This window comes from Enhydra lutris, unplaced genomic scaffold (genome assembly GCF_002288905.1).
Source record: "Enhydra lutris kenyoni isolate GAN:26980312 unplaced genomic scaffold, ASM228890v2 scaffoldscaffold36, whole genome shotgun sequence".
Lineage (NCBI taxonomy): Eukaryota > Metazoa > Chordata > Mammalia > Carnivora > Mustelidae > Enhydra > Enhydra lutris.
Genome location: NW_019154120.1, coordinates 2471818 through 2612298, shown reverse-complemented (window position 1 = coordinate 2612298; position 140481 = coordinate 2471818). Strand labels below are relative to the sequence as shown.

The following is a 140481-nucleotide window of genomic DNA, read 5'->3' as shown; positions in this document are numbered from 1 at the left end:
CGTCTGTTAGGATCGCGCTTGATGCACTAGTATCCCCAGATCTAACCAGGAGAGGCCCCTGAGTCAGGGCCTGAGCCCTTTGGCCATGGCCCTGTGGCTCCTGGAGTGCGTTCTCGCGCTGGTATAGTGGACTGTGCTCTTCCTGCCTCTTCGCCCGGGCCAGCCCTTTTCCCAAGGAGCTCGGTTCCCTTCTGTGGACAGCAGCGTCTGGAAGCTAAGACCCACACGGCAGGTGTGCGGCTGCCCCTCAGGAGGACAGAATGGGAACCCGAGGGGGCAGGGCACACTTGAGGTGGCTGGTCGGGGCCCTCGCCGCTGCCCTGGCCACTCCGGCCCCACCTGGGGTTTGCTGTCCTTGATGTGGGCCCTGAACACCCCGGCCTTCTGGCGAGAACAAAGGGCAGAGATGCCCGTGACCACAGCCACGGCCACTGACGAGCCTTCTGGGCCCTGCTTTGTGCTCTGCCCTAGCCAGTACTCGCTTCTCTCCCTGCGGTCTGCTCGCCACGTCCCATTCTCAAGGAGACAAGGGTGATCCATGTCAGCTCTCTGGCCAGGGCGCTCGTCCTCTGAATTGCTCCTGCCACATTCACGGTAAGGCGGGCGTGCAGGTGGCTCCCCTCTGGAGGCTGGGGCAGGTCTTCAAGGGGCAGACCCCCCAGGTACCTTTTCAGAAAGCAGATGCGGATCCAGGAGGGGTGGGTGTGGCCCAGGCTGGTTGGGGTGGGCGGAGGCACCTTATCCCCCCCAGCAGCCCGGCGTCTCTCTTCCCTTGGCAGCCGTGCGCACCCACGGCCAGCTGCGTCCTGTCCCCGTGTCTATGCTCTACTGTGGATCTGCCCTCATGGACGTAGGTCAGAAGCTGGCCTCAGACTGGGGATGGGAGCCCCCGGCCAGCGCAGGACGCAGCCGCAGGATGCGCCGTTTTCCAAGCACTCTCCGGTGTTGACCCAGCCGTTCGCATCGGGAGCCAACCTCACGCAGCCGCACAGGCTGGGGAGCCCCCCATGCCGCCGCCAGGATGAGTGGACTCGTCCTGCTCTCGTCCTGCTGGCGAAGGGCCTGCTGAGCGAAGCCCACAGAAGCAGAGCATGGACGGCCTCCTGTGGTTCTACTGCCACTTTGAGGGAAGCGGTTCCGTGTCTGAGGTGGGCGCTGACGGCTCATGAGCGACACGGCCTTCACAGACTCCGCGTGGCCAACTCTGCCTCCGTGTCCCATTGCTGGGAACCACGGTGATGACTTAGGGCAGAGAAATCCTCGTAGGACATGTGCTGGCACCTCTCTGGGGAAGAGGAGGGGGTGCCTGCCTGCCCGGTCCTGGGGTGATTCCAGCATCGGGCCAGGGGGTGTGGGGTGGCCTGGGGAGGTAGGGCTGCTGCGTGAGGCCACGCACAGCTGTGGTCCTGTAAGCCCTGCGCCCGGTGCCCCCGTGCCCCCCCGAGCCCTCTGATCCCCTGCGTGTCCGGTGCCCCCCACGCCCCCGCACCCCTCACGCCCCCTGCGCCCTCAAGCCCCCATGACGTCCGCATCCCCCGCGCCCCTCACGCCCCGTGCACCCCTGCGCCGAGGCCCTTAGTCCCCACTGCACTGAGTTCCGAGGCAGGACTCTGGGGAGCAATTCTGCTCCACGGGAGGCTGTGCAGTGAGACCCTCGCGGGAGGAGACGCCCGGCGTGTGGCCCACGGAGGAAAGGGCGTGTGAAGACACAGAAGCAGTGGAGGAAACGCGCCCAGGCCTCGGACCGGCTCCAGCCCAGCGGGGAGCTGTGTGCCTTGACTCAGAACCCCTTGCCCCCTGCATAGCCTTCCAGGCCCCAGACAGCACCACCTCCCCGAGTCACCCGAGCTCCTGTCCTTCGTCCCACTAGACAGCTGTCCCCACACTCCCTGTGCTGTCTCCTCGCAAACTCAAGTCCAGAGGGAGCCGCACCCCAATGTCCTGGGCTAGCGTGTCCCGTGGCACCCCCGTGTCCTGACGTAGCATCCCCGCCATGTCCCGCTAATCCAGCCCGGGTCCGTGCCCCCTGCAGACCTTCTGTCCCCTGAGCTGTCTGCTCTGCCCGCGGCGTTCCCCCCCCCCGCGTTGGTGGGGCTCACACTGCACCTCCAGCTGCAGGGTCCTTCTGCCTGGCAGCCTGATGACGGTGGCGACCCACGGTCCCGATCTACACTGAGTGGCATGGCTCTCCGTTCTGATGGGGAGTCCCTCCTGCGCCTCTCTTGCCCCTGGGACACCTCTGGGCTCTGCTTGTGTCTGAGGCTCCCAAAGCCCCTCCTCGTGGAGCTCAGCCTGGTGCCCACCTCGTGGGAAAGCGCTCGGGGAGAGTGCACGTCCCGAGGTTCCGCTCCAGTTCTGCCTTGTTTTATTTTGAAATATGTCTCTGAGTGTTGTCGTGCCAGTCGCTGTGTCCCTGCAGGATTAACCCTTGATTTACCATTGAAGGTGCGTCCTGTATATGTACCATTAGAAGAGACCGGCCAACTCCAAAAACACTATCGTAAGAATGTGACTCTCGGGGCGCATGGGTGGCTGCAACGGTGAAGCGTCTGCCTTCAGCGCAGGTTGTGATATGGGGGTCCTGGGACTGAGCCCCACATCGGGCTCCCTGCTCAGTGGGGAGTCTGCTGCTCCCCCTGCGTGTGCTCTCCCTTGCTCTCGGATAAGTAGATAAATAAATAAAATCTTTAAAAAAATGACTCTCTATGCATGATTTTCCTGATTTCTTGGTCGAAGCATTTGGGGGCTCAGAAGAGGGAAGGGCTGGCGCCTGGCGAGTAGGGCGGCTCCCCAGGCTGGGGGCTCCAGACAGTGGGCTCGTGTCCTCCCGCCACCATCCCAGCATGGGGGCCGCCCCCACTATGCTCACAGGTGCAGAAGTTCCCTCCCTGCTGCTGCAGAGACAGAAGGGAACCAGGACTTGTTAAAAGCAAGAGAAAACAAAGATTTTGGCTTCTCTTTTTTGAAACAAAATTGTTGTCACCCAAAACAACAACACAGAATTTCCCAAATCCCTCATGCTGTCCGTGGCTTTGCGTGGCATAGAGTAGTTTCCCCGAGTTTCTTTAGCTCACGTGAACAGGTGTTTCCTCTGGTGAAGACAATGTAATGCAAATACGCTTTAAAAGATTGTGTAAGAACAAAATGAAAAATCTTTTCCTGGTGACATAGCCAATCAGGGCCCTCACTGTGGCCTCTAGTCCACTCTCCCTTATTGATGCAAAAGCCACTGGGCACCAGCCCGCGCCCCGTCCCCGACGGCACAGCCCACACCCGTGTCACCCCTGAGATGCGACCTCTCATCTTCGTGTCGCTGGAGCCCGCGTTCTGCAGACCAGAACAAAGATAAAAGAAGACACCACACAAGGATCATTAAAAGTTTATTATTTTATTTCGATATCGACCGACGGTGTGTCGTTTCCACGAGGCCCCCACCATCACCGTGCTCGCTGTCTGGGGTGGCCGCACACAAAGATCCCTCGGCCGACAGTCAGCTCGAAGACGTAGAGCGTGTGTGTGTGTGTGTCATGAAATGTGGAGGTTTCATTTCTGAAATTTTGTTCCTTGTTCCCCCGTAACCCTCTCATCACTGAGGCTATGGGTTAATAGACATTACATTACGCCCACACCGGGCATCGGAATTAGGACGGGGTTACGTTGGTGTGCTGACTACTCCTCATCTTCGTTCTAAGGGAGGATGACGCCGGTGTGGCTCCTTGGAAGGCCTCTAAGACGTAGCTAAAATCAAACGGTGGGTCAGTGTGTTATGAGGGGAGCACAGGAAAGGTGAGCTCGAGTTAGAAAAGACACAATTTAGAGGAGCCCCCGTCTCTGCTCGCAGGGCCAGCCAGGCCCGGGCCCCACGACGTCCGGCCCCGCCACTTGGGACGCGGGCCCTCCGAAGCCCGTGGCCACGCGCGTCCGTGTCGGGATGCCAGCTGACGGAGGTTATCTGTCCACCGAGGGTTAGTATCTGCCGTGCGCACTGCCGTGAGGAGCACCGCCGGTCACCTCCCACAGTGACCAGGGTGACGCCACAAGGCCACCCGGAAAACTTCTCCAGTCCCACTCTGAGACAAGCGTCTCCCTGGACTCTCCTGCTGGGCTCGGGGGGAAACAGGCTGTTCGTAGAAGCCGCTCTGGCTCCCGCCGTGCCATCACCTAATTTCCAAGAAGATCCTGTTTCCCGTTGGGGCCGTGGCCCAGCCCAGCTCTGCCTCCTTGTCCCCTCGCAACCGCGCCTGAGACCCGCCAACCGGGTGTGGTGGGGAGCCGCCGCCTACGGGCGCCCTCCGCGCCCACCACATGGGACTCTCCCAGCTACCCGCCCGCACTGCACGTACTGAAAGCCCCTGTGCCGCTCCTGACTGCTCATCCTGGAGGGAGAGTGAGTGTGTGTTAGGAGGTGAGCCGGGGGCGGGGAGAGAAACCAAAGGAAACAAAGGAAGCTCGGATCAGCAGTCCTCACCGCCCCGCACGCATCCCTGTGTCCACAGTGGCGTCGCACGGCAGCACCTGCGAAGCCTGGGGAAGCTGAGTCAGCAAAGCCAGTCCGAGGGAGGAGGGTGAGCTCGGAGGTGCGTCCGTGCCCCGGCGCCGCCAGCGTCCAGGCCACGCTGGGCGGAGGGGGCTCCGGGCACGCGCTCTCTTCGGACACAAAGTCACCGCTGACCGTCTGTCTGCGTCTCCTCCGCTCGGCTGATGGCCAGAACCGCAGGGCGCGGAGTGCCTGGCCCACCGTGTGCGCAGCTCAACGGGCATTAGGCAGGGTGTTTGCTACACGTGGGGAGCGGATGTGGACGGTATTAAATTCGTAAGGTAGTTGTATTAAGAAGCTGAGGACAGGATTCGGGGACCCCAGGGGAGGGCTTCAGCGTCTCGCCATGGGGGATCCGGAACGACTGTCTCTTCCTCCCTGAGAAGAGGAAACACACAATTAGATGACGTGCGTGGGGCCAGGGCCTCCGCTCCCACGCCAGGATCCCACAGCGGGAACCCCACTCGCGGACCATCTCGCCTGGCTCTGAGGCTGGGGCTCTGGTTGCACGTGTCCCAGCACTCTGAGCGCGAACTCGCCCGGTGTGTCGGGACCCTCGGAGAAGCTCCCGGGCTGCCTGCCCAGGACCCAGAAAGCCAGCACCCACGTCACGTATGGGGGGCCGAGACCAAGAGGCCCCCGGAAGCAAGGTACCTGTGAAAGCACACGTCACCACATGCCACCTGTGCCCTGGACAGCACCCCAGTCGCAGCGTGGCCGCCACCCTGTGCAGTGAGCTGGGCGTCAGAAGCCTGGTGCCGGCGACGCCCCCTCCTGTGCCCGTGCACAGAGGGAGACCACAGCTCGGATCTGTCGGGTTTCCAGAAGACCCTTTACATTGTTCAACAACTGCTTTGTGGGGTGTTAGTTTCCTCGGTGAGAACATTTACGGGACTCCAGCCCCTGGAGTACCTGGCGAGCCCCCAGGAGCGGCGGGGCCGACGGCCCGGCTGGCTTTCCACAAGCCGGCCCTCAGTGCTGCCCTCCGGGGGAGCCCAGCGCAAGTCTGCACGAGCCTCCCCGCTTTCTGAGCCCCCCAAAATTCATCTGCGCGGCTCCCTGGCAAGTGCAGTCTCATTCTGAAAAGGGGCGGACCCCCTGCTTCCTAGAACAGAGGGCGTCCACCCGCCATCCTGTGCAGTACAGTCCCGTGAGACAGCATTTCACCTCCCGGGGCTCCGCCTGAGCGCAGGACAATGGTGGGCATCCGGTGTTATTTCTATGACTGTGCCTGCTCCTAGCAAGTCCCCACCATGGTGGAAGGAGACGCCAGCCCGGGAGGCGGGGTGCTTATTGTCTCTGTTTTCCAGTCCAAGGAGCCAGAGCACAGCCCCATTGAGTGATGCCCCATGGCCACGCGGCCAGCGGCGGAGTCAAGGTTCCACCCAGCAGCCCTGCTGGGCGGGTCTCATGCTCTCCTCCCTGCCAGGTTCTCCGCACATTCGAGCAGGTCGATGCCAGCAGCGGGTTGGCCCCGGGCTCAGCTGAGTGGACGGGCTGGACCACGAGCAGGAGGTCGGCCTGAGGCCGCGTCTGGAGTAGGAAGGAAGGGGACCCGCGGGAAGGCCGTGCGTTCCATCCCTGCCTTCCCTACCCCTGTGTGGGAAACTCTCAGCTGTGCATTTGCAAAGAAGAAACTGGTAATATTTTGATGCAGTTCCCTAATGATTCAGAGAAATGCAGGGTTTCCAAGCAGTTCCCAGCCCACGGGGTGGACCATCTGTGGCAAGGGCACCCCCTTGAGTACTGGGGAACCTCCGTCCACACTCACTGCCTTGGAGCCCTTCTCGCCTCTGGAGGGAGTTTTCAATCGACGATACCACGCGCGTGGGCTCACTCAGCCCTGCGACCGCGGCTGGCCAGTTCGTAGACATTCGTGTAGTAAAATCTCATGAAAGCCACAGTCACTGAATTTGATAAACTGAAGCTTCCCTTGAACCCCACGGAAGCTTTACAATTTCTAAACTACTTTGTACAAACAGACATGTAGGAAAACACGGAACCGAGTGAAAACGAATGGACCTCACAGGCCTGTGTCTGTCGCCCACGATGAACATGCTGGACAGGGACGCGGCTGCTCCGCTCAACCCACAAGCTTCTCGCATAGGCGGGGCAAGATCAGCACACATGACCCCATGATTACTGGGGTCACAGACCCAACTATTCCACCATAAATGGTAAGACCGTGATGTGTTAGGGGGCTGATTAGAAAGCGCCCTCATGCAGATTAGAGATCTCCTGTCAAGGGTGACTGGGGCTGAGGGGCCTCGTGCGTGGCTGCCTGAGGCTGAGCCCGAACTGGGGGAGACCAGAAGCCTGCGGAAGGCACAGGTCCTGCCTTCCGGCGGCCGGATCTCCAGCATGATACCACCAAGCTGCACACAGCAGAGCCTTTTAGGGTTAAATCAGGTTGTCTACTGTGACCCCAGCGGGTGGTCTGAGGACAGGGGGAGCCGAGGGGATGCTCCTGTTCTCATCTGTAACCCAGAACCCCTAGACGTGCAATTTCCATGGAAACGCACAGCTCCCCCAGGATGTGCCCGCCGGCCTGAAGACAAGTGGTGATGAAGCTTTCAAAGGGGCGGTAAGAATCCACGACGTGTCTATCTGCGGGGCTGGGACACCAGCCGGCGGACAGGGTGTGCGGCTGTGCCCACGCTAACATCCCCTCCTACTGGGGTGTCTCGTCTTTCTCCGCCTGCAGCGATGTCAAACCCTCCCCCAGGAAGGACAAACAGGCAATTCCTCATGAGTTACCTTCTCCGGACAGGGGGCTGTGGGCACCCTGGGGCCTTATGCCTTCGCTGATGCCTTTCCTGCCCTAACACAGGAACCCTGCCCTGTACGTGCTGGCGTCTGTCTCCCGATGGCGCTTCTTGAGGGCGGAGAGGGAGCCGGTCCTGGGCACCTTGCAGGGAACCGTGGTTGTTGTTAGGTACTGGCTCTCTGGCCACGAGGCACGGAAGCCTGCGGCCTCGTGTGGATTCACGGGAAGGGGAAACAGCCACTCGGTCGTTACTCTAACGAGGAAGTATGTGGGAACGTGACTCAGACAGCGGTGCCCGTGGCAGTCCGCCTGTGGGCGCCCCGTCCAGTGATGCACGGCACTCCCTCGTGCCTCAAGTCAGCCTGGAGACTGTCCTGGGCTGTCGGAAGGTGCAATGTGTCCCCATGGGGCGTGGAGCAACCCTGGCCCCTGCCAGCTGTGACCCCGAGGTGTGGGCTCTTGCAAGGACCTCGGGTCCACCGCCAAGACCCCATATGAGGGCTGCAGAAACCCCAGCCCCACCTAGGCTGGTCTCTGCCAGCGACTCACGGCTAGCCTTTCAGCGTGAACACCATGTTGTCAGGCGTCAGGGGACCCGAGTGATGCAGCCCTCTGGGGGTCCCAGGGCCTTCTGTGTGGGGGACCCCTTCCCTGTCTGACCTGTCTCCTCCGGGGCCTCTGCTTCCTCCAGTCTGGGCTTGCCCCCAGCTGTGTGACCGGTTCCTCGACCCTGGCCCACGAGGCCTTATCTGGCCCCTCCCCAGCACTGTGGGCAGCCATCCAGGGGACCCTGCCTTGTCCCGGGGCACTCATTCCAACCACGTTCTGTCCCCCACCACGAGAACATGCTCTCTACATGCCCCCCCCCGCCAAAGAGCACGCGGTGAGGCACGGCAAGCACCCGTCCGCGGAGTGAGCCTGACCGCAGACGGACAGGGCGCAGGGGCAGCCACAGGGCCCTGACCGTGAGCACCGCCAGCCTGGGCTCTCAGCTACCCAACGTGCCCCTATGACCATCTGAGGCCTCTGCCCCCGGGGACGGCGGCTGCTTGTGGGCGGCCCCGTGCCCGAGGCTGTCGGGCATCCGGGGTCCAGGCAGTTACAGCCCCTGAGGATGGCGTCCCGCAGGCCCTACGCCGGAGCTGGGGGGGAGGCCTGGGATCCCTGTGGGCTCCCTGGCCTGCGAGTGTACAGGAATGAACGGAGGCCAGTGGGCCCCTCCGCATACCGCAAAGCCAACCTTGGGCTCGACCAGAGCCGAGATGGGCGGCTGTGGGGCTCTCTGAGGCTCTGCTGCACTTCAGGACTGTCCGAGTCCAGCCAGAAGCCAGAGGGCCCACCCCACCTGCCGTCCTCACGCTGCCTTCTCACGCCCCGTCCAGGTGCCCGGGCCCTGCCAAGCTCACACCTGACCATGGCCCCGGGGCCAGTGACCACAGCGTCCATATCAGGCAGCCCCCGTGGGTTCCCGGGACCTCTGGCCGCCTGATCACTGACCTCCCCCGGCCCCTCGGCTCCTGCTCCCTTTCTCGGGGGTCACAGATCTGAGGCCTCGGCACCAAGGGCTTCCAGACAAGGTCAGCGCCCACAGCCACCCCTGCTTCCGCAGGGCGTGGTGGAGCCTCGCGTGGGACCCCTCATGTATCCTCGAGGTCCCCAAGGGAGCCTGGGCCACCCCTGCAGTCACGTCCTGGTCCCTGGGCCAGCCTAGCAGGTGAACCGCAGAGGAACAGTGGGTAAGGTCTGGGCCCCGCCTCTGCCCCACCCCCCGCCCACCCCCGCCCCGCCCCTGGTCCCGCCCCTCGTCCACCCGCCGCGCACCCCTGACCATCAGAAGGGTCACAAGGGTTACGTTACCAGCTTGAAGATTTTGGAGAGCGTGCCCTGGGCGTCATGGGCCCCCTTGAGCCCCTTGTGAGCTGGAGCTCGGCGTCCGTAGCCAAATCCTGGCTTCTGCCCCTCGCCTCCCTGCAAGAGACCAGAGAGCCCTCAGGGCGGCCGTGCGGGGGACGGGCTGCGGGGCGGGGACGGGCCCGCTCAGTCGAGGCCCAGGGCCGCTCCGTGCTGCCACGTCGGCCCAGCCCCGGCTGCCGCGCGTTGGGAGATGGGCGCCCAAACGCTCTCAGAGAAAGATCGGAGCCGGACCGCTCCACCGTGTGGCTCTCAAGAGCGGCAAGGTCGAGCTAACCCCGGTGAACGGCCTTGGCTCCCCTGCCCGCAGGAAGGGCGCACCCGGCCAGCTCTCGGCCCCAGGGGGCACTTTCCTGGGCCTGAAGCAGCGGGAGGCCAGGCGCCAGAGCTGGGGGGCCCTGCCTGCTTCTCCGGGTGAGCTCGTCATGTCCGGCTCCTCCTGCAGCGGTCTGCAGGGTCCGGAGCCTCGGCCTTAGCACAATTTACTTTTCTAAAGCGGAAGGAGAAGCTTCAGATTCTCTGGCCCAGATGAGCTCTCCCCAGGATGACCCGGCACCAGCTCCCCGGGCCATGGCTTCGGTGCCCTGAGAGCGGATGTGTGCACCCCCTTGGGGGACCGGGATCTGGTACGGTCGTGAAGGAGGGAAGGGGGCAGTTCCGGCCAGCAAGCCGTGTCCCTGCCACCGTACACCAGGGCACAGCCGCAGGCACCCCGCAGCCTGGATGAAGCCCTGGCTCTCCACTCCCTCGCCGTGCGACCTCGGGCAAGTGTGAAAGCCACCCTGAGCCTCAGTTTCCTCATCTATAAAATGGGGTTAGGGGTGACTGGGAGGGTTCTGCAAGGTTACGGATGTGCTGCCCTGCCAACAGAGCCTGTAAGCTCGGGCACGTGCTCGCCGTTGTTTCGGGAGAGGCCGTGCCCGGCCTCCCGGTGCCAGCAGCCCCCGTGCGCTCGGGGAAGGAAGAAATTCCCCGCGTGGCACAGAGCAGGGCTAGTGATTGCTGACATGTCAGGATGTCCGCATCCCAGACTCGTCTACTTTCAGAGCTATTTTACTTTCAAATGGGATCTTCCCCCACGGACACAAGAAAGGAGTTGGGGGGCTTGGGAGGTGCTGACACAGGGAGGTTAGTGTTCGCAGAATGGGGATCCCCAGGCTCGTGCACCATGTCACGCGGGTGCCAAGCAGGCTGGGGGTTCTCAGATAAGGTTGCTGCCTGCCCCACGGCTCTGTCTTCACAGACAGGCTCTGGGAGTTCAGGTTCTTCGGCAGGACACGGGGGATCGCTCGGGTCTGCGCCTGACAATCTAGTCAACGAAATAAACCTGGTGGCGCCCCGGATCCCTCTGCCTCGCCGAGGGTCCCTGCAGCATGCAGACGGGTCCGGGCTGGAGGGAACGGGGATCCGTGCGGGTCCCCCGTATCCTAAAGGTGGTGGAGGCAAGTGGAGGGCGGGCTGCCCTGGGGTCCAGAGGTTCCTGTGGACGCGCTCACTCCGGGACGTCCCACGGAGGGACAGGCCACGGCCAAGCATGCAGGTGCCACATGCAGACACACGACGCGGCAGGAAACCACGCCTCACACACCCGTGTCACATTCTCTGTCTCGCTTGCTTTTCTCCAACTAGGAACTTCTGAGAACAAAACTCAAGGGTGGGTTTCCAGATTAAATGATCTGCTTGACTTTTCGTCCTTTCCAATTCTTGGTTGCTTCTATCTTTAGACAACCTGGAATTTACCAAGAAATGTTTGATATAGTTTAGAAGAAGCACGGGCGACTTCCACACCCTCCAAGCAGGAAGGCCGTCCTGTAGCTCGAGAAAATGGACCCACGAGCAGATGAATGAGCTGGATTTGCTTTGGAAAAAAGAGAAACTGAATAAAGATTAGTAGGCTCCAAAACGGGACGCAGAGGGGAGCAAAGGTCTTTCCGGTTAGCTGCTGGGTGAAGCGGGTTCCGAGTGCCCTGAGGGGGGAAGGGCCTCCTCCCTGGCCCCCACACTTTCTCCAGGACGGCTGACTCCACATCCTGCCCAAGCGTCCAGGCCTAGAAAGTCAGGAGGCAGACCAGGGGGTCACCAAAACAAGAGCTCCTTCCACAGTTCCTCTTGGTCTCCTACTGGCACAGATGGTCAGACGTCCGTCACGGCAAGGCCCAGCCCACCGGCTGCCTACACGCTCCGCCCCTTTTTGCAAAGTCGTTCACATCGTTCAGAAAAGGCTCAAATACATGTGCATAAAGCGTTCCAGCAAATTCCATGTAAGAACATGCTGGGGCCATGCATGAGCCTTACGGAACCCCCTAACGTGCTCGGCGGGCCTCCCCATCCTGCGCACCCCCCACTGTTCTCGCTTCCCTCCTTTCTCTTTCTTTCAAACTTTGTTCATCCGTGTGTGTGATGCCCATTAACTGAGCCCCACGGATGTGCCCGTCTTGCACTAGGGACTCGGGCTGGGTGTCCAGCGCACATGAGGTCCTGGCCTATAGGTCGTGGTTGTTCTTCCATTTTATCCCGCAAACGGCAGCCTGAGCCAAGTAAGAGCCGCATCTGGCATTTACTCCTAACCAACGTCTACAGGTTTGGTTAGCACACGCGATAGGCGTTTTCAGCCGGCTTAGACACCACCGCAGGTCACCGGTGTCTAGAAAGTAAGCCGGCCGGCCTTTAAAATCGTGGTGGGCACTTGGTTCCCGGTGTTCCTCAGACGACGTTCCTGGATGCTGAGAGCTACACTGTGGTTATTGCTACGCCTGGTCTCATGGCTTCATGAGACCATGTGACAGGGGGTGGCATCGCCAAGGGTCAGCCTGGGGGCTGGGCTGGGGTCTGGACAGCCCGCCGGGCGCAGGCCTCCCTGGGCCTGCCCCATGGGAACCAGTATCCGCCCCCTTGTGCTGGAAGGAGGTCAAGAACTTTCTCAGGCATGGAGCCACCTGGTCTGGCGTGGAAGCAGAGACCTGTGCCCCGCTGCGGGGTCGGCGGCGGGGGCCCTGGATTCCCCTCAGGAGGAGAAGGTGGTCCTCGATGGCGTGGGCCCTGGGCCTGATGAGGAAGAAGGGGAGCCTCGCAGGGTGGGACGCAGATGCCAGGCAGCTGTGAGGAGCAGAAGGGAGAGGGAGCCGCGCGGACATGCCGTGTCACCTACCCAGCTAAATCTGCTGAGAGACAGTCCTCGCCCCTGTGGGAGAGAGAGAGACAGTGACATTGTCATTGAGGCAGGGAGAGAGAAAGTCTTTTACGAAGCGAGCAGGTCAGGATGCTGCTGAGCGCGAGCAGTGCGGACACCCGCCGGGTCCCGGGGCGGGGACGGCTCAGGGCGGATTCGGGGCGAGGGCGGAGAGGGGAGAGCGAGCTGGGAGTTGGCCCCACTCTCCGCTCGGTTTTCCGCAGCCTGTGCTACTCGGGGAAGTCAGGCAGCCGTGAGGCCCGGCCTCTTTTTGGTACATTTAGGGATTTCAGGGAAGGTCTCCAGGCCGAGTGACAATTAAGGACCGTGTTCCAAGGTCTTACCTTTCCTTGTGACGGAGGAGGTGTGCGTGGTGTCACCTACAAAGATACACAGAGGCCAGTGAGCGGGGGCGGGCACTTCCCTCCCCCACGGAGCCTCCTGCCCTCACCTGCCAGCTCTCGACCAGCCCGGGGTGGCCCGGAGACCGGGGGCCCCGACAGTCATCCCTCCCAGCCCGCCTCCCTGTTCTGTCCTCGTTCACGGAGACTGTAGGACCTGGGACGCCAAGGCCAGGCAGTTTGCAGAACACTCAGAAAGTGTTCAGACGAGGGCAGGAGGCTCTGTGAGCAGGACCGGTCCATCCCGCTGAGGTACCCGCACGCGCGTGCTGCCCCCGGGGGTGACGGTGACCCTCCCTTTGCTAAGGTCCTTTCTTGGGGTTGGAGGAAAAGCGTTGCCCGTACTCAGGAGTGTTCTTGGGCCTGGGGCTCACTTGTCAAACACCCACTTGTCAACGTGCAAAACACCCTCTTAAAATGTCTGTGGCACAAAACGTTTAGGATTGGAAGCGTGTGGTTTTGATTTTGTTTTTCAGTCTTTATTTTTGAGAGCAGTCTTAGGTTTCTAGAAAGAATGCACAGAAATCAGAGCGTTGCCACGGCTGCCCTCTTGTCCTGCACACTGTCCCCGTCTGTTACCACCTTGCACGCGTGCGGTTCGTGCATTACAAGCAGGAACCACGGCGGACGCACTTCCATTAAGCGAGTCAGAGTGCACAGCGAGGGTGTTCGTTCAGTGGGTTTGCTCCCGTGCGTGAGGTCAGGTGTCTGCCACAGCCGTATCACACACAGTAGGTCCACTGCCCCATCTGTGCTCCCCCGTCCACCTCCCTGTCCACAAACCCTGACAACCGCTCCTCTTCACATCTTGTTAATCTTTCTGTCTCCAGAGTTTTGCCAAGCCTGCGTTTTTAAAGTGCGTGTCTCATAGTACTTTAGTCTCAAAAGGAGTGAGTTCTTCACTAGAACACAAAATTCAGTAAGTGGCAGATGGAGTCCAGACCTTGTGACCAGGTTCTAGGGCTGAGCTCCCATGGCCAACCTCACCCTGAGGAGGAGGAGGCATCATGGGGAATATACTCACATTCCTTGTGGGAACAGACTCGGGCCCTCATGGATTAGAGCTCGGGGACATCTGGGGATAGACTCAGGTCTATTGTGGATTAGAGTTTAGGGTAATCTAGGGATATACTTGGGCCCCTCATAGATTATAGTTCAGAGTCATTTGGGGATATACTCTAATTCCATGGATTAGAGCTCAGGGTCATCTGGGGATAGACTCAGTCCCCCATGGATTGGAGTGCAGGGTCACCTGGATATACTCCGGTCTATTGTGAATTAGAGCTCAGTGTCCTCTGGGGATAGACTTAGGCCCCCATGGATTAGAGCTCAAGGTCATCTGGGGATATACTTTCGGGGAGCCTGCTTCCTCCTCTCTCTCTGCCTGCCTCTCTGCCTACTTGTGATCTCTGAGTGTCAAATAAATAAATAAAATCTTTAAAAAAAATAATAAAACGAGGCAGAGTAAGAATTGAAGACATGAGTCTTCAATGGGGCAGTGGCTCAGTCAGCAAAGCATCTGCCTTTGGCTTAGGTCATGATCCCAAGGTCCTGGGATCTAGTCCCGAATGGGGCTTCATGCCCTGGGGGAGCCTGCTTCTCCCTCTCCCTCTGTTGCTCCCCCTGCTTGTGCTCTCTCTCTCCCTCTCTGTCAAATAAATAAAGTGTTGGGGAAAAAAGAGTCCTTTTTGGATCTTGATTGGTGAAATAAACATGAGACAACTGGGAGTATTTTAATATAGACTAGATATTAAATACATTAGATTACTGATATTTTTCTTAGCTATAGTAATGATATCATGGATATGTAAGGAAAGACATGTATTCTTAGAGAGCTATGCTGAAGTAGTTATATGTACACTGTATCAGTGCAGTTAGGGGTAATACGTTGTGATGTCTACAGCTTATTTCAAAAAGCTTGGCAAAAACAGAATTACAAGAAATGAAAACTGCACACACAGAAAAACAAAAGACAATAGAAAAATAAATAGATGGGGCGCCTGGGTGGCTCAGTGGGTTAAGCCTCTGCGTTTGGCTCGGGTCATGATCTCAGGTCATGATCCTGCTTCGGGCTCAGTGCTCAGCGGGGAGCCTGCTTCCCCCTCTCTCTCCGCCTGCCTCTCTGCCTCCTTGTGATCTCTCTCTCTGTGTCAAATAAACAAAATCTTTTTAAAAAAGACAAATAAATTTATAAAGCAAATATGGCAAAAAATATTAAGACTGTTGAATCTAGTGTTCAATATATAGCAGTTCATTATACTATTTTTTCAACTATTTTCATGCTTGATAATTTTGTCATTAAAAAGTGGAAAAGTTTACCATAGATTTGAAAAAGAACGAAATTATAAAAGATAAATAAAACATAACTGAATTATCAAACTCAATGGGTAGGTTTAACTTAAGTCATGGCAGAAGATAAAATTGGTGAATTGCAAAATAAATCTTTAAAAAATTATCCAAGATAAAATACAGAGAAAATATGAAAGAAAAGTTAAGAAAAATGGAGTCTAAAATAAGCAGGTCTCTCATAAATCTGTCTGGAATTCCAAGAGAAAGAGAAAGAGAAAGAATAAGGCTAAGGCCGCCTTTGTAGCTACAGTCCCTGAGAATTCCTACTGAATCCCTGAGTGTGTAAATGGAAGAATCCACACCGGCACCCCGTGACCGGTCTGCAAGTCAGTGACGGCGACGGCCGAGAGAAGGTCACAGAAGCTTCCAGTGAGGAAAAATGACCTGCAAAGGAAAAGACTGAGAACCGACGCGTCATCACTTGCAACAGAAACTAATCTAAAAGTGGAATATTTTCAGTGGATTGAAAGAAAACAAGTGTTAACCTAGAATTATTTTACCAGAAAAAGCATCTTTTAAGAATGAGGGCAAAATAAGGACATATTCAGGTACACAAAAAATGACAGAATGTTTGCTGCTAGTCCTGTTCTCTCAGTGAAACTGTAAAGAGTGTATGTGAGACAGAAAGAGAGATAGGAGGTGAAGTCTGGGGACATAAAGAGTGTAGAGGACAAGAAAAATCAAAATATAAGTACACTAGAATATGTAAGTGTATTTACACAAATTAGACTAAATAAAACAATAGTACCTTTCGCAGTTTAAAGTAGAATTAAAACACCAAACAATAGTTTATAAATTAGGAGAAGGGAAAAGACGTTAACCTTCGACTTTTGTAAGTATCATCTTGAAGTTTCTTCATTACTCTTCATGGAATGAGTACATCACTTTCAAACTAGCAACGGGGAAAAAGGAGAACGGGGGGGAAACGGTCAGTCCAAAAAAGGGAAAGAAAGTGGAGAAAAGTAAACAGCTGACATGGGACAAATTGAAAGCAAAAATTAAGAAATACTTTTCAACCTGTATTTAAAAAAAAAGACCAATACCAGAAGGCAAGTGCAACACGCAGCATATTCCTAAAAACAAACAAACAAACCCCCAAAAAACAACTGGACATAACCCGGAAGTCTGTCGACAACGGACCCGACGCGCGCAGTCTCACAAGGAAACGCTCTACAACAGTACAAGTGCACGGCCACAGGCACCAGCATCCGTGAATGTCACAAACACGCGTGCCGCAAAGATGCCAGGCACGGAAGAACTCAGAAAACTCTGACAAAGCTGAAAACTGACCAAGACTTCATTTATCCAAAGACATGTAAAAAGCCCGCGCAGCCATAAAGGCAAGGGGAGGACTGTCATGCTGTCGGAAGAGCAGACGCCTCTAGGGAGAGGACGCCCTAAGGGAGACGCTCAAATGCGTCTTCGGGGGAGTTGGCCTGTCCCCTAGCTGTGCCTTGTGTGCTGGTTCTGGGGGGCCTATGTTTTTGTCCCCCTTTTTATGTCTGCTTTAGGAATCAGTTTAAAAATGAGCTGGAAGAAAAGAGCAGCCCTCCGAGGGACCTCTGAGACACCGAAGAGCGTGAGTCCAGAAACGGATGTGCGCAAGCTGCCAAGCCCGAGTCATGGAGACAGAGAATTTGGACTGACCAGTGAGGAAGGAGATTAAGACAGTAATAAAAAACCTCCCACCAAAGAGAAGACCAGTAGCAGACGGTTTCACCAGTGAGTTCTACTAAACATTAAAGAATAACATGAATCCTTCTTAAACTGTTCCAAAAACCTGAGGAGGGGAAACACTCTTGAACTCATTCTATGAGGCCAGGAGTATCCTGATACCAAAGCCAGGTAAGGATACGAGAAAAAAAAAAACCGAAACTATAGGTCAGTATTCCTGATGAAGGAATATACGCAGACATTTTCAATAAAATACTAGCAAACCGAATGCAACAGCACATTAAAAGAACGTACACCACAATCAAGTGTAACTTATCCTTGGAAAGCAATGTAACTTAATGTGATACATTAATAGAACAAAACATACGTGTTCAATAGATGCAGCAAAAAACATTTGATAAAATTCAACATCCTTTCATGATAAAAGCTCCCAACAAATTGGGTACATAAAGAAGGCATCTTAACAAAATAAAGGCACTCTATGATCAACCCACAGCGAACATCATACTCAACGGTGAGGTGTTCAGAGCTTTCTAAGCTCAGGAAAAAGACAAGGGTGTCCCCTCGGCCTACTCCTATTCAGTGTCGTACTAGAAGTCCTAACCAGAGCAATGAGGCAGGAAATAGAAACAGAAGGCATCCAAGTCATAAGCGAAGAAGTAAAACCTTCTGTTTACAGATGATACGTGTATGGATAGTAAAAAAAAGAAACAATCTTATAAAACGACATCGGAATACAGCTGTTTTCTGTGGACAAGTGAGAATCTTGTAACTAATCACATCTACTTCTACCTGGAATTGAATTTCCTATTCACTTTTTTTTTTTTTTTTAACTACATAGGACTTCCTAGCTTAGGTACTTATTCCCTTGGATTTTCTAATTTCTTCCTTCATCCTGATTTCCTCATCTATGTTTTACTGATATAAATTGCTTCAAATCATTTTCAGAACAGAATTTTATACACATACATTCATATACACACATACATACATATTATCATCCAAATTGACTTACAAATGACCCAAGATTCTTATAATCTGAGTCCAGTCTTTTTCTCAGCCTTATACCTATGCGAGACCTGATATGCATATGTAATGGTCATATTTTGTCTAAACATATGTGTATTTGTTTTGATCCAAGCATGTACACGGATGAACAGGTGAGCACATATGGTTTGCACCCTGGACTTCCCTTGGGCTATGCACCCTTCATCGCATTTAGCCCCTCTGAACCTCAGCACTACCGTCTGTAAAATGGCACCTTGCAGGATTACGTACAACACTCAAATGTGAGTAGTTAAAAAGATGTTAACATTTGCTATTCTCTGGCTGATGTCAGAGGTTTAGTAACCTCTCTGAGCTTATTTCTCTTCAAATAGGATTATTGCATGTTTTTTCTTTTTTCCAGGATTTGAATATCAGGATTTGAATGAATACATGTAAACAAAAGTGAACAGATATAAAGCTCCTGAGAAAATACACTCCCCCCCTCTTTTACCCTGCTCCCTCTCCCTGGGAAGCCCTATTCTTACCATCTCTGGGCAGAATGCAGGCACTGACCAAATTTTAGTTAAGAGTGTCTTTCTTATTTATTTTTCCAACCATAATTTATGTCGTCCTTAAATTTCTCCATTACATTTTAAAAATCTTTATCATTATTGGCTACTTTTGTCTTTCTTGTCCCATAGCTGCAAGATTTTGGGGGGAAGACACTGTTTTCCCCTTGTGGCCCCGGAACGCCTGGCATGCAGGGGGTCATCGCAGCGCACGGCTTCACTCTCCTGGGGCGGCCGGGACTGGGGCAGAGGACGGCTTCCCGCTCGGCCCCGCACTCACGGTTCCGCGGAGGTCAGCGCGGGTCAGCGGAAACCACAGACGCACACACGTGCAAGTGGACACTGTAACCCGCCCTCCGCCCACGGCCCTGGCTGCGGAGTGTGGGCCCGGCCCTGCCCAGAAGCGCGCGTGCGGCTGGGCCCGGGACGGCCGCGCCGCTGCCCGCTGCAGTTACATGGACTCCGGGAACACGGGCAGGCACACCGAGGCCCGGGCACATCAGGGACCCCGGCTCTGACCCGCCCCTCCCCCCAGCAAGCTCCTTCTCACCACCTGGGCCGGGTCGAACGGCACCTTTCTTGCTTTCCTGACGGCTGTCCCAGCGGGTGACGTCGGCTGGACACACGCTGGGACGGCTGCCCGGCTCAGCCCAGGGCCGAGGGGGACCACAGCACTCCCGCTCCCCACTCGTGCTGTCCGTCGGGACTAAGGGGTGACCACTGCCCGCCCGCCCCACTCCGGCCGTCCGGACTGCGAGGGGGGGGGACCCAGAGTGACCTCGGGCCGCCCGCCCTCTCATGCCGGCCGTCGGCACTGAGGAGGGACCGCGAGTGACCACGGCCGCCCGCTCCAACAGGGACCGGGGGAGACTCAGGGCACGCGCGGCCCCCCCGCCCCCCGCACGCCCGCCGTCGGGGACAGCGGCCGCCAGGTGACCGCGGCCCGCTCGCCCTCGGTCCACACCAGGCCCGAACGGCGGAACGCGCATGCGCACGGCGCCCCTCCCCGCCCCCACCCCGCGCCCGCGCCCGCGCCCAACGCCCCTAACGCGGCCCGCCCGGCCATGGAACCCGCCGAAGTTGGCGCGGTTCTAGCTCCCCCGTTCGCGCGGTCCGGCGCCTTCCCCCCGTGAGGCCCGCGGGCGCTCGGACCCGGCTCGGCGGCCGCCCGCCCGGGCCGCTCCGCCCGCCTCCGCCACTCGGCCGGGCGCGCGCCGCGCCCCCGCGGCCGGTCCCCGCGCGTGCGCGCTCCGCCGAGTGTATGTGTGTGAGTGTGTGTGCGGCCGAGGGGTGGTCCGCCGCCGCCGCCGACGATGCCGCGGGGCCGCCCCCCGAAGCCCAAGGAGAGCAAGGCGCGCGGCGACACCGGTAAGCGGCTCCGGCCCGGCCGGCCGCGCTGTGCCGCTCCGCGCGAATATAGTCCCCGGATGCGGCGCGGAGGGCGCCGGGAACGGGCCGGCCGGGGGCGGCGGGCCGGGGGCGGGCAGCGGGGCCCGGGCCGGGGTCGGGGCGGGGGCCGCCGCCGCCGCGCCCCACCGCCGTCCCCGCCGCCGCCGCCGCCGCCCGACTGGCGGCCGCAGGGCGCGGGCGGAATGATACCGGCGCGGCGCGGCGGCCCCTCCGCCGGGCTGGGCCTACTTTCCTGGGCCGGGCGGGCGGCGGCGGCGGGGCCGGGGGCGAGGTGCGCGCCGCCGCCCTCCGCCCTCCTCCCCGCCGCCCCCCTCCCTCGCTCCCCTCCGTCGGCCGCCCCCCTCCGTCCTGCGCCCGCCCGCCCGCCCGCAGGGAGCCGGCCTCCCGGGCCCGCCCGCCCGGCCCGGCGCTCCCCGGCGGCGGGAGGCCTTCCTGAGGGAGGCGGCCTTCCTGAGGGAGGCGCCCTCCCCGGGGCGGGTCTCGGGGCGGCCGGGCAGGGCCGGATCGGGCCGGCGTCTCCGGGGCCCCGCGTGGCACGGGCGGGCGGGCGGGCGGCGGGGTCCTCCCCACAGGCGGGCCGCGGGAGAGGCGACCGGCTCGGCCTGGTCGCCCCGGACTGCCGAGTGCGCGCTCGCGGCGCGGCCCCGCCGGGGAGGCCCGGGAAGGGTCCGGGAAGGGTCCGGGGCGGGCCCGGGGCGCGCGGGCCGGCGGGGGCGGGGTCCCGGGGGCCGAGACCGGGGGACCGCAGCGCTGGCAGAGGCGGCTGCGTGGGGGCCGGGCCGGGGCGCGTGGACTCCCGGTCCTCGTCCCCTCGCCGGCCGGTGACGCAGCTCTGGGACCCCGGGCCCCTTCCCGGGAGCGGTCGGTGGACCCACGGGCGCCGGCCTGCGGCCCCTGCGCTGCTCTTCGCGACGGAGAAGGGTCCCTTGCGGGAGCGGCGGATCGGAGCGGGCCTCGCCGCGTGGAGCAGGAGGGCGGCGCGGACGAGCGAGTGGCGTGGACTGGCCGGAGGACGGACCGGCCGGACCCCATGCCCGAGGCCCTCCAGGTCGGCCGCGGACCGGACACGCGGTCACGGACGTGTCGGCATCCACGGGAATTTCGGAGGACGCGGCGCCCTCGCCGGGCTGTGCGGGAGCCGGGGCGGCGGCGGGAGCGGTGCGGGCCGGCCGGGTCCTGCGGGACGGGAGCCCCGCGTCGGATGCGTGGCTGTGGCGTGCAGGCGGGTCCTGAGGGCCGCGCTCTGCTCTCGCTGGCCTCGTTCCGTTCAGTCCTTTATGGCCGAAAACAGCAGGTGCGGGGCGTCGCGGCGGCCCGCGGGGAAGGCGCCTCCACCCAAGGCCGGGACACAGCCCCCGTCCCTACCAGCTTCCCAAGTGGCCTCAGTGTCCACCTGGGTTTGTCCAGCCCTAAAGGTACAAGTAGTCCCCGTCCGAGTCCTCCAGACCGTTCACAGCGACTCTTGCAGCTTCTGCCTCGAAGCCACGTTTCCCGTGGCCTCCCCTTTCCAGGTCTGTGGGTGGACTTGCTGGCGCCTCGCCCTGCCCTAGGCCATCAGCCTGGGGGGGCTCTTTACGGTGCAGATGAAATGGCCACACCCTGATTAAATCTCTTCAAAGGCTGGCTCATTCCTTAAGGTAAAATCCACATTCCTGCGGGATCCTAATTGATCCTGCCTGCGGAGGGCTCAGGGTCCTGTTCTCGGCCTGGCAGTGGAGGCCTGTGCCCTGACCTTCCTGAGAGTCCGCCTGCCCTTGCTCGGCCTTAGGCCTGGTGCTCCAGCTCCCAGCAGAGGCCTCCCGCAGACATGTCTGAGAGGAAGGTCGCACACCAGCCGTCCTTGGCCACAGTGGTTCTCACCGGTGGTTCCTGGAGACACTCGGAGGGCTGTGCCCACCACACATTTTCATAGCGATACTGTCCAGTTATTTCACTCACTTTCCCTGGGCGCTGATGGTACGAGTCGGCTACAGTTGCTCACGCCTCTGCTGGAATGCAGGCGGCCGTGGCCCGCGCTGTGGGAAGCTGTGGTGTTCTCCTGCATTTCATTCGAAAACAACATGCTGAACGTACTCCAAGTAAGATAATTTGCAGGAAAATAAAACACGACATAGAGCAACGGAGGGAATGCAGAGGCAGACATGAGGACTCCGGACATTAAAAAAGATTTGTAAAAGAGAAAACTCTTCTTAATCACCTTTTTGGAGAATATATTTCTCATAAAAGTGTGTATATAATAGGGTTGTTTTTAAGTGAATAAATATTTTAAAAAGTGCTCAGTTTTAATTTTAATTTCTAGTAGGGCAAATGACGATATAATGTGTATAAATTTAGGGTCTTTGGGGTCCTCAGTAATATTTAAAAATGTACAAACACCCTGAGATCAAAATGTTTGAGGACCGTTGCTCTGTCAGTTGACTGTCTTAATAATGTTTCTCATTATCTGAAATGCTTTTGTTTTCTGTTCCCATTATGGATTTTATTCTTAAGAGAAACCTGGAAGGTTGGTGGGGCTTTTTACAGATGGGGAACAGAGGTCAGAGAGGCTTGAGTGGAGTGGAAGGTCCACTCAGCTAGTGTCAGAGTTGGGATTTGACTCTGAAGTGTGTGTTGCATTATTTTTTCTTGTTGAATATAAGTCCTACACTGAATCACTAAATTTCTTCAACACATATGCAAAAGAACTTCCTGTGATGGGCAGGCCCTGCTCGGGGCTGGATGGCAGAGCTCAGCTCCCGAGAGCAGGGTCCCTGCCTAGGCTCTTGAGGGCCATGTGTGTCCTGTGATGGTGGGAGCACTGTTGGTGGCGACAGGAGCAGACACTCGAGGTCTAGAGTTCCCAGAGGGAAGGATGGCAGAATGGAAACCTCAAGAAGACATTAGGAGTAGGCCCACTAAACAACGTTTCAGCTTAGGGCATACGTACAGTAGTCCCCCCTCATACCTGTGGTTTCCGCTCCCTGCGGTTGGAAGCAGGTGGGCCTCTTCTGACCTGTTACCAGAAGGTTGTGGTAGACGAATGCTGGGTCACGGTGTCTCGCTTGATGTTGCAAGAGGAAGGGTGAGTGCCGCCTGGTAAGAGATGTAGAGGGAGAGAGACCACATTCACTGGGCTTCCACAGCAAACCGTGGAGTTGCTTGTTCTATTACTGTTAATCTCTCACTGTGCCTGATTTCCGAGTTAGAGTCAGTGAGAGGTACGTCTGTGTGGGAGAAAACCATACAGCAAGGGTTCAGCACCCTGTGGTCTCAGGTACCGGCTGGGGGTCTGGCAGTATACGCCACCTGTGCCGGGGGTGGGGGGCAGTCCCGGAGTGAAGGAAGCCTCCTGTGGGCGTCCGTGAGGGTCGTGTTTATTGAATGAGCATTTGCTCGGTGCCCAGCACTGTCCTGGGGATGTAAAGATGAGTGAGATTGGACTTTTCTCTTTATGGTACTTATTTTAGTTTGTGCTAAGTCATGATGTGACCCTGATGGTCCTGTATGGCTTCCGTTTGTTTGTTCTAGTGCAGTGGTACAAAGTTTTCTCCCAAGCTCCCCTTTAGGTGGCCCCTGCTCAGTTGTTGTTCTCTGTTGGAGGAATATTTGTAATCCTTCATTTCTAGAGTGCTGAGACACACAGACCTTGAGTCAAATGAATAAACAAGTCCTCTCATGCTCAGATCAGTTTGGGCCATTTTGGCTGTGGATGACTTCAGGAACTCTACTTTCCTCGCCAAGGAGACTAGACCACTAGGATGAGCTAAGAGCAGCGGAATTCAGCATACATGGCTGCAGCAGACGCTCTTGGGTTTAAAGGTGATTTGGGCTTCGGCAGGACCAAGGCGAGGACAGTATCTGCTTAAAATAATAACTTCCTAATAGTATCGGGTATCCAGGGATGGAAAGACGTCTTCATAAAGGAGCGCCCTTCATTCTCCATCGTTGAACTTTCTAGGTAGGCAGAGACTAGACTTTGTAGTATTTTGAGGAAAGTGTGTTAGGTAATACATCCAATTTAAAGATTTTATGATCCTGGAATCAAGTAGTGAGTTAACAGGAGTTCAAAATCTTGGTCTTTCCCACAATGAAGCAAAAATATTTCCTTATAAGGATTTATTAAAAAAAATACTGGTCTTTGACACAAGTACAGCATGGGAAAACCATACGAAACCATAAATCTTTGTGAGATGAAGTCAATTCAGCAGTTTTTAAAATAATGCTGACCCTATATCAGGGTCTTTGTATTTTCTCTGTGTACAGACTGTGTCTCTGTGCTCAAGCAATTAGTGTTTTTCAAATTACTTTTTAGTCTTAGAGCTTATTACGTGCAATAACACGGCAAGGTCTCAAGTGGTGGTTTTCACTCTTGGCAAAACATGGAGTTACCTGGGGGAGCCTTTAGGGACCCCGACGAGCAGGACTTGAGTCCAGTCATGCCTGAGCCCGTGAGGCGGGACCCAGGTGTCGCTGATCTGCAGGCTCCCCGGGGGGGGGGTGTGCTGTGTGCTCAGGGCCGGACACCCCTGGTCTAGGGTCTAGACCAGCAAAGCAGGTCTGGTGGAAGCACGGGAGACGGAGGAGTTCAGAGATGGTCGACCCCGCCGAGGTGTCTTCCCCCGACATCTCAGCGGAGTTGGAAGCTCTGCTTTAGTGGATTAAAATGAACGCTTAATGCCATAAGCAGTGAGAGCGGACGGTGTGCTCTTACCACAGAAGAAAAACCTAATAGTTTGTGGGTCAGACAGCGCCAGCGAACTAGCGCGTCGGTTAGAGGCAGTAGGGACAGGTCGTGGCCAGGTCTGGGGACCCGGGAGAACTGCCGAGAGCTCTGCTTTGGTCCACAGGGGCACGTCCCGGCTCGGCTCCCTCTAACCGTGGCCACGGCTCCGGTTTTCCAAGAGAAGCCACACGTGTGCATTGTTTGGAAGCTTTTGTTATTGTATTGTGGTCATTATGTCAATTGACCGAAACATCAACAGGGAAAGCGCCCAGACTTTAATGCGCTTTGTGAGCGGCCGCACGCAGCCAGCGCCCAGGGCACCGCAGGCTCCGCACGTTCCTTCCGTCCTGCCGGGGCTGCCGCCTTCCCTGGTCTGCGCCGCTGTCCGCCTCTGACACCGCCGGGCGGTTGGGCTGTTCTCGAGCTACACGGGGTTCGCGGTATGACACTCGTGTCTGGCTTCCTTCGTTCTGTGTGTGTGGTTGGGGGGTTGCCGCCGTCATCACTTGGCAGAAACCGGTCCAGTTACGGGGTCGCATGTTGTTCCATTACATAACACGCGTCACTTTGTCCTTTCTCCTGCGACCACACAGCTTGTTTCCAGTCGGGCTGTCCACGTGCTGCTGTGAACTTCTGCGCATCTGGGTCACGACAGACGCGGCGGGACGGGTCTCCAGTGAGCCAGCAGCTTCTCCTCCCGCCTGCCGCGAGCGCCACCTTCGCTCTGCCCGGGAGTGTTGTAGCCTTTCTGGTGTGCGCAGTGGTACTTTGAGTTTTAACTTGCAGTTCTGTGCTAATAAAGACCTTACGTTTATTAGCCATTAGTTCTCTTCTGTGAGGCTGTTATTTAAGTCCTTTCTGGCTTTCCTACTGGGTTGAGTATCTTATTTTGAGTTAATAGACTTTCCTGTTCGTAGCAGTGTTAAGCTTGCGCAGAATCGAGCAGATAGTACCGAGTTCCCACATGCCCTGCATGCGCCTTATTCTCCCCCTCAAGCTGTCCCCTGTTATTAGCATCTGGTGTCAGTGTGATACACGTGTAACAACTCGTGAACCAATTCTGACACATTACTAGTTAATAAAAATAATAGTTTACACGAGGGTTTGTGGTTGCCATAGTTCTGCTTGCTCACATGTCGCACGGTTGGACTCATACAGTACGCAGCCTTTGTAGACTGCCTTCTCTCGCTAAGCAGTGTGCTTTTAAGGATCCCTCACATCTCTTCACGGCTTGCTAGCGGTTCTTTTATTGCTGAATGATGCTCCATTGTCTGGATGCTCCTGCGTTTGTTTGTTTACGTTCCGAAGGCTGTCTTGGTTGCTTCCAGTTTTGGGCAGTTATAACCTGTCGTACACATTTGTGTGCAGGTTTTTAGCTCCTTTGGGTCACTGTAGAGGACCACTGTGCTGGATGGTCTAGTGAGACTCTATTTGGCTTTGCAGGAAGTCACCGGACTCCTCCAAAGTGGTTGGGCCATTTTGTATTCTGCATTTTGCATTCATTTTGCATTTTGCAAATGCATTGCATTTGCACCAGTAATGAATGAGAGTTCCTGTTGCTCCACATCCGTTTCTGCTTTTGGTATTATTTTTACTGTTTTTTAATTTTAGTCTTTCTAATAGGGTTGCAGTGGTATTTCATTGTGTGAATTGCAGTTCCCTTATGAGATAGAATGCAAAGCCTCTGTTCGTATGCTTCCTTGCCATCTGTATATCTTTGGTGAAGAGCTTCTTTATATATACTGTGTATGAGTTCTTTGTACTTTCCTGTTCACTCTTTTAAGGATATCTTTTCGTGAAAGAAGTTCCTAATCTTAATATTGTCTAATTTATCAGTCCTTTCATGTTTAGTACTTTTGGGACCTGTGTAAGGAATGTTTGACAATTGTAAGATTATGAAGACCTTTTCCTGTATTTTCACCTAGAAGCTTTATTGTTTTACTTCTCACCTTTAGAGTGGTAATTCATCCTCTGCTGTCAAAGGGCATTTGCAATGCTGTTGTAAATGATGCTTCTGTGAGCATTTTTAAACCTGTGTTTTTGGTCCATCTGTGTACACATTTCTGCGGGACGCACCTGGGAGCGGAATTGCTGGGTTGACGGGGTCTGTGTGTGTTCAGCTTTGGTCAGTGCTGCCAAATGGTTTTTGAGCACCTGTCATGATTTTCCCTCTCTCTAGTGCGATGTGAGGTTTCCGGTTGTTCCACATCCTCATCTGTCCTTGTTTTTTCCTGTCTTTTTAATTTTAGCCCTCCTAGTAGATGTGCAGTTTACTTTTCTAAAAGAGTATTTTTCGTTTCCTATTTATCATACCTTGGATTTCTCACAACAACCCCGTAAGTAAGCAGGATGGAGATCAGCTTCCCCTTTGGCTGAAGAACCGAGCTGAGCAGCAGATACCTGCTTCGCAGAGCCCTTACTGAGCACTTAGCAGGACTGACATTCCTAACGCTCATGACTCCCAGCCCTGCTTCCATCACTGTCTCCCTAATCTGTGACCAGTAACCCATGTTTTAATCTATAGATACCCATTTTTTAAGATATGTACATTAAAAATAGTATGTACCGTGCATGCATACTTCATTGGAAATTGGGACAGAATCTTGGACTGGGCTCTCCACAATTTTCTGTGGCGTCCTGTAGTTCTACTTGATTGTCGCAGTGCTAACATATGTGGTACGTTTGTGGAGCTGAGAAACAGCATAATGGCAGCAAATACATCCACAAGAAATTACTCTATTTATACAGAAAATCAGTTTTTTGCATTGTCTAAGGGAAGCATTATTCTCAGCAGTACACTCCCTGATCATTCTCAAAAAGGCCCTGTTACTTTTAGACCTTGGTCCTTGAATTGTTTTAGCTAGATGCGGAGGCTGTAGGCACTGGAGGTATTATTTTGTTGTAATCTGAGCACACCATCGTTTTGTTAAGTTGGGATAATGCATGTGGTGTCTTAGTGTACACCCACCAGAGTCTAAAGTCTTTAGAAATAAAAATGTACAGGTACTAAAAGCAGATATTTGAAAGAGGATTGATACTTCTTTTAAAGATAGAGACAGTGTCATGCCTGAGAAAGCAGGCGTATTGAAGGCACATCTGTCTGGGTAAAGGGGAGCTTTGCTGTGGGAACACGAGCGACCTGAGCCTGGCAGGGACCGTTTAGTGAGTCTCTGACCAGGTATTACTCCTTAACTCTCTGTCAGGTAATATTTCATATCATTTATCATGAAGCCGGTATCAGTATTTCAGACTCTTAATTGTCTCACTGACACCACTTAATGGTTTAGACAAGCAGGGTACTTTGACCTGACTCCCACTTGTGACTGTATTTTATACTGAAAGACTAAACAGAGTTAGGCTTACAATTGACATAAAATACTGTTGGTAAAACCCACGTTCACTTGCTGTTTTTATAGTAGGCACAAGGTTGAGATTGGGGTCTCATCTCAGAAATCATGACCTTGAGAGGCATGGGAGCCTGATTAATTAGGAGAGAGTCTTAAACTGTGAGTTCAAGATTACTTCCAGTTCTGCCCTGGCTAATTGTGTGATTTTGACCAAGTGGCTAAGTTTTTTTGGGGTCTTAGTTTCCTTAGCTCTACAACCAGGGGATGGAGTGTAGAACTCACCTTTTCCCCCTTAGTAAGTTTTCTTCCTTCTTAACCTAACCTCTTTTGAATAGGTAATACATTATAATGCTTCAGAATTTAAAAAACATGGAACATGTGCCAGGCTTTGTGCAAGGCTTTGGAGATACAGTGACCAAGTAGAAAGATGTCAGGGGTGCAAGCGCTGCAGAGTTTGATCTGAAAAAGTCCAGCTGTGCTCAGACCTGAATGACCAGCATGGGACGAACAGGAGAAAACAGGAGGAAGGAGAAAAGAAGAAACAAGAAAAGAGTAGAAATAACACACACACACACACACACACACACACACACACACACACGAAAGTAAGGAGGAGAAGGTGTGGTAGCTGAAGTGGGGCCCTACTGGAAGTAGGGGCGACAGTTGTCAGACTTCTCGAAGGCCTGTTTGGTGACCTCAGAAAGCATCCTGATGTCAGAATGAAAAGCTGAGAAAATCCCTCCATGGTTAGCTGGGCTCTCGGGGACAAGATCTTGGAAGACGGGGATGCTGGGATGGCTCAGTGGGTTAAGGTCTGCCTTCGGCTCAGGTCATGATCCCCGGGTCCTGGGGTCCAGTTCCTTATCAGGCTCCCTGCTCAGCGGGGAGTCTGCTTCTCCCTCTGCCCTTCCCCCTCCCCCTGCTCATGCTTATGGGCTCTCTTTCTCTCAAATAAATAAATACACTCTTTAGATGGGCCTGTTGAGAGAAGTAGAGATTTCAACTACTTTTTGGAAGATTTTTATTCAAAACAAAAATAAAAACAGATAAAAAGTTTGGGAGTTAGTTTAGAAACTGAAACTGGTGTATCCCATTTTAATATTAAAAATGCCTCTGCAGGATTTACGGATGGCCGAGATCTTCAGTGCATAGTGCTTGAGGATTCAAGTTGGGAGATGCAAATTGGGGTCGAATCAGTGGAATGCTGTAACAGCAGTTTGCTGAACCATCACGTATCACGGAGAGGCATTTAGTGTTAAGAGATCCACTGGGCAGGGCGCCTGGCTGGCTCAGTCCGTGGAGCGGGTGACTCGATCTTGGGGTTTTGAGTTCGAGCCCCACATCGGGTATAGCGATCACTTAAAATCTTAAAAAAAAAAAAAAAGATCAGTTTAGCTCTTCAGATGGGAGGTAAGGACAGACCTTTGCCAGGAAGGTTTAGCTGACTGGGCTGATTGCTGTGTCGGTCTTGGGAGAAGAGCAGTTTGTGGACTTGTCCAGACCCCATCACGGGCCAGGCCTGAATGACGCTGTGACGGAGTGTGGCTGTGGAGGGCCGGCCAGGCCATCGGAGGCGAGGGAGAGTGTTAAGGAGGCGGCTGCTCTCCTGAGCCTCTGGTGGGCTCTTGTCGCAGAAGCTCCGGAAGCATTCTCTTATTTAATCTGCAAGCTCGGAGGTCGGCTTTATTATCTGGGGGGCTGGTTGATAAGTGGTTATTCTTATATACGATCGAGAACATCTATGTAAAGAGCTGAATTGATGTTGAAACGAGTCTTCACATTTTTCAAGGAAAACAGCTGCTCAGACAGTTTCTGGTTTTTGCCACTGGTTCGTGTTTACGTTCGGTAGTGAGTCCGAGTTCTTGGTTCGGGAAGGGTGAGGGGTCGAAGGGAATGTGGTCGTGCGAGTGTGCATGTGTGTGTGTATGTGTGTGTGTGTGTGTGTGTGCGCGTGTGTGTGTAAGGTGGCTGTCTGGGTAAACCAGCTGGAATCCGCCGCGGGGTCGCCCTGCCTGCCTGAAATCTCACAGGGACCCCGGCGGGGTGCGGGGGCAGAATTCTGTCCCCGGTGAGCGCGGAGATCTGAGCGCTGCGGAGTGCACGTGGCTCTGTGCTTCTGTCATGTGTGGGGGCTGCAGACACTACCTGTGCTGATTTGGGGACACGAGGGATACGTGGGGCTGGAGTCCCCCAGGAAGCCCCTCTGCTGGCGGCCTCCAGGGGGCTGACCGCTAAGAGGCTGCCCTTCGTGCGGCCGTGCCTTCCTGCCATCCCTGGCCCCGCAGGACGTCTGGTGGCCTCTGCGGCTGCGGAGTTTTCACGCGGCCCGGCCGCCCCCGCGGCGGGCAAACGTGTGGACGGGGAGTGTTTGCATGAAGTTTTCACAGGGCTCGTGGGCCTCCCGAAGCATGTCCTCAGGATCTGTCAATTTCCTAGACCTCTTTCTGGAAAACACATACTTTGCGGACCAGACATTTGAATGAGCTTGAAGACGTGATAGGCAGAGGGGTTAAGGCCTAGGCACTACCCAGAGAGGCAGTGAAGTGTGGATGAGGGAGCCCGGCTCCCCCTGGAGAGACGGACGCTTCCCCAGTGCGGGCCGGGGCCGGGGACAGAGTGGGCTCCCGCTGTGCCGGTCGGGAGATGCTGTGCATTTTAAAATTACGCTCAGTGTGGAAACTGAAGCATGCTTTCCCCTCCAGTTATGCCTTAATTGGAATTTGCATTGTTTTAAGTTTGTCTTTGAACCAAATTAATATTGTGTTATCGCTGGGGGAGGGGACTTAGTGAAAATGGGATTTTATTATGTTTTGAGCTTTGTTATACAGGGAAATCTTGCTTCTTAAAATAAAAATCTTCTCTGGAAAAATCTTAATTCATAAAGCAAAACAATGTTGTTTTCAGTTTTAAATGTGTAGTTTCTTATCTCTTAGGGTTTTATCTATTAATTGCAGTTAATTACATCCTTTCTCATTTCGGGATAACTTTAAGCAGTTTCAACATAAGAAACTGTGAACATTGTTTCATTCTACTTCCTGAAATAGCCTTTTAATTTTGCTTTTTTTTTTTTTTTGTAAAGATTTTATTTATTTATTAGACAGAGATCACAAATAGGCAGAGATGTAGGCAGAGAGAGAGGGGGGAAGCAGACTCCCTGTTGAGCGGAGATCCCAATGGGGGGGCTTGATCCCAGGACCCTGAGATCATGACCTGACCTGAAGGCAGAGGCTTAACCCACTGAGCCACACAGGCACCCCTTAATTTTGCTTTCTTGTGAGGAGCTCTCTCATGACTTCATTCAGCCATTAGGTGGAAACACTCACTAGAGTTTTAAAACACAATTTTCAACACATATTTTACTTGAACATTCCCAATGTCTAAACTATTTCTTTCCATAGTATAAACTTTCCCAAAGGGAATAATATATCAACTGACGTGGTCCCAACAATCATTTTATTTGGGCCCAGAGAGTGTGAACCATTTTGTTACTAATTGAACTAAAGTAGAAATTTTGAATACATGGTCTTTGAACATAATGTGGATATAGTGACGAGTAAATACAACAGGAGTTCCGTGGTGGCCCATTCTGTTTCTGGATGAAGTTGTTCTGTTGAATTATATTAGTGTTTCTGGAAACTGTAATCTGCTTTACTCAAGGGTCTGCTGGAAGAATTTCTGAAGGTGTCGCCCGCCTTCTCCATGGCGCTCTCTACTCCCACCTCCTCTGTGGCCGCCGCCGCCTCCCATCTGGAGGCTTCCTCAGTTCTTGCTTGTGCACATGCCGTTGTAGGGGTGGGGGCTTCTGGGCCAAGCTGGGCTGCAGGTTGTTTTCTCAAAGGAGGGACTTAAAGGTCGTTGAAAATCGGGAATGCCGGTGTTTACCACCTGGACTTATGAGAAACAAGAGACTCTGGAGCTTACTTGAGTCTTAAAATCAGCCCTACTTTACTTCCAGATTTCCAGATTTCAATACTTTTGAGTCAGATTTGATACAAAGAATCATATGTAATGTATTTCAAGTTTTTGTATCATTATTATGTGTTTTATATATTTGTACCTACGTTGTGAGACTTGGAGTCTATTATTTTAAAGAATTGTGGAGGTTTAGGACGTCTTTATTTTCTGAGATTCCTGACAAATCTTTGTGAGTAGTACATATTTTTATTTGAAAATACTTTTGTGTTTATAGCCGTTGACCTACGTGGGTCCGTAGAAGCACGTCATGAAGCCTAGGGATTGTCCAAAGCGCTGTGGACAAAGGTGTTCCTAAACCCTGGCCATGTGGCAGAACTGAAGTTTTTCCTCTCTGACTTAATCTCGCTCTGCAGCAGTCTTCAGAGGTAGATTGAATTAGTGAATTAGCTTTTATGCTTCTACTCGAGTTTTGTTTGCTGAGAGACTTGAGATCATCCGTGTGGGCTACTGATGGACTTAGAGACGAAATGCCTCTGGGATTTCCAGTGACTTTGAAGCCGTATGAAGCATGAAGGCAAGGATAAGAGACGTCATGGCTGTTGCGTGTCTTTGGGTGGATGTCAACTCAGTAGTTTAGTTTCAGGTTCTAACGACCCTACCAGCAGAGGCTTACAGTCCTGCTGTCCTGTGCCTCAGTCTTCCGAGCATTCCTTGTGTCTGCCCTAAAATCATGTCCTTTCGAAAACCCGAAGACACCATTAATTTCTTCAAAATTCTCCCGTTAATTTCTGACGTAGTTTGGCTTCTAAATAATAACCACGTAATTTAGTTTTATTTATGTGATGAGAATAACAACTGGTATTTATTGTCTATACTTATGCAATTTTATAGATGGAGTTTTAACATTGAACGCGGAGAACACTAATTATGCCTATCAAGTTCCAAACTTCCATAAGTGTGAAATCTGTCTGCTATCTTTTCCAAAAGAGTCCCAGTTTCAACGCCACATGAGGGATCACGAGCGAAATGACAAGGTATGTATTCTCAAGAGGGTTGTCAGAAATGTGAGCGTTGAAACTGGAGGTATTGTAACAATTGGCATGCCAAATGCAAGGTTTTCTTGTAACTTAGATCCCTAAATTATAGGGCATTTTATCTTCACGAACACCTACCTCGACGTTCCGTGCTTAGTTGTAGACGCAGTCCTAAGCCTTCACTGGTTGGTGAGGTGACGCGGGAGCTGGTCCAGCGCATCTGTGTGTCAGAGTTCTGAGTCCGGGGACAGAGAAGTCATCTCAAAGCAGGACTTGGAGTGGGGTCGGTTCCTGAGTGGCTGTGCGGAACCGGTGCATCTTGATGTGTTTTTCTCCAACAGGGCGTGTTATCTCCAAGTGGGCTTGCTTTACGGTGGTTTTCCTGGGATTTTCCATTGCATTTCCACAGGGAGTAACACTTCAGAGACTGGAATCCTTTTTGGCAGGGGCCCTTGTGGACTCAGTTAAGAGTATTAGTGTCTTAATGGAATGATGTGCCTGCCAGATAGAAAATGGCAGTTAAAACGACCATTAAAAAATGACCGTTGATTTCCCCTCGGTTTGGAGCACGTAGGTCAGGACAACGCCAGCGACCTCTTCTCTAGGGAACAGGACATGACTAACTGGCTTTGTTTTCAGTGCGACTGTGAACTAGAATATATGATAACACGTACTGTTGCTAGTACCGGTATCAGCTGTATTACGCTCCAAAGTTGAAAATCTGAAAATACTGACTCTCTTGGGCCTTGATATTCAGAGAGAAATACCAGTGATTATCTTTCTACAAGGAAGTGGCAGAATGCCTTTCATTTGGGAAAAATTTTAGACTGCGATAAGCAACTGTCTTAAAATCTAGTGAAGGTTTTTATGATTACTGATTCTACTTGAAGTGACTCTTTAGAGCAGTGGAGTTGGTCAGAAAAGAGGGAAAAACCCACCCCCGGGAGCGGAGTCCCTCACAGTCACGTTCGTGGAGACTGTACCCAGTACACGTAACGTGCAGCGCGTTTTACTCGGGGTGTGTTCTGTTCTGCATGGACGACTTGTCGTCCTTATAATCCTTGGAGAAACTCTGTAAGGAGCTTTGCTGTGTCCATTTTGCATTTACCGACTTAGGTGTGGGACAGACCAGAAGTTCTTGGGTTGCCTGTAGATTATGGTGCTTGTTGATGTTTGAATGGCATTTATTGTGGAAAGATTGTATTTCAGTGGCTTCTTGACTTTTCTCTCCAAATAGCCACATCGATGTGACCAGTGCCCCCAAACATTTAATGTTGAATTCAACCTGACACTTCACAAATGCACCCACAATGGGGAAGAGCCTACCTGTCCTGTGTGTAACAAGAAATTCTCCAGAGTGGCTAGTCTCAAAGCGCATATTATGCTCCATGAAAAGGAAGAGGTAATTATTTTGGCCTATACTTTGTTCATGGATTTTTAAATGCATCTCATCCTTAGGGGGATTGTAGGTATCAACTAGTTTAAAAAGCCTTTTGTACGGATTTCAAGGAGTTCGTAATCATTCAGTGTGCCTTGCCTGACTCTCTACGCCACTGACAGAACCGTTTCTTTTCTGGCCTGTCACTACCTTAGGGCAGACACCTCAGGGTGTCCTGTATCTGGAGGACCCAGACAGGCCCACGTAGGATTCCGCAGTGGTCCAGAGAAAACGTTCTGTCTCTGGAGACGGAAGCATGTCCTTGCTTGGCTTCTGGATCCACTGACATGTGGGAATTTGGGAAAAGAGGATATATTCATGATGACCCAGAGCCGTTTACACAGCAAAGTGAGCCCTTCTGAAAGGCCCACAGCTGTCGTTATGAGATGACAGGGCTACGTGGCTGGTGTGTGAGCGGGGGCTTCCTGTTGCTAGGGTGGGTGGGCCTGACTTGGAGTACAAATGGCTGTTGCTTTCTAAATATTAAGCCCCCATGTCCCTGATTATTATTGTGTGAGATTAGGAAAATGCAAACAGTAAAAAGAAAGTAAGTTACCTTTATTTCTGCTGTCCCGGGATGGGTTGTAGAAAACTGTTTGGCGTTCTTTCCTCCTGAAACAGAAAAACAAATCCAGTATTTAAATTGCATATATAAAAATTAAGTTCATACTTTCTATATACGCTCATCTCTTCTTTTTATACATCTTTACTTTTTAATATAAACTATTTTTATCTTTGTAAAAGTTATTGTATAAATGTGTGTTTATTTTGGAACAAAATTAGAAACTAAAGATTAACAAGAGCAATATTATTAGAAGAACCAAGAATCACAAAATCTGGAGAGAATGCATGTGCAGTCTTTCAGACTTTTTTTTTTTTTTTTTGCTATATATGCTTTCCATAACTATTTAAGAATAGCTTTCTTTTTTTTTTTTTTTTTTAAGATTTTATTTATTTATTTGACAGAGAGAAACACACAGAGAGAGGGAACACAAGCAGGGGGAAGGGGGAGTGGGAGAGGGGGAAGCAGGACTCCCTCTAAGCAGGGAGCCCGATGCGGGGCTGCATCCCAGGACCCCAGGATCACGACTTGAGCTGAAGGCAGATACTGAACGACTGAGCCACCCAGGCGTCCCTGAAGAATAGTTTTTTAATTCAAAAATGTTTATGCTGCTGCTTTTAACCTGCCCTTTTTCCCTAATATATTTACAGACGTGTCTCCCCCATTTTCACCGGCTGTAGGATGAAGGCTTCCCCATGTCAGTATTTTAAGCTACTTTCTTAGTCTCTTGTGTCCGGATATAGCACAATGATATGCAATCATTTCTTCTGTTATTTAACATTTATTTATACTTTCTAAATACTCTACATAGTGCATCTTCTTATGTATCTTTAATTATTTCATTAGGATAGATTCCTGTAGTTGGATTTACTGGAGTAATACTACTTTTTCACCTTCTTTGTAGAATGCCACATGACGTTCTAGAGCCTGAGCTGCTCTGCACCTCCCCCGCCGAGTGCAGCTATGCCTCGTCTCACTCATCGCTTTTTTGGTTTTTTTGAAAAGCAGAGAGCGCCTACATTAAATGGTGTATTAAAGTCCTCTGGACTGAGTTCTGCGTGTGCGTAGTGGGAGCCGTGAGTAGCCGAGGGAGCCAAGCGTGATTTCCTGTTCTTCTGGAAGTAGCTTCTGTGTCTTTCCCCAGGCATCCTGGGCGCACGCAGATCTCCTCTGCAGCCCTGTTAACACGGGCCATCCATTCTGTGCCTTTTGTCTTGTGCGGACTGTGCCTCCGCTCTTGGGACACTGCCGTGCACGGGGGGGGCAGGGGTGTCTCATTCTTTTCATCAGCACATGGCATTCCATGTGGACACACATACCGTGACCAGCAGGTTGCCCTGGCAGACTCGTAGGTGGTTTTTAGCCTCGTGTCTGTACAAACAGGCTACAGCGAGCGGTCTGTCCATCTTCAGAATCTGGTTCTTGCGCTTGCTTAGACGTACTTCCCAAATCTGAAATGATTTCCTAAAACCCCACCACATCTCACAGCGCAGGTGCACATGGGGCACAGCACACACATGCATTGTACAATCCGGGGGTTCACACCAATCCTTCCACCTCCAGTCTCCCCTTCCAGGACTCCCATAAGCCTCCCTCCCGTCCTCCACCACGGGGACCCGGACTCCAGTACTGGCACACTCGTTCACGCCTGGCTCAGCCCCTGTCAGTCAACCCACTGAACGTCGTGTGGGATCCAAAGGACGTCCGGGGCTCGTGGGTTCAGTCTGTGTCATGTTTGAGGCCCGTCCCTTCCCAAGTGCACTAACTGCCCTTGACGTAGGTCCAGTTGGTGTGACCACAAAGACAGTCCAAGGCAGAGTAGGAGTTGAGGGCGGTGGGGGGGGGTCAGTTTCAATATCTGGAGAGTAACTTACTCTTATAAGTCAAAGTGGCAGGAACAAGGAGCATCAGAAGAACCGCGGCCTCCTGTACCCTCTGCCCGCTCCTCCCAGGGCTCCCGGGCACCACCACCACCTCGTGTTTCCGCGTTGTCTTTGCTCTGTCTCTCTGTCATGATAAGCAAATGTTCGTGTGCTTCCTGTTTTCCTTTTCTGGTTTATTATTAATATGAACATTAGAATTTTGCCTTTTTTAAAAATCAGTTGGTATTTTCACTTTGAATTAAATTCTTAGATTGTTACAGGGGAAGATGCGTGTGTTTACAATACTGAATCTTCATGGTCCAAACACCTCCGTAGCTGTCCCCCCTTTCCCACGTGATAGGTAGACGGCAAACACCCGACTGGATGAAGGGCACAGGGAGGTTAATCAGATCGAACCCCAGACTTAGAAGCACCCGTGGCGACGCTCTCAGGTCCCCTTCCTCCTCGGGAGCTTGTATCACTTTACTGTCGGTCAGTAAACCTTGCTTTGCTGCCACCAAAAACCCCCAAAAAGCAAAAAAAATCTTGGTACTGTTTTGTTCATGTGGATTCAGTATGTTATTTAAGTCCTGAACGGTTCTAGGATTTTTATTAATGCCATTGCAGGGGCCTTTCTGTTGGGTGTTTGTCATTTGTCTACAGGAGAGGAGTGTTTTTATGTAAGATTTGTCACCTGCCGTCCTGCCGGATTCTCTTTGCGCTTTCAGCTGTGTGGCCCTGTCTACAAGTAGTAATAAGAATTTTTGTTTTCACTAGCATGTGGGGGGGATTCTAAAATAAAACAGCTGCTGATCATTATAAGTCATCGCCGTATGTAGTGATGGCGTATCCCCCTTCTTGTTTTGAGAAATTTCGCTCTTGAAAAGTCTGTGCAGTGAATACTCGGGAACAGTGAATCCTTTACCTGGATTAGTTACAAACTTCGCCAGACACCACCCCTGCCGTCCCTGCCGCGCACCCTCCCAGGCTCCGTGACCTTCACACGCTCCTGATCACAGAGCCCTTGCAGACCCCAGAAAGGACCTTGCTGCAGTGGGTGGTGCTCAGAGGCCCGAGGGGCTCCCGCTGGGCGGTGGCAGGTCCGCGCTGGGTCTGGAGCTTTCCTGCTCCCGCCCAGCCTGAGGGTGGTTTTGTTCCTGTTCAGAGCTCTGAGCCCCGCAGCCCAGCAGGTCCTTGTCTGACTCACTTAGCAGCCCCGTGAGAAGCTGCCCTACGCGGATCGGGCCCGCACAGCCTTTACGCCCGGGACGCCCCAGTGCACGCGGATGGTCGCTGTGCCCTGCCTTCCCCACAGTGACCCCCAAACCCACCTTCGCAGAGGTTCTCAGGCTCACATCTCCCCTGAGGGGGCCGGCGCCCCGGCTCCGCTGTGCGTCTGTCCTGCTGCGGCCTCTGCTGTCGCTGGGCAGTGGAGACGCTGGGTGAAGGCAGCGGGCGCCGGTGCTGGGAGCGGCCGCCTGCGGGGATGGGAGCAGAACCTGATCGGAGTGGGGGACACGGGCCGCCAGCTAGCGTGTGTGCAGCCCGTGTGATGGCGTGAGGAAGGCGTCAGGACAGTGGGGATGTGGGGTCTGCGCTGGGAACATGAGGTGAACCCGGGGTGCGGGTATGGGGCTGCTCTCAAAGGGCCTCCCGGGGGGTGTGGTGGCTGTCCCCTCGCGGCACCCTGCTACTCACTGCACTGCTGCTTTGGAGCTGGCTTCTAAATCCGCCGTGACTGTCCACGTGGCGGGGCAGGGGAAGAGCAGGGATTCATCATTTCCAGCAGTTCTTAGTTTCTTGGACGTTCGTTTTAGAATCTTCCCTCCATTGTATTTTCTCTTCCACATGCTTCGTCCGTCTTCTTTCCCATGTTGTTCCTCCAGCCGGAGCTCACTGTCCTTCCCTCTGATGACGGTCCTTTGCTGGTGTCCAGTTTCTGTGGTTTGAAGCTGTGCAATGACGTCATCTAGTCTCACCTGGCCCTCAGTGTCATCGCTGACACCCCCGCTGTCTTTCCCTTTCACTGTCACGGGTGCGAGGACATCAGCGTTCCATCCTGACTCTTTTTTTCCCTAAAAAGATCTTTGAGGAGCAGTATTTCCGGAGATGTAGACTTCACATTTCTATCACTATTGCTGTCCTGTCTTCTCTTTTTTCTCTTTGAGTCTGAAAGACTCGCATCTCTCAGACCCTGAGTGATCATGGGAGAGCAAGTGGCAAACAGAGGGCTTCAGCGGGGCTGGGGTCCGCAGCAGGTGGTGGGAGGAGTGTGGATGCTCTGTCTTGGCCACGGCATCTGCTGCCTGGAGAAGCTTCTGGAGGCTGGGGAGAGATACTCAGTCCCCTGATATCATCACCCCACGCCGGGCAGGAGTTCCTGACGGGTTTTCCAGGGGCAGAAGCAAAAAGGCTTTGCTGTTTCAGGTGTGAAAATACATGGGCCTGGTGTGAGAAATAGAGTACTCTTTTCTGACAGGGTCGTGTTAGGGCCCAGGTTCAGAGGTTGCCTCTGTCTCCTGTGTGGCCTTGTATAGTTCTTTGCTGGTAGGGCTGTTGTGCCCTCCAAGGCTGCCCGGGACCCCACCTGCCCTCCTCTCTGTCTGAATCACCCCTCCTGTGGCTCAATGAAAAGGAGGAGGGAGAGGCCACGCTTCTCCTGCGAGGCCTGGTCCGCACGCGGGAGCGCACAGTCCTCACATGGGGTGGTGGGCGGTAGTGTTTTGAGTCAGAGAGCTGTGTGCTCTGTGAGGAAATGTGTTCCCGGGTAAGAAAAAAGTAGATATCGGAATACGATTATCAGTCTTTCCCACGTATGTTAAAACAACACAGCTTTGGCTACATTTCTCTGTTGGCATGTATTTATTTCTCGGCGACTTGGTCTGAATATGGTATGAGTAATACAGGAAGAAGTCCTGACCTCCGGTCACATGCAGAACTGACCTGTGAGAGTCCAGCTGACACGGAGCCCCCCGCCCCGCCCCACTTCGCCACCAGTGAGAACATAACCCACTGACAGAGGGCTGGGGGGCGGGAAGAAGGCCGGCCCAGGAGTGGTACGGCCATCAGTTAATTGGGGTTTTTCATTCCCTCCCGCACACCCGTTGCTGGAGAAGCCTGTAGCCTTCTGCCGGCAGGCACAGACGTAAAAGTGCTTCCAGGATAGCTGCTTCCCCTTAGCCAAAACTGGCCAGAGAGTGGTTTGCGACAGAAAATCTTTTTGACGATGCCTGCCTCCAGCCACGTACCAGCTGGAAAGCTGCTCAGCAGGGCTGCGAGGGACCCTCCATCCCCTCCTGCCCCCGTCCTCAGAAACGGGTAGCCCTCTGATCCCATGCCCGCGGGGGTTAGTGCCGAGCTCATCTTGCATCCGTCTCTGGACAGAAGGAGGTGGGACCCAGGCTCCCCCGCCTGATTGTGTCAGCAGAGCAAGGCGGGAAGCCGACCTCTCACGCTGTGCCCGGAAGCAGGCAGCGCTCGGACCCTGCCAGCCCCGGCGGGGAGCTGAGCCTCACGGCACCTGACGGCAGGGAGAGTTAACCACAGGGCGCAGGACGGACGGGTCCGCCCCGAGCTTTCCGCGCCGGGGCCGCGGGATCTGCAGTGAGCCTCCCCATGACGAGGTCCCCGGCCGCATCTGGGCGGAGGGACTGCCATCTGGTCTGGAGGCTCCCAACGTAGCACTCCAAGTGCTCAGGGTCTGGCTGAAGATACTCAGTAGACCGAGAACCACGGTAGTTCCAACGGCATCGAGAAAAGATGGCAGATTCCCACACTGAAGGGAGCCCGATGTTGGAATTAGTTGGCAAAGATTTTAAAGCAGTCATCATAAAATTGCTTTGTGAATTGTTTTGAAACAAACAAAAGAATGAAACTGAAGCGAGAAGAACCAAATGGAAATTACAGTGAAAAAGTGTACTGAACTTAACTCAGTTGAGGGCTTGGCCGTGGAATGGGGAACCCAGAGGCTCCTGAGGTAGCCCAGGGCCTGGAGGGGACGTTCGCTGCTAAGTGTGGACGGTGTACCTGAGGGTCTCAGAGATGGGGCCGCCGGAAAGGTCACGCGGTGGCCCCCGGTGGGGAGCCAGAAGGACAGGTGTTATGGGGGTCAGGCTCGCAGCCGTTAGTATTATTGTATTTTAAACTCTGACCTGTAGAAATGAGACCTTCAGCAAGATGGGGGCTGACCAGAGTGCCGTGCATTCCCTTGATGAGCTCTGCTTGTCACTCATCCGTGATGGAAATTATCCCACGGGTCTGTTCTGGGGGAGAAAGCAGTTACCACGTGTAGCCTCGAGGAGAGACGTCCGCTCTGAGTATGCAGAACACAGGACAGGGCCATGTCCCTTAGCTGTCGGTGGGGAAGCAAGGTGTGGGGCTCCTTGCTTGGATCCCTCAAGTGTGGCCAGCTGCTGGAGCGGATGGGAATCACGTCCTGGCTCCTGGGGCTCTCTGGGTGTGAAGCAGAGACAGAGACACTCTCCACTCTCCAGCACGAGCTGGTTTCCTTGTGTCCCCGGGGGCCTTGCCCTTGCTTTTGCCAAGTGAGTAAGCTGTGCTCTGGGAAGGGACGAGTGTGGATAGCTCCTACAATACTCTAATCTGATCATATGGTAAAAAAGTAAGTAAAAAGGATGCACCAGGGCCAGAGCAGTAAGATAGTAAGGGGAGACAGGACAGGTCGAGGAACCAAGTTTTATTTTACAATTATAAGAAGGGACACCCGGGGCAGTCCTGAGCAAGGACGAATATTTTGCCATACAGATTTAGGAGTTCTTTTTTTTTTTAAAGAGAGGCAGCAAATTTTGTTAGGTATTTTTTTCTTTTTGACAGTTTCCTAAAAAGAATTTTCTTTGTTATCAACAAGATGCTGACAATTTAGTAGCTCATTATTTCCTTAAATTATTCTATAATAATACTAGCAAAGTTATTTGCGTTGAAATCATTGGGTTGCTCAGAATATTCCCTTTAGCTCGTCTTTTTTTCCAAGGATGCCTCTCATTATTGGTGAATTACTCATTTTAATGGGGTTTACTAACGTCTACAGGGCTGTAATGTGCAGGGATTGGAAGAAAGTCTGATGGAAGAAAAGCTCAATAATTTCAAATATGTGAATAATATTTTGGATATATTTTCCAAATAGAATATATTAACATAGAATTTATTTTATCTGTTTTGTTGTTGTTATTTGGAAATGACAGTGTCTGCTCACTGACTGGTTACACTCATTTTTCCTCCGTGTTTGGACAGTCTGTTGGGGATGGTTTAAAAGCCCGTACGGCAGAATCTGAGTCAGCCCCTGCAGCACCGTCCTCCGCAGCGGCTCCTCCCGCGGGGCCCCCGTCCAGGCCCTCTCTCCGTTGAGTGTCTTCCATGCACTGCTCTGTGGGACTTTCTGGTGCCCTGTGGGGGCAGGTGCTGTGACTTTACCATGGTGAGCACTCGGAGGCACAGCTCGTCCTGAACCGGCCCAACTCCAGGACACACGGACAGCTGTTACCTAACGGACAGAGGAGTCGTTGAAAATCTATAGTAGCCATATTAAAAGAGTTTAAAAAAAAAAAGAAATGAATTTTATTTTAATATATTTATTTTGAAACTGTATCTAAAATATTATTCACATATTAAAATTGAGCTGTTTTACGTTCTTTGCTTTTCGCAATAAGTCCTTGTGGTCCCGCGTGTGTTCTGTGCTTTTTCCTTGGTGCGTTCAGACCACACCGGTGTCCAGCGTGGGGCAGACTGTGTCCGGGTGGGGACCCGGGCCTCCCTGGGAGGCGCCCGTGAAACAGGTGGTGACCGTGATAGTGTTTCCGTTCAGAGGTTTATCGGCGGGAGTTTTATGTCAGGGTAGTCTGCAGACTCTCGTCCTACTCTGAGCTCTGTCCCGACCCTTCTGTGGCGACATCCTTCTGCTTCTCGCACGTTCGGTCCACACAGGTGTGCACCACGCCCGTGCGTGCCCACAGCGGCCCCCGCTCGCCGCCGCTTGCTTCCCTGGGCCGCGCTCTGTTCCGGTCAGGACGGTTTTCCCAGAAGCGTATTTGGACACGGTGACGTGTTCTTGGAGAGTGAGAACAGCGCGTGTTCCAGAGGAGAGCGTGATCGGGGTATCGGCCGCTTGCGCACCCGTTCTTTGAGGACGCTGCCGTTTCGAGGTGTTCCCTCTGCTCAGGGCTGGGCTTGTCTTTTGCAGAGTCTCATCTGCTCCGAGTGCGGGGATGAGTTCGCCCTACAGAGCCAGCTGGCCACGCACATGGAGGAGCACCGGCAGGAGCTGGCCGGCGGCCGGCCGCACGCCTGCAAGGCCTGCGGGAAGGACTTCGAGACGCCCTCCCAGCTGAAGGAGCACGCGAAGACGCACTACAAGATCAGGTGCGAGCCTCTGCTGGGGCTTGGGAAGACAAGTCTGTGCCCTGTGTTAACAGCAGGTGCGCTTGCCTGGGGTGGCTTCGGTACACTGTCTGCTCCAGAAAGAGCAGCGCAGGGGTGCCTGGGTGGCTCACTGGGTTGAGCCTCTGCCTTCAGCTCAGGTCATGATCTCAGGGTCCTGGGATCGAGTCCCGCATGGGGCTCTCTGCTCAGCAGGGAGCCTGCTTCCTCCTCTCTCTGCCTGCCTCTCTGCCTACTTGTGATGTCTCTCTCTCTGTCAAATAAATAAACAAATAATCTTTTAAAAAAAAAGATAGGATAGAGTTGCCATATGCCACACATTTAAAAAAAAAAAAGGCAATAGCAGCTCAGTGGTGGCCGGTCCGGCGTGGTGTCGGGACAGCTGTTCGGACGCGCAGGCCTGGGGCGCGGAGAAAGCTCAGGCTTCTAAAGCATCAGGCTACCGGAGCAGAACTCTCTAGCAGTAGCACAGTGTTGAAGGCTGTAGGACGAGGTGTTGGCTGAACGTTTCCCCAGGTAAGTCATGAGCTGTGAGAAGCAGGTCCACAGGGCCGGGGCAGCCCGTTTAACAAACTGGTGTGTCTCACTCCCTGTTCAGAAGCTCTGCGTTCCCGATGCTGCGCTTAGTGTGTCCGCGAACGTGTGTGAGGAAAATGGGGTCTCTGCAGGCAGCGCTGTCAGACCAGGAGACTTTGTGTCCCCCCTTTGTGGGTGAGAAGCTCTAGGTACAGGACTGAGTCACTTTCCCACGGTTTTATAGCTCGGAGGTTTCAAGCTTCAGGATTTAGACCCTAATTGTCTTGTTTTCGAGCTCATGATTTGAACAAGCGTGACCATATTTAAATACACATATGCACTTACTTCTAGTAGAACTTAACGTGTCTTCCTGAGTTTCATATTTGGTATATTCCTGATTATATATTTTTATCAAAACTTCTTAATTTTTTTATTTAACTTAAGAAAATTCAAAATTTTCTTAATGAAACAGAAGGCGAAGTGCCTTCTGGCCCGGGTGCGCCCGTGAGTGGACGGCCGTGTCCGCTGTCGCCCGTGGACGAGCCTGCGCGCCATGCGCCCCTGAACGGCAGCCGCAAGCACGGCGGCGGCTTCCACGCCAGCTAATGACGCGCACAGCCCCGGGAAGACTCTGTAGGATTCGTTTACCCTGCTAGGCGCTTGTTAGCGGCATGGACTGTGCCCCCCGTGGGGCCAGCCTGCCTCCCCCTGCCCCACTTTGCCTGCCCTCGGCTAGCAGGGCCCAGACCATGCTGCGAGTGCTCCCGCACACTGGGTTCCTACCTGGGTGGAGTTTGAACACAGCAGGTTGGGTGTGTGTCTGAGGTTTTTGGAGAGATGATGAATGGCGTCTAGGCGGTCAGCATGCAGCTGGCCCCGCTGGCTTCCGGCCCCTCTGAGCTGGAGGGATGGGCCAGACACACAGCCTCGTCCTCACATCGTGCTGGCTTCTCAGAGAGAGAAGTCCGTGGAAAGGTTTCAGGGAGTGCTCGTGCGGAGAGGGACGCAGAACCGGACTGCCCCGGCGCAGTGCCAGGAGGGCGGGCAGGCTGGTGAGCGGGCTGTGCTAGGCAGGCCGTGCTGAGGGGGGTGTCCGAAGGGAGGAGGGCCCTGCGGGAGGAAGGGGACTGCAGCAGAGGCAGAGCCATTGGCACAGCCCCTCTGCAGTGAGTTTTCCCTGCATTTGAAAGCAGAAAGGAGGCTGGCGCTGGGGAGCCCGCTGCGGAGGGGAGCTTGCTGGCACCGGGTGTGAAGAAGGCAGGGTGCTGGGGCTGAGGGCCTCAGGAGGCCATCCTGGGAATGGGGGCTGATCCCAAGGGTAGTGGGAAGCCTGTCCCAGGTTCCCCTGTGGCGTGGCTGCTGGGGGGTGGTGGTGGGGCAGGGAGGCTGGTGAACCGTCACAGCAGGCAGTGGTGGTCGGACAGTTGGAGAGTGGGTGAGGCCTGAGCATCTCCGGCGGTGTTTTGAGTGGAATCAGTAGCTTTTGAAGATGAACTTGAAGCCAGGGGTGAGATAGAGAATCTGGGCGACTCCTGAGGTTTAAGCTTGCCCAACTGGGAGCTGCTGTTTTCCGCTCTGGGAGAGCAGCAGGTTGGGGAGGAACAGAGCCCTGTTTGGTTCCCAGGAGCTCACAGCCCCCAGGGAGCTGAGTGCAGAGCCGTCAGGCAGAGTGGGGGGAATGCGTAGGGCTGGTGTCAGGGTTGCCGGAGGGAGGACTTTGAGATCGTCGGCCTGCGGGGGGTGGTGAGATCAGGGAGGCCGGAGGAGGACACGAGACACGGCAGGTGGGGACGCGTGCACACCCATCTTACATCTGAGGACCGCAGGTAGAGCTGTGTCCAGAAGGGACAGTCTCACCTCTCCCCTGCAAGGAAACAAAGTTTCTCTCCCCTTAGTTGGGGAAACATGAATTTTATGGTACAGAACACACAGAACGACTGCACGTCTGAGTTTCTGTGTCTGCGGAGACGCGCATTCCTGTGGGGCGGATGTCTCATAGCCCGTGTTCTCACCGCCAGTCAGCCACACGTGCTGACTGCATTTTAATTTTGAGCTTGTGACACAGAGGAGACGACTTCATGAACGTTTTCCTCCCGTGTCATACCAGGGTATCGAGTACAAGGTCTTATAATCGGAACATCGACAGGAGTGGATTCACATATTCATGCCCACACTGTGGAAAGACGTTTCAAAAGCCCAGTCAGTTAACTCGGCATATTAGGATACACACAGGTATGAAATACGTTCACTTTGGGGCCATTTACAGTACGGCTTAGAGGAGAGAACATGTGCCTCCGACCAGCTAGACCCGGGAGGTCGGGCTGCCGCTTCTGTCCTTTGCTTGGTGGCCTTGGAGTGGGCGGTTGCATGTGGGAGTCCACACCATGGGCGAGCTCTGTCCGCACAGGTGGGTTTGGGGTCTTGGGTTTGGGGTCTTGGGTTTGGGGGCGATGTATCTCCCCTTTAATCTGTCAGGTGTTCACACATGTGGAATTATATTTTGATCGTGTTTCTCCCTCTCCAGGTGAAAGGCCGTTTAAATGTAGTGAATGTGGGAAGGCTTTTAACCAGAAGGGGGCCCTGCAGACGCACATGGTCAAGCATACAGGTGAAAAACCCCACGCCTGTGCCTTCTGTCCTGCTGCCTTTTCTCAAAAAGGGAATCTCCAGTCCCACGTGCAGAGAGTCCACTCTGAGGTAAACGTCGCTCTCGGGCCTGTGGTGCTCCCGGGTGCGGTAGACAGCTCCGGGGCGCGTGCAGGAGCCCGAGGTTCTGAAATGCAGATTACGGTTTGTGCAGCGCAGACTTTGTGTCACACAAGAAGCAGACACGTATCTCTCTCTAGACACCTTTTCGGCTTACCCGGGGGAGAGCTATAGAATGTTATCTGCTCGTGGTCTTACGGATGCTATTACGGCTTTGACAAAGGTTTAGAAATGATCACGTTGCCCTTGTCAGTTACCAGCCATCGGTCCGGTAACGCCTCATCCCTTTAGCAGACGTGGAACACGGACATGTCAGGTCTGAGAAATTGAGACCGGAAATAAATTGAGGGGAAAAAAGTATGTTTCCTCTTCCTGTTACTATCGCTAAACTCACCGATGGCCTCATAGACGTCTTTCATCAGCCAGAGCGCTGCTCTGCGCACTTCCCTCAGCACCAGCTCCCGCGGTGACACGCGTCTGCTGCCCTCGTTGTCTGCGGAGTGTACTGATCTGTAGAACGTCTGCACGTATTTCTCTTAGGCAGGTTAACTTTTGTTCTTTCCTGATTTGGTGTTTTATTTATAGTCTAGTTGTAGGGTATACGTTAACGTGGAAGCGACACAAACACTTTTATCATGGATCGTTTCATTTTATGTCACTGTTTTGCAGAATGAAGACTCATATTCTTAAAAGTGAATGTGTGTCTTTTATTTTTCCCTTGATGCCCTCAGCATCACTGAGATAAGAGAAGCCCTGCGCCCTTCACGCGGTTTGTAAACATACTCAGCTTCCGCACGCAGCGGGTTACGCTTCGTTTTATGCTCTAAGAGCCAGACCCATGGGGAGGCAGTGAGAATGTGGAGCGTGGCTTCCTTTCGAGCTCAGGAGAGTAGATGTGGCCTCTCCCCGTTACTCTGGGGGAGCTGCCTCTGTGCGCAGATGATGGCGTCGGGATGGCCGTTTACTTGGGCGGCACCCAGAGAGACCTCCCTGGGCCCCCCGAGCTGCCCTGTGAGGTACCCGCCCGTGCTCCTGAGGCCAGGACACCTCTCCAAGAGGGTGGGCGCTCCCGGCCTGCGAGCCCCTGGGACCTGTGGTGGGGCAGGTGGCCATGTTCCAGCAATGACCTCTAAGGACTGGTTTGTAAATGTTGTCCAGTCCTGTGATGAACCTAAAGCCTTAAATTTGGTTCTTGACAAGGTGCTGGAAAAGGAACAGAACATCCATGTTTGGAGAAGTCCAGTCCGTTGTCCAGCCGGCCGGCTTTGTTAGAAGGACAGCCAGTGCTGGCTGGAATCACGGCAGAGTCATTCAGATATTTTCTGGATGCCTGGAGGCGCCGCTTCATTTCCGTCCTCTCTAGGGTCCCGTGTTGGCTTCACCGTAGTTGTACAACGTGGTTGCCGGTGCGGAGCACCGGAACCGTGATGAGCACTCACATGGCGTGTGGCCCGGCGCGGCTCGTAGCGTAGAGACTTAGATGGCTGCTCACACTGGGTCGCGCCGGGCGCACTGCTGAGAAACTGGGAACCTGACTCGGGCATCTTATTGTCACCAAATTACAACAACTGGAAGCTGTGTCTTCTTACTTCCGAACCTGTTCTAATTTATAGAAGACTGAAATTTCCATTGATTTCACACTGGCAAGGCAGGTGAGGACTTGGGTCATGATGTTGGAGGCGTCCGGTTTGAAAGAAGAAGTAATGTTACATGGTTACGTTGTTCCTGCTGCTTATCATGGACGGTAACTGAGGATTGGCTCTAATTTAAGTATTTTTATCTAAAGGTTAATTGTAAAACATGGTTTTTTCTCTTTTGTCCTTTAAGGTCAAGAATGGCCCCACGTATAACTGTACCGAGTGCAGTTGTGTGTTTAAAAGCCTCGGGAGCTTGAACACCCACATCAGCAAGATGCACGTGGGCGGGGCGCAGAACCCCGCGGGCCCCGCGGAGACGGCTCACGTGCTAACGGTGCGTCTGGCCAGCGCCGCGCGGGGCCCCTGCCGCCGGATCGGTTATCTTGGTCGTGACCTTTCAGGGGGAATATTCCTTAGAATATCTAGCACCACAGATGTGCTGTGAGCATCTTCTTTAGGGTGAAAGGAGGAAGTAAGGGATTTACTTGTTTTTTTAATGAGCTAAGGAGAATTGATCTTTTTAAACTTCAGAATCGTATCAGCTGGTCCTGATGCATGGACTGTCATCGAGCCAGGGAAAATCACCCAAAATGCAATGATGAATTTAGGAGACTGTGCTACCTGCGGTGCTGTTGATGATTCCTGTTGGATCATCGTTATCCCTGTGGGATGACTTAAGAATCAGTTATCCTTTCAAAATAACATTTCTTAAAAAAATAATATTTTCCCACGTCTCAGGGGACAGTAGGAATGTTTTCCTGAGGCTGTGCCCTTTTGGGAAACTACTCTGTGTAAAATTGTGTGACACACACCGCCACGCTTGCATTCAGGCTCTGGTGGGAGTCTCGAGTGTGGCCTTGTCTGTTCGCTCTCAGCCCCTCGCAGCTGGTGGGGAGCCCCACGTCCCGGCGCGGAGAGCGGACGCTGCATTAGCCTGCGCCCGAGAGCCGGCTGGCAGGTGGGTGGCTGGTGTCGTCGGCACCTACCTCCCACTGGCGCGGAAACTCGTGTTTAGTCTCAAGCACCACGTTCTCGTTTACGACTGTGTTCTCCTCTCTCACGACAGTGGCAGCTTCACGTGGCTCCTCACCCTACTCCGGAGCAGGAGTCCCCGTGCCATAGACCCGCCCCGGGGGGTGGGCCCTGTGTCCACCTGCGTGCGTCACACAGTGCTGGCTCTGATTTGCACCGTCTTTCCGAGTGGCGCTTCAGACCCGGAGCGCCTGGGCGGTCAGAGCGCTTCTCTCCTTGGCTGTGGCTTTCCCGAGCACTTATGCTACCGGGGCCCCTGTTTTCCAAGTTTCCTGAATTATGTTGGCCACAGTGGTTTCTCTCTTATTTGGGGACCCTTTTGTTTCTGTGTTTTACTGGACAGGAGGGAAGGTGAGGCCTGTGAGCTCGCACCCCCACATTGGGCTGGTCGTCTTTCCTGACACTCAGGAAGCCTTTGAGACGTGCAGTGGGACAGTTCATTCAATACGTTCCTTTAGGAACCCATGTTGTGCTTTGTGTAAAAATCAGTGAGGCGTTTTATTTAAAATCTGTGTTTGGGATATTGTTAGATTTTAATGGTTGTAAGGAAGATGAGCCTATTCCTTTCTTTCTGTTTTTGTTCTTTTAAATTGAAGTACAAATGAATGCACTTCTTACATTTTCAATGACCATGTCGCTGCGTTTCAGGCCACGCTGTTTCAGACGTTACCTCTCCAGCAGACAGAAGTCCACGTGACGTCTGCGTCGAGCCAGCAGAACTCCCAGGCTGTGACGGACGTCATCCAGCAGCTGCTGGAGCTCTCAGAGCCGGGGCCAGCGGAGTCCAGCCAGCCCCCGCAGCCCGGCCAGCAGCTCAGCATAACCGTGGGCATCAACCAGGACATCCTGCAGGTGAGGCTCTCGGTCCGTGCCCGAGCCTGGGTATCGTTCCTGGAAGACGAATAGGCAGGGCTTGTCCAAGGAAAGGAATCGTCCTTAAATACACGTCCCAGTTGAAAATGTTCTTTTCGAACAAAATATGTTCATGGACAGTGCAGAATTCTGAACAGTTAATCTATAAATTTAAAAAACAGTTTAAAACTTAATTTTTTCTCCAGCTGATTTAGTTGAAAAGAACAGGCTTTTCAGAACTTCCTTGTATCTCCTGTCAGTATTGGAGCGAGTCGGTCTGCCTCTCATAGCAGCATGCGAACGGGCCGCATCCACGTGGGAGAGGAGGAGAAGGAGACAGGGCAGAGCACACTTTTCTGAGTTTGCTCTCCTGGCCCAGCTTTAGCCTCAGCTCTTTCTTTGATTTGCAAACAGAGCCGGCCAGCCTTCTCCTCCCTGTTTAGTGATCAGTTGTAAAAACTAACCTGTCGCCTCCCTGTGCCTTTGGGGTAACAAGTTGGTGTAAGGAGTCTTGGGGTGCGTGACAGCCGAGGTCTTAAGGGTGGTTGAAGCCACTGTAATTTAACACAGTTTGGTTTAGAGATAACCAAAGAGGTCTAAGGTCAGATTTCTAAATGTCAAGTTAATTAATTCCAATCCCTTTTAGTTACCGTACTGCATTTTGGGTGGAAGTGAGCTGTCAGCTTCCAGAGGGGACATTTCGGCTTCAGAGAGTCGAAAAGTCTAGCTTGTAAATGGCGGTTGGCAGGGCCGAGTTGTGCAGCTAGTAGGGCACAGTTAGAACCCTGGGCAGAGCCTTGTTGCGTCTTTGTCATTGATTTTGGCAGGCTGCACTGGGCCTCCCACCTGCTAACCTGTTAGTTTTGTTCTGTCTTAGCAAGCCTTAGAAAACAGTGGGCTGTCTTCAATTCCAGCTGCCGCGCACGCTCACGACACCAGCCGCGCCAGGACGCCCTCCGCGCAGGTGCCAAGTCTGGACGCTCCTCACCCTTCGAGTGAGCAGACCCACCCCACAGACGCAGAGCAGGAAAAAGAGCAAGAAAGCCCAGAGAAGTTGGATAAAAAAGAAAAAAAAATCATAAAGAAGAAATCGCCGTTTCTACCTGGTAATGTGAATGTGCTTTAAGGGTCAGACATTTGGGGCGGGGGTGCTTATTTTTCCTTTCGAAGGCGATACGCTTGTTGACTGCTCTGACAGTATCGACTTATTTGTTTGATATTTGAAAACCTCAGCAGTTGCAAACTTTGGGCTGCCTGTTCCCTGTGAGCGGCGTCTCTTCCTGCCAGTCCCCAGGCTTACTCCTGGGTCGTCGTGGCTGCTCCTTCCCGCAGCCGCGTTCTGGCCACTTTTGTCCCCTGCTTTGCCACCGCACTGCCATCTCCTGACTTGTAAGCATGGCTCCGGGGCCGGACCTTCGGCCGTTTCCCCTCAGCACTCCCCTCTGGCTCCGTGGTGTCTGTGAGCTCTTGGTAACCTGGCCCGGGGGCATGGCCAGGCCTGCCCTGGACTGACGGCACAGTGTGGCCCGGCTCCCGCGCTGTCCGGGCAGGCACGCGCCTCCAGGGCCATCCTTCCCACAGGCTTTCTGTGCCGGGGGTGTCTTCTTCCTCCCCTTTCTCCCGCTGTCTCGGAGAGCTCTGGTGGACACTGAGGGCAGCACTTAGAGGACACTCGGGCTTGCCCTTTCTCCTCTCAGCACTCGCAGCACTCGCAGTGTTTCCGCCCCGCAGGCCCCCGCCTGGACCGCTGTCTGCCTGGATATAGTCTCTTCGTCTCTGGCTCCCCTGTGGGCTAACGCGTGTGGCTCTCACACGGGGCCGGGCCTCACTACATCTTCCCTGAATGCGATCGGTTTCTGTCTTTTGGGCAACAGTGTCCTCTGGAAGTGTTTTCTCGGCGATTCTGACCGTTCTGCTTCCCCCAGGTCTTGGGGAGCGAGTGCCGTCTTGCTGCGAGGCATGGAATGACCGACGCTGTCATCGCCGCAGACACTCCTGAGCACGTCTCCTTGCAGTGCTGACGTGGCTGTGAGACCCTTGTCTCCACCACAGACCATGGCAGTTCTGCTCCCCTTGTCCCCTCGATCTGCCCCTCGTCCCAGGGGAAGCACGGGGGGATGGGATTGAAGCAGTTTATCCTCTGGTTGTTCCTGGTGTCCGGAGAGGAAGGAAGGGGAAGGGCACCCCTCCCACATGTGTCTGTTCACTCTCTGAAGCCTTCTGGCCGAGAGCTTATCTCGTGATGGTTTTGAATACCTGCTTCACGTGCGCCCAGTAAGTGCGTGGGAATTTCCAGCCTGGGGAGTGCGTGGCTGCGGCCCTAGTCACTGGGCTCCAACCCTCGAAGGCGCTCCGACCAGGCTGTGGGCGGCTCAGGCTTCTCCCAGTGGGAGGCGGGACCTGACTTCTGCGGAATCCCGAGCAGCAGGGGCCCCGGATGGAGGATGGCGTGCTCCATCCTGAGTGTTAGGTGTGGGGTTCAGAGTGGGGTTACCATCCACGTACGCGGGGTTTGCCTGGGGCGCGCTCTGCCTGCAGAGTGTGCGGAGGTCACGGCCCTTCGTTTTGGAGCCGACTGAGTCCGTGAAACACACCACGCGCTACTGAGCTCGTTTATGCAGCTCTGCCGGATTCCAGACCCACTGGACGAGTGGACGAGTTCAGAGCCAGCATTTTCTCTCTGTGATCCCTCACGAGAGGGTTCCTGGGGCCGCGCTTCTATAGAAAGAGATTTCTGATGATGAAAACTTCTCAGGGAGCTGGACACATTTGTGTAGGGACTGTTTCTGGAACTCGCGGTGCAAGGGGGGCTGAGGGCTGTCAGATACCCCGAGGAGACCATGAGCACAGCCTCTTTGGAGCGGCTTCTGATTCCCCTTGATTGTGTGTCCCCGCTTGTGCGCCCCGTGCCGCTGGCGCCGTCACTACTCGGCTGACGTAGTTCAGTGAAAGGGAGGGTTTTTAGTAGACTTTGGTTTCTTATTTCAAGAGGTATTTTCCGTATGCATTCAAAATTTAACAAATGCTTTTATATTTTCCATATAACTTAGGACATATAGATCTTTAAAACTAAACAAAGTTCGAAATTTATCGTGTGAAATATTGGCTCTTTGAAGTCACAGAGAAAGGTGTTTCGGAAAGCTGGTGACTTCCTCCTTTAAGGATGACAATGGTATAGCTGTTCTGTGTGGAAATCTTTCTTCAGACCACAGAGATTTTGCCTTCTTAGACCAGACTGTGATGGGGAACATGTAGCCTGAATGTGGCTCCCGTTCTGCTGTGGCCCGCTGCGGCACGTGGCCCTTCCGGTCAGTGGCCTTGGAAGCGGTGCTCACTGCCCCTCGAGTGTTGGCTCCAGGTCTCTGTACCTGCCCTGCTCCTGCTTTCTTACTCTGCTGCGGGTGACCTTGACATTTCTGGGGCTCTGGTCAGTCATGACCTTAATCACTGCCAAAGAATTAGGTATAAAGTCATTCTTGGTAAGAACCTTAGCAAACATTGTACTTTTTCTAAAACTAACATGCATGAACACTCTGGGATTTTAGGTCTACTTTGAATAATTCAAGAGACTGATACTTTCTTTTCAGTCCTGCTTTCTTCCTCTTTGGAGGATGTGTGTTATGAATAAAGAGTTCCTGTATTCATAGTTCAGCTAAATTACTTGTTACTTTGTATTATGCTTTTGTATAATACAGTATAGAAAACTTTAAGAGGACTCATTCATGTGAGCGTAGTTGGATTAAGTTTGAAAATTCCATGGTTTGTCTCATTTGTGTATAATTCTTTGATAGTAAAATATTCAGAGCTTATGAGATTTTCTTTAGGTTTTGTTTTGAATTATTTGTCATTTATAGTTATATATACATATTATTTTTACTTAAGACCTTTAATTTTTTTTTAATGGTAATGTGTCTTGAAGCTGAGTCCCCATTCGTACTAAATATAATGCAGTGCGGGTATGAAGTGCTAGGAAGACGGCCAGCTCGGAGGTGCTGGTGGTCCGCACGTGGGCAAGGCGCAGCAGAGACAGCAGTGAGCGGCCACAGAGGCCTATTATTAGTGGAAGATGTGCCCTGAGTTTCGAGGTAGGAGACATCCGCGGGCCACAGTGAGACAGTAAGAGCTCTGCTGAGTTGGAAGGGGGAGAGCCCAGTACTCCTGGAAATGGGAGGGAAGCACAGGAGTTTTCAGTGAGAGATGCGCGTGGTGGAGAGCGTTCCGCTCCAAGGGCCATTGTGACGGTTTCATTTTGTGTGTTTTTCTGTATTAACAATTGTTTTACACACTCCTAGTTTTAAATACAGTTGATATATCACTAACATTTTCTGCAAATGGAATGATAAGGGAGACGCCTGCTTCCTCCTCCCTCTCTCTGTCTACCTCTCTGCCTACTTGTGATCTGTCAAATAAATAAATAAAAAAATCTTAAAAAATGGAACGATAAGGGTGTGTTTGGTTGTAGTCACACATATACAGAACTCCACTGCGCAGGGCCTGAGAGCACAACCGAGGTGCTCCTGTCACCCGTCTGAGCCTTTAGGAGGGTCCTGGAGGGTCATGTACTGTCTCCACAGAGATCCTGTCTTTTCTTGACTGATGTGTTGAACTTCTGTATACGGTCTGGACCTTCTTTGTTAATTTATGTATTTCAAATACCTTTTCCAGAAGTAGCTTCTCTTTTCACTCTTGTTAAGATGTCTTTTGATGAATAGATGAATAGAGATTTTTACTTCAATGCAGTTGTCTTGATGGTATAAGTGTTTTGTGTGAAAATCTTTCTAAAGGTCAGGAGGATTTTATCTTCTTAGACTAGAGCACGATCTTTGTAACAGCCTTTTCTTGATGATTCAGAATCATAATTTTATGATTGTGCTGTGCCCTGGTTGCCTTCTGTTCTCTTCCTTCAGTCTTTTCTTTATAGTTCGTGTGTTCTGTGTTTCGTGTAAGAAGTTTTTCCTTTACCCACATTGAATTCTCCCCTATTTGTTTTTTTTAAGTAAGTGACGGAACTTGAACTCACAATCCTGAGATGAAGACCTGAGCTGAGTTGCTTAAGTGACTGAGCCCCCTAGGCGCCCCTGAATTCTCCCATATGTTCTAACAGAAGTATTAGAACTTTGGCTTTACATTCAGTTCATTAGTTTATTTGGACTTTATTTTTATGCATAAGAGGTGGGATTGGAATCTTATTTATCCCTAGGTGGTAACTAGTCGTCTGGCAGCACGTTGTGGAAAGTCTGTGTCTCTGATACGTAATACCGGGTTTGTGGAGATCTGGTTTTTGTCTGTGTGTGGCTAAGCCCTGGGTTTGTAACTGTGCCCACGTGTCTGTCCGTGCGGGCACCACGCGCTGTCTCTGTCATTTCAAGTAGCTCTTGAAATCAGCAAGGGTGGGTCTTTATTTTTCATTCTCTTTCAGATTATCTTGGTCTTGGTTAGACGAAGTTGGTTTCTGTAAAATACAGCGTTTTTATGTCTATGAACATATTTCTCTTCCTGCTGGTGTCTCTTGTTACGTAAAGCTCTTGCAAGTCTTCTCAGACTTATTCTTTTATCTTTTTGTCTCTGTAAACTCCTTGTATGTTGTAGGTTTTGTTTGCTGTAGGTATATAGGAAGATAATTGGCTTCATAGACTGATCATGAATCTAGCAACCAATGAATTTCTGTTGTTCATTGTAGCCGTTTGGAGATTACGTTGGCTTTTCCACGTAGATACTAGATTGTTTATGAATAATGACATTTTTCCTCTTCTTGGAACATTGGTGTGGACCTCTGCCTGTGCTGTGGAGAGTGGTCCGCTGCCGTCCCGACTCTGGGGACGGTTCTAAAGTTTCATGGTGGAAACGCGTGACTCTTGGCTTTTCACAGAAGCTCTCGGATTTGGGAGGCTGCCTTCCCTTGCTGGTTTGCTTAGGCTTTTTGTTTTCTTCCTCATGTTGAATATTATCAAATGCCTTTTCTTTCTCTTTTGCTATGATCATATGTTTTTCTCTTTTAACCTCTGAGGGGGTAAATCACAGTGATTGATGGATTAATGGCGAGCACGCTGTGTCTTCAGTCCGGGCCTCCATGTTGCTCTGGCTTTTCTCTCTTCCCCTTCCCTCTCCCTCTCTTTTTCCCTTTTTTTTTTCTTTAAGACACATTTTTAAATTTGCTTGGCCAATATTCTTTTTTTCAATTTGACTTAATAAAATACACTTTTTTATTGAAAAATGAATAATTTCAGTACTTACTTTTAAATCAGTTAAATTATAAAACCGTTCTCTTTTCTAAAATTGCACAGGTGTTAAAATGTGAAATACTATCTAGAAAACGTTACTTTTGGCTACTGTACTCTCCTCACACTTGTACAGCATTGTTCTGTGTAACGATTTGAGTTGGCCTGTAAGCGATTGCTCTTGCTGTCACTTGCTGTACTTAGGGAGAAACACACCTGTTTTACAGAAAAGTCATCATGCATATCCTGCAGGAAGCTCAAAGCAGTGTTGAAAAGCTGGGTGTGAATGGCACAGAAAAATTCCTTGTTTATCAGTCATTAACTGGGCTCCCTGGCGGGCACGGGGAGAGCAGCTGGGATGGCTTTGCTCTCTGGAGGGACACCTTTGAGTCATTTTTAAGAACTTCAGCGTCAGGCTTCTGGAGTGCTTCCAAAACTTCTGAGTAATTTCTGCAGCTCCCTGGGAGGGTAGGTGTTCTTGTTGAAGACCCAACACATTGGGCTCCCTTCCAGGCTGGCTGCAGCCATGGGTGGGGCCCGCCCGGCGTGCGTCTGTCCGGTCAGAGGCACGTTCTGCAGGTGCTGGGAGCCACGTGGAACAAAATCAGTGGGCCCTACTGGTCCATCTTCGCCTCACAGGAGCTGTACCAGCTTCCAGAGGGTGAGAGAGCGTGTTCTCTGCGCGGTGGGGTCTGGATATCGGACCGTTTCTTGGTAATGTGGACCTTGTTTGCTCCGACGGGCGCATCCCACCACTGCGGGAAGGCAGAGTGACCCCTCCCTGAAGCCTCAGAGGGGCTGCTGCTTCCCAGAGCCGTGCTCCAGAATCGCATGAAGCAGAGGCGTGACCGAACGTGGTATAAACAAGGAGTCCTGTGTCTTACTTTGCCCGTAATCTGTGCATGGATGAAAGGCATGAACTTCTGGAAGTCTTCTGCATCGGTCTTGGAGCGAGTGCTCGGAGGTGTTTGCGGCCAAGAGAGCGTCTTCCTCTGGGCAAGGGATTACGGGACGCAGGAAGGTGGGAGCCCCCCTTCTGAGTGTCCCTTCGGAAGGGACAGCGAGAACCGACACGAGTGTCCACGAGCAGGCCGGGTAACCTTCGCAACCGGCGCGTTGTTCTCATTCTGCTGTGGGAAGCTCTGTGGGCCCCACCGGCATGTCCAGAGCCTGCCTTCCGCCTGCTGGAAATGCGCGCCCTTCTTCCTCTCGGCCAGCTCGGGTCTCCTGAGGCATCTGAAGCTTCTCCACGAGCCGCAGTCGGGCGATGATGCCCCGAAGGCCTGGTTGCTTTCTGCTGCGGGAGCCCCTGCAGCAGCGGCATTCCGGCTCCGTCCCAAGCACGGGAGCGGTCGCAGCGGCTTCTGGGGACTGGTCCCCGTTCTCCGGTGCTCAGCACTCTGATGAATCCCGTCTTCCACTCACAATATCCTCAGGGAGAAGGTTCCTTTGTTTGTCGGGAGGTTCGACGAGTCTAGGAAGCAGGTAGGCGGTTCTGCTTGTACTTTTGCACCAGAAGCCCCAGACGCCGGTGACCCAGCACGGCCGTCGGCACGTGAGGGTGTGCCGGCTCCACAGCGGAAGCCTCCGTGTCTAGCCACGGTTTCGAAGAGCTCGGTCTCTGCCGAGCGCACTAACCGCCCCAACCCAACGCCCGTCCTGAGCGCAGAGCGCGGGCTGGGGAAGCGCCGTGGGAGGGGGCGCGGCGACGCTGGGAGAGCTCTGGCCGCCGCAGGAGCCCCGGAAGAGGGGTTTACGCTGCCTGACTTCTGCCCAGCCGCAGACCGCGCGGCGCTGGGGAGGCCGGCCATGCCCGGCACGGGCGCCGGCTGTCACCTGCAGACGTGGCTTCATCTCCACCCTTGTTCCCAGGCTCCGAGTTCTGCGTTGCATCTGGCGCCGCAGCCTGTGTGTCACCGTCTGCCACCCCGAGCGCCGTGGGCAGCTTCCGGATGTGAGGGGACCCTAGGAAACCTGGTTGGGTTGGAGGAGACGCCGTCGCCATCATGAGTCGGAGCCTTGGCCCGGTACCAGCCCCGTCTCCCTGCGCCTCATGGAGTCCAGCCTGGCCCGGCCGCTGTCCCCTCCCGGTTCCGGCCGAGAGTCTAGCCGGGGGGTCAGTGGCAGCCCCTGATCGGTGCTGAGAGGCCAGGTGACTGGGAGCAACTGTCCACGAGGCTCATTTTGTCCACAGTCTCCTTGTTCGTGAGCCGTGCCAAGGGTGTGGCCACATGGCTCTTCCTGGGCCAGTCTGCTGGCCAGTGGCCCACGAAGTCCGTCGCTGGCCGCGCGAGGGACCTTCGCCCACCCACTCGAGGGCGCTGACATGTCACTGCTGAGCACGCCCTGACGCGTTTGTAAGACATGGTGGCTCGACGCCACCAGTGTGCAGGGTTCCACGGCGAGCTGGTTCGAGCATCCCGTAGCCTACCCTGCATGTGCTGCGTTGGGACCCAGCCGCTGAGGACTCGGCCACGTCGTGGAGTACTCGGTGACAGGAGTGAGGGAGACGTGGCTGCTTTACTGCATTCGCAGGCGGGCTCTGGAGCTCCGGCATCTGCACCCAACCCACAGGATGCGCGCGTCCCCCCAGTGGCTGCTGCTGAACAACAGTTCGGTCTGAGGATGGGCATTTAACTTGGTGTTTCGCTGCTTGAAAGAGAGCGATGTTCTGGGCCTGTCGTCTGTCCCAGGGCGGGAGCCTCTGTGTGCACCTGCGGCTCCTGGGGAAATCTGTAGTTGCTGGAGAGCAGCCAAGCCCCTATGTCTGGGGTCCGGGCCAGCACGTGGATGCGGCCCCAGGAGAGCCCGTCCGTCCATCCCCACTGCTGAACTCCGGGTTCTCTGAGTACAGGGGGTGCCCTCTGGTCCCACTGACCACTCAGCAGGTGTCTTCCTGTCACTCAGTCCTGCCTCCCGCCAGCAAGGCGGGGTCCCGTCCCCTTGTCATCCTCGTTTTCCACCACGGCCGCAGCGGATGTCGGAGATGGAACTGGCTGCGTCCCCAGGACCTGCCCTTGCGTGGAGTTGACTAAAGAGTGAGGAGGACACGCCCACGGGTCCTTCTTGAATTTCATTATTTCTCTCACTCATGTGCTTGATAACAGAGGAAAACAAAATCTGTGCGTATTTGAGCGAATTGTGGTCAGTGTCTTCGTTCTCCTCCGGTGGCACAGCTCTCGTGGCACAAAGTTTCTCTGGTGTCTTACCCCGTCTGTCTCCAGCTCCAACTTGTGCTGGTCCCCACCTGCCGTCTCACACTCTGGCCACCGTGAACTTGAAGTTCCCGGAACGTCATACCTGGCTTTTGCTTCTTTGCCTGGTAAAAGTACTTCCGTCTAGGTCCTGCTGTCTTTCCAGGGTAGACTTTTTTTGGGCCAAGATTTATTTATTGATTGATTTTTACGTAATCTCTTCACCTGATGCGGCGCTCAGACCCAGCCCTGAGAAGAGGCGGCGCCTGCTCTTCCCACCCAGCCAGGCAGGCGTCCCTTGAAGGCAGGCGTTCTCCCGTGTTCCTACCCCCTGGGACGAATCTGCACGGTCTCGGCCCCGTCCACGAGCGCAGGTCCTGGCCCCGCACAGGTGGAGCTCTGTGTCCTTGGTCCCTGCAGAGGCAGGAGCAGGCCCGCAGTGGCACGGGGTGCGCAGAGAGTGCTCTCCTTGGAGTGGGGTTTCTGAGAAAACTGGAGATTTCCATATGTGCCTTGACTTTTCCACCGACTGGCACCTGACCTTGGGCAAGTCAGCTGACCTTGACAATGTCAGCTTTGGGGGCACTTGGTGGGCTCAGGAAGTAAAACCTGCGACTCTTGACCTTGGGATGACCTTGGGATGATCTCTATACCCCACTTTGGGTATAGAGAGGACTTAAAAAAAATACTTTAACAAAATAAAATGTCGGCTTTGTCGTCTTTGAAGTGGAGCAATGACCGGATAAGTGGGAGAGAACCGAGTGGGAGAAGCCGTGTAGGATAGCTCCTGACTCGTGGTAACCGACTGCCTGAAGGAAGACAGACACCTTAAAATTACTGTTCTCAATGGATAAGACTGGCTCATGTCACATAATTCAAAAGATCTAAAACAGTGTACAGTGAATGACCCCCTGTTTGTCCTTGTCCTCCACGTGCCCCTCTCCAGGGCCTGGGCGGCCATGGGGCTGTCTGTGTTTGTTAAACGAGCAAGGGCAATTATATTGTGCATTACATTGCGTTTTAGCAGGGTGCGGGCATACTCTGTATGTATATCTTTTTTGCAGTTTACTTTTTTTTCCACGTGATACCTTATTTTACTAAATGTCTAGGGATTGTTCCCTTTCATGGATAAGTAATTATTTAGGTTGTTTGCAGGCTTTGCTAATATAAGCGATAATAAACTGATACAAATCCTTCGACTCTATGAACTTCAGTGTGCCGCACTGTCCGGTGCTCACGGGACTGTCACCAACAGGACGGCGATAAAACTGATCCAGCCCACGGGACTCACTCGGACTTCATTGTTTGTGTCACTCACGTGCCTGATAACAACGGAAAAGAAGTCTGTGCATATTTGAAAAATTGTGGTTGATACTGCTGCTTTTCCTTCCGTGCAACTGTGTCTGTCTGTTCTCCGGACGACAGTAGGGCAGGGAGAGGGTACCTGTTTGCTCGTAGCCTTTTGAACGGGTTGTTATCCAAATCTGGAGGTCCTTTCTCCGCATTTGTAGGTTCAGAATGGTTTCTTACTGTGGTTTTAATTTCATTTCTCCTGTGAGGAGTCAAAGGTTGAGCAGCTTTTCATGTTAATAGTCCCCTGCGTTTTCTGTTAGCCGGCCGACTCCAGACTTTGATTTGCTGTAACATATTAGGGATGACAGGATTTTGAGAGCGTACATTCTCTTCTTATTTGTCTTTTTGAGTTAAAAGGGAGAAATGTTTTGTTTTTCCATAGCCAAATTTGTCATGGATTTTGAACTTGTATAATAGAGTTTGATGCTGACGTCATGGGAAATAACCTCTTTTATCCAGCACTTTCCTACCTTCGTATTTTAAACTAAATCTTTGACTCTGTTTTATTTTTTGTTCCCAGGCAGACACCTGCTGTCCACACACCATGACATTATGCCGTTCTTGACACCATGCCGTTCTTTACACCCACAGCCCTGTGCGCGTCTTGTCTGCGCTGTGTTCTGGGCACAGATCTGTCTGTATGCACGTGTTCTGGTACCTCTGTAGTGTGCCCTCGTAGCTAGCACACCTCGTTGTCCCCAGTTACGCTGTTTTCAACGTGCAGTTTTGACGATTTTCACATGCTTACTTTTTCATGTGTACTTTAGAATTGTCTTCCAAAGTTCCAGAACTCTAGTTTTTAAAAAATTCCTATTGGTATTTGTATATGTGATTTAACCAGTGAAAATTGATGTCCATAACTTTTCATCTTTGTACCAAAGAATGGAGTGTGTATTTCCATTTATTCAGATCTTTTCTTTGTATTTTTTTCATATTTTAGTAGTAATTTAAAATTTTCTTTTGGATTTTATTGGCTAGGAATGATGTTGATTTCCAAGTATTAAAATGTGGGCCTATTTCTTAGTTTCAGGTTTTTTAAGGCATATAATTGTATCATTTGTAAATAATGATTTTACCTTTTTCGTATAGTTTATACTGCATATTTCCATATCTTACCTAATTTCATTGGCGTGTATCACTAGAACACAATAAATTCATGGCAGGGAAAGTGGACCTTTTCTTGGCTATAATAGGATTCGCTTTCCTGTTTTCCTAAGTCAGATGTCGTACTGAGATGCGTTTATTTAGCTCCTCCTGATTTTAGACAGTTTTTTAAAAGTTAAGTCTAGATGTTAAATTTTAGGGGCGCCCGGGTGGCCCAGTGGGTTAAGCCTCTGTCTTCGGCTTAGGTCATGATCTCAGGGTCCTGGGATCGAGCCCCACATCGGGCTCTCTGCTCGGTGGGGAGCCTGCTTCCCCCTCTCTCTCTGCCTGCCTCTCTGCCTGCTTGTGATCTCTCTTAAATAAATAAAATCTTTTAAAAAAGTTTTAGCAATTGCCTTTTCATCTTGAAGATGATTTTAATATATGTTTTTCCTTTTAAATTCACTAATATGTTGGAAGAGGAAGGCAGTTGCCCAACACCAGAGAAAGTTGCCTTGCGGGAATGCAGATCTGGTTTTCCAGATCTTTCACTTTGTCAAAGAGGGTCGACTAGGATTTAATTTTTTTTTCCTAATAGTGTGTGGGCCAAACAAAGCATATGCAGGCCACATTTGGAGACATCTGTAGGGCTGCTAGTCTGTAATTTCTGTTCCAGTCCATTCCCAGAAATAATTAGAGCTCAGTGACATTTTTATGTTATGTCATTGTAGGTAATTAAAGACAAAGTTTTCATTTTTGTCCAGAAAAAACCTGATGGGGTGGGGATTTCCCAAGTTTGGCTGATACTATAGTTCTCCCACCTTTTTATACCTTGTTTTTCTGATTTGTCATAAGACCATGAGGTAATTATTGTACTTTTATGACTTACGATTTAATACCAATAGAGAAAATTTATTAAATTTCAGACTTCTGTAATATAAACAATATCACCATAAAATACTGTCTTTCTCTCCTTCTTAAAGCCACTTTCCTTATTTCTTACCCTTTTCCCTGTGATTTTTCCTGATTTCCATTGTGTCACTATTTTTATGCTCTTTTTTATTCTTTTACCTAACCTATGTTAGGAGTGAAAAGAGCATTATATTCAGGAAAATACATTTTCTTTCCTTATAGATTCACTTAACATAAGGAGAATTCCTTGCATTTACTAATAACAAAGAGAAGCAAACAAAAGATTTCCCCCCTAATAAAGCTCTGTCTGTATAGATATAGTTAAAAAGACAGTTAATATTTTCTGATGAATTTCATTACCTTGGCCACAATCTGTGTAATTTCAGGTGACTTCTTTACCTCATTGTAGATGTCTGTTTAACTTCAGATGAGATGAGTAAATCTAATAAAAAATTATAAAAGATAAAAAGTGATCCTGCTGAATTTTGTTTAAAAAATTTTTATAATTTAGAAATAATTTATTATGTTTCCCTAAGTTCTGCTTGTGATTTTTCTTCTGCTAGGGATAGTTTTACCTTTTATTTTTATTTATTTATTTATTTTTTTTGCTAGGAATAGTTTTAAACCTGATTGAAAGTTGAATAATAATACTTAAGATTAGGGGCGCCTGGGTGGCTCAGTGGGTTAAAGCCTCTGCCTTTGGCTCAGGTCATGATCCCAGGGTATGGGGATCGAGCCCCACATCAGGCTCTCTGCTAGGCGGGGAGCCTGCTTCCCCCTCTCTCTCTGCCTGCCTCTCTGCCTACTTGTGATCTCTGTCTGTCAAATAAATAATAAATAAAATCTTTAAAAAAATAATACTTAAAGTTACAAGAGTCTTTTATATTTGATCATGGACTCATATGTGTCGTACATACTGTTTCTTTGTCATACCTAGTTACAAGTACCTTTTTGCAGCATGAAAATTCCCCATCTCCTATTTCTTTCTTTCTCTATTTATTTGACAGACAGAGATCACAAGCAGGCAGAGAGAGAGAGAGAGAGGGTTGGGGAGAAGCAGGCTCACCGCTGAGCAGAGAGCCCGATGCGGGGCTTGATCCCAGGACCCTGTGATCATGACCTGAGCCGAAGGCAGAGGCTTATTAACCCACTGAGCCACCCAGGCGCCCCCCGCCCCCATCGTCTCCTAATTCCTTGCACATGTGTTGAATTTTGCTCACGACACCGGATCGGTTGCGACGGTGCTTATTCTGGCTTCTTCCTTCGCTCCGTGTTCTTGGAGCTGGTCGTGGAGTCCTCTGCTCGCATCTGCTTTTCCTCCCGTTCCCGACGGGCTGCGCTTGTGCCGCGACTGGTTTCTGTTCCCGTGTGGTTAGCGCTCTGACCTCTCACAGGCTGTGATTAGTGTCCTCATGGAGCTGGTCAGATTTTCTGAAGATTAAATCACAGTCTTCAGTGATTTCAGTGATCGTGGAAGTTTCAAGCTTTGTCATAACGGATCATCCATCTTCTGCGGTGGCAAGAAGCGTGTCGCCCCTCGTAGGGCCGGTGTGTTGTCCGACCCTAACCCTGGGGGGACATTCGGGTGCCTTCATTTCCGGTGCCAGCGCTGGGCTGTGTGTGATTCTCCCTTGGCTGCAGGTTCCATCCGCGAGGAGAATGGCGTGCGGTGGCACGTGTGTCCCTACTGCACCAAGGAGTTCCGGAAGCCGAGCGACCTGGTGCGCCACATCCGTATTCACACTCACGAGAAGCCCTTCAAGTGTCCCCAGTGCTTCCGGGCCTTCGCCGTGAAGAGCACCCTCACCGCTCACATCAAAACGCACACAGGCGTCAAGGCGTTCAAGTGCCAGTACTGCATGAAGAGCTTCTCCACGTCGGGGAGCCTCAAAGTGCACATTCGTCTGCACACAGGTACAGGGCGCTCGGGGGCGCGGGCTCCCTGGGTCTGGGGACCCTGGCTGCGGCCACGAGGGCTCCTGGTCCCGTGTGCGGGTTTGCCTTTCCCTTCCGGAGGCCGGGCTCGCAGCGCGTCCCGCATGGGGAGCCAGCGGCTCCGCGGGGGAGCAGGGAGCAGCACCACGCGGGGAGAAGCAAGTGGCCAGGAGACGGCTGCGTGGGGAGCTTGTGGGCCACCTCGTGTGCACGTGCAGGAGCTGGGCCTTTCTGTGGAAGGGACACCTCAGGAGGCTGGTGCGGAGGCCTTGGCCCCGAGGGAAAACCTGATACCTGCTCTACCGTTCCGATATTTTGTCATCGGTATTGAGGTCTGAAAACGTTCATATTTAGGCAGTAATTTTGTAATAGTTTTATTGAGGTGTAATTCACAAATCACAAACTTTACTCTTCAAGTGAATTCAGAATTCACTTTATTCAGAAATTGCGTGACCCCACCCAGCACCCAGCCGTCTGTTTTCAACCTTTTTACCCCCCTTCCCTCCTGCAAGGAGCCCCAGTCCCACTAGCGGTCACTTCCCCTATGGCCCGGGATTCCTGGGCCAAGCTGACCTTGGGGTGGAGATTTTAATGTTTTGTGTCGTTTGAGTTTTGTCCTGTGCCCTTCTTAGGAATCTCCAGTTTCATTTACTAGTGAAACTGTAAGGGAAGGAGAGCACTGATAATGGAGCCTTGTTCAGAGGAGCCCTTTTCTGTCGTTGTCAGTGGTGGCGGCTTTATTCCCGATGAGCAACAACCTGTCAAGCGCTCAGAGCTGCTGGTGCTGTCCAGACCCGGGTGTATTGGACCCCGGCGGCCTGTGTGGCGCGGACACTGTCGTTCCAGTTTACAGACGACGGCTTGAGAGAGTGCTGTCGCACACACTCCAGTATTCTTAGGGACCAAATATTTGAGTATCTTTTTTTATCTATTTAAGGTTTAAATATTTTACGATGCAACGTTAACAAATTCTTCTTTAAAATGCTCTTATGACATCTAAGTATGCAAACAAGGGAAGGTAACTCTCATGGATAACGTCCCTGAAATTACAAGCGTGACATGATGAATATTCAAATCAGTATCAAAATACTAGATTTTTATGTTGGCATTAATTGTTTAGATGTGTTTTCTTTAAATAATTCTGTGGTGTACTTTTATTTTTATTAGGGGTCAGACCTTTTGCTTGTCCTCACTGTGACAAAAAGTTTCGAACCTCAGGCCATAGGAAGACTCACATCGCTTCTCACTTCAAACACACGGAGTTAAGAAAGATGAGACACCAGCGTAAACCTGCAAAGGTTCGAGTCGGCAAGGCCAGCGTTCCAGTCCCCGACATTCCTTTGCAAGAGCCGATTCTCATAACTGACGTAGGTAAGATTCTCTCCCTCTTCGTACCGTGCAAGGATCATACAAATATTACGGTCTACATAGTTTTAAGCACGGTGTTAATGAAGTTTTTGTTCAGCGGTTTTGCTTTGTGGCCTAATATGTTCCACGATCAATATGAAAATCTTAGTTCTGTCTGAACTGTTGCTCAGATTGTGTTCTTGGTTAAGGAAGAAATGATGTGTGCAACTGAAGGTATTAGCATGTAAGTTCTCATTGAAGAAAAATTCTGCTTCAGTAGAGCTATCAGCATGGACAAGTGCTCTTTATGTGAAGTACACGGTGCCTTCTGTTATTTTTATATTAAGATCCCTACGCAGTACGGAACCGATTATTGTTGTATGGCTGCTTTAATCTTTGAACTGAAAAGAAAAAATTTCCAGCTTTTAAGGCTTTTTTAGTCTCAGTTATTATAATCAAGGTAAAGTACAATTTTGTTAACTGAAAAAGAAAATACATGTTTCTAAAAAGAAAACACTGCTTATGAGAATCTTCTGAAAAATGATTTTTGTAAGTGCTAAACAAAATTAAAGAAATTTCATTGAATTCTGTGCTAAAACTTTTCTTTTTGTGCAGTTCCTGTATTTCATTATGTCCCAGGCAATATAGTTCATAGTCTATGAACAAAATTAACATCAAAGTATAACTGAATATAAAGGTTAAATGGTATAAAGGGAGATATTTTAGATGAATATAAATTATAATCTGCTAATAAGATGATCAACAATCATGAATCTTTATTTAGGAGCATAGCATCAAGTATATAAACTAAGAAAAATTACAAGAAAAGAGAAATATTCAAATTCTAAACTATAGTGAAAGATCCTCTGATCAATTTGATGAAACAGTGAGACTAGAGAGACTTTGAAGTTCACATGTGAAAAGGGTTATTTTATAGCTTTTACTTTATAATACATACTCTTTTAAATATACGTGAAATAGAAAGTTGATCAAATCCTAGGATAGAAAAAAATAAAATTTTCAAAAGTAGATATTGTACAGGACACAATTTTTTTTTATTAAATCATTTTATTTATTTATTTTCAGCATAACAGTATTCATTGTTTTTTGCACCACACTCAGTGCTCCATGCAATCCGTGTCCTCTCTAATACCCACCGCCTGGTTCCCCCAGCCTCCCACCCCCCAACCTCTTCAAACCCTTCAGATTGTTTTTCAGAGTCCATAGTCTCTCATTGTTCACCTCCCCTTCCAATTTCCCCCAACTCCCTTCTCCTAACTCCCCATGTCTTCCATGCTATTTGTTATGCTCCACAAATAAGTGAAACCATATGATTTTGACTCTCTCTGCTTGACTTATTTCACTCAGCATAATCTCACAATTTTTGATTATAGTTCAGGGAAAGCGTACTGGGACATACTAGATGTAGTAGCTGTAGTTCAGTTAGCTAACACATTTGAAGACTTAGATGACGTGGACCTTTTCTAGAATAATGTACTTAAAATTGACTGTAGAAGAAGTGGAAAACTCCAAAACAGACAACAAGTTGAAGGTCATCCTCCCCAAAGTATTGTTCTCTGATGATTTTATGTCTGAGGTCCTCTCAGCTTCTGAGGAGCTGTGATTCTTAGCATGTTAGTTATTCAAACCCTAGAAGCTGATTAAAGCGCCCATGGGAGGTTAGAATACTTTGATGTCCTTGTCCACTTTTGGTAGTTCACAAAGCAAAGCAACAGACACATTTTACTTAATGTGTATTTAATCTTTACTATAATCTGTAGGTTCTTACTGGTTTGTGCTGCACCTGAAATGTGGAAAAATCTCTGAAAGTCAGAACAAATTCAATGTTTATTTAGTGGCCCTAGAATTAGCCTTCGTGTTTGAGAGTTACCTTCCAGTTACCAGTTTTTTTCAGGTTGCCATTAATCAAATCAAACACCTAGGGGTTTCTTGACTTGAAGTCTCTAAACCCTTGTTGAGTTAAACTGCAGTCCTAATACCTCAGATGTTTTCCACGGGTAAAATAGGGCACATTTCACTTGTTGGACTCATAGATGCTTGTGAATCAAAACTTGGACCTAATTAGTGGAAGCAGAATTCTCCTTTGGTCTAGGCTGAATGAGATACATGAGGGAAATGATTCATGGGGTGGCTTCACATTGTGAAGTGTAAAATACTGCAAGCATTTATTTTCATATTTAACTTCATTATTATTTGTGTCTGTCTCTTCTTTCAGACTCTGAGCTCCTCGGGGCTCTATAGAAAGGTCATGACTTTAATAACCTTTGGGGGACAGATTTTGATAAAAATGTGACTAGAGGGTTTTAGCATCGATAGTTAACAATTATTTGACTTCACTGGGAGATGAGCTGTTCTAGTTCAGCCTAGTTACTTAAAACACATCATGTCATTTAGAATAAGACTGTCACTTAGGAAAGTATTAGAATGCATTAAGACAATAGTACCAAGTCATTTAGTCTGCATATTAAGGGAACACTCTTGGTGGTGTAGTAACATATGGTCATAAAAACTTCCAGAGCTGTATAGGAACATAAAAATAGTCATTCCAAAGCCTCTCTGTGTTCCTCATTTGTACAGATGTAAAAACTAATTATAATATTGTTTTTAGGTTATATAACTAGTTTGTACTCAAGGTAGAACAACAATCTGGATCTTCTGACTTCTAGACCAGAGTTGTGTTCAGTAAAATTCACTTCCTCTGCATACCCATTACCACTGCACGCCCAAGCACAGAAGTGTGGAAGAGTACACCATGACTTTCTAAGTAGTCATTGTGTCTTGGTACCAAGCACCAGTAATTATTTTCCTCAAGCACCAGTAATTTTTACTTAGCATGAATAATGTGAAATTTATTGTATGTTATGAATTGTATTTCACTAGACATGCTGTCTTAAACTCTAAATGTTTTTTCTTCTAACTCAACAGCTAGATTTTAAATACAGTTATGTGCAGATGGGGGAGGTATTGGAGTCAAGGTGATCATAATATTCAGAGGGAGTTCATTATTACCATCATAAAAAGCTGAGAGAGTTCATTACCACCAGATTTTTTTACAAGAAACACTAAATGGATTTCTTCAAGTGGAAGTAAAAGAATAATAATTAACACCATAAAAACATAGAAAGTAGCATAAATCTCATCGGTAATGGCAAATATGCAATCATAGTTAGATTCTGCAATATGGTAATAGTGGTGCACTTTACTTACAACTTTCATTTAAAAGTTTAAAAAAAGAGAAGATAGTAAAAATAACCATACAGTAATCTGTTATTACATAATGCAAAAAACATATAAATTATAACAGCAATAACCTAAAGTGTGAGGGTGAGAAGTAAAAATGTAAAATTTATGAATTCTATTGAAGTTATTATCCATTTAAAATAGGATGTTATAAGTTTAAGATAATCTGTCTAAGCCTCGTGGTAACTGTAAGGGGAAATCATATAATAATTACACAAAAGAGCATGATAAAGAAATTAAAACATACTGATACCAAAAGGCATCAAAGCACAAAAAAGACAACAGAATAAGAAACAAGGAACATTGGATTCAGAAAACAATTCACAAAATGACATTAGTAAGGTCTTACCTGTCAATAATTACTTTAAATGTAAATGGATTAAATCCTCAAATTAAAGGACACAGAGTGGCTGAGAGGATCGCAAAACAGGACCTACTGATATGCTGCCTACAAGAGGCTCATGTTAGCTTTGAAGAGATGCACAGAGTCTGAGAGTGAAGGGATAGAAAAAGGCATTTCAAGCAGGTGGTAACAAAAAAAAGGGGAAGTTATACTTGCATCAGACAAAATAGACTTTATTTATATACTTATTTATTGTTTATTTATTTTTTTAGACAGAATAGACTTTAAAGTAGAAATCATGAAAAAAAAAAAAAAGACAAAGGAGGTCATTATATAATGATAATGGGGTCAATACATCAGGAAGATATAGCAGTCGTAAATACCCGTGCATCCATCGTGGGAGTACCTGAATATGTAAAGCAGAAACTAAGAGCCAAAAGGAGAAATAAAGAGTAGCACAGTAGTCATTGAGGACTCGGATACTCCACTGTCAACAATGAACAGACCATTCAGGTGGAGAATCAATAAGAAACAGCAGATTTGAACAACACTGTAAACCAAACAGACCTGCAGGCATATACAGAACATTCTAACTAAAAACAGCAGAATACACATTCTTCTTAAGCATACATCAGACATTTTCTTGGTTAGACCATATGTTAGCCCACAAAACAAAGTCTTAGCAAATTCATAATAATCAAAAGTCTCCCAACATAGAAAAGCCCAGGACCAGATGGGTTCACTAGTGAATTTTACCAAACATTAAAGAAGAATTAACATCAACTTTCTCAAATGCTTCCAAGAAAAGGAGGAAGGAACATTCCCAAACTGGAGGAAGGAGGAAGGAACATTCCCAAACTCATTTTATAAGGCCAGCATTATCATCATACCAAAACCAGAAAAGGACACTACTGGAAAAGAAAACTATAGGTCAATATCCCTGATGAGCATAAATGTAAAAATTCTCTATAAAAAACAGCTAAACCAAATTCAGCAGCACATTAAAAGGATCATTCACCACGATTAGGTGGGATTTATCACAGGGATGCAAGGATGGTTCAACATACGCAAATCAATCAATGTGATATGTTACATTAACAGAATAATGGAAAAAAAAATCATATGATCCCAATAGATGCAGAGAAAACATCTGACAAAATTCTACATCTATTCATGATAAAAAATGTTAACAAATTAGGCAAAGAAGGAACATATCTCAACATAATAAAGGCCGTGTATGACAAGACTACTGCTGACGATATACTTGATGATGAAAGGGTAAAGGCTTTTCCTCTAAGATCAAAACAAGACAAGGATGCCCATTCTCACCACTCCTATTCAACATAGTGCTGGAAGTCTTTTTTTTTTTTTTTAAGATTTTATTTATTTATTTGACAGAGATCACAAGTAGGCAGAGAGGCAGGCAGAGAGAGGGGGTGGGGGAGCAGGCTCCCTGCTGAGCAGAGAGCCTGATGTGGGGCTCGATCCCGGGACCCTGGGATCATGACCTGAGCCGAAGGCAGAGGCTTTTACCCACCGAGCCACCCAGGTGCCCTAGTGCTGGAAGTCTTAATTAGAGCAATAGTATCAAAACCAGAAAATTCTTAGGAATAAAGTTACCAAGGAGGTAAAAAATCTGTACCTGAAAACTAAAAGACACTGATGAAAGAAGTTGCAGAAGACACAAATAAGTGGAAAAATAGCCCATGTTCATGGACTGGAAAAATTAACATTGTCACAATGTCAATACTGTCAAAGCCATCTGTGGGTTCAGTGCAATCCTGTCAAGATTCCATTGTTTTTTTTACAGAAGTAGAACAATCACTCCTAAAATTGATATGGAACCATAAAGAACCTGAATAGCCATGGAAATTATGAGAAAGAAGAACAAAGCAGGAGACGTTATGTTTCTTGATTTCAAGCTATACTATAAAGCTGTCCTCATTGATAGTCTGTGTTACTGGCATAAAAACAAACTGGAATACATTTGAAAGCCCAGGCATAAACCCAAGCATATATGGTTAACTAGTATTTGACAAGGGAGCCAAGAACATTCCATGGAGAAAAGACAGTCTCTCCAGCAAAGAGTGCTGATTATTCACACACAGAAGAATGAAACTAGACCCTTGCCTTACATGACTTACAGAGAGTAACTCAAAATGGATTAAAGACTTAAATGTAAGACTTGCAACCATAAAAGTTGTAGAAGAAAACATAGGAACAAAGCTCCTTGACCTGGGTCTTGTTAATGATGCTTTTGATAGGACACCTAAAGCACAAGCAACAAAATAAAAAACAAGTGGGACTACGTCAGAGTAGAAAGTCGGCACACAGCAGCACAGACCATCAGTAAAGTGGGAAGACAGCCTGTGGGATGGAGATCGTTTGCAATCAAGGTACCCGACAAAGTGTTAATATCCAAAGTACAGGAATGACTCATGCAACTCAATGGCAAAAAAGAAAAAAAAAAAGAAAAAAACAATAAATACATTAATTAAAAAAAATTAAAAAGTGGATTAACTACCTGAATAGACTTTTCTCCAGAGAAGATTGTCAGAAGGCTGACAGGTACATGAAAAGATGCTTAACACCTCTGGTCTGTAGGGAATGCAAATTAGAACCACAGTGAGGTGTCCCCTCGCAGCTTTTCTCATCAAAAAGATGAGAAATGACAAATGTTGACGTACATGTGGGGAGAAAGCAGACCTTGTGCACTGTTGGTGGGATTGTTAATAGGTGTAGCCATAATGGAAAACACGTAGAGGACGCTCAGAAAATTAAAACTGGAGCTACCATGTGATCACTTGTGGAACTATATCCGAAGGAAATGAAAACGCTAACTCCGAAAGATAACCACACCGCTGTGTTCATAGCAGAATTCTTTATAGTGGCCAAGAGATAAAAACAACCTAAGTGTTTATCGGTGGTTGAGTGGGTAAAGAAATTTTGGAATATTATTTGCCCATAAAAAAGAACAAAACCGAAACCCTACCATTTGCAGCAACGTGGACGGACCTTGAGGCATTACCGCTGTGTGGCGAGTCAGGCAGAAAGACAGACACTGCATGATCTCCCTTCTGTGCGGAATCTGAGAAGAAGAAACCAAAGGAAATTCCTAGAACAAGAGGTCCAATTTGTGTTTGCCGGGGGAGGGGGAATTGGAGGAAGGGGTCGGCTGGGGCTGGGGGTGCGCCGTGCTGAGCTGTGTGACGCACGGGAGGGTTGAGAAGAGACTGAGTCCTGAGGGTTCCCATCACAAGGAGAATGTGTTCTTCTTTCTTTCTTTCTTTCTTCTTTCTTTTCCTTTAATTGTATCCTTATGGGAGGACGGATATCAGCTGAGTCTACTGTGGGAACCGTGTCGGCAGACGTAAGCCGGAGCTCGCTGCTCCTCGTCTTCAGCTTCCGCAGTGGCAGCGCCGCCGGTTCCTCAGGAGAACTGGGGGACCGGAGCTGAGGGAAAGAGATTCGGATACGGAGTTGCTCCTTAGTTTCCAAGTCACAGACTGATACGTATCTATTCTTAGAAGTCGCTGTTTTCCCCTTTAGATGACTGTCTGTGTGTGTGTGTGTAGTGTCCCTGTTTTTTCATTTTGTGAAGCACAGATATTTGAAATACCTTTTCTCTGAAAGTGAGCCAGGAACCAAGAAAGTGTTATTTTAAACCTCAGGACTGTCACGATTGATCTTCTGAGTTTATATTCATATTTTAATTATATTGACATTAGAGCATTTATCTTGCTTTTTGAAAGCACATTTGTCTAACCTCATTATTTATTTTACACGTTATATGTGATATATAATGTGTTGTTTGTCATCATTTTCTTATTTTGTTGTATTTGCATTTTCTTACTATTGACAATATATGAAAGCTCTTCTAAGATTTAAATACATTTTCCCCAAGTGATGTAACAAGATAAAGCTTTTTCCTCTATCATAGGAGGAATTTAGAAAGGTTCTTTTTTTATGATTTTATGTATGTTTGTATGTACGTATGTATTCAGAGAGCGAGGGAGGGGAGAGGGGAGGAGAGTCTCAAGCAGATCTCACGCTGAGCGCAGAGCCTGACGCAGGGCTTGATCTCGACCCCGAGATCATGGACCTGAGCCAAAACCAGGAGTCAGAATTGACCGACTGAGCCACCCAGGTGTCCTGGAATTTTAGGAAGTTTTAAGGACATTTCCAGTTTGTTTTTGAAACACAAGATTAATCAACTGGAATTTATTCGTGCCTTTCTTTGAGATTAGTACTTTCCTTATATAGAGTGACTGATGGTCTAGTAGGAACGACGTGTTACTACTAAGACAGTAGCACATTTACGTGTGTTTAGTTCACCCTTTGTTTTGTTTTTTCTTCAAAGATTGAGACCTGGTAATTAGCCTAACTATGTAACAGAACTTTTTATTTGTAAAATCACTGGAAGTGACAAAGCATCTGAAAAATGAGGTCTGTCATTTCACTGCTCTACTAGCTCCGAGTGGGGGACCCCCGCCCCACTTGTGAAGGGGTCAGGACCGTTTAGGGCCCTGTTTCTAAGTACATCTGCCGGGACAGCACCCTAGAGCTGGTAGCCTCTGGCTCGGGGGATCACCAAGGTAAGCAGCCGTGTAGACCCGCTGTGTACCGCAGCGCGGTGGCGGAGCGCAGCTCCGCGTAGTGAGCTGGACACACCGGTCCAGGGGAGCTCCTTGCGGAGGTCGGAAGGAGGATGAGCATGGGGTCCCATGTACTGACTGGGGAGGGCCGTAGACATGTATGCGTACGCAGTCTGTCCAGAACAGTGTGTGTGCTCGATCGCACCTCTGTTTGTCCGGAGCAAGCTCTTTCGTTAGCGTGCACACAACTGGTGGTGGCGATCATCTCCGAGAGCAGCTTCCCCGGTGTTTCTTCTTATGCTTCCTAAGTATTTGAGACGGCGCCGGAGTGCTCATGGGCTGCGTGAGAGTGGGACACAGGGACCCGCTCCTGCTGCTGTAGGCAGGATTGGGCAGGAAGTGACGGCAGATCAGGAGGCCCAAGCCGGGCTCCGGCGCAAGGCTAGGACTGCTCAACCCCGAGCAGAACAGTCACCGGAAGTGAGTTCCAGCTTCCAGGGACTCAGTGTTGACCTAGACTCCCTGGTATGGAAAAGAAACGATGAACTAGACATTCTGTGAAGCGGTTTATGATGGAGAACGTGGGTTCCAGGAGGCACAGGAGAAAGTTGTGTGCTTGGGGGGTTGCTACAGAGGTAGGTGGCCGGAGGGGGACCCTGTGTAGAGCAGACGTGTCCCTCAGAGTGGGCCTCCGAGGGGCCGGGAGCGTGAGGGCCGGGGCGGACAGCCAGCGTGAGTGCCCGCGGTCAGATTCGGGCGTCCAGCTGCTCAGCAAAGGCCGACGCTGTGGGCCGGCAGCGCGGGGCTGTCTGTCCAGTGGAGCGGGATCGGGGCCAGGCCTGGCCGCTCCTGCAAAACCGCAGGCTTACCAGCAAGTGAGTTTGTACCCGCCGGGCTGGGCTCCAGGAGGATGTTCACCTGAAGCCCAGACTCCATGGACTGGTTTCAGGTCTGACTCGTTGGTAAGCTTGGGAGCAGCTTCTCCGTGCCCCTCCTTGTGAGGCCTGGTCTTTTTTGGTGGGCAAAATGGCAAAAGCACTAGTTTGTTTTCCTATTTGTGAAGTGTCTTTTTCCCCAATAAAATAGATACAAGACAACCACTGGAGGACCTCGACTTTTTCAAAATTACGTTGAATTTCATTTATTTTACCTATTTCTAGAAATTTAATGGCACTTGTAGAACTAGTTGCTTAAAATTATTTCACTTTATTTTTCTTTCTCATTGCTTTTTAATGTATATATTATCTAGTAAAGTACAGAAAATTAGTTTCTCAAATTTGTATATTTGTACAGTTCATTTTAGTGGTGGACTGAGTTTAAAAATTTTCTTTATTGGTGGTTTTCATAGGAACGACTCATTTCAGGGGTGCCTGGGTGGCTTGGTTGGTTGAGCATCTGACTCTTGGTTCGGCTCAGGTCTTGAGGTCAGGGTTCTGGGATCGAGCCCGCAATGGACTCCACACTCTGTGGAGTGTGCTTGGAAAAAAAAATTTTTTTTAAAAAGGAAAGCGAAGCCATTCTCTTGAGTTTGACGAGCAAAAAAATGGATTATCAGCTACTATTGATTTGGAGTTTATAATTGTAATTGATACTTATATGCTAATAGTTACTGAGCCTGTTTGCATAAGATCCCAAATCATCGGGCCTACAGGTTGCTGTTGAGCTTTTCCCAAGAGACCTCCTGTGTAAGCTCTGAGTGTCACGGCTTCCCCAGCGGACCCAGACCTGACACGTCCCTCTTCTCAGTTGCCCTTTGGGAGAATATTCACACGAGCTTCCCGTTCTCTTCGCTGAATTTCCTGGGTCGTTTTACCTATTCTCCTCGGCAGGTGTCATGGGCTCAAGGCTGTGTCCCTGGGACAGGTCCCGTGCTCACACCACAGCCAGGGGAGTGGGGAAAGGAGTTGGGAGAAGGAACAGTGACAAGTGCTGGGTCTGCTCAGAAAACAGCGAGAGCGTAGGGTCGAGAGGGACACGGGAAGGGTGCGCGGGTGGACGTGGAGGGCGAGCCAGCGCTGGAATGCCAAGCTGAGCAGTCGTGGGCATGACGTACTTGGTAGGAAGCCATTGAAGGCATGTGAGCCTGTTGCTTCCTTCAGTGACAGGAGAAGGTTGAGCAGAACAGAGATTTGGAGGCTCGCCTTGTGGGGTTTGTCCCCATAGGTTCAGTATGTGGTCCTGGGAAAGGCGAGCGGGAGCCGACTGGCCAGGAAACGGCCAGGAGCTCAGAACAGCATCAGAGCTGCTGGACAGGGAGCATCTCCGGATGGCCCTGATTCGGCTCCACGGGTCCGGGACACTTGAGAAGTGGGGAAAGCCGTGGCAGCTTAAGGGCTCGTGCTGTGGGGATTGAACACAGATCACAAGGGAGGGTTCTGAGTTCCCTTTGAAAACTGAATGGGCTTCGGACGCAAGCATTAGGACGGAAGTCTGATTGAGGAGTGATGGGGCTTAGCGGAGCCGCTGAGTTCTCTCCGGCTTTGGCATTTTTTTCTGCGTGGTTTGAGATTTGGGGCAGCAGAATAGAAATGGGGAAACAGGTTTACGAGGCATTGGAGAAGTAGAATCCCCAGGACTGGCCGGTGATTTAACCAGACTGGGAAGGGAGTTCTCAGAAATTCTGAAACACCTGACCCGTATGACCAGGGGGAGGGGCGCTTCTCATGTACAGGGAGTTGGGGGGGGAGTAACTTGAAAGGTGTCTGCCGAGAAGCCTCGCATGGGAGTCACTGGCGCAGTGACGGGAGCAGGGAGGTTGGGGGCCAGGCCCAGGTCCTGGCGGGCAGCTGTGCCGTCCCGGGGGAAGGAGGAGCAGCCCAGGGGAAGCTGACTGTGAAAGTCCTCCTCTTCATGTTCCAGGGGATGTGAGGTGATTCCAAAGGCTCAGGTGTGTTTGTCTGGAATTGCATATTTAACTCGAGCTTGATGAAGACGCGTTATTACGTAGTCAACCCGAAGGGTTCTTCCTTTACCGAAAGTATGTCAAGCCTGAAATACTTAAGTTAGCAGTTTTGCTATCCACAGATAACCCTTTAATAACATTTCTATGAAAATGCTGACTTGTTTTTAGAACAAAAGATCGTGTTAGAGTCATGTGTTTTGAGTTTACTGCAGTAGTTAGGACGCAGTCTCCACGCTGAACAACAAGGGCTTGAGTGTCCCGATTAACCTACATTTGGGACATAGTTTCTTTAGGTTCCATGCCAACAGACATAGGAATCCATTAAAAATTGGTTCTAGAGCCAAAGGAAATAACTGTGATGCACAGATAATCCTTATGTTGGAAAATACCTGTCTTCCATTAACTTTGTGTTTCCCAATGGACTTTTTTCTAACACAGTTAAGATAGCTTTTAGTGGCAACGTTGGACTCTATACTTGAACTCCTCAAAATTTTCGTCTTCTGGGGAAAGCAGATGCTTTTTGACGTTTAACTTTTTTAGTAGCATTAACAGTGAATTATTCCTGATTTTCTTTTGGTTTGTAGGTCTTATCCAGCCCATTCCAAGAAACCAGTTTTTTCAAAGTTATTTTAATAATAATTTTGTAAACGAAGCAGATAGACCGTACAAGTGTTTTTACTGTCATCGTGCATATAAAAAATCTTGCCACCTTAAACAACACATCAGGTAAGGTAACAGATTTGGAAATGGAAATGTAGAGGAAATGCAGTGATGTCGGGAGCCGGTGATGCGGAGAGGTAGTGAGGAGGGTAGTGTCAGCTTTGGGTATTTAAAATGTTGCACTTGACCCCAAAATATTTATCGGTGATGGATATCTTCATTTTTAGTGCCTCAACTAAAGTATGTGGCCCCGAAATTGTCTCTGAGTTTCATTGGCACTCCTTTACATTTCAGCGTTTGCAACATCTAGGACATGCCAGACAGTACTTGGTCTGTCGTGTTACAATTACATACTTGAGCAGATTTTCACGTGTGTTGATTTGTGTTTAGACTAATGCTTGGTGCTAGCAACAGTGAAGTGAGGAGGGACGGACGAGGGACGGGGAAATGTCATGCCGATGTGTAGCGCTTAGGGGCCTTCGCTCTGTGCCTCCTGTGTGGCCTCGGGCAAGTCACCCGAGCTCTCTGGATTTCGGGTTTCTCAGTGCTTAGCTTTAAAAAGTGGTGCTCAAGTGAAAGAATGTACGAGTGCTCTCTAGAGTATAAAGCGTTATAAAGTTGTAAGAAGCTTATTCATGAAAATTTTTATTCTTTTTAGATCACATACAGGTGAAAAGCCTTTTAAATGTTCTCAGTGTGGAAGAGGCTTTGTTTCTGCAGGAGTGCTCAAAGCACACGTCCGAACGCACACTGGACTAAAATCTTTCAAGTGTCTGATATGTAACGGAGCTTTCACTACTGGTGGGAGCTTACGGCGACATATGGGTATCCATAATGACCTTCGTCCCTATATGTGTCCCTATTGCCAGAAAACATTTAAGACCTCACTAAATTGCAAAAAGCACATGAAAACCCATAGGTAGGTATGATTCTGATGGTCATTTTTTAGTAATCTCTAACTCCCAGATAGTGGTGGAGGGTGTTTTTAAGAAATAATTGTCTTTGATTCCTGTAGTATTATGTGGAGCTTCAGGTGTAAGGGCTGAAGAAACTTTGATCATTGTCTGAGGCTCTGTGAAGAGCCACGACTGAAACGTTAATGCTTTTATTTTTAATGGGATATTGAGGTAGTCTGTGTTGGGCCAAATGCTGTGTGTGCGCTCTCTAAACACAGGCAGTAGTAGCTACCACGCCCCCTAGACTGTGGCTGATGCTGTCATCCCGTCGTGAGGACGGCAGAGGGGAGAACCGTCGTCAGCCAGCCCGGTGACCGCTGGGCGTGTTGTCCATGGATCTGCACGGTCACAGTTCTGTGTTGCTGACTTAAAAGGAACAAATGTTTTCATTACCACGTAAATCCATCATTTGTGCTTGGTTAAAGGGCTGTCCCATCTCCAGATGGAGGTGAGCCAAGAGGCCCTCGCAGCAACGCCTTTCCGGCTGTGTCTGGAGCTCCCTCCCGGGTGTTTCTGGGCTGCCACGGTGGTCTGTGTGGTAGCGAAAGCCTGGATAAGGCCACCACACCCCAGGAGACTTTGCAAGGAAGAGTCACTAGGTCCACCGTCAAAGAATGTTAACCTTCTGCTCCAGAACACTGACTTCCAGGCACTGCTGTAACCCAGGTATCTCTGCCTGGTGTTACCGACAAAACCACACCCCAGAGCGGCAGGATGAGCTACCACTGGGCAGGCTTTGGTGGTGTCCCTCCGGGTGCCCAAGCGCACGGATGCCTAAGCACGTAGGACAAAGAATTGTCTTCTTTGATTTTAGCTGATTACTTAGCTGAGGAGTTTAAGTGCTGGAATATGCTGGTGTCGGCGTGGGGGCCGCTCGCCAATTCTGCATCCAGCTTATGCTTTCCCGCATCTTACGGAGGAAATGATGGGCTTCACCTGCATTTGAGCTGGGGAGCTCATGGTGCCTAGATGTTCACGGCCTTGTGCTCATTGCTCGCTGCACCAGGTGCCCGAGAGCCGTACGTGCTGGGAGGGGTAGAGCTTGGACAGGACCTGGCCCGATGGCACACGAAGAAGACTTTTTCTCTGTCCGAAATTCAGGCGTTTTTAAGTCCATGCACCCACTGAGGTGGTTGGGACTGCCCCCACAGGCCTTGTTGATGGACTTGACAGCCAGAAGAAGAACTTCCGGCCAGGGCGCCAGCTGGTTTTGGCTGGGCCGCCTGTGAGACGGAGTGTTACTGGCCACTGCTTGTCACGGCGTATGCTGAGGGACACATGGCACAGTTACTCTAGGAGACAAGTGTGTGACTTGAGGTGACAGCGTAAATACCGGTGGGTCTGGCGTGTTGCAGAGCTGGTGGTCTTCTCCTACAGAGCGGATGGACTATGGTCCCATCTGCAGGCAGCGGGGAGCACCCCTGTTCCGTCCCTTCTTTGGAAGGGCTGGGAATCCCTAAAATACCATACATACTGATATTACAAATAAGCACAAAAGGTAAAAGTATAGAAAGTAGTGAAAGTATAGAAAGTAGTAGCAGTGCAGAGAAGTTACCATGCAAGGCGCCCTTGCTGCCCTGTGGGGGGCCGTGGGGAAGCCCAGGGTGACGGGCACTGCTGACTCCAGGGGACACTGTGTCCGTGTTCATACCTGGTGTTTCTACTACATTTGTCCCCCTTCCTCAGTAAAAGTAGCTGAGAGGTGACTGTTTCTGATACTAGAAAATGAAGACGAAAGCTTTTGTTTGGAATTAAGAATGGCGTTCTAGGTGGGCAGATTTGTAAGGTTCTGGAATCAGGCGAGTGGTGGAGTGTGTTTGCGTCTGACCCCAGTGCCATAGAGCGGGTCCGACCGGCCATGCCCCCTCCCGAGCAGCATGTTCGTCAGGTAATTGTGGGAGCTGCTTTGTTTAGGTTCTTTGACTCATTCACTGAATTCACTGTTTATTTTTCTCTTTGAAATATGAATTGTCAACCTTGATGGAAATGTCCTGGATGCATTTGCTGTATGCAAAAGCGATACTGACGCGGACATGCTTTCGCAGAAAATAGGAACAGCCACGTGCATGCCTCCTGGTCTGTGTTCTGTCACCCAGTAGATCATGGCTCAGATGAGGGGTCTGTGGCCTCAGACTGTGAGGGACACCAGGTCGCAGGACTCTGTCCCGGTCTGCGCTCCACATTTATGATACTGAAATCGGTCTGTAAGAGGCTCTGTCTTATTTTGCTCAGTTCTTTTTCACTTTAACTCATTGCAGGATGAGTTTTAATTTTAATTCTGACCTGGGACAGTTTTACTTTGAGACATACAGTGTCTTTTTAATTTTCTTTTTACATCTTAAGTATTCTGGCGCGTGCTGTCCTTCACCCTCCCTTTGCTGCTTTCGTGCCCCTCCGTCCGTGAAAGCACGCAGAGTCAAGGGAACTTGATTTTTCTTCAGAATTGTTAATAGCGTTTCATTTCAACTGGATTGCCACCCCGGCTCCAAAATGAAATGCTTTTCTGGAATGTTGTCTAACGATGGGCGGCTGGCACCACCGTTCTTCGTGGACGTGGGTTTTGACAGCACCTAACCGTGCGGATTGTCGTTGATGTTTTGAAGATACGAGCTCGCCCAGCAGCTCCAGCAGCACCAGCAAGCCGCCTCGCTGGACGACGGCGCCGGGGACCAGCCGAGCGTGCACGTCTCGACGCACATGCAGGTGGGGATGGAGAGCGAGCAGCTGCGGGAGGCGGCCGGCCCCGCCCACCCCGAGGCCATGCTGGACCTGGAACCGCAGCAGGTGGTGCGCACGGAGGACGCGGGCCTGGGTCAGCCGCTGACGCACCAGCCCCTGGAAGCTGATGAAGGCAAATATCTCTCCAGTCCTAGCTCTAGAACAGTCCATGGCTGTGCAGCTGATTACGCTCACGCTGGTCTGTCTGGGTGTCTCTCGTCTCTGACTGTCTGAGTCCCCATTGGTTGTGTGTCCACCTGAGAGGGAGTTTGCTGGGATGGGGAGTTACAGACACAGGACCTCCTGCACGTCCTGTGTCGAGAATAGCTTCCGTTCCAGCCAGCCTCTGTCTGTCTGTAACTGCGCCGTGTGGGGCTACGCACCGGTGTGCCCGGCCCGCACCATCCAGCCGCTGCTGTCCTCGTCGGCGGAGTCTGGCTGCAGAGGTGCCCGTCCCACTGTAGACAGTGAGCGTGGGGACCCAGCTGAGGCGCATCCACGCAGGCCGCCTGTCGCCCCGGGCAGGCCTGCTCACAGACCGTGGGCCGGCCGGCTACGTCTGCTGGTACGGAAGGCCCACGTGTGCGTAGGCCTGAGTGAGGTTGGGTGCTTTTTGTCCGCTGCGTTGCCTGGAGCGGTGCCCACCCCAGATCGTACTGGATAGTCCTTGAGTGTCCTCGGACTCAGGGCATCTCCCTGGAGAGCATGTCTGAGTTTGAAGCCAGACCGTGAAGTGGGGTGTTCTGGAAGTATAAACATCATGCCTCCACTCTACCCGGTGTGTGAACTGTGTGTGCATAAATTAGATGCACTGTGCATACTACTTACCTATATATAAAGTTACATATTTATACAAACATATGCAAATACATATTGTAGATGTAAATACGTAAGTGCTTATATGTTTATGGACATATAACTTACAGAATATATAGTTAATAATTTATAAACGTACACACGCATATATATATTGTACTATATATATATGTCTGCCCTACTCTCTTCCGAGTAAGGAGGCTAACTCTTGGAAACTCATGAGAGTCCCCACGTGGGCAGACTGAGTGGGTAACTGCAAGTACCTTGGAAGTGTGTGAATCCCCATCTGTCCTTGTTTCTGTCTCAGACAGGTTCGTGGCTCCGCCGCCCGCCCTCCCGGCACACATGGACCAGTTTGAAGAGCCAGCCCCTCCGCAGCAGTCCTTCGAGCCGGCCGGCCTTTCACAGGGTCAGTGGTGGGTCCCGCAGGGGCGTCGCGGGGCCATCCCTGGGTCGGGGGCCTTCTATGGCAGGCCCCTCTGCAGTGTTTGGTCTCCAGCCCCATAACCTTCCACACGGGCTGCGTGTGTGTGTGTGCGTGGGCTGTGTGGGGTCTGCTCAGGGTGTCTGAAAAGCCCCTTTGATGACCATTCTGCACGTAGTTTGTGGCCGAGAAATGATGACCGGGTGGAGGTCAGGACGGTGGGGTCGCCATGTGGACGGCTCGTCTGTGAGCCTGTGACCAGCCGGGGTGAGTGCTGGGCACGGGCTCCTGCCCACGAGCAGATGTTCTTAGAGCCTGCTGCGAGGGCTAACGCCCCGCAGAAGGTAGCAGTCTTTATTTGTAAAAGCAGCTTTTTTGGCGTTTTCTTGGCTTGACTATAGTATTTCTTGCCAAGCCTGTGTTTTTTCTGATTTGTTCCAGGCTTCACCGTGACGGACACGTACGGCCAGCAGCCCCCGTTTGCTCCTGTCCAGCAGCTCCAGGACTCCAGCACGCTGGAATCTCAGGCCCTCTCCACCAGCTTCCACCAGCAGAACCTACTGCAGGTCCCCAGCTCTGACGCGATCAATGTCGTGAGTGTCCACGGAAGGGGCGCGTGGCTGTGGTGGGCTGGTTCTGTTCTCGCTGCTCTGTCCTACGCAGGCCTGGCACACCTTGGAGGGTGTGCTCACTTCTTGCGGCCACATGCCTGCGTCCGCTGGGAGGCTGAGATGCTCACGTACACGTCTTTTCCTGTCAGACGTTACGTTTTACTTAGAGATTTCAGCCCCATGAGGAGGGATCCTACCTTTGGGTTAAAAGTCAGGAAAGTGCTGTGTAATCACGTGTGGAGGGTATCATGTGGCTTTAGTGACACGACCTGAGGTTTTTATTGGTGGAATCTGAAATGTGGAACCTTACACCTTAGAACGGAAATACAAGGGATGCTGGCATACGAAAAATGAGTATTTAAACACGTGATTTAAAATTTCTACTCAGTCTAGTTGGAGACATTTAAGTTCTGGTTTTGGTTTTGATTTTCCCATTTTGGGAGAGTTTTCACGAGTAGGGAAATGATGGGCGCATCGGTTGTTTTCTTTCTTTACGAGCCGCCGTTGGGAGAGAACAGGGCTGGTGCTGGAGCTTCTCCGAGGGATAGGCCCGACCCTCAGTGAACTTTCCAGAGCACTTCTCTTAGCGTAGAAACCACACAATTCTGGTGCTGAAGGCGGGTGGAGTCTCGGCAGTGGCAGCATGCCGTTTCGTGGTGGCTGCCCTGTGCCACAGAGCCCCCCGAGGCTGGCTGCCCGCCCAGTGCTTAGAGTGGAGCGGGACCCTCAGCTTCGCTCACGGATGTCAGGGGAGCAGACGTCGCACGTGGGCGGGCTCTCCGCTGTTCAGTCCTGGGCATGTCGTGCGTGCCCTGAAGGTCAGCTTCCCTCTGTCCAGTGAGCATCCGTGTCCTCTCCTGCTGTGGTCACCGGCTCGCCGCACCTGCGTCGGGAAGGTGTGGTACTGACGGGCCCTTGCTCCCGGCGGAGACAACGTGTTTTTTCTCCCCGTGGTTGTGTGACAAGCGACACAGTAGGACCGTGTTCGCTCTCAGTAAGAGGAGAGCGGCTGAGGGGTCACTTACTCAGATCTATAAAAAGTACGGAGAGTTCCGGTTCATGCTTGGCCAGAGTTTGTATTCAAACAAATTAACGGAGAGTAAACAAGTATTTAATGACATTGCTATGAACGACTTTGATTGTCAGTCTAGTCAAATGCGGACAGGGAGCTGCTTGGAGTTTCTCCTTTGAACCTGCGCTTGTAAATGGCTTATTCTTAGCTGTTTGTTGTTCTGCCTCTGTCTGTAGACATTCAGGTCGTCTGCTTTCTACTTCTGCTAAATTTTAGACCACGCGATTGATCCAGGAGCCGTCCCAGGAGGAACTGGAGCTGCGGACTCAGCGTCCCCGATTCCTGGAGGATGGGGAGGACCAGAGCCGGCGCTCCTACAGGTAGCCGTTCGCACAGACAGCTTGACGCCGCGGGCCGCTGCTAGCCTGGCTGTGCCCGGTGTGTGCGCTCCCTTCCGGGCCTGTGGGATCGGCCTCTCTCAAAAACTGTGAACGGGGCCCCCATTATCCCCATTTCATTGTGAGGAAAGGATCGGAGACAAAAGAGGTTCCCTTGCTAAGATTTCTGTGGCCACTTAGGGACAGGACGAGGCTGAGAGGCTGCGGCCTGGCCGTTGAGCGTGCTGTGTCGTGGCTTCCCGTCGCCACGTTCTCAGGAGTAACGGACACTCACTGTGCACCTGTTTTTCAAGGTTCCTTGTCGGCTTGAGGCACACGGGGTTGCAGAGATGGTCTCTAAGTCCACCTGCTTGTCCTTCGTGCACCTGCGCCTTCAGCGGCACAAGCCACTCGCCCTCCGCTGCCTCTGTGTCCCGGGGCACGTGGAGCGCGCTGCACATGGCGACAGGCCCCAGGAAATGGCTGACCCTAGATAGGGGGAGACTCTTGTGGGGGTGGGCTTTGGCGCTAAGGCCGACCAGACTTGGTTTTGTATCGTCAGGGTTGATATTGGAGAAAAGGTGTCATTTTGGCTCGCCTGCCAGGCTGGGATTAGGGGGAGAGGTCCAGCTGGAATTACACGCCCGGGAGCTGTAGCTGTCCGTGTACAGGCTTCTGCTTAAGGCCGTGGGGATGCGTTTTCATCAGAAAGGGAAGGCGCTCCGAGGTTGTGCCGTGGCCACTTACGGGCAGGTGAGGTGGGGGTGGACTGGCCTTGAGGGAGGGTTGCGTGTGTGTTGTTGAGGAGACGGTGTGTCACTTTCATAGGATTGTCACAGAGATCAGGGATCTTCTCCAAGACATTAAGACACTGGAGCCGACAGCCTATAATTTCATTATACTTTTACCGTTTGCCTCACCATGTGACAAAAGTAGAGAATAGCGAAGCTCCCTGACCGTGCTTCCTCGGCACTGGGCTCTGAGGGGCTCTGCTGTGGACCCTGCCCTTGGCGGCCGGGGCGTCCCTTCGACTCCCTGGGCGTCCCCTGCACTGCGACGGAGCAGCTGTAGGCCATGCGTCCTCCCAACATGGCGGCTCCCAGGGAGAGCGTGTCCTCCGTGTTGCCTTCTGTGATCTGGGTTGTCCTTGGACACTTGGGGACAAGAGCTGTGTGGTCGGCAGAGTGGACAGGGGGCGACCATGAGGAGAGGGGAAGCAGCATTTCAGAGGCAGAGAAGGGCCTCATCTCCGTGGGCAGAGCCTGGTCCTGCAGTGGGAGCCTGGCTGGGGCCAGGCAGGGACGGTCTTGCTTCGGACGGTCCTCCGAGGGTGGCCGTCTCTCCATGGGACTGCCGTCCGTGTCCTGGCGCTGCTGGTTGGTTTGAGCTCATAGACATGAGCCTCAGAGGGTCTTTCTCAGCAAACTTCACACAGTTGGTTTGACACGCTCCGCTCTGCAGACAGGTGATTTTCTCCTGCTGCCATGTGGCCCAGAACCGGTCCCAGCTTTGTGCGCAGCATTCTCTCTCTCAGGTCAGCCCACGAGTGCAACATCACCTGCTCTTCTGGTTCCGGGGGTGCCCTCACGAGACCAAGCGTGTGTCACGGAGTGAGATTTCGAAATGTATTTCCCGTTTGTCAGTTTCCGGTTCGGCGTGGACGTTAGCGAGCGCGGGCTGCCCTGTGCAGATAGCTGGCCCCAGAGACGGTAGTTTGGGACGTGACTGACGTCCTCCTGCAGCTTCAAACTGGGAAATGGAACAGATTTCTGAATCTTGTTTTTAGTTTTTAATAATATGTGAATAAGAAATTTGAAGTACTTTAAAATTATTTCATCCTTGGAGTAATGTTAAAATATTCTTTAACTTAGGGGAAGAGGACACTGTACATTTACATGTTATTCAGAACTAGCTAGGAAAATCTGTCAAGTGTTTTATAAAGCTAAAGAGCATATGAATTGGCATTTCCACGTGTCTGGACTCAGGAGTGATTCCGACCGCGAGGCAGCAGGCGGTTTCACAATGTGTCGTACGACTTAAAGAAGATAGTGTGTACTCAAGTTTTTTCCTGTTAGTTTCTGATTAGTCAGATAGTAATGCCTCCTGGTATTGCTGTAGGATTTACTGATAATGAAATAATAAAGTAGGGTTCAGGCTTCAGATGCCCTGGGCAGAACTTGATCTATTGTTGCTGTCATGTCATTTCTTAAATGCTGGAGAGCACACCTTGCGTCTCTGACAGTCATGCCTGGTGGTTCGGTGATCCCGATGGAGACCGTTCTTGCCGCCTCTCTGATGTCCCGCCTATGCCCGTGCTGCGGACTGACGCGTGTGCTCTCCGTGCTGTTTCTAGGTGTGAGTACTGCAGCAAAGGCTTCAAGAAGTCGAGCCACCTGAAGCAGCACGTGCGGTCCCACACTGGGGAGAAGCCCTACAAGTGCAAGCTCTGTGGGCGCGGCTTCGTCTCCTCCGGGGTCCTCAAGTCGCACGAGAAGACACACACAGGTCACTGTCTGCCTCGCGCCGGGGCGTTTGTGGTTTGCAGTGTGGTGGTGGTGGGCTGCGGCTGTCACCCCCGCCTCATTCTAGCACTGCGGGTCCCAGCCAGAAGCAGGTCTGGACCCGCGAGCGCTCACTCCCTGCGTCCCCTCCAGGCCCGGCCCTGGGCAGCCAGGGGGCTGCTGCCGTCTCCAGAAGCGCCTATTTCCGACATTCCGTCCACCTGCAAACGTGCGGATCCGGCTTCCTTTACGGAGCGCGTGTCTAGGGCTGCTCGCACTGGAGGCAGCACACCGCCCCTTGGTGGAGCAGGGTGGTGTTCCGTGGTGTGGAGGAGCCCCGGACCCCCTTCCCTTCCTCCTCGTCTGCTCTGCGGCATTGGAGTGGTTCCCGTCTCTGGGCGCACGGGGATCCTCCTGTTGTGAACACGTGTGTGCAGCTTGCCGGACGTGTTTCCATTTCTCTCTTTGCGACTGGAGTGGCTTGGTCCTGGGGTGACTGTTCAAACCTTTGAGTTGATCAGACTCTTTTCCTAAGTGGTTGCCATGTTGTATGTGTCCACCAGCGGTGGGCAGGGGCACCCACGTCACACTCTGGTCAGCTCTTGGCCTTGTTGGTCCCTTCTACCGCGACCATCCCTGGGAGACAGCACCGGTGTCCGCTCGTGGGGTTCACGTGCCTTTCTCTAGTGGCCGAGGACACGGGGCCTCCTTCACATGCGTGTGGAGAAGCAGCTCCTCTAATCCTGTGTCATTTCTAAATAAGATTGTTTGAAATCTTATCGTTGAGTTGTTTAAAGAGTTTTTAATATATTATCAGAAATATGATTTGCAGTTAAATATGTTTTTAATATGTTACTTTTATCTGTTTAATAAATTCAGAGTGTTTATTCCCTGTATTAATGTATGTAAGATCTGTGTGTCTGTGTAAGGCTGTATTTGAAAATAAAAACATACCACAGAACAAGGGCAGGCTCTGTAGGGTTGGTCACAGCTGGTAGTCACAGGCCCTGGGAGGCCAGGCGGAAGGCAGGTCCAGCGAGGGCCTGTTGGAAGGCCCTGCTAGGGAGTCTGTGCTCCCCGCAGCAGAGAGGCGCTTGTGCGACTTGGACAAGGAGCCATGGCCGGTCAGCGAGGTGCTTAGACAGTCGGGGTTTCCTCTGTGTCTTTAGTCCAGAGCAGAGACGGCCTTCCCGGAGGGCCGGATTGGGAAGTGCAGGTGCACACCGGTGTTGGGGGTGGTTCCCGTGTCAGCGGCCGTGGGGATGGTGAGTGGATTTGAGAAAACCTTCTAGGGCATAATGCACGACTTGTCATGCGCTGGACTGTCAAAGACAGGGGCAAAGCGGGGCAGAGAGAACTTGGGGTTTGTTTAGAGCAGGGCTTTAATTCCACGAGCGGGTTAGTCGTAAGACCCGCTGCGTCCACTTCCCAGAAGAAGCCTGGGGCCGATAAATGGTCTTTGGTTTTGTGGCTCATCGGACGTATCCTTGTTTGCTTCCGACGACTTAACGATGTTCCGGCAATGAGACGCGGTTACTTATCGTGTGTCCGTCCTCACAGGGGTCAAGGCGTTCAGCTGCAGCGTGTGCAACGCGTCGTTCACCACCAACGGCAGCCTCACCCGGCACATGGCCACGCACGTGAGCATGAAGCCCTACAAGTGCCCGTTCTGCGAGCAGGGCTTCCGCGCCGCGGCACACTGGAAGAAACACATGAAGAGGCACCAGGCCGTCCCGTCTGCGGTGGCGGCCGCTGGGGAGGCGGACGGACCAGGTACGGCCCGCCCTGGTTTGACACTCCGACACGTTGTGTGGCAGGTTGTGGTGAAAACTAGCTGCTTTCCCACCTGTGACCGCAGGCCGTGCTCTCGGGAAACGGTGCAGCGGGGACAGAGCAGGGACCTGTCTCGCCGGTCGCCACCCCGGCCGGCCGCTGCAGCCGTGCAGACGCACCTGGAGGCCGACACGATAACTTGTTGACGGCAGGGACTCGGGCTGCCTGGCTGCCCGTGCTGGTGGAGGTCCCCTCAGGTTTCCCTCCGCTGGCGTCTGTCGTGGGCGTGGGCTCCAGGGGCTCTGGGGAAGCCCATCGTGCTCCGTTACGTCATTCCCACTGGGTGGGCCTTCTGTCTGGCCTGTCCCGGAGCCGGTGAGGGCCAGCTGTTAGGGAAGGCTGCGCCCCTGCACCGGCCGGGGGGTGCGTGGCAGTATCTCGGCCGGCTCGGTCAGACGCTCTGGGAGCACCCCCTCCCCCTGGTAAGGGCAGTCCTCCCTTAGAGGCGACCTCCCTCTAGCACATCCCACGGGTGAGACGCCAGGATTAGGAACGTGCCGTTTTCTGTGTGGACCATGCAGCATTTGAGTCCCCCACTGGTGGCCCGTCCCGCCGGGGGTCTGTCCCTAGCATGAGGCCTGACTGTGTGCACACAGTTGGTGTGTGATGTGTGTGGACTGAGTGGGATGAGGCAAGGGTGTGAGCGTCGGGCTGGCGCACTCGCAGCTGTCGGAAGGCTGGCGGCTTGCTAGCTTCTGTCCCGGGCTGTTCACCCCCATGTGCTCTGTGCCCGCCCCGGCCTCAAGGTCACGGCTGTCTCCTGGGATGCTTGGCGACGTGATAGCCCTGTAGCTTGTTCTTACATTGTGGGGAAAATGTCTTTAAAATGTGCCTGACCTGCCCACAGATGGGGACAGCTCGGGCTTCCCTGCAGAGCGGCGGCCCTCGTGGACTCCCCGTAGGTGTTTCTGGCTTCTTGGGCTGTGTCAGGACAGAGCGCCTCCTCTTCAGCCTCGTCCTTCCTCGTGAAGCCTTTATTTCCCCTTTGTCCCGTGGTGAGTGAAGTGCCGGGAGGAAACGGCAGCTGCCCTCAGTGATCAGAGCGTGGGTCGCAGCTGCCGTCCCGGAGCCCCGTGGTGCTGAGCGCCGACACGAGATGCCGTGGCCTCCCGCGCGAGGGCCGCGTCTTTCCCGTCGGCTGAGGGCCCCTCACGTCGTCGCAGCTCTGCCCGTGGGTCGGCTGGGGGCTCCCGTGGTGGCCTTGCCCTGGGCTGTGCAGGTGGGAGCCCCCGTAGTCTGTCGCAGTGTTTTCCCCTCTGGGGTCACCGAGGAAGAGCTGCCGCGGCCCTAGCATCACGTCGCAAGGTTGAAGTCTGTCTCGTGTGTGAGGGCGGTGAGCCCATGTGGCCTGACGCCGTGGGCTTCTGTCCCTGCGTATTGTCCTCCGTTTTACTGCCCTTTGCCCTCTCATGGCCCCTCCGCATGGATTGGGTTCTCGGACTTTCTCCCCACATTTCATTATCTGTGTCGGTGGGGCCATGTGCCCCACGGCCCCAAATCTTCCCAGATGTTATTCTCTCCTCCGCAGTCCACCTTCCCTCTCCCCACTGGCCCCTCTCCTTTTTTTTTTTTTTTTTAAAGAAATTATTTATTTATTTGACAGACAGAGATCACAAGTAGGCAGAGAGGCAGGCAGAGAGAGAGAGGAGGAAGCAGGCTCCTTGAAGAACAGAGAGCCTGATATGGGGCTCGATCCCAGGACCCTGAGATCATGACCTGAGCTGAAGGCAGAGGCTTAACCCACTGAGCCACCCAGGTGCCCCTTTCCTTCTTTCCCTCCCTCTTGTCGTTCTCCCTTTATCCTAACAGAAACATCCCAGTAGCTCTCGTCCCTAGTGTGCTGCTGCCCACTGTCCATTGGCCCCTTAGTGCTTCTGTTGAGGTTTTCTCTTCTGTTTTCTTGCCGTCTGTGCCGCTCTGCCGTCCCGCTCCCAGCCGGCTTCTTTTCCTTCTGTTGGATTTAATAGCACCTTCTCCTTGTTCCTAATCGGTGTAAATGCATCCTTACGTCCCACTGAGAGCATATCTAAATGTCTGTATTTTAAGGGTTTTCTTGATAATTAGGCTTTTTTGTAAATTTTCCGCTTCCGTCTTCTGTCTCAGGCTTTTGGTTTCCTTTATGTGATAATTCAGTTTTTGCCCATAGTGTCTGTGTTTATGGATGCTGGGGACCGGTGATTTTGGGGCTCTCTGCCGGGCCGCTCCTCAGTCTGGTGCTGTCGTGACAAGGTGACCAAGGTGTACGGCTCCCTTCTGGGGACCCAACTTGGTTTCCCCGTGGACTAGTGGTGGACACTCTTCCATCCCGAGTAGAGTGTCACTGAGTAACCCACTTTAAACCCTACAGACTTGTTTGGTTGCATTTTACTTGTTTTGTGAAAACTTCATTTTTCATTAGGATCGGATCCTTTTCCTGTATTTTGTATAGATGTGTGTCTGGAGGAGGAGGAGGAGAACTCTGACAGAAGTGCCTCTCGCAAGGCTCGTCCCGAGGTCATCACGTTCACGGAGGAGGAGACGGCGCAGTTGGCCAAGATCCGGCCGCAGGAAAGCGCCACCGTCTCCGAGCAGGTCCTGGTGCAGTCCGCGGCCGAGAAGGACCGCATCAGCGAGATGAAGGACCGGCAGGCCGAGCTGGAGGCCGAGCCCAAGTTCGCCAACTGCTGCTCCTACTGCCCCAAGAGCTTCAAGAAGCCCAGCGACCTGGTGAGGTGAGGCGGCCGCGCCGTTCTCGGCATCCGCAGATGGCATCCATGGGCGCCTCCGTCACCTCCGCGAGGCTGGGGAGGTCCGTGTCTGAAGCGGGTGCCTCCCGGGAGGCCGGCATTGATCGGGAGCTTCTGTTCAGGCTCCTTGGGCGTGTGGGTGGGAACACGGTGCTCTGTGCATGGCTCGTGGGCACGTCTGAATGGTCCTGGTGTCAGCAGCGTCCCTTTCTCTGTGGGTTTGGTTACTTCCCCGAGGTCACCACAGTCCCGGCGGGGGCCATCCTCCTCCTGACCTTTGTCACAGGGTCGTGGTAGCCTAGCCCACGTCGGTGCGGGAAGGTGAGGGGGCAGCCCGTTGCGTACGCTGACAGGGAGAGTGTGCATTCGCGGGGCGTTTTTCACGCTGTGCTGTTACGCTCATTCTACTTAATCAGCAGCATCGTAGTCGAACTCTTAACTGTGCCTACTTTAGAAATTCAGCCTTTTAGTACACGTGCGTGCAGGTCAAACAGCATACGTGGGGTTTGGTATGTCCACACTCAGGCATCCCCTGGGGGTCTCAGATCTTGTGGATGGGGTGGGCTACTGTAGGTAAAAGAGAAAGAAAATGAATTCTTTATTGAGGACAACGCGGTGCTAAGCTGTGTGGGCTTGCAGACCCCATCAGGGACCCGCTGCCCCCGAGTGCTGGTCCATGTGGGGAGTGAGGACACAGACTCATTCCGGGTGAACAGTGACGGTGTCATGAGGCAGCCTGTGATTAGGGCCAGTCAGCCCGATAGCAGCAACTAGCATGAGGTCAAGTCCAGCAGGACGGTGAGGAGCTGGAGCCCAGGACACTGAGCTGTGGGGAGGCACAGCCTAGGGTGAAGAGGTGGGACGTAGCGTGTCGTCCTGCAGCACCACACGGGGCTCTGAGTGTTTGCTCTAGGAGGGAGCTGATGGGTGAAGGTGTAGGGCAGTCCAGCGCAAGGAGGGGCACTTGGGACTTTGAGGTGGGTGATGGAGCAGGCTGCTCTCAGGACCCTCCACGCGGGGGTGGGGGGCGGGGGGAAACAGAGGCTGGTGGCAGAGTGGCTCGTGGGTTGGCAGTGTGTGTCCAGTGAGCATAGAAGGTGACGGCTAGCCTGCCCTCTGCTTCCCACGTGGGGTGGGAGGTATGCCAGTGAGGGTGATGGAGAGGTGGGTGAGGGGGGATTAGGGTGAGCCCACAGGGAGCTCGCAGTGTCCCTTCTGGGCTCCCCCAGACGTGAGGAGTGCCATCGAGGCTGGGGAGTTAGACAGCAAAGCGTACAGCGAGGAGAGCTCCAGGCGCCGTTGTGAAGGAGTTGGAGTGCTTTGTAGGTAGGCGTGCAGCCTGGTAGGAGGGACGCCAGGAGGGGAGCACGCAGGGCAGCTGGTGGGAATAGCCGGTTCCCAAGAGGGACTGGTAGGAATCCCAGATGAGAATGTCCTGAGGGCCAGGGCTGCCTGTGTGGAGATGATGGGGACAAAGCTGTGGGGATCCACGCACCATGTTGGACCCCTGCCAGGAGAGGGGCCTGTGGGCAGTGCCCAGGGTAGCCCGCTGGGATGCAGGGTCAATGTGAGAAACCGCTCTGTCGTCACACACACGAATGTGTCTGCGTCACGACACGGAGTGCAGGACGGCCTCACGGCTGACTGAGCCTCATTCTGTCCCGCATCTGAACGCTGTGGGGAGCCCAGCCTGTCCCGTTAGCTGCCGGGCAGAGAGCATAGCGGAGCAAAACAGAACAGAAGCAGAGCACGGGAGACCGTCAGTTGGGAAACAGCCCTTCCTGCTCCCCACACACAGCCCCGCAGCAGTTTCTTAGATGTGGTTTGGGAAATGTCCACATGTTACGTCAACATTAAGTTCTGTGATTTTATTTTTTGACTAATTTTTACCTATCACTGGGTCTTAGACGTCTTTGTCAGTACCTGTACTCCCATTACTTTCCTGTTAATGGTGATGTAGTGTTATGTTTTTGGGGAATACCAAAATTTATCCCATAACACCCTAGTATGAGCATTTAGCTCTCCCATGTTCGATTACTACATGAGCATTGTGCAAGTATTGCGCGAGCACCGCATGAATACTGCACGAGTACTGAGTGAGCACTATACAAGTACCACACGAGTACTGTGCAAGACTACACTAGTACCGCATGAGTACCGCAGAGCACTGTATGAGCACTGCGTGAGCATCACGTGAGCACCGCAGAGTACTATACACGCACCGTGTGAGCACTGCAGAGTACTATACGAGCACCACACGAGTATCATGGAGCACTACACGAGTACTGCAGAGTCCTGTACAAGTACTGCACAAGCACTATACCAGTACAGCAGTGTACTATACAAGTATTGCATGAATACTGTGTGAGCGCTACAGAGTACTATATGAGCATGGCCCAAGTACCACAGAGCATGTACGAGTACTGCAGAATCCTATCCAAGCACTGCACGAGCGCTATATGAGTACAGCAGAGTACTATTTAAGTACTGTGTGAACACTGTGTGAGCACTGCAGGGTACTATACGAGCACCGCACGAGTACCACAGAACACTTTCCTAGTACTGCACAGTCCTATACGAGCACCACATGAGCACTCTATGAGTACAGCAGAGTACTATATGAGTATTGCACGAACACTGCCTGTTCACCGTAGCATACTATACGAGCACGGCAGGCTACTATATGAGCACCACCCGAGTACCACAGAGCACTATACAGGTGTATCAGAGTCCTGTATGAGCACTGCACGAGCACTATATGAATACAGCAGAGTACTGTCCCAAGTACTGCATCAACACTCCGTGAGCACCGCAGGGTACTATATGAGCACTGCACGAGTACCACAGAGCACTATACGAGTGCTACAGAGTACTATACGAGCACCACATGAGCTCTATGTGAGTGCTGCAGAGTTCTGTACAAGTACTGCATGAGCATTATACGAGTCCAGCAGAGTACTCTACAAGTACTGCATGAGCATCACGTGAGCACTGCAGGGCTCTATATGAGCACCGCCTGAGTACCACAGAGCACTATTTGAGTACTTCAGAGTACTATATAGTACTGCATGAGCACTGCACGAGCACCAGAGGGTACTATACAAGCACTGCCCAAGCACCGCATGAGCAGTGTATGAGTACTGCAGTGTCCTATGTTAGTACCGCGTGAGCACCACAGGGTACTATATGAGTACTGCATGAGCACCGCCTGAGTACCACAGAGCACTATATGAGTACTGCAGAGTACTATATAGTACTGCATGAGCACTGCATGAGCACCAGAGGGTACTATACAAGCACTGCCCGAGCACCGCACAAGCAGTGTACGAGTACTGCAGTGTCCTATGTTAGTACTGCGTGAGCACCACAGGGTACTGTATGAGTACTGCTTGAGTACCACGTGAGCACCACAGAGCTCTATGCGAGCACCGCACCAGCACCGCGCCGAGTGTGCGTCCCTGTGTACTTGTGTGCGTGGGGGGCCGGTGCTGACAGATGCTGCCAGCCGGCGTCTGGACGGGTCGTGCCTCTTACGCAGATCGGTCTCTGGATGTTCCCCGACCAGGCCCTCAGTGCACAGATGGGGGAAATGGTACCATTTTAATTTGCTCTTTCAAAGGCTGAGTGTGGGCCAAACCCTTCCGTGGGGTTTCCTGCTGCGTGTTTCTTCTGTGCGCTGCGCTGCCCGTTCTTCCACTGTCTCTTCCACTTTCTCACCTTCTTACCAACTCAGAAGCACTGTTTGGTTTTTAAAAAAGCCCTGTTGTCATCGGTCTTGCAGATTTCTTTTTGGTTTTGTTTTCTTCTGGACTCGTTTCTGGTGTTTTTCTGTAGAGTGAAGATTAAAGGTTTTATTTGGACAAATTCATTCAGCCTGTACTAACACATAATTTTCATTATATGGTAGTTATGAGGTTGTTTGTAACTGGATGTAAAATTAAAATGAAAAATGCTTCATGTAAATGCTTTCTAACGGCAAGTGCTTTCTGGCTAGGCATGTTCGGATCCACACCGGAGAGAAGCCATACAAGTGTGACGAGTGCGGGAAGAGCTTCACTGTTAAGTCGACTCTGGACTGCCACGTGAAGACCCACACAGGTAAGGACAGCGCCTGGGTCACACGCAGGGGCCTTACGGTGGCGTTTTCGATTTGTTCCTAGGTATCTTGCCCACAGAAGTACTTTTGGGATCATAGAAAACTTAAAAATCCTGAACCACGAAGAAAAAGAGTACGATTACATTGATTCCCGACTTGGGGAGTATGACCCGGGTGACACAGAGGAGAAGGCGCTTGGTCTCAGATCCCAGCTTGTACGCTGTCTTGTACTTTAGTCAGACTCAAACCCCTTGTTAAGAAAATTGCTTCTTAGTCTTATTTAGGCCAAAGAGATTTGGCTTGTTGAGGTTTTACAAGATCTGGGGATTTAGCAAATGCAAATTGCATTATAGTTCACAGGTAATTTTTTTTAATGTGGCAGAAATGTCATAAAGGAAAAACATTAATGTCCAGTTTTCAGTGGCTGTTTTTTCCCTTCATCTCATTTGAGGAACTAAAGGTGAATTAATTGTCCTATGAAAGCCTGTCAAGGCTTTGCTGCTTGTGCACAGGGTATGCCTGTGGTTGGGGGGCAGCCTCCACACCTTGGGGGTTGGAGCTCTGTGTCCCCTCCTGAGCCACTCCCTGAGCCTCAAGTTATCACCTCGGAAGTGGCACGTGGTGAACTCTCAGGACATGGTAGAGGATTATGGCTCTCAAACTAATTTACATTCTTAATTTTTGGTTACCCATAGAATTGACTAAAAATGTACATAAGAAATTCCACACATTTACGTAAAGCCCTGTGATTCTTTTCTGATAGGTCACTATTTGGAATTAAGTAGATACATGAACTTGGCGTGTCCCTTCTGCAGAGAGTGTTTCTGTCACTTAGTTGGGCGCTGTGTGTCTGTCTCTCTTGAGTGATGCTGAGTTGCTGAGGACCAGTAGGGGCCTCTCGGCGTCCCAGGTCTAGTGGGGGGACTGTCGCTCTCACGGCCTGTGCCAGCAGCGTTCGGGATGACTCACACACACGGGATTCAGGGTTGGCTCCCACGCATAAGCCACAGGAAGAAAAGTCTCTGTGAGGAACGCCTTTCAGGCTTTCCCCTCCACGCTGGGCTCCTCGGGTGACCTTTGGGGCCTGTGAGCAGGATTAGGACAGCAGGCCCCCCTCCGGGGTGATTCCCGGTGTGCCCGCCCTGGTCAGTGAAAATTAGTATTGGTTTCCGGGAGCCATACAGGGAAGCAGAGAACCAGGATGCTTTCGTCCTCTGGGAGCCTCTCCGGGGCAGAGTAGGTGGGGGACAGGGCACTCAGGTCCACGTCCATGGCCTTCGTCACACCCCGGACGCAGGAAGAGCATGGGAGTCTCGGGGGCTGAGCATGTGAGCCAGCCCGTGGCTCCAGGCCGCTGTCCGCCCGTGTGGGTGTGAGAGGTGCTGAGACACGGCCGTGCCCGTTGTGCACCGAGGGGTGGGTGACAGCGTGGTGGGGCTGGCTGCCACTGAGGCTGTGGGTGGGCGGCGGCGTCCCCATGCTGCGGGTGTCCAAGCACTGTGACAGCGTGGAGCTCGCAGTGTGGGCTGCGGGCTCACTTCGGCGTCTCTGCGGAGCTCTCTGTCCCTTGCAGGGTGTCCTGTGGGAGCACGGGACTCGCCCTCAAGTCCGCGGGCCCCTGGGGTCGGCACTTCGGGTGCCCGTGGGTGTGGCGTCGCCAGCCCCCTGACCCCTGGCCGGCCTTCCCGCAGGTCAGAAGCTCTTCAGCTGCCACGTGTGCAGCAACGCCTTCTCGACGAAGGGGAGCCTGAAGGTGCACATGCGTCTGCACACGGGGGCCAAGCCGTTCAAGTGTCCGCACTGCGAGCTGCGCTTCCGTACGTCGGGCCGGAGGAAGACGCACATGCAGTTCCATTACAAGCCTGACCCGAAGAAAGCCCGCAAGCCGGCAGCCCGGAGCTCGTCCGAAGGCCTGCAGCCCGTGAACCTGCTCGGTCCCACGTCCGCTGACCCGAACGTGTTCATCATGAACAACTCGGTTCTCACAGGGCAGTTCGAGCAGAGTGTGCTGCAGCAGGGGCTGGTGGGCCAGGCTGTTCTGCCCGCCTCCGTGTCGGGTGAGCCTGCGGCGGGCGGGGGGCCCGGGGTGAGGGGACCCCGCTGGGGGCAGGGCGGCGTGTCTCCTCCTCGAAAGCTCGCGGTACGGGGCAGCTGGGAAGACCACAGTGTCGTTCTTCAGACGAGTCACCTTCCATTTCCTCCTCTTCCTTTCACGACGTCGGCTTGGGAGCGCCTTCGTGATCGTCCTAGCTTTTTCTCTAGAGCAGCACACGTGACACGGGACGCTTCTCTTACTGATCTTGGGTCACCTAGTGCTCGAAAAGTGTGACATTGTAGCCATTTAAGGGTTTCGTGGATTTACATAGACTGTTTCTAGCTGTCAGACATGCCCTGGGCTTGCTTTCCCCGTAGGTGACCTGGGGAGTGACTAAAGCCTGAAAAAACATGATTGTTAGTTGCTGTTATAAATCCTGGGCTAATCAATCAGTGTAATGTCTTTGAGCCTTGTTTCTGGGTGTTTAAGGTGGGTAACACTATTATCAGTTCAGAGGGTTTGTTCTGTGTTGAATTAGCTGAGGTGCGTGTGGTGTGGAGGAAATAGCGGTACTCGTAGACCGGGTCATGTAACGGGTAGGTAGGACTTAGCTGTATAAAAAGCCCCAAATGCAGGTGAGCTGCTTTCCTGTCAGGAGCTCATCCTCATCGTGTCCCTGCAGCCGGCGGCGACTGGACGGTGTCCCTGACGGACGGGAGCCTGACCACCCTGGAGGGCGTGCAGTTACAGCTGGCCGCCAACTTGGTCGGCCCCAATGTGCAGATCTCGGGCATCGATGCCTCCAGCATTAATAACATCACGCTCCAGGTAGGGCGCACGCCGTGTGCCTGGGGCTTCAAGGGGTCAGAGCCCCACGTGAGCGTGAACGTACCGTGACGAGGATCCTGGTTGCTTTGCAGATCGACCCAAGTATTTTGCAGCAAACGTTACAGCAGGGCAGCTTGCTCACCCAGCAGCTGCCTGGGGAGCCCGGCCTGGCCTCCCAGAACGGCTCTCTTCAGACCCAGGACAGCACGGTCCCCGCTAGTGTCGTCATCCAGCCCATCCCCGGCCTATCCTTACAGCCCACTGTGACGTCGGCCAGTCTGACCATCGGCCCGCTGTCGGAGCAGGACCCCGTGATGACCACCAGCAGCGGTGGTAAGTGAGCACCAGGGCAGTTGGGACACCGCGGCCCCTCCCGTCTCTGGAAGGCTCGGCACACATCCGACGTCCCAAGCTTACGTAAGCTTCCCCGGCAACAGGCGGTGTGTGTGCCCCTGCGTGCGTAGCTCACTGCCCGCACCTGCTCCCGTGGTCCTGCCGGCTTCCGGTTTCCCCGTAAGCTTCTTACCTCTCTCTGCACGAGGGAATCAGAGATGACCGATGTTTTCTTTTGAATCTTCTTTTGAAATAACAGTTTCACTAATTATTTTTAATATAAAGAAGGAGAAAATTACTGTATTTTAAAGTCCAGCCTTATTTTGTTTTGTAATGATGACCAGGGACTCAAGACCTCTCTCAGGTGATGACATCGCAAGGCCTGGTGTCCAGCTCCAGCGGCCCCCATGAGATCACCCTGACCATTAACAACTCCAGTCTGAGCCAGGTCTTGGCACAGGCTGCTGGGCCCACTGCTGCATCGTCCTCGGGGTCTCCCCAGGAGATCACTCTGACCATCTCTGGTTAGTCCCTTCACATTTTAAACCTCCTCTCCCCTGCGATTTGAGCGTACCTTGTTCGTGTGTGTGTGTGTGTGTGTGTGTGTGTGTGTGTGTGCGTGTGCACGTACACACATGTACGTATATGTATAGATTTCTTGTTTGGAAAATTGAATTTGGCATAAGGCCAGTGCTCGGTAAGTTTTTGTAATCAATGTGGGAAAGACATTCAGGTTTAGTGAAAGAGTGTCACGGTTCAAACCCAACACCAGAAACTAACAACGAGAGCTCCCCACGTCCTTCCAGCTCGAGTCTGTCGTCCCGTTGCACTGATGCGGTCCACGGACAGCAGATGGCGCAGCTTCTTGGGACTGGCATGACGTGTGTGCGGGCACATTCCAGGTGCTTACCCTCCTCGGAATTCTGCAAGATCGTGTGGGACAGTGCTAAGTGTGCTGCGGCACTGAGAAGTGTGTAAATAGGTAGGAAATACCGTCCGGGAGTACTGAACTCGGCAAACCAGTCCTGTGTCAGCTACCAAGCGGAGGTGTCCTGGTGCCAGGGTGGCCGCGGTCGCAACCGCATTGTGCTCGACGTAATGAACTCCCTCTGCACGTTCTCGTCTTGCTCAGCCCCCAGCGAGTGTTGTCTGTGTGCTTCGGCCGTGTGACCCTTAGCTGTTTGGTGGCGCTAGCAACGATCTGTGTGACCTTCTATGTGCCCGGCACTATTCTGGTGTTGCACAAATATTAAGGCACTTAATACTGATTTCTTTAAGCCTTCTAGCAATCTTTTATGAGGTTGTCACTAGAGATGAGGACAGCATTTTGCTAAGAGGCAGAGCACTGTCCCTGGAGAAGAGGGGGTGATGGCGGACGTGGGAGCATTTTACCTTAAAACACAGGGAGTGATGGTGGGTGGAACGCTGGACCGACCTGGCCAGGGGAGCAGGCCAGGCCAACAGACTCAGACTCAATCTCTTCAGGGAGATTTCTGCGAAACGTATGACTGCAATAGAAAGTGAAGTTACTCAGAAAGAAACCAAATGCTTTCTTTTTTACGGAGCGTCTTTATTTCTTTTACTGTATATGACAAACGCGAACCTGTTCTTGGGTGGAGTTTGGTTTTGTGGCACGGAGGGATTTTGGACGCCGTCAGGCAGCAGACATTAACTTCCGGTTTTGTGTAGTTCGGTCACCTTCCTGCTTTCATTGTATATATCTGAATTTTTATAGTTTTTTTTTTTTTTCTTTTTTTTAAGGAAGCTATTTTGAGCAAACTGCTGTTTCCTGTGTGCTCTCGGTGTGTGGGCACCAGGCTCGTCCCGTGCAGAAGGCCCGGAGCGCAGACTTCTTGCCGACAGCTCAGTGTGTGCTGTGGCTTCTGGACTGTGTGGCTCTTTCTCCCGCGCTTTCCTGTTACTGAGCGTGTAGTTCTTTTATTGCTTATTAGTATTTCCAAAACAGTAAGGAGATGAATTTAACTAATTTAAAAAAAAAGAAAAGTTGCTGTAAAGCCTTATCCTGGGGGATATCTTTAAATCAGTTGATGACCTGAGCTTTGCCCAGACCTTGGGCTTGAGACTTCTTGTCCTCCGTCCTCGTTATTGAGCTCGTGAGAGCAGGCGAGTCACATGTCAGCGCCTCCGCGGGGAAACGTTGAGCGTGTGGTCACCTGTCGAGAGTGTCTAGGTAGGATTTTTAGTGACTTTGTAAGAGGTTCTCTTCTCCGCTGGCGTGCGCAATCACGCGGGCTTGTCCGTGCCACGAAGGGGTTATCACTTCAGCTGAGCTCTGTGGCTTTGAGCAGTTCACAGGTCATACGAGAAAGAAGTTGAACCTCGGGTAAATGGCACGACTAGGGCTCAGGCTCCTCTGTCCGTACCAAAGCCCTCTTCTCTGGTGTCTCAGGCAGTTTTCCGCAGAGAATCAGAAAAGCGATACCCACGTGCTCTGACCCTGCGGCCAGGCCTCCGGGAGACGCTCCGCTGCCGGTCAGTCGTGTGTCCTCCGGCTCGCCCAGGCCCAGCACGCCCGGCTTCTCTTTGCTTCTGTTTCTGCACGGCGGGTTGAGGACGCCACGGATGGCACAGCCGAGTGCGACACCCCTCGTCCTCTGGTGTGTTTCCCTCCAGTCTTGCAGAGTAGTCTCGCTTATGCCTAACTTGACGGCAGATTTTTTTTTAAAGTAACTTGTTTGTGTCCATCTTCCCAGAGCACCGCGTGTGGGTTTCACAGACACGTCAGCGGGCCTTCCGGCTCTCCTGGGCGTGCGCCGTAGGCTGGTTCCAGCATGTGAGCACTCGGGCTGCGGGAGCCCCGAGAGCTGTGGTGCAGGGAACCCTCACCCAGGAGCCGCTGCATTGCCACCTCCCCTAGCCCCTGCGGTGGGAGGTTAGGGGGCTTCTGGTATCATTTCGTGACATCCCTTTGATCCACGTCATCACACGTTTGCCACACCGGCTCTGTCTCCCATGTGTGGAAGTATTTTCAGCTCAGTGTAAGTTCTGGTCATCAAAGTAAGTAATTTGAAGTTCCCGAGTCCCACGTTAACGTAGAAGTCTCAGGGGGCACCTCGGAGTGGTTACAGCTTAGGGGGCGGGCACAGTCCCTGTCGTTTCAGGGAACGTTTCACGGTCTTCTCGGTCTCCTCTGTAAATACTACCGTGAATGCAACAGCTCGCGTTCTGCCAGGATGTTCCTGTATGTTTCATCCGCTTGCCAGGACATGGGCTAACGAATTCCTCTGCGATATCTCAGTATTGATTCCGTCCAGGTCGGGTCTTACTCGGCACAGTGCTGGCGGAAGCAGTGAAGGAGGAGCACAGGGCTGTGCGCTCGGTGGCCGGCGGCCCGTCTGCAGGGGCCTCCCCAGCCCGAGGCAGCGGCCAGCCACGCGCACAGGGCGCCACACCGAGCTGCTCAGGTGGGCAGCCGGGCGGCAGCACTGGGGACGGGCCCCGGCCGCTCTAACGACTGCTGTGTCGCCGCGTTCTGCTGCTGGGGACGCACGCTCGTCTCTCTGTCTGGGATACGGATTTCTCTAGAGCTGTCCACTAGCGAGTCCTGCTGATGAGGGGACCAGGCACCGTGTGGTGACGCGCGAGGGCGTTTGGGGGCCCCCGTGTCCATGCTGCCTCCCGCCACCTGCGTGGGGACCTGCCGAGCTCGTGGCCCTGTGCCCCACGGCGAGAATCTCCTGGCGCCAGCCCCCAGGACGAGTTCAAAAGGCATCTTTCTAAGGTTTTGAAGTTAGATTTTGACAAATAAAAGCAAAAGAGCTCCGGAATAGTAAGTTACAGGTTCACAGGGACTCATCAGTGGTTACGATGACGGGCCTGTCTCTTTGTCTTTATCTTGTAGAGATTTTATTCATTTCTTAGCCCTCTTATCTTCCAGCTCTGTCATTTTTTGAGAAAAATTTCATTTTTAGATATAGTTGTAGCTACAGGAAAGCCTTTTTATCCCATGCTTATTTGAAATGCTTTCGTAAGCCGTAATTCGCTTCTTCAGCAAAAGACTCTAAGTGTGTTATGTGGTAAGAATTGTACTCAATCTGCGGGTGTGATGCTGAGCAGGACAGACACGGTCCCTTTGCATTTTGGACCCTAGAACTGACGGAGCAGAGACCTTACTGAATGTGTAAAGCGTGGTGAAATGTGGCCGTAACGACAGATAGAGGACAGCAGGTCGTAGGTCACAGGGCACCGACCTGGTGGGGACGGCTTCTGTGAGAGTGGGAGCGTCTGTCCCGAGTGGCGGTGCCGTGCCGACCAGAGGCCCGTGAGCTGAGGCGGGCTGGCATGTCCAAGGAGGGCACGGGCCACCTGGCATGTAGAGGAGCTTCCTGTCCACCCCTCTCGTCTGCTGATGTGTGCGCGGGCGCCTGCGTGGTTAAGGACTTTGTCAGAATCCTGTGTTGGCAGAGCCCGGCCTGGATTTCTGGCCCGTGATGTTTCCGTTGCGTCTGTGGTCTCTGCGATTCGCGGCCAGCGTGGGTGGTGGTTGTGGGCTCCGTCCGGCGTCCCGGCCCGCTTCCCTGGAGAGCATACCGGCCGGCAGTGCCGGAATCCCGCGTCTTCTGGAAGCTCATCTTGACCTCTTTAAGGAGCCCTTGGCAAATGAATGGGAAGACAGCGGAGTTTCCGGTGTTTTAGCTAAAATGGAGTGGTTTTCTTCTGTTACTTTGGTGGACCCGCATGTTTGCCGGTGCAGCAGCCAACGTCGCTCCGAGCGGGAGGCATTCTGATCAGGACGCAGAGCGCTCGTGCTCCGAGGGCTCTGCCGTCGTCGGGGCAGCTGGACGTTGGGTGTGGGACCTCGTGCGTTGCGGCCACATGTAGCGATGGAGTCTCCCGTCATAGTTGGGGGTGGGGTCTCTCCACACAGTGGGAGCTCCAAGCAGCAGCCCTAAGGCTGCTGTGGACCACACGCTGACATTTCTGTAAACACCACAAACATCCCCTTTTCTCCTGATCGAATTATCTCTTCTTCAGACCCGCTGTCTCCGAGCCAGCAGAAGACACTTCTTTCCTTTGGCTTGATTTGCTGCTTTATTTAAAATATTTTTCCAAGGAATTCAGTGAAATAAAAGTTGAGCTCGTAATTTAAAATGTTTAATGATGTGATAAGGGCCGTTACAAACGGAGGGTTAATTTTCTGTGATGCAGGTCCGTTGTATTTTGTCCCCAGATACCTTTGGCGTCTCTGAGTAAACCTGGCTCTGGGGACAGAGTCTTCATACGTCGAACTCTGGCTCCGTGATGGTGGGAAGGTGTTTTAGAGTCTTGTGTGTTCCACGGGTACTGGTTTCAATACCAGAGCTGACCCCGCGGGTGGGACGTTGGTCAGGAGATCACAGCTTAGCAGGGAGATGTTTTCCTGAGTGCCAGAGTCCCTCCCAGGCCGGGCTGAAAGCCGCAGCATGTGGGAATTGAAACTGAAACGATTTTGCGATTAGACATGTGTCTTTTTTTTTTTTTTTTAATTATTTATTTATTTATCTGACAGAGATCACAAGTAGGCAGAGAGGCAGGCAGAGAGAGAAGAGGAAGCAAGCTCCCTGCTGAGCAGAGAGCCCGATGTGGGGCTCGATCTCAGGACCCTGGAGTCATGACCCTCAGACTTTAAAGGCAGAGGCTTTAACCCACTGAGCCACCCAGGCGCCCCAGACATGCGTCTTCGAAGAGAGACAGTTGAGCAGTAACTCTCGGAGTGGGAAAGTTAGATCAGAGCCAAGCGAAGGTCCCCGTGGCTGGTGTCATCGGGAGTTCTTTCCAGGCATGAGATGTGGTTGAGGCTTTCTGCTTCTGGGACAGGCCTGGCCCTCCACATCCACGACAGGATGGGACACACATGGTTTTCCTAGGACGTGGTCATACTCGGTGTGAGTGCCCTTCCAGAGGCAGGAGGTATTACCAACAGAGGCTAGAAGTTTAGTACAGCTTTTTAAGGAACTTATCTCAAGTGGGTATTATCTTTTTGTTCTTACTTTTGTCCACTATTAATACAGTTTTGATGAATAAGTTGAGTTATGCTCTCAGTGAAGAAAAGCCACAATTCCTTTTTTCCTTCCTTTGTAAGTTTATTTTAGTCTTTGTTTCTTCTAGATTTAAGTATGATCAGTTACTTACTTCCCAGCAGCTCAGAAGTCTTAACATTTCCCATTTGTGGGTACATTTTATAATTAAGGAGGACATTCTCCCACTTTCTCCTTGGGGATGAATGGCCAGACGAGGTGTCTCCTGTCCCCGCAGCCCCTCCACAGCAAATACACACGCCTTTCTTACCATGTTTTTATCTCAAGAAGAAACTGATCTCACATCCTTTAAACTACTTATGAAACTTTCCAAAATTATCACTAAGATTCCCTCAGAAGCTACGAAAACGTGTCCCAACAAAGATTTAAGACGGTGTTGGGTTTGATGACCGTGAGGGATTTACTGATCCTCTAGAGATGACTTTGAGGGAGAACCATGAACTGAAGGGAGACTTCGATTTCCGTGACGTGCCCTGGAGGCCTCGTGCTTTCAGAGCGGCTGGATGAGGCCTGAAGGTAAGAGTCTGCAGTCCGTGCCCCTGTTCACACCAGTTTCCAGGCCGAGAGGATTTAGTTAGAATGAAAACTAGTTTGTAGAACTTTCAATAAATCTTTTTCTATATAATTAAGAGCTATATATTGAAGAAATGTAATTATAGCTTTGAGTTAGTTACTCCATTGCGTGCTTAAGAAAAGTTTATTTTTTCCTGCTCATATCACCTGTTTTTGGACCATTTGGGAATAGAAGTTCTGCTTGAACTGACACCGTCCTCTTGGTGGAAAATGTCTTGATTGCAGAACCGAGCTGAACACTCACTCACACAGTATTGGCGTAGAGCTGCGAACCCCAGCACTGGCTGAGGCTCGTGTCCCCACGGACCTCTGTGTCGGGACTCACTTCTGCTCAGCGACACGCAGGCTTCTGTCTTCTCTTCGGGTTTCCTGTGCCGCACAGTCCTGGACACACACCGCCCCCCCCCCCCCGCCTTGCGTTGACGACCATCAGGGTCCGAGGCTGCTGCTGGTTGTGGAGAGCAGACTTTCCTCTATTTCGGGGCTCGGGTGAGGTGCGACGTCCCGGCCGTGTGAGTCACCGCGAGCCCCGTTAGCATTTGGTTTTGCTCTTTGTGGTGACTCTGACGGTGAGCCTTGCACCGCGTGCTTCCCTCGACCGGGCGCTTGGACGGCCCAACCCCAGGCTTCGCCCTAGTGATCATGAGTGAACCCCAGTTCACGTCGCCGGCCACCGCCGCGTTCTCGGGTCTGCTTTTCACTTTCCGTCTGGTGGCGTCACAGCCGCAGGCTCGTGCCGGACCACAGGGAGAGCCTGCGGCGGAGCCGGCTCTGGTAGCCGCGGAGCTTAGAACACGCACCTCCACAAATCCACACTCCGGCCCGGGTGCGTCCCACGGTCCGCGCCGCGCAGGTGCTCAGTGAGGGGGTCTGACGAGCCGGTGTCCGGAGCCCCGAGGGCTGCTGCAGGGCAGAGACTCAGCCTCCTAATGGTTGTACCACTTTGGAAGGTTCCAGGTCTGTGCGGCACAGTGTGGGACCCCCAGAGTGTGGATCTGTGGAGGCCTTGTGTTTGCAGGACTCCACTCACGAGTAAGTAACCTGGCTCCCCACGGGCCCCTGACCGCTCGGGACCGGCGCGACCCGCAGCCCGGCAGAGGAGCCCAGGCGTCTCTTCCTGTTCTGTATGTGACCCCGATTAGGAGACAGTGTTTCCACCTTTTCTTAGTCACTGCCTCGGTGTCTGCGGCCCCCGGCCCAGGGGCTGGCGCGGCGGAAGCCAAAGGTCACGTGTGGAGGTGAAGGCAGGGCGGCTGGTGAGAAGTGTGCGCGCGCGTGCGTGTGTGCGTGCGTGTGCGCGTGCGTCACGCTGACAAGTCAGAACTCCAGAACTCGTTTTCCGTTGGTGCCCGCCAAGCCCTCGAGAGCCGCGTGCTCAGCCCGTCTCCTCGGCCAGCCGAGTGCATGAGTTTCTGTTCTGTACAAGAAAAGGCCTTCCTTTGCCTGAGTCTGTCCCGGATATCTTCCTTTCTCTTATCATTGGCTACAGGGGAAAATGTAAAAATCTTGTTTTCTTTTCCAACGGAAAGTAAGACGTCGTGCAGGGCGAATTGTCATTTAGAGGGGTACACGCGGCGTGTCTCAGCCCAAGCCGACGCACCGGAGGGTAAAGGGGGCTCCGCAGGGTGGTCACGCCGGAAGCCGTGCTGCCGATCGATGCTTGCTGGGTCCCCTGTGGTCCTCTCTTCAGGCTCCTCCCTGGGCCGAGGCGGGGACAGTGTCCCGGAAATCCTTAGCCGTTTCCTTCTGCCTTAGCAGCAGGGACTCGGACTGTAGGGTCATATTTGGCTCTTTTCTGTGTTTTCCTTGATGTTATACTTAAGCAGAGTGTATTTATGCATAAAGATGTTTAGAAACTGGAGAAGTCTGGCCATAAAATTGCAGTGAGAGATTCTCGGACGGTCTCGCTGTCATGTCAGAAGCTTAGGTAATGTACCTGCTGCTTCTGACAGGTGAGTTCCTCACTCCCGTGGCCGTCGGACTTGGCCAGCTGCACCACTGACATGCTCGCTCCTCTTCCGTAGAGCTGAACACCACCCCTGGGAGCCTTCCTTCGACAACACCCATGTCTCCATCGGCCATGTCTGCTCAGAACCTGGTCATGGCGTCGTCAGGAGTGGGAGGAGATGCCAGTGTCACGCTCACCCTGGCCGACACTCAGGGCCTGCTCTCCGGAGGGCTGGACACGGTCACGCTCAACATCGCTTCTCAGGTAGGGGCTGCCCTTCCCTTTGTGGGGGGCCGTGGCATTCTTTAGTTTCTTCTTTCCTAACTGTACATGCTGAACATTGTTTCCCGAATTGAAGTGTTTTTTTTTTTCTGATTAAAATACAATGAATGTGTTAGATGCAGAAAGGAGAGAACAGGAAGACTCAGATAAAACAGAAGAGACTGTTTTTAAAATCCCCCTACCCAGATGGAACCACGACTGACCTTTTCATGTCTTTCTATCCTTGCGAACCTTTACATGCAGACACAGGACACGCGTGTGAACGTTTCTCTGGGAGTGAGCTTGTTTGTGTCAGGTGCTGTGAACTTCCCTCTTACACCGTGACTGCCTTCCCCATCAGTGATACTTTAATTCTTTTTACTTTTCAAGATTTGTTTTAATTTTTTTAGAGAGATAGAGCACGCAAGAACGGGGTGGTGGGGGGGAGCAGAGGGAGAGGGGCATGTGGGTCCCTACCCGTGACCCCACGACCATGACCTGAACTGAAGTCAAGAGCTGGATGCGTCACCGCTCGAGCCCCCTGGTGTCCCCACCTCCGTGGTCACCGCCCGAGCCCCCCGGTGTCCCCACCTCCGTGGTCAGCAGTGGCCGTGTTTTCTAGTGGCGGTGCCACATTGAGTTTTATGAGTTTGTTGAGGGCTGTTTTGAGTGCTCGGGGTTTTGCTAAGTAGCATAGGAATTCCCACACCCGCGGTGACTTACGGTCTCAGGCCACTGTGTGCGACGTGCGGGGTCGAAGGCTGCGCATGTTGGATACTGCAGTGAGCTGAGACACCGGCCGCCTTTCAGAGTCTGATTGAAGAACTGTGATAGATTATAATGAAGATGGATTACAGGACCCTGCCGCTCGTCCCCTTTTTATGCACCTGTCCCTCTGTAAGCACGGCGGGATGTGCCGGGGTCGGGGCGGGGTTTGCTTGTGTGCACTTGGGCTTGCCGCACCCGACGAGGACTGACGACTGTGCGGTCCTGGGTGGGAGAGCTTGGCCTGTCACAGCCAGCCACACGGGACTGCTTGGACTCTGGGTTTGTTTCTGCCGCTTGTGAGACAGGGATGTTTGCTCGCCCAGCCATGCGGAGCCAGTCCCCGGGGGTTTGTACCACTGCTCAGCTGTCCTGTGCCATTGCTGGAAGCCCCCCAGGGCCTCTGGCGGGAGTCAGATCCTGTGGGAGCACGTGCCGGGCTGCAGGGGTGCTGGAGGCCGGGGCCTGCTGCGGTGTCCTCCCCTGCGTCTCTTCTGCCGCTGAAGGAAGGATCTCACTGAGTTCGTCACACAGTTTCCCATTTCCTTTCCGTCGTGCATTACTCAACACCCGCTTGTCAGGTCGTCATCACCCTTCTAGGTTATGAAAATTAGTATTACCTTTGGAAGTGACAGTGGGAACCGGAGAGGCCATCCTGATGTCAGTGGTGTATTTTCCTTCTGGACGCAGGAGGCAGGGAGCCTGATTGGGGTTTGGTGGGTGCTATGTCCTTACGTCCCACCTGGGACTCTCGTGGTGGCGACTATAGACATAAGCTTATAGCCCACCTGGGGCCGCCTCGCTGTTGACCGGCACGGGCAGGGTGCAGTCATCTGTGCGGTGTGGCCGCTGTCCTGTGGCCCGTGTCCGTCCGCTCTCAGGCTCTGGTGGCTTCTCACTGGACTTTGTAACTATAGTAAAGAAGTAGTCATAACGTAAAAATTCTTTAAGATACAAATTTTAGTGAAATTCAAAGCCTTTGAATAACTTCTGCAGGGGTGCAGGGGAGGTAAGGTTTGATCAGAAAAAGCCAGAGATGCATTTATTTCTATGATTATGGGTTTGTTTTCTGTTTGTTAAATCGTATCACTTTGAGGATTAATGATCGTTGGGTAGCAGCGAAGGCTCGAGCGGGAGTTCTCAGTATTTGCCAGCTTCCGTTTTTAAAGCCAGTAGATGTTGGCTAGGGGTGTCTGTCTCAGCACAGGGTAGCTGCTGGGCCCCCGGTCCTGCCCCCGCACTGGCTCATGGACGCCCCCCAAGCAGGCGCAGGACTGGGGCCGAGGAGGACGCTGTTGCCCTGAGGGGTTTTCGGAGGGCGTCGGAACCAAGTGTTGCCGTGACAGGGTCGGCACTGTGAGGAAGGGCCGTGTGCAGGGTGGACGCAGTGGCAGGCACGGCGTCTGGTCCCGCTGGGGCTCCCTCAGCCGGCCCCCTGGTGATTCTGCTTGCAGGTTTCCCGAAGGGACGTGTGCATGTGCTGCTCTTGTGGTGAAAATCCTTCCGTGGTCCCTGCCGCCTTCAGCACCAAGTCCACGTTTCTTTTAAGGATTTTATTTATTTATTTGCCAGAGAGAGAGAGCACGCGAGCGAGCACAGGCAGGCTGAGTGGCAGCAGAGGCAGAGGGAGAAGCAAGCTCCCCGCCGAGCAAGGAGCCCGATGTGGGACTCGATCCCAGGACGCTGGGATCATGACCTGAGCCGAAGGCAGCTGCTTAACCAACTGAGCCACCCAGGCATCCCCCAAGTCCACGTTTCTTCACGTGGCCAGAAAGAGTCTCTGCTCTCCGCTCACCGCCCCCCTCCTTCCTCCAGGGTCATAGCCAGCAAGATAGCAGACCCCTTCCCCCGATCTGTGGGCCAGGGCCGTGGCAGGCCATGGCAGACCACGCCACACCACGGCAGGGAGTCCTCCGCGTCTGTGGTCCTCTCTGTCTTCGGCCCCAGCGCGGACGTCCAGGCTGGCCGGGCTTGAGAGCCACGGAAGGGGCGGCGCTGAGGTCGGCCCGGTCAGACGGCAGCTCCCTCCTGTGCGCCTGTGGCTTACCTCACTTACCTGTAGTCTCTGGCTCACTTTTCCAAAATTACCAAGACAAAAATTTAAACCCAAATTGATTCATTAGCATACTTGGTATAACAGTAGTATTAAAATCACCACTAGGAATCCTGTAGTTTTATTGGAATCTTTTCTGTTAGCTGCCAGACTTTACTGGGGCTCACAATGACCTAACACTCTGAAAATTTGGAAAAGCCAGGTCAAACCTGTCTCAGCTTTATGAGTGCGATTTTCCTAAATACAGTGAATTATTACACAAATAAAACCCGTCATCTTATTGTTTTAAAGGTTAATGGACATATATGGAAATGCTTCTATATGTGTAAATTATAAGAATTGTTTATGACCATAAACATTTGATCTCAAATCAAAGGCGCTTGTGAGAAATTAACCATTCTATAAATAATTGTTCAGTATAGGCTAGAGTCAGTCACTAAGGTGCCCAAATACCGAAGGGTTTATTAATTAATCCCTTCACGCGGTTCACAACATGTGTCCCCTGCACTCTGTGAGGAGGTGACGTGAGAGCAGCCAGAGGGGGCCACGGGCAGAGGCAGCCGGCGAGCCCCCATGTCCGCACGGAAACTCACTCCACGCTTGGACAACCAGGGCTTCCCAAAAGCCCCTGAAGGGACCCAGGAGCGTGAGCCCGTGGATTATAAATGTTAAAAAGACGTGAAAATAACATACATTGATTGTGTACCATTTTTCCTTTTTTCTTTTTTAAGATTTTATTTATTTGTTGGAGAGAGAGAGCGAGAGTGCACTGAGCAGGGAGGAGAGGGAGAAGCAAATTCCGTTCGAGCAGGGAGCCCAGCGTGGGGCTCGATCCCAGGTCTTGGGGACCGTGACCCGAGCTGCAGGCCGATGCTTCACTGACGGAGCCGCAGGCCCCTGTCGTGTACCCTTTTCTGTGTTTTTGTTTCCTTACAAAGTCTGCAGGAGAAGGTGGCGTAAGAGCACAAAGGGGTGTGGTCTCAGTGGTCACTCCCGTGGCCGTGTCAGTGGCTTACACCCAAGGGGCGTGGTCGGGTCTGTGACCGCACAGTGTTTGGAAGGAAAACATTTCTGTGTGTCCGCAAGTAGTCGTCTTTTAAGCTTGCAAAGAGCCCAACTAGAGCAGAGTATTATGTGGGGTAAGTGATCCTTCGGATGCGCTATTTTACTTAGAAACTAGTTTACTTAGAAATATAACCTGCTGAAGTGGAAGATGAAATTCCATGATGGACGGGCGCCTGCGTCGAACAGGAACTTTGTACTTGCTTTACTAGGGGAGTTATTGAAAGACAAATCAGTGAGTCATAAGGATTTCTTCTTCAACTATGAACTCAACATGAGTTTTTCTTCCCAAATTTTGAACTGTTGGTGGTAGGTGTGGGGATCAGGCCACTAAATCTGACAGTTTTATAAGGAAATGCATGCATTCACTTAAAAATCTATTCAAGGGGGCCCTGGGTGGCCCAGTTGGTGAAGCATCTGCCTTTAGTGCAGGTCATGATGCCGGGGTCCTGGCATTGAGCCCATGTCAGGCTCCCTGCTCAGCAGGAAGCCTGCATCTCCCTCTGCCTCTGCTGTTCCCCCTGCTTGTGCTCTGTCACACTCTATCAAATAAATAAGTAAAATCTTTTTTTTTTTTAAGTATTATTTATTTATTTATTTGACAGAGATCACAAGCAGGCAGAGAGGCAGGCAGAGAGGGAGGGAAGCAGGCTCCCCGCTGAGCAGAGAGTCCGATGCGGGGCTCGATCCCAGGACCCTGAGATCATGACCTGAGCCGAAGACAGAGGCTTTAACCCACTGAGCCACTCAGGCGTCCCCAAATAAATAAGTAAAATCTTAAAACAAAAACAAAAACAACTATTCAAGAAAGCAAAGCGATTTTTCAGTTCTTGTTCTGAAAACAGAAGTGAGTGGGTGGTTCCTGCCTGAAGTGCGTTCTGTTTTATACGAATTCTTGTAGGTTTGGTGGGTTTTCTGTCTGTTTTTTACTGTACATGCAGTAACATCATTATCTGGGTGTGTGAGCATCCAGATAATGGACCGTGTAGAAAGCATTTAAACCCCGTTTTGACACGGAAGCGTGCCAAGAAGTCCGAATGTGACTTGGGCCGCATGGGAAGTTGGCAGGGGGCTCTGCACGAGCAGTCGTGGGCTCCAGGGACTGGAGGGGCCCAGGCTGGGCTGCCAAAGGCTTCCCGCTTCCTTCCTGTCCGCACCGCGGGCGCGCCTGGACCCTCTTGCTGAGCGCCGTGTCGCTGGAGTTCTGGCGCAGCTGTGCAGGGCGTGGGGGTGATGGCTGCTGAGAGCACGCCCCTGGCCAGGTGATAGAACAGGGAGACGCTGAATGAGGCCGCCTTCCAGGGACGGGGCAGGGAGGCAGGTCGGCTGTCGCACCGACTGTCGCCTGGGTGAGGTTTGAGCGGCTTTTCCCAAACTTGGTTGTGCGTCAGGATCTCCGGGCTCACGCTGCGAGGGTGAGTCAGCAGCTGCGGGTGCGCCCGGGGTCTGCTCGTGACGGCCCCGGGTCCTGCTCCCCTCCGCCACGTGCACTTGGGGGTGAGAAGTCCTGTAACTTCCACCTCCGTGTAAACCAAAATACAGCCGAGAAGTAGATACACTGCCAGTGAGCCCCCAAGCCAAAGAAGGAGGGCTTGGAGATGGGGTCATTTCAGCAGATTCAAGTCACCATTTCCTTGGCTGTGGCTGATTGTTGAGCATGTATTGTACTGGACACCCGAATTTTAAATCAGGCATATGCACCAAGAGTACTTAATATTAGCAATTGAAACACCAGTAATAAGCTAGTAAGGTACATTGTATTAAGAGTTTTTTTAAATTAAACTTTTTATTTTGAGTTACTTGTTCATTCATAGTCCGTTTTCAGAAACGGTACAGACAGATCTCATGTACCCCTTGACCCAGCTTCCCCAGGTCGTGGCATCGTGCAGAACTGTAGGTAGGATATCACAGCCAGGTATGGCCGTCGTCACAGTCAAGACCCAGAACCTTCCGTCCCACGTGCTGCCCCTTGCCCTGGCGTGGCTAGTCTAGTTCTCACTTCTGGAAGGTCGTCATTTCCCCTTGATGGATCTGTGTAAGTGCAGCGCCTCGAAGGCCTTAGCTCTCCTTCTGAGAAGAGATGACTTTATTGAGCCAACAGTGGTTCTTACGTGTATCAGAGTTTCTGGCTAGCAGTAGTATTTGTCTTGCTTTGTAGAATTAGGAAATGTGAATTTATTAATTTTGACTGATGCCATTTTCCAAAGTTGGGTATTCTGGTAAGAGCGTTGGCAGAGCCGGTGGCGGGCGAGGACAGGAGTCCGAAGCGACGGGTACTGGAATGCAGTGGAGGCAGGTCCTCCCACATAAGGGGGATGGCGAACGTGAAGTTTAGTGGTACGGGTAGGAACTTGCCAAAATACGCCACGTTCGTGTAAAAGACTTAGATAAAGGGAGATACCCAAAATGTCATTTCACTTTTCCTAAACGTGCGTGTGGAAACCAGAGAATCCAAATCAATTTAAAAAGCTCTTTTTCTCTAGAATCCATGATTCTAGAGAAATTTATCCTCTGCTTGTAAATTTATCCTCTTGTAAATTTATCCTCTGCTCCATGCTCTACCCTTGGCTCTGTGTCCCCATGTGCCGGAGGAAGGGTCTTTCCCAGGAGAAGTGGCCCTGACCATCCTTCGATGCCTTCTTAGTCCGTTTCTAACTGTCCACGCCTGTTCCAGCCTTTTCTGGCCCGTGGGACCCAGGCTTGCCCCAGAGACGTGAGGACACCCCTCCCGTGTGGCCGAGTGCCCTTCCTGATTCCGTGCCCCTCCGTCTGCGCATTCACACTGGCCCTCGGACCCTTGTGTTTCACGTGCATGTCCGAGAGTCACTCTGATTTCGTAGGTGAACGAATTTGTGTGGCTTTCCATTTGGAGCCTGGGGTCGGGCCAGACGCCCCTCTGTGCATGCCCCGTCCCACCCCGTCCCTTCATTCTTTCTGTCCCAGGGCCACAGTCAGACTGGAGTGGGACTAGGACTCAAAGGCAAAGTTGTCCCTTTGTAAACAAGTAAGCGTTCTCCGCGTTGCAGCTTTGTGGAGACACGCCGCATGTACCATAGCGCTCGCCCGTGTATTTAAAGTGTGGAATTTAATGGTCTTCAGTGTACTTACAGAGTTGAGCACCCCGACCACATCTAGTTTTGGAACATCTTATCACCCCAAAAAGAAACGTGGCACGGTTAGCGGCTAGCAGCCACTCCCCATGCCCCCGACGACCAGCAGTCACCGCTGTGTCTGTAGACGCACCTGCTCTGAGCGCCTCACCTCGTGGAAGCCCAGCGCGGAGGGGCCTGCCTGGGCCGCGCACTCCCGTCCTTCTTCAGGCTGAATCGTTTTCCACTGTACAGATGCTCCTCGTTTGGGCCATCTGCCCCCCGGCTGCTGGCTGTCGGCCGGGTTCCCTTTCTGCGGCTGCTGTGGGCATTTGTGCGCGAGTGCTCCGGGCCGCGCAGGTTTCATTTCTCTGGCGCACACGCGTGGGCGTGGGGTGCTGTGTCCCGTGGGACAGTGCCGTGGTGCGCTCTTCTGGGGACGTGTCCCTGTGTGGTCCCCAGGAGCTGCACCATCAGGCATCGTGTATGTTACTCCTGGGTTTGATAACGTCACAACTTCTAAACTAGTCCGTCCTTGCCAGGGCCAGCAGTTCCCAGCCTTACTCACGGACTCCTCACTGTCGGGCCAAGGGGGAGCAGGGTCGCCGCAGGTCATCCTCGTGAGCCACACCCCACAGCCCTCCGCCGCTGCGTGTGAGGAAATCGCCTACCAGGTACGTCACACACCTGCGTTCACACTTGGTCGCGGGTTGTCAGGGACACGGATTGGGAGGGGCTGGTCCCAGAGGGCTCAGGGCTGGGGGCCGCTCCTGGGGGGCCTTCTCAGGCCGAATGGGGGTGACGTGCGGGGGCTGCACCGCACAGGGCCTGGGGGACAGCCTGTGTTGAACGGTGGGGACCGACTCCTTCGTTCCTCGATGTGCGGTTGGCCAGAGCCGGGGTTTTGTGCCGCAGAATGAGGTGCAGAAACAGTCGTGCGTGAGGCTGGTTTTACATGCGTGAACTCTCCTGGGCAGCGGCCCGCAGTGGCCACTCCGTTCCTTCCAGGGGTTTTCTGGTAAAACCTCTGCTGACTCTTCGGGTCTGGTTGCGTTTTTTCCCTCTACACACACGTGTGTGCACATGGCCCATTTGTCATTTGAGTAGTTTTTCCCTTAAAATGTGTATTCTGAGGGTCTAAAACATTTAGGAAATGACAGTTCTGAACAGGACAGTCTAACGATCACTGTCTCCTTAGCGCTCCTCCGAGTGACAGGGAAAGCGCAGGAAGTGAGTAGCCACGGGGTCTGCACAGCGTCCCGTCCCGTGCAGCTTGAGCAGACGCGTTTCAGGACAGTCCCTGGTCTTTCAGTCCAGGAGGACCCCTTTTGTGTAAAGGCTGTAGAGCCGGGCAGCCCGGGCGTTTCCCCAACCTGGGCTCATCTGGCGGAGGGTGAGTTTCTGTCTGGGGGCTCGGCACCCCGCGGCGGCTCAGTGGTGCTGGAAGGGTCCACTGGCCTTGGGGCGTGTCCGCTACCGCAGCCCTGGGGGGAGGCCCGCAGGCGCGCACAGGGGTCCCCGGGGCGGCGCTGGCTCTCAGCTGCCGCTGGGTCAGCACGCGCTTGGCGGTGCGTGGCCTGGAGCCCTCGCGTCTCCTCTGCTCTGGGGCTGTTCAGACGTTCTTTGACTCACAAGAAATAGGCTTTTTGCACTGACCTGAACACACAGTCTGTTTCCATTATTTCTTCACTTCACACACACGGACGCTCACGTTAGACACTCGCACACCTGACAGACGTCACGGGACGATACCTCCTTTGTGGAGGCATCCGCGCACTTCTGATCTCTTGTTTGACTCCTGTTTTCCTTCCGTTATTTGTTTTATTATAGTGTAGATGGGTGACCTTAGCGCACCTTGTAGACATCTTTTGTTGTTAAGTCGTCTTCTTTAAATTTTATCCATTTCTGTGTATTAGATTTTATGAAAAAGTACTTGATAAACTAGATAAAAATGTAGACAAATCCCATCAGTTTTCATTATAATTACTTATAAATTTGTTTCACTCAATTGTCACGGACGAGTTTTTATCTACAAAACTGAACGCTCATTTATAACAGCGACACTCACCTGCTCTCTTTGGTTTCAGGGTGTTGGTGACGCCCCATGAAAATGACTTGGAACCTGGCTGGTTCTGATGCCCCGTTTCGGGCAGCACCGCACTGCAAGCGCGAGGACTCACCTCCCGCTAAGCGCTACTCGCGCCGCAGGCTGCTGAGAGCTCTCGCCCGAGCGGGAGCATTTGGGGGCCATGTCCTTTGTACTTGTGTCAGCTGTCACTGCTGCCCCCCAGAGCGCGTACGGAGTGCACGCCGCGTGCTGGCATCACTCTGAGTGCCGTGCGGTTCCCCAGTATGGTTATCAGTGAGGACACGGCACGGGGCGGCCACCAGCACAGCCGGCCCTGGAAGGTCACACACACGGAGCGCCGTTCTGTTCGCTTCGCGCTGCTCGGAGGGCAAGAGTGGGTGGTCTGATCCGTTTGCCGCCCCTGACGGCGCGCTGAGGGCCGGGCGTCTGCCATCGGCGTGTGTCCGTCGTCCTGTCATCTGTGCGTTTGCTCACTCCGGCCACTGAGTGAGTTCCGGGGCTTCTGATCCGCTGCAGGTAGCTGACGTGTCGGCCGGCCTGGCGCAGGGCGGGCAGCCGGAGAAGGAGGGCCGGGCGCACCAGTGCCTGGAGTGTGGCCGCGGCTTCACCTCGGCCGCCGCGCTGCTGCACCACAGCCGGGAGACGCACGGCCGGGAGCGCATCCACGTGTGTCCCGTGTGCAGGAAGGCCTTCAAGCGCGCCACGCACCTCAAGGTACGTGCCGCCGTCCCCACGGGTTAGAGACGCTCGGTGCGGTCCGGGTCGGTGGACGTCATGAGTCTTGCTCGCAGCAAGGAAAGAGTTAACAGATTTCCCCTTTGTGGAGGAAAAGGTCAGTGAGAGTTTAGTGTTAGCAGATCTGCTGGTACGTGTTCATGCGCAGTTCCGAGTCCGGGTCTAATAGGACTTAAGCTGACACTGAGATGCCGTGTCTCACCGAGCAGAGCCGAAGATAGGAAGAAGTCTGCCAGCACCTACTGGCTGGGCTGTGGGGAAGCAGGAACTCCCCTCTTCGCGGGGGACCCACACTTGACACGTCTTTTGGCAGGGGAACGGGAACCCCTCAGCAGCTGGCTCTGCGTCCACCCTGAGAATGGGGTCCGGTTGCCAGGAGAAGGGCTGGGTGAACTCTGGGACATGCGCACACTCGGGGGGAGGAGGAGGAAGGGCTCTGGGACTTGATGTCCAGGGCTGCACTCAGGTGGCATGCCGTGGTGTGGGGCGCGTACCCCGTCCGGCGACTGCCAGCCAGCACTCCTCGTTACCAGAAGTGGCCGCATCTGACCACTGGTTAGTCCACCAGGGATCCCAGCCTTCTGCTGCACAGTGACCCCGGACATCTGCTCTCCAGACCCTCAGCTCGTCCGTGTGCCTTGTCTCTTCCTCTGCTGTGTTTTCTGGCAAATGCCCTCGACCTCCCTCACCCACCCCGTAGCTGCACACAGTTCTCAGGCGAGGAACATCTTACCAAATAGCGGACCATGTCCCACTCACCGTCAAGGTCATTGGCAACAAGGAAGGGCAGAGGCCCTGCGGAGCCGCACAGCCGGTACTCTGGGCTGTCGGGGGGGCCACCCCCCGACCCCCACGGCATCCCCGGGGGCACTCATCCCAAATGGGCCTCGGGTTGTCCTTGCTGCTCCGATGGGTCCCCGCGGCCGTGTCGCAGGTCCGTCGAGAACCGCCATGATCTCAGGTTTCCTCTCCGTGTGTGGTCTGCGGCAGGAGCACATGCAGACGCATCAGGCTGGCCCTTCGCTGAGCTCCCAGAAGCCGCGAGTGTTCAAGTGTGACACCTGTGAGAAGGCGTTCGCCAAGCCAAGCCAGCTGGAGCGGCACAGCCGCATCCACACAGGTAACCACGAGCCGCGGGCTTCCAGGTCAGGGCTCCGGAGACTAGCGAGAAAATAGGACTCGGTGGAACGCGCGATTGGGGAAGCCGGGAACGCAGTGTGTCACCCTTGTTTGTCGTCAGTTCTTCATGCTAACTTCTTAGTAAAAATCCTGTGGTTTCCCTGGCGACCATGAGAAATAGAACCGCCAAGGGCTGCCGTGGCCTCCGGGGACGTCCCCCCGACCCTGGGCTCCTGCTGCTGCTGCTGCGGGGGACGCCATTGTCGCTCCTCCTCTCAGGGCTTCAGGCTGTTCTTTGCTGACTTCCTGTCACCGCCTACACCTGCCCAGGTCTATTGTCCCAGAGGGAAGACCAGCACTGAGACCAGCACTGAGACACGAGTTCCCATCTCTCGGCCTCTTGGCCCATTTCCCTGACAGCTCACTTGTGTCCCCCACCTCTGCCGGCCCATGAGGCGCCTGTGGCCTGTGTCTCACGCGGAAACACCACCGTCCCAGGGCCCTATCTGCTGCAGCCTGTCCTCTCAGGACTGACGGCAGGACCTGCGTCCTGCTCTGGTGGGCAGCCCCGCGTTTGCACAGAGCCAGGCAGAAACCCTGGGTGTCTGGCAGACAGACCCCTCTCATTCCCCTCTGAGCTCCTCCAGGTGGGATCCTGGTGTCCTGGGAGCCGTCCCACCCACTGCCGCACACCTCTGACCGCGGCACCTGGCCGTGGGAAGCCTGGGGGTCCCACACTCACCGTCCGGAGTCCCGACTCTGCTTCCTGAGCGCCCTCTCTGCTGGTGCCTCTGCCAGCCCCTGTCTCCCTTGGCTGGGTCATCTCTGACCGGCCTGCAGGTGTCAGCTTGGACACCCCTCCCCAGGAGGCCTCTGTGCCCCTCCCTGTCCCTGGCCGGCCCACAGGCCTCCTTGGATATCCGGCAGGTGCTCCCGTCAGCGTCCTTCCCCGGCGTTCCCAGTGACGTCCCTGCTGGTCCACACAGACTGGTGCCGACCGGGTGTTCAGCAAAACAAATATTGAGTGAAAGACGGTGCCACTGCCCTTCTACTGCGTCTGTGCAAAAGGACGGCTTTAGGGGACAGGGACTGCTGTTGGCCTGCTGGCACAAGCTAGGTGGCTTCCGAAGGTTTGGAGAAACCTGCTGAGGGTGTGTTGCTGTGGGGCCTGCTTCTGGGGCCGGGTGCTCCTGCACCCCCCAGCACACCTGCCGCCTTCACACTGCCATGGCCCTGGGCAGCCTCGGGTCCCTGCAGCTCCCTTCTGCCTCTGGCCACAGAACCCTCCTCTTTGAGGGCACGGACCTGGCCCCCACCCCGGTACTCTCCCTGTGACTCAGCCCAGGTCACCTGACTCGAGGCATAGCCACCTCCGTGACCTCCTCATCCTGAGGGCGTGTGACCCCTCCCATGCCAGTCCTGGGGATTAGGGCCAGAAAGCTTCGGGCTTCTTTAGGCCTCTGGCTGGCTCGGGGAGCGGGTGGGGAGCCCTCCTGTGTCTTGGCCACTGGGGGAGAGGGACAGACTTGGAGTGATGGAGGGTGACACCTGGGGACTGGAGCAGCCTTGTGGGCCTTCATGCCAACACGGGGTCCAGGGAGGCCATGCAGGGAAAGGGGACAGACACCTGGCCACAAGGTAGCCATGCTGGTGGGACAGAACCTTCTAGGCCTAGGGGAAGGGCTTGTGGCCCCAGGGGCTGGCATCGGATGAGTGTGTGGGTGGAGTCAGGGACCGCGAAGGGGTGGGACTGCGGGCCCGGGAGTGGGCGGCAGGGTGCGGGGTGGGGTGGCACAGGAGCCAGGCTTTTTCCCAGAGTCAACGTGCCCGAGTCCCTTCCACCTTTCCGTTTCTGTATTAACGTCGAAGCAATTAGAATGACATTTAAAAAATGCTGGATCAGTTACACGTTACGTGAAGTGGATGTGACAGTCTCCTGCACTTCATGTGCTGCTGCCTGGCCGTCCCCACTGTTCAGAACACTTTGTATAACCGTTCGTGCTCTGCTTCTGTGTCCGGATGCTCCTGGGAGTCGGAGGAGCTTTTGATGACGTTTCGTCCCATGCCTCACCGAGGGGCAGAGTTGCTAGAAGCTGTGCGCTCGTCCGAGGGGCGGGAGGGCTGGGGACCCCGGGTCCGCGCTCAGAGAGTCCCGCCCTGTGCGGTGCCCGCGGGGACGCCGACGGCCCGTGTTTCCCGCAGGAGAGCGGCCGTTCCACTGCAGCCTGTGTGAGAAGGCCTTCAACCAGAAGAGCGCGCTGCAGGTGCACATGAAGAAGCACACGGGCGAGAGGCCCTACAAGTGTGACTACTGTGTCATGGGCTTCACGCAGAAGAGCAACATGAAGCTGCACATGAAGCGGGCGCACAGCTACACGGGTGAGGTGGCGGCCGGGCCCCCCGCGGACGCCCCACGGGGCTCCGAGCCTGCAGGGTGGGCAGCGGTCAGGGTGCACGCAGCAGGGGGTCCGGGTGCACATGGTGGGGGCGTCTGGCAACACATGGCGGGGAGGTGGGGGTCCGGGTGCTTCGCGGGGGGCGGCATGTGCACAGTGGGGGTCCGGGTGCGCGTGGCGGCGGGGTGGGGTCCGCGTGCGCACAGCGGGGAATCAGTGTGCACGCGGTGGGGGGACTGGGCACGCTTGGTGGGGGTGGGGTCCAGGTGCAGTTAGTGGAGGTTCTGGGTGCAGATGGTGGGGGTCCGGGTGCGCGTGGCGGCGGGGTGGGGTCCCGGTGCTCTTGGTGGGGTGTCTGGATGCACGCGGGCTCTCAGAGCGGGCATGCGGGGTGGGTGTGTCCACTGGGTGCCCACTCAAACGCCGGTGCCACCTGAGGGGGCGGATCAGGCTGCGGGGCGCCGGCGCACCTCCCTGCCGTTCCTCTGGGTCCCGCCCGGAGGGCTGCGGTGCGGGGCTGGGTGCACTGGCTGCGGTGTGGTGGGCCCCGGCCGGTTCAGTGTCTGGAGTTGGCACAGTGCTCAGGACAGTGGGATCTGTGAGTGAGACGGGGCGGCCAGGGAGGGCTCGGACGCTCTGCTCTCACGTCTACGTCGCAGTGCGTCTTGCTTTTCTTCCTGTTTGGAGTTCGTGCCTGTTGCACCGCTGTCATTCATGACTGACCGCTCGGCACTGACCTCGTGGTGACGTAGCCCTGACCGCGCGAGCTGCCTAGCAAGGGCTGTTTCTGCACGTTCAGGAACGGGAATTGCCCCCGACATAGTTCATCTGCAGCTAGAGTTCTTCCTCCTGTGGGGTGGATCGCAAATCAGTTTAGAAATCTCGTCTCAGTTTAAGTTGTCTTTATTCCATCGTGAGTCCCTGCCGTGTGTCTAACACTCTGCTTGTTGTCTGTCCGTCTGTGCCGCAGGAAACCTGCAGGAGCCCGTCGTCCAGCAGGAGCACGGTGCCGAGGAGCTGGGCCGGACCCTCCATCTGGAGGAGGTGGTCCAGGAGTCTGCGAGCGAGTGGCAGGCCCTGGCCAACGTGTTCTGACCCGGCCCACCCCCGCCACCAAAGCCGTTTCTGAAGTTAAATGTTGCGGAGAACAGAGCACTTGGAATTTCTTCTTGGAAGCTTCGGGTGTTAAGAAATGTTACCGTGCTAGGTTTTTAGCTGTAAAATTATCTCAAGAATCATTGTCTTCAGAGACTGATAGGAACAACTGAGAGCAGTGTCAGCCCGTTGTTGTCGTTTGTGTACAAATCACTGAACTCAGGTACGACCCTAGGCAGTTCTACCTTCCCGTTGTGGCCAGTGCCTCCAGTTCCAAAGAGTGAACTGGGTCTCACTGTCCCATGCCGTGGCCTCTCTGTGTTAGCGGAGACGAACGTTAACATGGAACACGCAAGATAGATTTTCCTTTGTGCTTTCTGTTGTAAGAAGCGTAGCTTATAAAACAAACATAAAATCGGTGCATGAGGTTCAGAGAAACGTTAGAACACGCAGGGAAGTGTTTTCCATGTTCTTTCTCTGTGTATTTTGAAATTAGAAACAGACTCTTTTTAGTCTACCGTAAGTTACTAGAATATGGAGAGATGGCGGGCCCGTTCTCTCCGCGTTACGGTTCTCGGACTATCAGCTACGAGGATGCCCCGTCGGGGCCCAGACGGTGGAGGGGGCGAGAACGGGGATGAACGTGCCCTCACGGGATGGGGCGGGGCCGCACGTGCTGCCCGAGTCCACCTTTGGGGCCGCGGGTTACGTGACTGCAGAAAGCACAAGCCATATGTCGCACGCAGGCGAGGGCAGGACCGTGTCCTCGGAGTCGAGGGAGCGTGGTCCCGTCCCCCGCGGCGCGGAGCGGCGTGTCGGTGGGTTAGAGCTGCCGTGCTCCTCTCCTCACGCGTGGGCAGGTGTGTCGTCTAATTCAGGGAACTCTCGCTGTCATCAATGGTGCCACATTGAACACGTCCCAAACCAAATCCCACCCCGAGCCGGGGCAGAGTGCGCGTTGCTCCTACAGCATTCCAAAGACGGAAGGTTCTTTACTTCATGTGAATTTCTCCTTCAGAATTATTTATATGTTCTATATATAAATACACATGTACATAGACAGATATATGGGCCTCTGTGTGGCTGAACGGTATATTTTGTAAATAGCAGCGCTCGTCCTGACGGCAGAGAGAGCGCGTCAGAGTCCGACTCCCCACGAGCACGGCAGGCCAGAGCTGTGCTCATCAGAGTCACAAATGGGTACCTTGTTCACTGCAACATGAAGGGGGGCTTGTTTTGCTTTTGTTTTTCTCTTGAAAAATAATTGCCTTTATTTTGTCTCATGGCCTCCCTGGTTTCAGAAGAGAGCAGTTTTATTATAAATATTGTATGGACTTTGTATATTAAGAGAGGAGCTCATTTCAGATTCCTGAAGAAAGAGACATTTTCACTGTTATTTTTCAAAGGGCATCTTTTGATTTTTTTGTTGTTCACTTTTTGGCGTATGTACATAAGTCATATTGATGATGATATAAAAACTTTGGTTATGTGAAAATATTTAAGTCAGAAAACTGTTAAATAATATTACTTTTTTTTTCAAACTGCTTTGTGTATTGTATATTTTTTTAAGGAAAAAAAAAGCCTTATTTGACTTATTCTTGTGATACTGGACTTACTATATATCCTGAGGTTTTCCTTGAATGTCAGTGTGTAGCTGGCTGTAGTCCGTATATTCCGAATAATTGTAATTGTGCCAGAGTTTTAAAGATTCTGCTTTTAATGCACTTTTCTTTTATAATTTTGTATTAAAATATTTTAGAAATGTTGATTAATTTTGGTGAACAGATATCTCCAAAGTTGAAATTATTGGAATTTAAAAAATTTTGTTCTTGCTAGGTTATTTATTTTGGTTGTAGCATTAAATGTCATCTCTCAGGACAAGTCTCTAAAAGGGGTTTATTTAATTCCTAATTGTACAGAGAGCATAGTTCAGCGAACTGTATTGGCCAGCTGCCTGTTTAAGTAAGGCCTTACCAGGTGAATCTAAACCTACTTTTATTTTCGTCAAAGAAAAAAAAAGATCTATCAATGATACCATTCTGTGAGTTTTCTCAATTATTAACTATTAGCAGGCAAACACAAGACATTAATATATTATTTTTATTTACTTCCTAATTAAAAAAGCTGCTTCTTTGCAAAACATTCCTTGAAATACAAGGTTTTGTAAAGACATAATTTCACTTGAACCTTTGGTGGAGTACAGGTTGATCTTTGTATTTTACTGGTTGATAAATGTCTTCTGACGAGATTTCTAGCCTCCTGCATAACCAGGGTTTTGAGAATAGATAACTGTATTTTTAGAAATATCTCATCATAGCATATCTGCTTTGGAATAACAATAAATAAAAAATGAAGTTAGGAAGTGTGATCAATTTTTTTTTCTTTTAAAATATTTACTATATAATAGCTTGGCACATGGATTAATTTCAAGTTCAGATAATGTCTTAACAGAGCAGGATTTCAATGGTATTTTCCCTTGCCTCTGTGAAGTCTAGATAATGAAAACTTGCAAGGTCTAGCTGAAGAGCTTCAAAGTTAAAAAGTCAGGATACGGGTCAGCGACAGGCACGCCGTCCCTGTGAGCTGCCGCGTCATTCCTTTTCTCGGTCACCTGCGTGACTGGCCCTGGCGAGCAAGGCCTCTCCAAAGTTCACGACTGTCTTTAAGCTTGTGGTCAGCTGCCCGTGAAGCATTCCTGTGGGCGGAGGGGGAGAGCCGCCTTTGCCCACACACTCAGCTTAAAACCCGGGTAGAGTTCTCGGGATGTGGCGGTGGCGGGGGACTGGGACGTGCCGGGTCCAGTCTGCTGGAGGACGCAGAAGCGGTCCTGTTTTCCCAGAGCGGTGGTTGGTGCACACAAACACACCTCTTCAACAGTGTAGCTCGAGATGCCCCAACCCTGAGCTCTCCCGTGGCTCCGCTAACCCTTCGGTGCGTGGCCGGGGGTGGACAGGGCAGACCCCTCGAGGAGCGGAGGCACCTGCCTGCCAGGCAGAGCCGCATGGGCCCATCAGGCCCCTCGTTACCCTCTGACGAGGTGGGGCCGATGGGCCGTGAGCCTCTGTCCCTGTGAGCAATTCCCTCCATCCCATCGGGTTCGTCTTTCGTCCGAGCGCAGCACTGCCCTGGGCATCACGTCCCCCACTCCGTGTCTTGCGCTCCCCCGCCCGCTGTCGCTCGTAAGCAAACGTGAGTCCGAGCCTCGTGGGCAGGCCTCTGTTCTCTGTCCTCTTGGAAGGGCTCATGGAACATCTGCGTGCTAGAGCAGATTTATGTCAGTCACATATTTTTAAGAAAATATGTAAGACATATAGGACCGCTTTCTGGGTATTATTTTTAGAGACCTCATCTGCTTGCCTTTTGCCTGTTTTTTTCCCCAGAAGTTTATTTCAGAGTCAATATTGTACCCCACCCCACCCCAAGGGTAAATCATTACTAATCTGTTCTTTTTCTCAGGTCTGCCGTGTGACGTGAGGTGGAGATGGGAGTGCGGAAGTGGCTCTGTGCACTCGTCTAGACTGATTCTCTTTTTGCCACTTAGTCTCTATTCACACAACGTCAGTGTTTTGGTTTTTTAGACTAGAATTTCAGAAGTGCTACGTTTGCATTTGGGGACTCGACATCTTTACCTTATTCTAAGGAAATCAGCATTTAAAAACCTAGTTGCGGGCACCTGGGTGGCTCAGTGGGTTAAAGCCTCTGCCTTCGGCTCAGGTCATGATCCCAGGGTGCTGGGATCGAGCCCGGCATTGGGCTCTCTGCTCGGTGGGGAGCCTGCTTCTTCCTCTCTCTCTGCCTGCCTCTCTGCCTACTTGTGAGCTCTGTCAATTAAATAAATTAAAAAAAAAAAAAAAAACCTAGTTGCACCTTTACTGATTAAACGGTGGGGGCAGGCAGAATTTTTGTCGAGATTCGAAGTCCCATGTCTGTCTTCTTCGCGTCGGAAGGTTCATAAGCCTAGCGTCCTGCATTTGTCACTGTCGACCCAGTGTGAGCAGGGCCTCCCTCGGGCGCACACGCACGGAGGAGCACACGCTGCCCGCCTCGGCTGTCGGCCCTGCACGGACAGGCGCTCAGTAGTTCCTCGTCCAGATAACGAGGAAAGTATTTAAAGCAGTAAAGGTCAAGATCACGTGGCAGGAGCAGTAGGCAGTAACCAGAAAAGACTTTGCTCTTTAATCTGTTTTGCGGGTAATGCTTTACAGCGTGAAGACTTCGGTATTAAATCGGGATTTGTAATCTGACAGGTTCTACGTGATGTAGTGATTCCTTCCCGATTCACCACGAAAGAGAACTTTGAAAATCAGCTTTTTTTTTCTATTTACAAAAGAATTCTTTTTTTATCCTCGAAATTGTTTCATAGTCTATTTATACATGATGCTATTTCTTGAATCCAATTTTGTGTTAGAAATGGATAGCTATGCCCGAAGCCAGTGTGCTGGCTTTAAGAATAATAAAAGTAGTTTTTGTATTATTTTAAAACTCCTGTATATTTACTTCTTTGGGTCTGGGGTGAGTTAGAACTGTTTTCTGTAGGTAACATTTTCAGCAAGAGTTAACCCAACACAGTGATGCTGAATTCGCAATAAACTGGGACCCATCGGGTTTGGAGAGCATGTGTCTTATTTTCTGTACTTGGGGATAATTGTCCATTCCTGTCACTTACAAGGTATTTGAGAGTGACTTGCTGTGAAAGTCGATCCCAGTGTCAGTGTGTCCGCTCATGGGACGTGGGATCTTGGACTTCCCCAGAAATGCCAGTGGAGTTGGGTCACATTATAGCATCAAATCCTCCTTACAGACGTATTCCAAACTTTTAGAAGTTTGAAATTTATGGAGCTGTGTCCTGTTGAATTAACACATGGAGGGTATCTTGTCCTTTGTCTCCTTTATTCCTAGCACAAAAGCAGGGACTCCATACATTTTTGGCCTGAACTATCTAAAATGATTTTTTTTTTCCCCTTGCACTTTGCTCAGAGGGAACGGTGAGAAATTGTTCGCTATGTCTGTTGCTTGTTTGGAGGAGGAATATTGCGCTAAGGAAGTTTTAAAATTGGTGGGTGGGTGGGTGGGTATTTCAGACAGAATGATCAGATTACGGAAACATTTTTTCTTGAAAGCGGATTGCCGGGTTGCCGCGACCCTTTACAGAGCTTCTCCAGATGAGACTTTCTGGCGTGCTTAATTCTGGTGATGTAAGCACGTTTGCTAATAAGTGTGAAGGCATGAGTTTGCGAAGCGTGGGTGATAGGCTGACTCGGGACCTCGGCTCAGAACAGCCCTGGCGCTGATGGCTGGCTGTCGGGGGCCACTCAGTTAACTTCTCTGGGCCTGTCCCCTTGTCTGTAAAATGAGTCGACTAAATCCCTTCATTCCACTCGTAATACGAGCGGGAACGTCAGGAACGCTGGGAGGCGTCCCTCCATGTGTCTCGGGTCTGCACGACTTAGAGCAGAGTGCGGTCTGCCTCCGATCCCGAATCTCCTCAAGGCCATTTGTCCAGGACAGGCCCTCGGGAGACAGAGCTCCTCCCTCCAGAGCAGAGCGATGCCTGTTCCCTGGGGCCAGTGTAATCACAGCCCGTCTCGCTCTGAGGCAAGGTCAGCTCACTGCCTTTTGTAAAAGCCTCGGAGTCCCTGCGCTCCAGCTCCTGTGCTGCAAATGGCCCCGTGCCTTGGGCATCCATCTCCCGGGGTGTCCCGTGGGACTCAGGCTCGGGAATATCCCCGTGCGGGACTGCCCGTCCCTGTTGTCTCTGACCCAGGACCCCGTGCCAGCGCCCCGGATCTGGACTTCCCGGGGGCCTCAGGTCGGGGTGAAGCTCCGGCTCCGCGGCTGCCAGCGACACGGCGGTCCGTGCCCTCTGGAGGCCTTGCCGTGGCTCGGCTTGCTGTGCCGGTGGGGATTTTTGTGGCAGGTGCAGGCGGCGAATGGACCGCACACGGGCCGTAGCACTGTCCTCATGCCGACGAACTTCTACGGTCACGTAGACCTTTAGGGACTCAACGCTTTTTAGTCCCTGAGGAAAAAGGGAGAAATGAGAAATGTGTGCAGCCACACGCTTGTGCACACACACACACACACACACACACGCACACACGCTTCACGCTCTCCCCCGGTAAACGGCTGTCTCCGCGATGCCGTGGCTCCGGGTCCTCCCGCACTGCTTCAGGGCATCGTCGGTAGCCCTGGTAACTGAGCTGTGTGGGAGGAAATCCCTATAATTAGCACAAAGCAGCTCATCTTGCTCTGACGTCAGCCAGTTCCGTCCTCGTTCCGGGTGAAGAGGGACGACGGCCATCTGCGCCAAGACGCTCTACTCCGCACTTTCCCGATTCTTTTGGAATTATCTTCCTCACGTTGGATAACCCCAAGTCCTCATCCTTTCTGTGTAACCCTGTACTTCTGAAGGAGCTGTGAGTGTACGTAAAGGTCGCAAGAAGAGTACACAAGAGACCTTTTGTGCTCTGCACCAGAGACCCCGTTCAGGCGTGGCCCCAAGCGTGGACAGTAATGTCTTTGTTCAGGCGGACTCTGTCCTGGGTGGGGGCGGCACTGGCTCTCAGGCCGGTGGCACCCGTTCTGGGACGTTTCTGAAAGCCACGCACCAGTCCTCCAGCAGGCAGTCCCCCACTTCTCCCGCCAGGGTTTGTGGGTGCGGGTGCCCAGATGTCAGCTTTCCCCAGTGTAGACATTTCCCCTCGAGGCAGTAGGCGTTTGTGTGAGACTGGGAAGCCTGCGGCCACCTGTCCAGCCGCTGCCCCTGCGGGGCGCACCTGCCAGGGTTCCGCGGTGAGGAAGGGCTTCCTGCTCGCCCTCCTTCACTTGCCCTGTGTTCCTGTCGGTGCGGACCCGTGGGTTCCTGTTGGGTTTCCCAGGCTGCCGTCTGTTAGGATCGCGCTTGATGCACTAGTATCCCCAGATCTAACCAGGAGAGGCCCCTGAGTCAGGGCCTGAGCCCTTTGGCCATGGCCCTGTGGCTCCTGGAGTGCGTTCTCGCGCTGGTATAGTGGACTGTGCTCTTCCTGCCTCTTCGCCCGGGCCAGCCCTTTTCCCAAGGAGCTCGGTTCCCTTCTGTGGACAGCAGCGTCTGGAAGCTAAGACCCACACGGCAGGTGTGCGGCTGCCCCTCAGGAGGACAGAATGGGAACCCGAGGGGGCAGGGCACACTTGAGGTGGCTGGTCGGGGCCCTCGCCGCTGCCCTGGCCACTCCGGCCCCACCTGGGGTTTGCTGTCCTTGATGTGGGCCCTGAACACCCCGGCCTTCTGGCGAGAACAAAGGGCAGAGATGCCCGTGACCACAGCCACGGCCACTGACGAGCCTTCTGGGCCCTGCTTTGTGCTCTGCCCTAGCCAGTACTCGCTTCTCTCCCTGCGGTCTGCTCGCCACGTCCCATTCTCAAGGAGACAAGGGTGATCCATGTCAGCTCTCTGGCCAGGGCGCTCGTCCTCTGAATTGCTCCTGCCACATTCACGGTAAGGCGGGCGTGCAGGTGGCTCCCCTCTGGAGGCTGGGGCAGGTCTTCAAGGGGCAGACCCCCCAGGTACCTTTTCAGAAAGCAGATGCGGATCCAGGAGGGGTGGGTGTGGCCCAGGCTGGTTGGGGTGGGCGGAGGCACCTTATCCCCCCCAGCAGCCCGGCGTCTCTCTTCCCTTGGCAGCCGTGCGCACCCACGGCCAGCTGCGTCCTGTCCCCGTGTCTATGCTCTACTGTGGATCTGCCCTCATGGACGTAGGTCAGAAGCTGGCCTCAGACTGGGGATGGGAGCCCCCGGCCAGCGCAGGACGCAGCCGCAGGATGCGCCGTTTTCCAAGCACTCTCCGGTGTTGACCCAGCCGTTCGCATCGGGAGCCAACCTCACGCAGCCGCACAGGCTGGGGAGCCCCCCATGCCGCCGCCAGGATGAGTGGACTCGTCCTGCTCTCGTCCTGCTGGCGAAGGGCCTGCTGAGCGAAGCCCACAGAAGCAGAGCATGGACGGCCTCCTGTGGTTCTACTGCCACTTTGAGGGAAGCGGTTCCGTGTCTGAGGTGGGCGCTGACGGCTCATGAGCGACACGGCCTTCACAGACTCCGCGTGGCCAACTCTGCCTCCGTGTCCCATTGCTGGGAACCACGGTGATGACTTAGGGCAGAGAAATCCTCGTAGGACATGTGCTGGCACCTCTCTGGGGAAGAGGAGGGGGTGCCTGCCTGCCCGGTCCTGGGGTGATTCCAGCATCGGGCCAGGGGGTGTGGGGTGGCCTGGGGAGGTAGGGCTGCTGCGTGAGGCCACGCACAGCTGTGGTCCTGTAAGCCCTGCGCCCGGTGCCCCCGTGCCCCCCCGAGCCCTCTGATCCCCTGCGTGTCCGGTGCCCCCCACGCCCCCGCACCCCTCACGCCCCCTGCGCCCTCAAGCCCCCATGACGTCCGCATCCCCCGCGCCCCTCACGCCCCGTGCACCCCTGCGCCGAGGCCCTTAGTCCCCACTGCACTGAGTTCCGAGGCAGGACTCTGGGGAGCAATTCTGCTCCACGGGAGGCTGTGCAGTGAGACCCTCGCGGGAGGAGACGCCCGGCGTGTGGCCCACGGAGGAAAGGGCGTGTGAAGACACAGAAGCAGTGGAGGAAACGCGCCCAGGCCTCGGACCGGCTCCAGCCCAGCGGGGAGCTGTGTGCCTTGACTCAGAACCCCTTGCCCCCTGCATAGCCTTCCAGGCCCCAGACAGCACCACCTCCCCGAGTCACCCGAGCTCCTGTCCTTCGTCCCACTAGACAGCTGTCCCCACACTCCCTGTGCTGTCTCCTCGCAAACTCAAGTCCAGAGGGAGCCGCACCCCAATGTCCTGGGCTAGCGTGTCCCGTGGCACCCCCGTGTCCTGACGTAGCATCCCCGCCATGTCCCGCTAATCCAGCCCGGGTCCGTGCCCCCTGCAGACCTTCTGTCCCCTGAGCTGTCTGCTCTGCCCGCGGCGTTCCCCCCCCCCCGCGTTGGTGGGGCTCACACTGCACCTCCAGCTGCAGGGTCCTTCTGCCTGGCAGCCTGATGACGGTGGCGACCCACGGTCCCGATCTACACTGAGTGGCATGGCTCTCCGTTCTGATGGGGAGTCCCTCCTGCGCCTCTCTTGCCCCTGGGACACCTCTGGGCTCTGCTTGTGTCTGAGGCTCCCAAAGCCCCTCCTCGTGGAGCTCAGCCTGGTGCCCACCTCGTGGGAAAGCGCTCGGGGAGAGTGCACGTCCCGAGGTTCCGCTCCAGTTCTGCCTTGTTTTATTTTGAAATATGTCTCTGAGTGTTGTCGTGCCAGTCGCTGTGTCCCTGCAGGATTAACCCTTGATTTACCATTGAAGGTGCGTCCTGTATATGTACCATTAGAAGAGACCGGCCAACTCCAAAAACACTATCGTAAGAATGTGACTCTCGGGGCGCATGGGTGGCTGCAACGGTGAAGCGTCTGCCTTCAGCGCAGGTTGTGATATGGGGGTCCTGGGACTGAGCCCCACATCGGGCTCCCTGCTCAGTGGGGAGTCTGCTGCTCCCCCTGCGTGTGCTCTCCCTTGCTCTCGGATAAGTAGATAAATAAATAAAATCTTTAAAAAAATGACTCTCTATGCATGATTTTCCTGATTTCTTGGTCGAAGCATTTGGGGGCTCAGAAGAGGGAAGGGCTGGCGCCTGGCGAGTAGGGCGGCTCCCCAGGCTGGGGGCTCCAGACAGTGGGCTCGTGTCCTCCCGCCACCATCCCAGCATGGGGGCCGCCCCCACTATGCTCACAGGTGCAGAAGTTCCCTCCCTGCTGCTGCAGAGACAGAAGGGAACCAGGACTTGTTAAAAGCAAGAGAAAACAAAGATTTTGGCTTCTCTTTTTTGAAACAAAATTGTTGTCACCCAAAACAACAACACAGAATTTCCCAAATCCCTCATGCTGTCCGTGGCTTTGCGTGGCATAGAGTAGTTTCCCCGAGTTTCTTTAGCTCACGTGAACAGGTGTTTCCTCTGGTGAAGACAATGTAATGCAAATACGCTTTAAAAGATTGTGTAAGAACAAAATGAAAAATCTTTTCCTGGTGACATAGCCAATCAGGGCCCTCACTGTGGCCTCTAGTCCACTCTCCCTTATTGATGCAAAAGCCACTGGGCACCAGCCCGCGCCCCGTCCCCGACGGCACAGCCCACACCCGTGTCACCCCTGAGATGCGACCTCTCATCTTCGTGTCGCTGGAGCCCGCGTTCTGCAGACCAGAACAAAGATAAAAGAAGACACCACACAAGGATCATTAAAAGTTTATTATTTTATTTCGATATCGACCGACGGTGTGTCGTTTCCACGAGGCCCCCACCATCACCGTGCTCGCTGTCTGGGGTGGCCGCACACAAAGATCCCTCGGCCGACAGTCAGCTCGAAGACGTAGAGCGTGTGTGTGTGTGTGTCATGAAATGTGGAGGTTTCATTTCTGAAATTTTGTTCCTTGTTCCCCCGTAACCCTCTCATCACTGAGGCTATGGGTTAATAGACATTACATTACGCCCACACCGGGCATCGGAATTAGGACGGGGTTACGTTGGTGTGCTGACTACTCCTCATCTTCGTTCTAAGGGAGGATGACGCCGGTGTGGCTCCTTGGAAGGCCTCTAAGACGTAGCTAAAATCAAACGGTGGGTCAGTGTGTTATGAGGGGAGCACAGGAAAGGTGAGCTCGAGTTAGAAAAGACACAATTTAGAGGAGCCCCCGTCTCTGCTCGCAGGGCCAGCCAGGCCCGGGCCCCACGACGTCCGGCCCCGCCACTTGGGACGCGGGCCCTCCGAAGCCCGTGGCCACGCGCGTCCGTGTCGGGATGCCAGCTGACGGAGGTTATCTGTCCACCGAGGGTTAGTATCTGCCGTGCGCACTGCCGTGAGGAGCACCGCCGGTCACCTCCCACAGTGACCAGGGTGACGCCACAAGGCCACCCGGAAAACTTCTCCAGTCCCACTCTGAGACAAGCGTCTCCCTGGACTCTCCTGCTGGGCTCGGGGGGAAACAGGCTGTTCGTAGAAGCCGCTCTGGCTCCCGCCGTGCCATCACCTAATTTCCAAGAAGATCCTGTTTCCCGTTGGGGCCGTGGCCCAGCCCAGCTCTGCCTCCTTGTCCCCTCGCAACCGCGCCTGAGACCCGCCAACCGGGTGTGGTGGGGAGCCGCCGCCTACGGGCGCCCTCCGCGCCCACCACATGGGACTCTCCCAGCTACCCGCCCGCACTGCACGTACTGAAAGCCCCTGTGCCGCTCCTGACTGCTCATCCTGGAGGGAGAGTGAGTGTGTGTTAGGAGGTGAGCCGGGGGCGGGGAGAGAAACCAAAGGAAACAAAGGAAGCTCGGATCAGCAGTCCTCACCGCCCCGCACGCATCCCTGTGTCCACAGTGGCGTCGCACGGCAGCACCTGCGAAGCCTGGGGAAGCTGAGTCAGCAAAGCCAGTCCGAGGGAGGAGGGTGAGCTCGGAGGTGCGTCCGTGCCCCGGCGCCGCCAGCGTCCAGGCCACGCTGGGCGGAGGGGGCTCCGGGCACGCGCTCTCTTCGGACACAAAGTCACCGCTGACCGTCTGTCTGCGTCTCCTCCGCTCGGCTGATGGCCAGAACCGCAGGGCGCGGAGTGCCTGGCCCACCGTGTGCGCAGCTCAACGGGCATTAGGCAGGGTGTTTGCTACACGTGGGGAGCGGATGTGGACGGTATTAAATTCGTAAGGTAGTTGTATTAAGAAGCTGAGGACAGGATTCGGGGACCCCAGGGGAGGGCTTCAGCGTCTCGCCATGGGGGATCCGGAACGACTGTCTCTTCCTCCCTGAGAAGAGGAAACACACAATTAGATGACGTGCGTGGGGCCAGGGCCTCCGCTCCCACGCCAGGATCCCACAGCGGGAACCCCACTCGCGGACCATCTCGCCTGGCTCTGAGGCTGGGGCTCTGGTTGCACGTGTCCCAGCACTCTGAGCGCGAACTCGCCCGGTGTGTCGGGACCCTCGGAGAAGCTCCCGGGCTGCCTGCCCAGGACCCAGAAAGCCAGCACCCACGTCACGTATGGGGGGCCGAGACCAAGAGGCCCCCGGAAGCAAGGTACCTGTGAAAGCACACGTCACCACATGCCACCTGTGCCCTGGACAGCACCCCAGTCGCAGCGTGGCCGCCACCCTGTGCAGTGAGCTGGGCGTCAGAAGCCTGGTGCCGGCGACGCCCCCTCCTGTGCCCGTGCACAGAGGGAGACCACAGCTCGGATCTGTCGGGTTTCCAGAAGACCCTTTACATTGTTCAACAACTGCTTTGTGGGGTGTTAGTTTCCTCGGTGAGAACATTTACGGGACTCCAGCCCCTGGAGTACCTGGCGAGCCCCCAGGAGCGGCGGGGCCGACGGCCCGGCTGGCTTTCCACAAGCCGGCCCTCAGTGCTGCCCTCCGGGGGAGCCCAGCGCAAGTCTGCACGAGCCTCCCCGCTTTCTGAGCCCCCCAAAATTCATCTGCGCGGCTCCCTGGCAAGTGCAGTCTCATTCTGAAAAGGGGCGGACCCCCTGCTTCCTAGAACAGAGGGCGTCCACCCGCCATCCTGTGCAGTACAGTCCCGTGAGACAGCATTTCACCTCCCGGGGCTCCGCCTGAGCGCAGGACAATGGTGGGCATCCGGTGTTATTTCTATGACTGTGCCTGCTCCTAGCAAGTCCCCACCATGGTGGAAGGAGACGCCAGCCCGGGAGGCGGGGTGCTTATTGTCTCTGTTTTCCAGTCCAAGGAGCCAGAGCACAGCCCCATTGAGTGATGCCCCATGGCCACGCGGCCAGCGGCGGAGTCAAGGTTCCACCCAGCAGCCCTGCTGGGCGGGTCTCATGCTCTCCTCCCTGCCAGGTTCTCCGCACATTCGAGCAGGTCGATGCCAGCAGCGGGTTGGCCCCGGGCTCAGCTGAGTGGACGGGCTGGACCACGAGCAGGAGGTCGGCCTGAGGCCGCGTCTGGAGTAGGAAGGAAGGGGACCCGCGGGAAGGCCGTGCGTTCCATCCCTGCCTTCCCTACCCCTGTGTGGGAAACTCTCAGCTGTGCATTTGCAAAGAAGAAACTGGTAATATTTTGATGCAGTTCCCTAATGATTCAGAGAAATGCAGGGTTTCCAAGCAGTTCCCAGCCCACGGGGTGGACCATCTGTGGCAAGGGCACCCCCTTGAGTACTGGGGAACCTCCGTCCACACTCACTGCCTTGGAGCCCTTCTCGCCTCTGGAGGGAGTTTTCAATCGACGATACCACGCGCGTGGGCTCACTCAGCCCTGCGACCGCGGCTGGCCAGTTCGTAGACATTCGTGTAGTAAAATCTCATGAAAGCCACAGTCACTGAATTTGATAAACTGAAGCTTCCCTTGAACCCCACGGAAGCTTTACAATTTCTAAACTACTTTGTACAAACAGACATGTAGGAAAACACGGAACCGAGTGAAAACGAATGGACCTCACAGGCCTGTGTCTGTCGCCCACGATGAACATGCTGGACAGGGACGCGGCTGCTCCGCTCAACCCACAAGCTTCTCGCATAGGCGGGGCAAGATCAGCACACATGACCCCATGATTACTGGGGTCACAGACCCAACTATTCCACCATAAATGGTAAGACCGTGATGTGTTAGGGGGCTGATTAGAAAGCGCCCTCATGCAGATTAGAGATCTCCTGTCAAGGGTGACTGGGGCTGAGGGGCCTCGTGCGTGGCTGCCTGAGGCTGAGCCCGAACTGGGGGAGACCAGAAGCCTGCGGAAGGCACAGGTCCTGCCTTCCGGCGGCCGGATCTCCAGCATGATACCACCAAGCTGCACACAGCAGAGCCTTTTAGGGTTAAATCAGGTTGTCTACTGTGACCCCAGCGGGTGGTCTGAGGACAGGGGGAGCCGAGGGGATGCTCCTGTTCTCATCTGTAACCCAGAACCCCTAGACGTGCAATTTCCATGGAAACGCACAGCTCCCCCAGGATGTGCCCGCCGGCCTGAAGACAAGTGGTGATGAAGCTTTCAAAGGGGCGGTAAGAATCCACGACGTGTCTATCTGCGGGGCTGGGACACCAGCCGGCGGACAGGGTGTGCGGCTGTGCCCACGCTAACATCCCCTCCTACTGGGGTGTCTCGTCTTTCTCCGCCTGCAGCGATGTCAAACCCTCCCCCAGGAAGGACAAACAGGCAATTCCTCATGAGTTACCTTCTCCGGACAGGGGGCTGTGGGCACCCTGGGGCCTTATGCCTTCGCTGATGCCTTTCCTGCCCTAACACAGGAACCCTGCCCTGTACGTGCTGGCGTCTGTCTCCCGATGGCGCTTCTTGAGGGCGGAGAGGGAGCCGGTCCTGGGCACCTTGCAGGGAACCGTGGTTGTTGTTAGGTACTGGCTCTCTGGCCACGAGGCACGGAAGCCTGCGGCCTCGTGTGGATTCACGGGAAGGGGAAACAGCCACTCGGTCGTTACTCTAACGAGGAAGTATGTGGGAACGTGACTCAGACAGCGGTGCCCGTGGCAGTCCGCCTGTGGGCGCCCCGTCCAGTGATGCACGGCACTCCCTCGTGCCTCAAGTCAGCCTGGAGACTGTCCTGGGCTGTCGGAAGGTGCAATGTGTCCCCATGGGGCGTGGAGCAACCCTGGCCCCTGCCAGCTGTGACCCCGAGGTGTGGGCTCTTGCAAGGACCTCGGGTCCACCGCCAAGACCCCATATGAGGGCTGCAGAAACCCCAGCCCCACCTAGGCTGGTCTCTGCCAGCGACTCACGGCTAGCCTTTCAGCGTGAACACCATGTTGTCAGGCGTCAGGGGACCCGAGTGATGCAGCCCTCTGGGGGTCCCAGGGCCTTCTGTGTGGGGGACCCCTTCCCTGTCTGACCTGTCTCCTCCGGGGCCTCTGCTTCCTCCAGTCTGGGCTTGCCCCCAGCTGTGTGACCGGTTCCTCGACCCTGGCCCACGAGGCCTTATCTGGCCCCTCCCCAGCACTGTGGGCAGCCATCCAGGGGACCCTGCCTTGTCCCGGGGCACTCATTCCAACCACGTTCTGTCCCCCACCACGAGAACATGCTCTCTACATGCCCCCCCCCGCCAAAGAGCACGCGGTGAGGCACGGCAAGCACCCGTCCGCGGAGTGAGCCTGACCGCAGACGGACAGGGCGCAGGGGCAGCCACAGGGCCCTGACCGTGAGCACCGCCAGCCTGGGCTCTCAGCTACCCAACGTGCCCCTATGACCATCTGAGGCCTCTGCCCCCGGGGACGGCGGCTGCTTGTGGGCGGCCCCGTGCCCGAGGCTGTCGGGCATCCGGGGTCCAGGCAGTTACAGCCCCTGAGGATGGCGTCCCGCAGGCCCTACGCCGGAGCTGGGGGGGAGGCCTGGGATCCCTGTGGGCTCCCTGGCCTGCGAGTGTACAGGAATGAACGGAGGCCAGTGGGCCCCTCCGCATACCGCAAAGCCAACCTTGGGCTCGACCAGAGCCGAGATGGGCGGCTGTGGGGCTCTCTGAGGCTCTGCTGCACTTCAGGACTGTCCGAGTCCAGCCAGAAGCCAGAGGGCCCACCCCACCTGCCGTCCTCACGCTGCCTTCTCACGCCCCGTCCAGGTGCCCGGGCCCTGCCAAGCTCACACCTGACCATGGCCCCGGGGCCAGTGACCACAGCGTCCATATCAGGCAGCCCCCGTGGGTTCCCGGGACCTCTGGCCGCCTGATCACTGACCTCCCCCGGCCCCTCGGCTCCTGCTCCCTTTCTCGGGGGTCACAGATCTGAGGCCTCGGCACCAAGGGCTTCCAGACAAGGTCAGCGCCCACAGCCACCCCTGCTTCCGCAGGGCGTGGTGGAGCCTCGCGTGGGACCCCTCATGTATCCTCGAGGTCCCCAAGGGAGCCTGGGCCACCCCTGCAGTCACGTCCTGGTCCCTGGGCCAGCCTAGCAGGTGAACCGCAGAGGAACAGTGGGTAAGGTCTGGGCCCCGCCTCTGCCCCACCCCCCGCCCACCCCCGCCCCGCCCCTGGTCCCGCCCCTCGTCCACCCGCCGCGCACCCCTGACCATCAGAAGGGTCACAAGGGTTACGTTACCAGCTTGAAGATTTTGGAGAGCGTGCCCTGGGCGTCATGGGCCCCCTTGAGCCCCTTGTGAGCTGGAGCTCGGCGTCCGTAGCCAAATCCTGGCTTCTGCCCCTCGCCTCCCTGCAAGAGACCAGAGAGCCCTCAGGGCGGCCGTGCGGGGGACGGGCTGCGGGGCGGGGACGGGCCCGCTCAGTCGAGGCCCAGGGCCGCTCCGTGCTGCCACGTCGGCCCAGCCCCGGCTGCCGCGCGTTGGGAGATGGGCGCCCAAACGCTCTCAGAGAAAGATCGGAGCCGGACCGCTCCACCGTGTGGCTCTCAAGAGCGGCAAGGTCGAGCTAACCCCGGTGAACGGCCTTGGCTCCCCTGCCCGCAGGAAGGGCGCACCCGGCCAGCTCTCGGCCCCAGGGGGCACTTTCCTGGGCCTGAAGCAGCGGGAGGCCAGGCGCCAGAGCTGGGGGGCCCTGCCTGCTTCTCCGGGTGAGCTCGTCATGTCCGGCTCCTCCTGCAGCGGTCTGCAGGGTCCGGAGCCTCGGCCTTAGCACAATTTACTTTTCTAAAGCGGAAGGAGAAGCTTCAGATTCTCTGGCCCAGATGAGCTCTCCCCAGGATGACCCGGCACCAGCTCCCCGGGCCATGGCTTCGGTGCCCTGAGAGCGGATGTGTGCACCCCCTTGGGGGACCGGGATCTGGTACGGTCGTGAAGGAGGGAAGGGGGCAGTTCCGGCCAGCAAGCCGTGTCCCTGCCACCGTACACCAGGGCACAGCCGCAGGCACCCCGCAGCCTGGATGAAGCCCTGGCTCTCCACTCCCTCGCCGTGCGACCTCGGGCAAGTGTGAAAGCCACCCTGAGCCTCAGTTTCCTCATCTATAAAATGGGGTTAGGGGTGACTGGGAGGGTTCTGCAAGGTTACGGATGTGCTGCCCTGCCAACAGAGCCTGTAAGCTCGGGCACGTGCTCGCCGTTGTTTCGGGAGAGGCCGTGCCCGGCCTCCCGGTGCCAGCAGCCCCCGTGCGCTCGGGGAAGGAAGAAATTCCCCGCGTGGCACAGAGCAGGGCTAGTGATTGCTGACATGTCAGGATGTCCGCATCCCAGACTCGTCTACTTTCAGAGCTATTTTACTTTCAAATGGGATCTTCCCCCACGGACACAAGAAAGGAGTTGGGGGGCTTGGGAGGTGCTGACACAGGGAGGTTAGTGTTCGCAGAATGGGGATCCCCAGGCTCGTGCACCATGTCACGCGGGTGCCAAGCAGGCTGGGGGTTCTCAGATAAGGTTGCTGCCTGCCCCACGGCTCTGTCTTCACAGACAGGCTCTGGGAGTTCAGGTTCTTCGGCAGGACACGGGGGATCGCTCGGGTCTGCGCCTGACAATCTAGTCAACGAAATAAACCTGGTGGCGCCCCGGATCCCTCTGCCTCGCCGAGGGTCCCTGCAGCATGCAGACGGGTCCGGGCTGGAGGGAACGGGGATCCGTGCGGGTCCCCCGTATCCTAAAGGTGGTGGAGGCAAGTGGAGGGCGGGCTGCCCTGGGGTCCAGAGGTTCCTGTGGACGCGCTCACTCCGGGACGTCCCACGGAGGGACAGGCCACGGCCAAGCATGCAGGTGCCACATGCAGACACACGACGCGGCAGGAAACCACGCCTCACACACCCGTGTCACATTCTCTGTCTCGCTTGCTTTTCTCCAACTAGGAACTTCTGAGAACAAAACTCAAGGGTGGGTTTCCAGATTAAATGATCTGCTTGACTTTTCGTCCTTTCCAATTCTTGGTTGCTTCTATCTTTAGACAACCTGGAATTTACCAAGAAATGTTTGATATAGTTTAGAAGAAGCACGGGCGACTTCCACACCCTCCAAGCAGGAAGGCCGTCCTGTAGCTCGAGAAAATGGACCCACGAGCAGATGAATGAGCTGGATTTGCTTTGGAAAAAAGAGAAACTGAATAAAGATTAGTAGGCTCCAAAACGGGACGCAGAGGGGAGCAAAGGTCTTTCCGGTTAGCTGCTGGGTGAAGCGGGTTCCGAGTGCCCTGAGGGGGGAAGGGCCTCCTCCCTGGCCCCCACACTTTCTCCAGGACGGCTGACTCCACATCCTGCCCAAGCGTCCAGGCCTAGAAAGTCAGGAGGCAGACCAGGGGGTCACCAAAACAAGAGCTCCTTCCACAGTTCCTCTTGGTCTCCTACTGGCACAGATGGTCAGACGTCCGTCACGGCAAGGCCCAGCCCACCGGCTGCCTACACGCTCCGCCCCTTTTTGCAAAGTCGTTCACATCGTTCAGAAAAGGCTCAAATACATGTGCATAAAGCGTTCCAGCAAATTCCATGTAAGAACATGCTGGGGCCATGCATGAGCCTTACGGAACCCCCTAACGTGCTCGGCGGG

General features: G+C 53.1%; 2 protein-coding genes and 1 long non-coding RNA gene across 8 annotated transcripts in view; 1 reads left to right on the top strand and 2 right to left on the bottom strand.

Annotated features, from left to right (window-relative positions):
- Positions 1–3453: 3453 nt before the first annotated feature.
- On the bottom strand, positions 3454–12753 carry LOC111154320. Its single transcript, XR_002641079.1, has 4 exons — positions 12729–12753; positions 12364–12396; positions 9162–9272; positions 3454–4915 (listed from the first exon to the last, which is right to left on the bottom strand). It is a non-coding gene; the product is annotated as an uncharacterized LOC111154320 (long non-coding RNA).
- A 6947-nt stretch (positions 12754–19700) lies between these two features.
- Positions 19701–123595, top strand: LOC111154310 (zinc finger protein 236). 4 transcript variants are annotated; one of them, XM_022513825.1, is made up of 31 exons: positions 19701–19732; positions 32630–32772; positions 34010–34174; positions 42831–43009; positions 45651–45775; positions 46068–46240; positions 48077–48220; positions 49567–49770; positions 50648–50876; positions 64172–64444; positions 65633–65836; positions 77498–77639; positions 78232–78492; positions 81133–81380; positions 82371–82472; positions 82929–83080; positions 84387–84490; positions 86841–86992; positions 88549–88761; positions 91250–91532; positions 95542–95645; positions 97335–97700; positions 98361–98506; positions 98599–98839; positions 99184–99363; positions 107475–107662; positions 115171–115302; positions 117234–117431; positions 118443–118572; positions 120774–120950; positions 121938–123595. In XM_022513825.1, exons 2-31 carry the CDS (start codon positions 32746–32748, stop codon positions 122060–122062), a joined length of 5367 nt encoding a protein of 1788 aa, XP_022369533.1. In that variant the 5' UTR covers positions 19701–19732; positions 32630–32745; the 3' UTR covers positions 122063–123595. The 4 variants fall into 4 exon arrangements, with proteins under 4 accessions (XP_022369533.1, XP_022369532.1, XP_022369531.1 ...); XM_022513824.1 differs by lacking the exon at positions 19701–19732 and adding an exon at positions 31075–32163; XM_022513823.1 differs by lacking the exon at positions 19701–19732 and adding an exon at positions 31075–32312.
- An 8804-nt stretch (positions 123596–132399) lies between these two features.
- The window catches only part of LOC111154230 (myelin basic protein), a 108868-nt gene continuing 100786 nt past the window's right edge, over positions 132400–140481 (bottom strand). For all 3 annotated transcript variants that reach the window (XM_022513704.1, XM_022513705.1, XM_022513707.1), the window contains 2 exons: positions 138108–138218; positions 132400–133861 (listed from right to left, as the gene is read on the bottom strand). In XM_022513704.1, coding sequence (XP_022369412.1) covers positions 133817–133861; positions 138108–138218 — 156 coding nt within the window. In that variant the 3' untranslated portion in view covers positions 132400–133816. The remainder of the gene's footprint in view (positions 133862–138107; positions 138219–140481) is intronic.

Coding starts and splice junctions, on each gene's coding strand:
- LOC111154310 (XM_022513822.1), top strand. CDS start 32,581: ATGAGAATAACAACTGGTATTTATTGTCTATACTTATGCAATTTTATA. Junction 78,493..81,132: donor AAGCACATGAAAACCCATAG/GTAGGTATGATT, acceptor GATGTTTTGAAG/ATACGAGCTCGCCCAGCAGC. Junction 88,762..91,249: donor TGGGGAGGCGGACGGACCAG/GTACGGCCCGCC, acceptor TATTTTGTATAG/ATGTGTGTCTGGAGGAGGAG.